This window comes from Cervus elaphus, chromosome X, assembly GCF_910594005.1.
Source record: "Cervus elaphus chromosome X, mCerEla1.1, whole genome shotgun sequence".
Taxonomy (NCBI): domain Eukaryota; kingdom Metazoa; phylum Chordata; class Mammalia; order Artiodactyla; family Cervidae; genus Cervus; species Cervus elaphus.
This window is the reverse complement of record NC_057848.1, coordinates 32,476,996-32,621,174: the sequence shown is the minus strand read 5'-3', so window position 1 is coordinate 32,621,174 and position 144,179 is coordinate 32,476,996. Positions and strand designations below refer to the sequence as shown.

The 144,179-nt window shown below is 41.0% G+C and overlaps 1 protein-coding gene across 1 annotated transcript; it reads left to right on the top strand.

Moving 5' to 3' along the window:
* The first annotated feature begins 27,085 nt into the window (after positions 1 to 27,085).
* GUCY2F (guanylate cyclase 2F, retinal) lies at positions 27,086 to 132,779 on the top strand. Its single transcript, XM_043896707.1, has 20 exons — positions 27,086 to 27,306; positions 39,606 to 40,420; positions 52,585 to 52,886; positions 65,228 to 65,582; positions 66,949 to 67,033; positions 70,909 to 71,005; positions 77,849 to 77,980; positions 84,658 to 84,747; positions 95,777 to 95,953; positions 98,527 to 98,683; positions 104,177 to 104,326; positions 107,442 to 107,590; positions 110,543 to 110,706; positions 111,499 to 111,691; positions 115,663 to 115,837; positions 119,758 to 119,856; positions 122,845 to 122,939; positions 129,205 to 129,293; positions 129,387 to 129,475; positions 132,686 to 132,779. Exons 2-19 carry the CDS (start codon positions 39,691 to 39,693, stop codon positions 129,472 to 129,474), a joined length of 3,327 nt encoding a protein of 1,108 aa, XP_043752642.1. The 5' UTR covers positions 27,086 to 27,306; positions 39,606 to 39,690; the 3' UTR covers position 129,475; positions 132,686 to 132,779.
* Positions 132,780 to 144,179: the final 11,400 nt, after the last annotated feature.

Genomic DNA, 144,179 nt, shown 5'->3' with positions numbered 1-144,179 from the left:
GATTCGTTCTTCTGCTTCAGATATTCTGCTATTGATTCCTTCTAGAGTATTTTTATTTTCAGTAACTGTGTTGTTTGTCTCTGTATGTTTATTCTTTAATTCTTCTAGGTCTTTGTTAATTGATCCTTGCATTTTCTCCATTTTGTTTTCAAGGGTTTTGATCATCTTTACTGTCATTATTCTGAATTATTTTTCAGGTAGTTTGTCTATTTCCTCTTCATTTATTTGGACTTCTGTGTTTCTAGTTTGTTCCTTCATTTGTGCAGTGTTTCTCTGCCTTTTCATTAATTTTTTAAAAACTTACTGTGTTTGAGGTCTCCTTTTCCTAGGCTTCAAGATTGAATTCTTTGTCTTCCATTTAGTTTCTGCCCTCCTAAGGTTGGTCCAGTGGTTTCTGTAAGCTTTGTATAGCGTGAGATTTGTGCTGTTTTTTTTTTTTTTTTTTTTGTTGTTGTTATTTGTTTTTTCCTCTGATGGGCAAGGCTGAGTGAGGTGGTAATCCTGTCTGCTGATGATTGGTTTTGTATTTTTGTTTTGTTTGTTGTTTGGATAAGGTGTCCTGCACAGGGTGCTACTGGTGGTCGGGTGATGTCAGGTCTTTTATTCAAGTGGTTTCTTTTGTGGGAGTTGTCACTGTTTGATACTCCCTAGGGTTACGGCTCAGAGGTTAAAGCATCTGCCTGTAATGTGGGAGACCCGGGTTTGATCCCTGGGTTGGGAAGATCCCCTGGAGAAGGAAATGGCAACCCACTCCAGTATTCTTGCCTGGAGAATCCCATGGACGGAGGAGCCTGGTAGGCTACAGTCCACGGGGTCGCAAAGAGTTGGACACGACTGAGTGACTTCGCTTCACTTCTTCAGGGTTAGTTTTCTGGTAGTCTAGGGTCTTGGGATCAGTGCTCCCACTCCAAAGGCTCAGGGTTTGATCTCTTTGGTTGCCACCAGCTGACCCATCCAGTACTCCAATCTGAGTTGATTGGTGAAGGCAAATTCTTTTCCTGATGTGGCAAACCATTATGGCTAGGCTGTCTGGTTCAATCAGATGTGGCTGAGAAAATCAGGTTCCGGTTTGTGTCACCTTGGCTAAGTTCCTTGAACTTTGTCCTTCAGTTTTCTCATCTGTGATGTGTTTGCACTGAGGACTTGATCGAGTCTACCCTCTATTACTTTTTAGTTGTATAATTTTATAATTTCTTTTGTGATTACCATGGAGAGTATAATATACATCCTTGACTTATTCCAGTCTATCTTAAATTAGTATTTTTACCGTCTGCTGAACCCTTAAGAACCATATAACAGTTTCACTCCTTTTATTGGCCTCTCATATTTTGTGCTGTCTTTGCTATATATTGTATTTCTATGTATGTAAAAACCCCATGGGAGTTATTTTTTATGTTATGTATATTTTATCACAATACAACCCCCCTACAGGACATTATTATCATCGTTTTAACCAGTTAGTGCACTTTTTTCCTTTCTGAAGGTGCATGCTTCCATCTGTGATCATTTCCTTCAGCCTGAAGTGTCCCCTTTCATATTTCTTATAATGTATAGCTCCTGGAAAAGAATCAACTTTTATTTGAAAATCTTTTTTTATTGAGGTGAAATTCACAGAAGGACATGCACTCATCTTCTCCTGTGAGAACACCAAAATTGCAATTAGCTGCTGAAAAGCCATTGACAAGAGGATGTTGGAACCCACCAAAAAAAGATACCCTACATCCAAGGACAAAGGAGAAGCCTCAACGAGATGGTAGGAAGGGTGCAATCATGTTAAAATCAAACCTCATACCCGCCTGAGACTCTTGGAGGGCACAAACAAAACCCTGTCCACACCAGAACCCAGGAACAGTGACCCACAAGAGCCTGAGCCAGACCTGCCTGTGAGTGTTTGGGAGTCTCTGGCAGAAGCGTGGGTCAACAGTAGCCTGCCATGGGGACAGGGGCACTGGCAGCAGTAATCCTGGGAGGTGCAGTGTGTGGCATAAGTCCTCTTGGAGGTGGTCGTTATTAGCTCTACCATAGAGCCACCGGATGGTCGACCCTCAAACTGGAGAACAATTGTATCAAAGAAGTTCTCGCACTGTTGTGAAAGTTCTAGCCCCCACAACAGACTTTCCAACCCGGGGATCTGGCAAAGGAACTGGGAAACCCCAGGGAATTTGGCTTTGAAAGTCAGTGGGATTTGATTATAGAACTTCCACAGGACTGGGGAAACAGAGACTCTTGGAGAGCACAAACAAAGCCTTGTGTGCACCCGGACCCAGGAGAAGGGAGCAGCGACCCCATAAGAGACTGAATCAGACTTGCATATGAATATTTGGGGGTCTCCAGCAGAGGCATGGGTTGACAGTGGCCTGCTGCAGGGTTAGGGGCACTGACAGCAGCAGTCCTGGGAGGCATGGCCTGTTGGCATAAGTCCTCTTGGAGGAGGTTGCCATTAGCCCCACCACAGAGCCTATAGACCTACCATAGAGATTGCATACTCCAAGAGGGCTGCCTCAGGCCAAACTACAGGAAGGAAGCACAGCCCCACCATCAGCAGAAAATTGGATTAAAGATTTACTGAGCATGGCCCTGCCCACCAGAGCAAGACTCAGTTTCCCCGCATAGGCAGTCCCTCCTATCAGGAAACATGCACAAGCCTCTTATTCTCATCTGTCAGAGGGCAGACAGAATGAAAACCCATAATCACAGAAAACTGACCAAAATGATCACATAGATCACAGCCTTGTATAACTCAATGAAAATATGAGCCATACCATGCAGGGCCACCCAAGACAAATGGGTCATGGTGAAGAGTTCTGACAAAATGTGGTCCATTGGAGAAGGGAATGGCAAACCACTTCAGCATTCTTGCCTTGAGAACCCCAAGAACAGTGTGAAAAGGCAAAAAGATATGACACTGAAAGATGAGCCCCCCAGGTTGGTAGGTGTCCAACATGCTACTGGGGAATATTGGAGAAATAGAATGAAGAGGCTAGCCAAAGTGGACATGACACCCAGTTGTGGCTGTGTGTGTCTGGTGGTGAAAGTAAAGTCTGGTGCTGTAAAGAACAATATTGCATAGGAACCTGGAATATTAGGTCCATGAATCAAGGTAAATTGGATGTGGTCAAACAGGAGATGGCAAGAGTGAGCATTAACATTTTAGGAATCTGTGAACCAAAATGGATGGGAATGGGTGAATTTAATTCAGATGTCCATCCCCCATGGTTCAGTGGTAAAGAATCTGCCTGCAGTGCAGGAGACACAGGAGATGCGGGTTCAATCCCTGGGTCGGGAAGATCCCCTTGGAGCAGGAAATGGCAACCCACTCGTGTTCTTGCCTGGAGAATCCCATGGACAGAGGAGGCTGGTGGGCTACAGTCCATGGGGTTGCAAAGAGTTGGACATGACTGAAGCGACTGAGCATGCATGCATTATATCTACTACTGTGGGCAAGAATCTGTTAGAAGAAATGGAGTAGCCCTCATAGTCAACAAAAGAGTCTTGCAGTCTCAAAAATAACAGAATGATCCCCATTCGTTTCCAAGCCAAACCATTCAACATCACAGTAATCCAAGACTATGCCCAGACTACTAATGCTAAAGAAGTTGAATTTGAATAATTCTGTGAATACTTACAAGACCTTCTAGAACTGACATAAAAAAGATGTTCTTTTCTTCATATCAGACTAGAATGCAAAAGTAGGAAGTCAGGAGATACCTGGAGTAACTGGCAAATTTGGCCTTGGAGTACAAAATGCAGCAGGGTTGAGGCTTACAGAGCTTTCCCAAGAGAACACACTGGTCATAGCAAACACTCTCTTCCAACAACACAAGAGATGACTGTACACATGGACATCACCAGATGATCAATACCAAAATCAGATTGATTATATTCTTTGCAGCCAAAGATGGAGAAGCACTATACAGTCAGCAAAAACAAAACCTGGAGCTGACTGTGGCTCAGATCATGAGCTCCTTATTGCAAAATTCAGACTTACATTGAAGAAAGTAGGGAAAACCTCTAGACCATTCAGGTATGACCTAAATCAAATCCCTTGTGATTATAGAGTGAACATGACAAATAGATTAAAGGGATTAGATCTGACAGACAGAGTGCCTGAAGAACTATGGATAGAGGTTCAAAATATTGTACAGGAAGTGGTGCCAAAACAATCCCCAAGAAAAAGAAATGCAAGAAGGCAAAATGGTTGTCTGAGGAGGCTTCACAAATAGCTGAGAAAAGAAGAGAAGCAAAAGGCAAAGGAGAATGGGAAAGATATACCCAACTGAATGGAGAGTTCCAAAGAATAGCAAGGAGAGATAAGAAAGCCTTCCTTAGTGATCAATGCAAGAAATAGAGGACAATAATAGAATGGGAAAGACTAGAGGTCTCTTCAAGAAAATTTGATATACCGAGGGAACATTTCATGCAAAAGTGTGCACAATAAAGGACAAAAACGGTAAGAACCTAACAGAAGCAGAAGAGATTAAGAAGAGGTGGCAAGAATATACAGAAGAACTGTATGAAAAAGGTCTTAATGATCCGGATAACCATGATGGTGTGGTCACCCACCTAGAGCCAGACATCCTGGAGTGTGAAGTCAAGGGGGCCTTAGGAAGCATTAATATGAATAAAGCTAGTGGAGGTGATGGAATTCCAGCTGAACTATTTCAAATCCTAAAAGATGATGCTGTGAAAGTCCTGCACTCAATATGCCAGCATATTTGGAAAACTCAGCAGTGGCCACAGGACTGGAACAGGTCAGTTTTCATTCCAGTCTTGAAGAAGGGCAATGCTGAGAAAGGTCCATATAGTCAAAGCTGTGGTTTTTCCAGTGATGTGAGAGTTGGACCATCAAGAAGGGTGAGCACCAAAGAATTGATACTTTCTAACTGTAGTGCTGGAGAAGACTTTTGAGAGTCCCTTGGACTGCAAGGAGATCAAACCAGTCAATCCTAAAGGAAATTAGTCTTGAATATTCATTGGAAAGACTGATGCTGAAGCTGAAGCTCCAATACTTTGGCCACGTGATGCAAAGACCCTGATGATAGGAAGATTGAGGGCAGGGGGGAGAAGGGGGCAACAGAAGATGAGATGGTTGGATGGCATCATCAACTCAAATGGTCAGGAGTTTGAGCAAACTCCAGGAGATAGTGTAGGACAAGGGAAGCGTGGTATGCTGTAGTCCATGGGGTCGCAAAGAGTCAGACACCACTGAGCACCTGAACAACAAAACCATATAAAAGTGAACAGTATTGTCCCTCGTGTTAATACTATATTCTGTACTTTAAAGCTGTTATGAGGGTAGAGCTTTAATGTTTTCACCATAACAACAACAAAATAGTATTATGTGAAGTAAAGGATGTGCTGACTAATCTTATTGTGGTAGACATTTTGCAGTATACACCTGTATAAAATCATCACAGTGTACATGATAAACTTATGCAATGTAATATGTCAATATATCTGAAAAAGCTGAAGGGGAAAGTGAACAACTTAGTATATTCACAATGTTGTATAACTATCACTTCTATCAGATTTCAAAACATTTTCATCACTCCCAAAAGAAACCTTGTGCACCTTAAGTAGTTACTCCTAGTTTCCTCTTCTTCCCAGCTGCAAGAAACCATCAGTCTGCTCTCTGTCTCTGTGGATTTATTGATTCTGGACATTTCATATAAATGAAATCATGTAGTATGTGAATTATGTGAATTTTTTTGTCTGACTTCTTTCACAGAGTATAATGTTTTTGAGGTTCATCCATGTTGTAGCACTGCTTTTGATGCATCACATAAGCTTTGGTATCTTTTGTTTTACACCTTGTGTGTATCCTGTATTGAAGGCATGTAGCATATAAAGAAGTCCTGCTTGTATTGTTCACTTATCAGCATCTACATGCACTTTTAAAAGTACATATTTTATGTAACTTTTATAATTATTTCCAGTGGGAAAGTTAGTCTGCTAAAGGCTAGTCCCTTGCAGGTGTAATTGGAAGTCTTTTTTCCCATTTGCTTTTGACTTCAACTGAAGAGGTTACTCTGTTATGTTTATTATGGCTACTGATCTATCTGGATTTAATTGTACATTCTAACATCTTACTTTGATGTTTCTCATTGTCCTACTCCTTTTGTTTCTCTTCTACTATCTTATTTATTGCTTCCATTTGGATTTATATTTTATAATATGTGTCTTATTTATCTTAACTACTTTCCCATTTCTATTTTGAAGTTATGGGCTATGTTTTTATTCTTTTAGTGGATACCTAGAAATGTTAATGAGCATATTTAATAAAACTGAAAGTAAATCAGCGTATTTGCCATTCTCCTAAACAATGCAAGGACCACAGAACACTTTAACTCAGATTGTCCTGTCCTGACATAAGTATTTATTGACCAATGGTTTTGTCCTATATTTTGACTCCATAAATTAGACATCATTATTGTTTTATGCATTCAGTGTTTATTTTGGCTTATTCACGTATTTACTACTTTCTAAACTTATTAGATCATAGAGAAGAAAACGTAAGTTTGGTCAAGACAAATACATTGACAGAGGTACACTCTCCCAGGATTCCGGGTTGAATGTGATGGGATTCAACTACCTGAGACTGACACACAGTGGGGGAAAGGAGGACTATTTTTGGAACCCAGATGATTCTGAGTTTTTATTATACCCCTTTGCCCAATTATACTGGGTAAATGGAATCTGAAGCAACCCAAAATGTGTATAATACCATACATAAAGAACTTATATCCTACAGTTATAATCATGGGAATTAGAATCTGGTTTTCCCATGAATTTAAGTATCCTTTCTAGCCTGGATGCTGGCAGAGGGTAAGGGGAATATAGAATGGTGGTGGGAGAAGGCAGCTTTGATTATTACTTTAGGCAAGCCACAAAAACAGAGATTGCAGCTGCTATGTTTTATGTTACTTTTTTAAAACCCTATTTTTAGTCCCTGCTAACTTATGTGAAGAGCAGTAGTGGTGGCCATTGTTTTAGGTTTCAGGTGGAAATTTGACTGGATCCACATCACCCTATGTTTATATAGTAGCAGGTCTTTGTGCGATCCTGTGCTTGTGAAACAAAATATTCACTAGATGAAGGATAAGAGTGGATACTCAAGGGCTTGAGGGGTGGACTGTGTTGAATAGCTTCCACTTGCTCCTCCAGATCCACTCCTCTTCTTTTCTTCACTCTTTTCTCATCCCTGAGAGAATGATCTTTATGGACTACATCAACAGACTCCCTGTCTTTTAGTTAATTTCCAGTTAGATCTGTCCACTGGATGTCCATAGCAGGTTATCATAAAGAGAAGGAGAAGTGAGTTTAAGTTGTTTGTTACCCCTAGCTTTTTCCTGAAGAGTGACCTAGAGCTGGTTCTGTTTATCTACCAAAGGTAACAATTCTTTTCAGAGTAATCCTTCCATATGAATCTTTCTGAGTTCTGGTAATTGTTTCCTTCCCTCATTCCTTCCAGTCTAGGTGTTATCCCTTGTGGTTTTGATACACCCTGCCTATATCTTTGCAAACAATCCCTTTTTTAAACCATCCTTGAATTTTCCTGTTTTGAGTGTATCATTTGTTTCCTATTGGGACCCTATTAGGTCCCTTCTCCTTGTTTTCTCTCTCTCTCTCTCTCTGTCTTATTCCTTTCATCCTCCAGTTCCCTTAACTGTATTTCCTATAATTTCAGCTATTTCCTGTAAGCAGATGACACCCAAATCTACAGCTCAGTGTCATCCAGGCCTCAATCTCAAAATCATATATTACTCATATCGCCCACTCCTACCTCCACTGCTAACAGATCAGTTGCTGTTATGTCAATTTTGCCTCAAGTGTTTTTTTCCATCCACTCTCTCCTCTCTAGTCTCATGATTATTATACTATGCAGCATGGTGATGAAGAACATGGACTTTGACCTCAGTTCAGTTCAGTTCAGTCGCTCAGTCATGTCTGACTCTTCGTGATCCCATGAACCCCAGCACGCCAGGCCTCCCTGTCCATCACCAACTTCCAGAGTCCACCCAAACCCATGTCCATTGTGTCGGTGATCCCATCTAACCATCTCATCCTCTGTCGTCCCCTTCTCCTCCTACCCTCAATCTTTCCCAGCATCAGGGTCTTTTCAAGTGAGTCAGCTTTACACATCAGGTGGCCAAAATACTAGGGTTTCAGCTTCAGCAACAGTCCTTCCAATGAACACCCAGGACTGATCTCCTTTAGGATGGACTGGTTGGATCGCCTTGTAGTCCAAGGGACTCTCAAGAGTCTTCTCCAACACCACAGTTCAAAAGGATCAATTCTTCGGTGCTCAGCTTTCTTTATAGTCCAACTCTCACATCCATACACAACTACTGGAAAAACCATAGCCTTGACTAGACGGACCTTTGTTGGCAAAGTAATGTCTCTGCTTTTTAACATGCTAAGTTGGTCATAACTTTCCTTCCAAGGAGCAGTTCAGTTCAGTTCAGTCGCTCAGCCGTGTCCGACTCTTTGCGACCCCATAAATCACAGCATGCCAGGCCTCCCTGTCCATCACAAACTCCCAGAGTTTGCTCAAACTCATGTCCATCGAGTCAGTGATGCCATCCAGCCATCTCATCCTCTGTCGTCCCCTTCTCCTCCTGCCCTGAATCCCTCCCAGCATCAGGGTCTTTTCCAATGAGTCACCTCTTCGCATGAGGTGGCCAAAGTACTGGAGTTTCAGCTTCAGCATCAGTCCTTCCAATGAACACTCAGGACTGATCTCCCTTAGGATGGACTGGCTGGATCTCCTTGCAGTCCAAGGGACTCTCAAGAGTCTTCTCCAACACCACACTTCAAAAGCATCAATTCTTCAGCACTCAGCTTTCCTCACAGTCCAACTCTCACATCCATACCTGACCACTGGAAAAACCATAGCCTTGCCTAGATGGACCTTTGTTGGCAAAGTAATGTCTCTGCTTTTTAATATGCTATCTAGGTTGGTCATAACTTTCCTTCCAAGGAGTAAGCGTCTTTTAATTTCATGGCTGCAATCACCATCCACAGTGATTTTGGAGGCCAAAAAAATAGAGTCTGACACTGTTTCCACTGTTTCCCATCTATTTGCCATGAAGTGATGGGACCAGATGCCATGATCTTAGTTTTCTGAATGTTGATTTTTAAGCCAACTTTTTCATTCTCCTCTTTCACTTTCATCAAGAGGCTCTTTCCTTCTTCTTCACTTTCTGCCATAAGGGTGGTGTCATCTGCATATCTGAGGTTATTGATATTTCTCCTGGCAATCTTGATTCCAACTTGTGCTTCCTCCAGCCCAGCGTTTCTCATGATGTACTCTGCATATAAGTTAAATAAGCAGGGTGACAATATACAGCCTTGACATACTCCTTTTCCTATTTGGAACCAGTCTGTTGTTCCATGTCCAGTTCTAACTGTTGCTTCCTGACCTGCATACAGGTTTCTCAGGAGGCAGGTCAGGTGGTCTGGTATTCCCATCTCTTTCAGAATTTTCCACAGTTTATTGTGATTCACACAGTCAAAGGCTTTGGCATAGTCAATAAAGCAGAAATAGATGGTTTTCTGGAACTCTCTTGCTTTTTTGATGATCCAGCAGATGTTGGCAATTTGATCTCTGGTTCCTCTGCCTTTTCTAAAACCAGCTTGAACATCTGGAGGTTTGCGGTTCACGTATTGCTGAAGCCTGGCTTGGAGAATTTTGAGCATTACTTTACTAGCATGTGAGATGAGTGCAATTGTGCAGTAGTTTGAGCATTCTTTGGCAGTACCTTTCTTAGGGATTGGAATGAAAACTGACCTTTTCCAGTCCTGTGGCCACTGCTGAGTTCTCCATATTTGCTGACATATTGAGTGCAACACTTTCACAGCATCATCTTTGAGGATTTGAAATAGCTTAACTGGAATTCCATCATCTCCACTAGCTTTGTTCATAGTGATGCTTCCTAAGACTTCATATTCCAGGATGTCCAGCTCTAGGTGAGTGTGAGTGATCACACCTTCGTGATTATCTGGGTTGTGAAGATCTTTTTTGTACAGTTCTTCTGTGTATTCTTGCCACCTCTTCTTAATATCTTCTGCTTCTGTTAGGTCCATACCATTTCTGTCCCTTATTGAGCCCATCTTTGCATGAATTGTTACCTTGGTATCTCTAATTTTCTTGAAGAGATCTCTAGTCTTTCCCATTCTATTGTTTTCCTCTATTTCTTTGCATTGATTGCTGAGGAAGGCTTTCTTATTTTTCCTTGCTATTCTTTGGAACTCTGCATTCAAATGGGTATATCTTTCCTTTCCTCCTTTGCGTTTCACTTCTCTTCTACTCAAAGCTATTTGTAAGGCCTCCTCAGACAGCCATTTTGCTTTTTTGTATTTCTTTTTCTTGGAGATGGTCTTGCTCCCTGTCTCCTGTACAATGTCAAGAACCTCCGTCCATAATTCATCAGTGAGACCTAAGTTTGAATTCTATGTCTGCCACTTACTTGGACAAGTTCATTCCCTCATTCAAGAAGTATTTACTGAGCAACAACTTTGTGCCAGATACTGTGCTAGGCCCTAGGGATTCAGTAATGAACAAGACTAAGTCTTGCTTTCCTTACATGAGGGAGACAGATTATAGATACATGAACAAAACAACAAATAAGATAATTTCAGATTATACTCTGATGATAACAAAATGGGGTAATGGGAAATAACTGTTATAGGAAGAAAAATCTTAGAGTTGTAAGGGAAGTGTGGCTAGAAAAAGAGAAAAGGGTTGTGGCTAAGCTCTGGGGCATGCCAGGATTTGTAGGTTTGCAAAAAGAAGAACAAATGTGTTTGTGGTTCTCACTAAATGCCAGGCACTGTCCTAAGTGCATTACATACAGTAATTCATTCAATCCTTGCCAGAACCCTAGAGGGTATCATTTTTATCTTACCATCATTTTACTAAAGATTAAACTGAGGCACAGAGAGGTTTAGTAACTTGCCTAAGGTCATATAGGAAGCAAATGGTAAAACTGGGATTTGGTCTTGTTTTGTAACCCATGTTCTTAACTTCCTTGAAGAATACTGTCCCCTCCTAAGCCACCTAGCCAAGAGGAGAGAGAAGGAAGAAACTGTAAAAGAAATTAAGTAGTATCAACTCCATGAGTTTCAGTTTTCTCATTTGTAACATGGAAATAATATTGTGCTTCACAAGGATTTTGTGGAGATGAAATCTTATAATGCATGCAACGTATGTATCACAGTGCCTGCCAAGTACTAGCCACTTGATAGATGGCAGCTACTATTATTATCTTGTATACTATTGTAATAGCTTCCTAACTCACCTACCTGACTCCTCTCTCTCCAGCTGTACCTTCCCCCCAAACCACACAACCAGCTTACATATTCCCATTTACTTCAATGCAGGGTTGCCATTGTTATCTTACATACTGCTCACCTGCTCAAAATCCTTCAATAGTTACCAATTGCCTACAAGCAGGAGTAGGCTAATGTTTTTGTTTTTGTTTTTTTTGTAAAAGGCCACATAGTAAATATTCTTAGGCTTTGTGAGCTTATTTGTTCTCCATTGCCACTATTTATCCCTGCCATTGTATAGTAAAAGCATTCATAGAAAGTACATAATACAATGTGTGTGAATGCATTCCAATAAAAGTTTACTTACAAAACCAACCTAGGATGGGTGGGCGGTGTGTGGGGGGTTGCTGAATTTGGCCCACAGGCCAGAGTTTGTCAACCCTTGGTCTACAGAATTAATTTAGCATTCAGGACCCTACCTGCTTCTTACAACCTTGCTTCCACTTGCTCTCAACTATTGGTTCACAGACTGGCCCCTGTACACAGAGGGTAAAGAGACATCAAAAAGCAGGCAGAGCACTCTAGATTGGTAGATGGCAGATTTAATGAGCAAGGGAGCTTATATACTAGGCTTATCTTTGTGTTTGGGGGGGAGGTCTGGAAGATGAGTAGATATCTACATCTGTCCTCCAGAATCTTCAAAGTTTATATTGAGGCCTTAACTGGGTTTAGTAACATATACAGTTCAGATGGCCTCACCACCACATTACTATCTCAAGGCTGTGTTCTTGGGATAGCCTGTGGCCAGGGCAAGACAAGCGGAATGCACATTCCAAGGATAAGGAGGAGCCTCCAGTTGCTCAAGTCCAGATTGCGGGTCAACTGGTGGTCATATCCTCCAACACCAATCATCCATTGAACACTCCAGCCAAACCAGGTGATGCTCTGTTCTCTTTGTTTACCCTAGTTCCTCTATCTTAATTGCCCTCCTCTTCAAGCTCTGTCTGTTGAAGTCCTGTGTATCTGTATTGATTAGGTTCCTTTGCAAGCAACAGAACTGACTTTGGCTGTGGTATAGACTGTGGATAATCATCAGTATTTTCTTTTTGGATGCCCATTTAGATGTCTTTTTCTTTCTGGATGCCCATCTAGATTACATTTCCCAGCCCACCTTTTGGTGAAGTGTAGCCATGTAATTGAGTTTTGGCCAGTGGAATATGAACAGAAGTGACATGTGCTATTTTCCATCAAAACCTCCCACCTTTGATCCTGCCAGCTGAATGCAGAGAATGCCTGTTTTAGTCAACTCAAGCTGCTATAACAAAATACCATAAACTGAGTGATATAAACAACAGAAATTTACTTCTCACAGTTCTGAAGCTGGGAAGTTCAAAATCAAGATGCTGACTGATTCAGTTCCTGATGAGGTCCCTCTTCTCTGTCTGCAGATGGCCACCTTCTTGCTGTATTCTCACATGGTAGCAAGAGATCATCTCTCTTTTTTTTAAGAAGTTAAATACTTTATTATTAAATTGTTTATTCTCCTGCAAGGCTGTTGCTTCACTGTATAAAAATAGCACCAGCAAACACTGTATACTGCAAAATTAAGATAGTAATATTCTTCATTGGACACTATACAACTAACAAACTTTTCTCCACTGGCAGTTATTTCTAGTGGGAAGATCATTTTGACCCAAATCCAAGGATAGTTGTAAGCAAGTTACAATGTCATATAAGGTTTAAGATAACCATGTTATCCTTGAATTACATAATTTTTGTAATTAATTTTCCAGAGATAATTTCAGGAATTCTGAATATATAACTGGAGCCTAGCCTAAAAATCACAGGATCCTGTGGAAAACATGCACAGTGTTTATCTGAAGTCATTAGAAAGTTAAGGGGTATTTTCTTCAGGAAACATTGTTACAAGTAGTTTCTTTTGCTAAAAGTTGGCTTTTTAAATATTTATCCACCACTAATTTAAGACAAGGATGATGCAGTGGAAGTGCTGCACTCAATATGCCAGCAAATTTGGAAAACTCAGCAGTGGCCACAGGACTGGAAAAGGTCAGTTTTCATTCCAATCCCTAAGAAAGGCAATCCCAAAGAATGCTCGAACTACCGCACAGTTGCACTCATCTCACACGCTAGTAAAGTAATGCTCAAAATTCTCCAAGCCAGGCTTCAGCAATACGTGAACCGCAAACCTCCAGATGTTCAAGCTGGTTTTAGAAAAGGCAGAGGAGAGGAACCAGAGATCAAATTGCCAACATCCGCTGGATCATCAAAAAAGCAAGAGAGTTCCAGAAAACCATCTATTTTTGCTTTATTGACTATGCCAAAGCCTTTGACTGTGTGAATCACAATAAACTGTGGAAAATTCTGAAAGAGATGGGAATACCAGACCACCTGACCTGCCTCCTGAGAAACCTGTATGCAGGTCAGGAAGCAACAGTTAGAACTGGACATGGAACAACAGACTGGTTCCAAATAGGAAAAGGAGTATGTCAAGGCTGTATATTGTCACCCTGCTTATTTAACTTATATGCAGAGTACATCATGAGAAACGCTGGGCTGGAGGAAGCACAAGTTGGAATCAAGATTGCCAGGAGAAATATCAATAACCTCAGATATGCAGATGACACCACCCTTATGGCAGAAAGTGAAGAAGAACTAAAGAGCCTCTTGAGGAGAGTGAAAAAGTTGGCTTAAAAATCAACATTCAGAAAACTAAGATCATGGCATCTGGTCCCATCACTTCATGGCAAATAGATGGGAAACAGTGGAAACAGTGTCAGACTCTATTTTGTTGGCCTCCAAAATCACTGTGAATGGTGATTGCAGCCATGAAATTAAAAGACGCTTACTCCTTGGAAGGAAAGTTATGACCAACCTAGATAGCATATTAAAAAGCAGAGACATTACTTTGCAAACAAAGGTCCATCTAGGCAAGGCTATGGTTTTTCCAGTGGTCATGTATGGATGTGAGAGTTGGACTGTGAAGAAAGCTGAGTGCCGAAGAATTGATGCTTTTGAAGTGTGGTGCTGGAGAAGACTCTTGAGAGTCCCTTGGACTGCAAGGAGATCCAGCCAGCCCATCCTAAGGGAGATCAGTCCTGAGTGTTCATTGGAAGGACTGATGCTGAAGCTGAAACTCCAGTACTTTGGCCACCTCATGCGAAGAGGTGACTCATTGGAAAAGACCCTGATGCTGGGAGGGATTCAGGGCAGGAGGAGAAGGGGACGACAGAGGATGAGATGGCTGGATGGCATCACCGACTCGATGGACATGAGTTTGAGTAAACTCTGGGAGTTGGTGATGGACAGGGAGGCCTGGCGTGCTGCGATTCATGGGGTCGCAAAGAGTCAGACACGACTGAAGTGACTTAGCAGCAGCAGCAGTAGCAGCTTTCACACTTTCCAAAGCACCAAACTCCTCTTGTTTGTTCAACTTTGTCCCAACTTCAGGCAGACTACAGTGAACAACATCTCCCAAAGCTTCCTGTTCAAAATTGCTGATTCCCACTGTTCTAACACCGTCTTCTGTTGTTACCCATTCGTGTTTTCCTGTGAGTTTCCTCACTGACAGCAGAGCAGGGCCAGTGCGCAGTGCCCGGGCGGCACCCGCCCGCAGTCCCCAGGGCCGCGGTGAGCAGGGCGCGCTGGGTGCGGACATGGCCTACAGGCTGCCAACCGCGGCCCACACGCTCCGCACCCCTCGCAGCACCATGTTCGAACGGGTGCAGAGGGTCTCTGTGCGGCGCCTAGAGCACCCAGGCCAGCGGGGGCGGGGCGGGCCCCCAGATCATCTCTTTTGTGTCTGTTTTTATAAGGGCACTAATCCCATTCATGAGGGCTCCACTGTCATGAACTAATTACCTCCCAAAGGCCCCACCTCTAAATACTATCACAATGAGGATTAGGGCTTCCACACGTGATTCTGAGGGGAGACACAATCATTCAGTCATAGCAACTCTTAAGACCTAGAGGAGAGCCAAACCAAAGAATGGAAAGAGCCTAGGTCCCTATGGAGTGTCGTTTTCCTGCTGACTGGTTTTAGATTGATATGAATGAGAAATAAACATTTTTTAAAGTCACAAAGATTTAGGAGTTTGTTTATTACTTAAATGAATATACTGGCTAATCAAGAAATACACTTGAAATGCAATGGTTTAGCTCACAGAAAGAAAAACTAAACAACCAGGTCTTAGAAACAGGCAGCGTCTGAAATCTAGATAAAAGGATCTAATGGACCACTTTTCCAGGCACCTTTGGCACTCTGAATCAGCTCCAACTCTTTCCTGTCTTTGCATTGCTCAGCTCAAAATTCAAATTCCCAGGGGGAGCCAGTTGGTTTGGCTTGGAACTCATGCCCACTTGGTGACCAGAGAATCTGTGGAGGACATACTAGTTGGCAGTCCCTCACGTGTTACATATAGTGGGGAAGGGGAGTAATCCAAAGGGAATTTCAAGCTGGCACTTGGAATGTCTGAAAAGTAGCAACAAACAGTTTGCTTTATGTGGTCCATGTAGAATTCTTAATTTCAGTTATTTTACTTTTCAAGTTTAGATTTTTCACATGGCTTTTTTTAAATATATTCTAGCTTTCAGGTGACATGTACTATGTTGTCATTTATTTTCTTGAGTATTTATAGTCCCTGTCATACAACTGCAATAACTGGATCACCATGAGTCTGTTTCTATTGTTTGTTTGTTTTTCTCTTCTTGGGTTCGTTTATTTGTATGTCAGTTAACTTTTTAAAGAACCTGCCTGCAGTGCAGACATGGGTTCGATCCCTGGGTTGGGAAGATCCCCTGGAGGAGGGCATGGCAACCCATTCCAGTAATTCTTGCCTGGAGAATCCCATGGACAGAGGAGCCTGGCAGGCTCCATGGAGTTGCAAAGAGTTGGACATGACTGAGTGATTAACACTTTCACTTTCACTAACTTTTTACTAACTGCCAAACTTCGTGCCTGGAAAGCCATATATGGTCTAAGTGATCACGTGCCATTCCAAAGAGGTTTCACCTTATTTTCTGCAAGGCAGCAGAAGGGCAGATTACTGTAATCCAATCATCCACTGAAGTGACTTGAAGCTGTTTTACAGGGTTTGCTAGACTCAGTCTGCCTCTAGTTTGCCCCATTCCAATGATGTAGCTCTCTAAGGGGTCCCAAATGAGAGCCAAAGGGTGAATGTTTCACAAGGACCTTCCTCCTTGAGAAGTTCTAGACTCCAACCTTTTTTTCCTCAGCTCTCTGAAACTTTCCCAAACTCCACTCTACTTTTTAGCCACTCTGCTTAACTTCTCTAATTGTTTGCCCCATGCAACTTAATTGGCAATTTTCTGAAAGGGAAAAAACCTGGGCTGAATATCATGCTCACTTTTTTGTGCTTCTCCTCCCTCCAGATGGTGGCCACTTAAGACTTTGGCACAACATAAACTCCAATTTTTATCCCTCCAGTCTTGTGATATTACCTAAAGCTCTGATGGCCTCTCTGCCTCGTCAGAGTCATCCTCTACTCAGTGTCTGGGCCAAGAATTAACATATACTAAGGGAAAAAACAACATGTAGGAAGTTGGGTTTACTTTGATGAGTTTCCTTCCTTTCTGGAATCTCCCTTCCCAAGTCCTGGCTCCCTGATACTTTCAAAAAGGATTTTGGTTTTTGGAATTTTACCTGATTTTTTTAGTTACTCTCAGCAACAACATTGGTCTGCTACAAGTTATTCCATCCTGAATGAGAAGTCCCTTGTATAGTACAATATTTTCATAAGTATTGGGCCTGGAATTTTATTGTATATTTCTCTAAGTTATGTGGCCCATAACTGAATTGGAAACCAGATGTTAGCAATTCCTGAAATACATAATGTTTAATGATGATGGTGCCAGTGTGACAATGTGTGTATCAGTCAGATTTTAGGGTAGGAAAGAGAAGCCACTCTAAGAAGTTTAAGCAGGAATGGATATCTTTACCTCTTTATTACAAAAATGGAATTATGTAACCTATTTTATTAAATACAGCATATATCATGACATACATACACAGCATTTTTTTCAGTTTGATCTAAAATATCTCATAGTGTAGATTTACTGTAATGAATTTAGCCATCCCTCTATTGATGGAAATTTAGGTAGTCTCCAGGGTTATTTTTTCTTGCCACTGAAAATAACACTGCAATAAATGTCTTTGTGGCAGTGAATCCTGATGCTCTTATTTCTGTACAATAGAATTTTCTAAGTAAGACTGCTGGGTTAAAGGGTATGTGTATTTTCAAGCTGTAATAGATACAGTTAGACTGCACTCTAGAAAGTTTATAACAATTTACAGGAATGAATTTAAAACAGAGAAATGAGTACTAACAAAATTGCTGAAAGGTCTAAAGGAGGAGAGTGGAGTCTAGATTTAAAAGAATAGTTCTAAAAAATACTGAACTGAAACCTCAAGGGACTTCCTCCTTTTGTTGTCACCCCTAGAGCCCTGCCAGAATCAAGGACCTGCCATTGTCACCTCGGTATCTGGTACAGCTCTCTCTGAGTACCCAGGGAGGTAGACGAAGAGCATCAATAACTGTGATCCAGTGATTAGAAACCACATTGAGAAACTGCTCTTGCTGCCTTTTCTGGGGGTAACCCCTCTGTTCCTCTTGATACCCAGGAAGCTGGAGATGAAACACTGCAGAGAATCCTCATATCTATAAGCAGGACTACAATTTCTAGCTTGTCAACCCATTGTCAGGGACTTCCCTGGTGGTTCGGTGGTAAAGATTCCACCTGCCAATGCAGGAGACATAAGAGATATGGGCTTGATCCCTGGGTCAGGAAGATTCCCTGGAGAAGGAAATGGCAACCTGCTCCAGTATTTTTGCCTGAGAAATCCCACAGACAGAGGAGCCTGGTGGGCCACAGTCCATAGGGTCGCAAAAGAGTTAGACAATACTTAATGACTAAACAAGAACAACAGCCCATTTCTATCTGCCAGACTTTTACATAAGTGAATCTCGGTGGGTGATATCTAACTTACATGCAAAATCCCAGCTGGATGGGAACTCTGTGGTGGAATGGACATGGAGTAAACCAATCCATACTGCTAGCTACAGTCTATAGTTATTATACATTATTACTAACTACCCAATTTTGTATAATGCTGGGCAAGACATTAATTAGGGGCTATTCTCTCTTCAGCAATACGTGAACTTCCAGATGTTCAAACTGGTTTTAGAGAAGGCAGAGGAACCAGAGATCAAATTGCCAACATCTGCTGGATCATTGAAAAAGCAAGAGAGTTCCAGAAAAACATCTACTTCTGCTTTATTGACTATGCCAAAGCCTTTGACTGTGTGGATCACAATAAACTGTGGAAAATTCTGAAAGAGATGGGAATACCAGACCACCTGACCTGCCTCCTGAGAAACCTGTGTATGCAGGTCAGAAAGCAACATTTAGAACTGGACAGGGAACAACAGACTAGTTCCAAATAGGAAAAGGAGTACGTCAAGGCTGTATATTGTCACCCTGCTTATTTAACTTATATGCAGAGTACATCATGAGAAATGCTGGGCTGGAAGAAGCACAAGCTGGAATCAAGATTGCCAGGAGAAATATCAATAACCTCAGATATGCAGATGACACCACCCTTATGGCAGAAAGTGAAGAGGAACTAAAGAGCCTCTTGATGAAAGTGAAAGAGGAGAGTGAAAAAGCTGGCTTAAACATCAACATTCAGAAAACTAAGATCATGGCATCTGGTCCCATCACTTCATGGCAAATAGATGGGAAACAGTGGAAACAGTGTCAGACTCTATTTTGTTGGCCTCCAAAATCACTGTGGATGGTGATTGCAGCCATGAAATTAAAAGACACTTACTCCTTGGAAGGAAAGTTATGACCAACCTAGATAGCATATTAAAAAATAGAGACATTACTTTGCCAACAAAGGTCCATCTAGGCAAGGCTATGGTTTTTCCAGTGGTCAGGTATGGATATGAGAGTTGGACTGTGAAGAAAGCTGAGTGCCGAAGAATTGATGCTTTTGAAGTGTGGTGCTGGAGAAGACTCTTGAGAGTCCCTTGGACTGCAAGGAGATCCAGCCAGTCCATCCTAAGGGAGATCAGTCCTGAGTGTTCATTGGAAGGACTGATGCTGAAGCTGAAACTCCAGTACTTTGGCCACCTCATGCGAAGAGGTGACTCATTGGAAAAGACCCTGATGCTGGGAGGGATTCAGGGCAGGAGGAGGAGGGGACGACAGAGGATGAGATGGCTGGATGGCATCACCAACTCGATGGACATGAGTTTGAGTAAACTCTGGGAGTTGGTGATGGACAGGGAGGCCTGGCGTGCTGTGATTCGTGGGGTTGCAAAGAGTCAGACATGACTGCGCGACTGAACTGAGTCTCTTGATACCACTGGACCTTAAAAGTGGGAGAAGAGACAAAGAGACTCTTTATAAAACAGGAAATTCATATCACTAAAAAATTATGGCAAAAAAATGCTTGAACAACTCACCAGTATTCCAAAAATGCATATTAAAATCAGATACCATTTTGTCGGGGAGGCTGTGAAATTAGCAAATATAAATTTGAAACAAGGTAGAGCTGATGACAAAGCAATAAAATGGGCACTTTTCATTTTATTCACTATTAGAGCATAAATTGGCCCAAATATTTTAGAAAATAGACCATGTGTGTCAAAAATCATTATTGATGTTCATATACTCTGACCCAGTAATTTCACTTCTGGGAATCTATTCAAAGGTAATAATCCTAATATACTGAAAAGAAGTTTATATTAAAAGATACTCATGTAGCATCACTTATAATAGAAAAATGGAAACAATCTAAGTTTATAATAATAGGGGAATGGTTGAGTCAATTTTGGATCATACACAAAATTCAATATTCCACAGCCATAAAATAATGCATAAGTGAAATGACAATGATGTTAGCCAGAAACTTTCATTTTAATCCATTAAATACTAAAGGCATAATATCTAAGGTCTATGACCTTTTAGGTTTATGACCTAAAAGATGATGCTGTTAAAGTGCTGCACTCAGTATGCCAGCAAATTTGGAAAACACAGCAGTGGCCACAGGACTGGAAAAGGTCAGTTTTCATTCCAATCCCTAAGAAAGGTAATGCCAAAGAATGCTCAAACTACCGAACAATTGTACTCATCTCACATGCTGGCAAAGTAATGCTCAAAATTCTCCAAGCTAGGCTTCAGCAGTATGTGAACTGAGAACTTTCAGGTGTTGAAGCTGGATTTAGAAAAGGCAGAGGAACCAGAGATCAAATTGCCAACATCTGTTGGGTCATCGAAAAAGCAAGAGAGTTCCAGAAGAACATCTACTTTTGCTTTATTGACTATGCTAAAGCCTTTGACTGTGTGGGTCATAACAAACTGTGGAAAATTCTTAAGAGATGGGAATACCAGACCATCTTACCTGCTTCCTGAGAAATCTGTGTGCAGGTCAAGAAGCAACAGTTAGAACTGGACATGGAACAATGGACTGGTTCCAAACTGGGAAAGGAGTACATCAAGGTTGTATAGTGTCACCCTGCTTATTTAACTTATATGCAGAGTACATCATGGGAAATGCTGGGTTGGATGAAGCACAAGCTGGAATCAAGATTGCCAGAAGAAATATCAATAACCTCAAATATGCAGATGCCAGCACCCTTATGATAGAAAGCGAAGACTTCTTTAAAGAAGTCTTTAAAGAGCCTCTTGATGAAAGTGAAAGAGGAGAGTAAAAAAGCTGGCTTAAAACTCAACATTCAGAAAACTAAGATCATGGCATCTGGTCCCATCACTTCATAGCAAATAGATAGGGAAACAATGGAAACAGTGACAGACTTTATTTTCTTGGGCTCCAAATCACTCCAGATGGTAACTGTAGCCAAGAAATTAAAAGACGTTTGTTCCTTGGAAGGACAGCTATGGCCAACCTAGACTGCATATTCAAAAGCAGAGACATTACTTTGCCAGCAAAGGTCCGTCTAGTCAAAGTTATGGTTTTTCCAGTAGTCATGTATGGATGTGAGAGTTGGACCATAAAGAAAGCTGAGCGCTGAAAAATTGATCCTTTGGAATTGTGGTGCTGGAGAAGACTCTTGAGAGCCCCTTGGACTGCAAGGAGATCAAACCAATCAATCCTAAAGGAAATCAGTCCTGAATATTCATTGGAAGGACTGATGTTGAAGCTCCAATACTTTGGCCACCTAATTCAAAGAACTGGCTCATTTGAAAAGACCCTGATGCTGGGCAAGATTGAAGGCAGGAGGAGAAGGGGTCGACAGAGGATGAGATGGTTGGGTGGCATCACTCACTCAATGGATATGAGTTTGAGCAAGCTCTAGGAGTTGATGATGGACAGGGAAGCCTGGTGTGCTGCAGTCCATGGGTCGCAAAGAGTCAGACACTACTGAGCTAGTGAACTGACTGACTGACCTTTTAAAGGACCTGCAAATGTGCTTTACACTTGATGAAAATTATTGGCTTCAAATTATGTAGGTAACTGCAAAATTAAAGTAAAAATGTCTAAGTAAATGTTAAAAATGTAACACAATTTTATAAATTATTTCTTTTTGTATTCAGAAATTTTTTTTTGGTGTTTTTTTTTTATTAGTTGGAGGCTAATTACTTCACAACATTTCAGTGGGTTTTGTCATACATTGATATGAATCAGCCATAGATTTACACGTATTCCCCAGAAATGTTATATCAGAAAAAAATTGATGGTTAGATTATATTCGTTTGTAAGAACTCCTGAGTGTACCTGATCTCTGCTAAGAAGTCATAAGTTCTAAATTTCAAAAACAGAATTTTAAAAGTTACTTCAATATAGCAAAAAATATATTTAATGTAGGATGTGAGTACATGTTCAAAGTATAAGTGGAAATATATAGAGTGGGCCTCCAAAAGTAAGAGTACATGGGATTTAGTATGGTCTTAAAATGTTCTGCCTAAGAAATGCCATGTTTTTAGTACCTAGTGTTTGCCAAGCTCTTTATATGCGTCATCTTTAATCCCCACAACAGTGCTGGTTTGTAGCTCTGTTTAATCATCATTTCTTTCATAAGAAGAATTATGCAAGTATCTCAAGATCACATGGCTGGGAAAGGTGAAGCTGGAATTCGAAGGCAGGTTGGCTTGACTCCATATTCTGAACCTTTAAGTTAATGTATGTTATGGTGTTATTTTTTTAAAGGAACTTACACAATTGTATATGTGGTTTGATTGTGACTTTAGAAAAAAATACAGTATTCATTAAGAACAAATTTTTTCTGATTTTTACTGTTCTGCATTTTCTAAAATATTTTTACAAGTCATGCAACACTTAAAAAAAATTGAGTTGGAGAATACTTGCACAATGGTGACATCCTGTGGATATATGGAGGTCATTGCAGTCTTAGCTTTAATTTCAGTTTGGGCACTGACTGCTTGAAGGCAGCACTGAGCTTTATGTTGGTCAAGATTTCTGGGCTGAATGTGGCAGAAAACTTAGTCAGGATTCCACTTTTTTTCTCAAAATTGGAGAAGAAAACTTATAATGTCATTTTTTAGCAATTATACTTAAGTAGAGTTTAATGTGATTTTATTATACTTAAAATATTGTTCTGGGAAGGGTCTGTAAGTTTCACAAAATTGCCAGGAATCCACAGCAGGAAAAGTTCACTAATGCTTTGATTGGGTGTATTCTAGACAGGCTACTCCACTAGCTGGGTCCTGGAGAGAAGATCACAAGAAGTGGAACTGCCACTGACTCATAGATAAATAGATAGACAGATAAATAGGTAAAGAAAATACTCTCTAATAGCTTCCCTGCATCTTGAAACAATATAGCAAAGTCATTAAGCTCCCAGCCCTGGATCCATGTTGCTTGAATTTGAGATGTGACTCTAGCATTTCCTAGCTTTGTGATCTTGGCCAACTCACACAACCCCTCTGTACTTTATCTTTTTCTCCATCTCTAAAGTGAGGATAAGAATTGTCCCGTTAGGGTTTTGTGAGAAAGAAATGAAATAATATACTTACAGTGTCATTTGGGGGGTGCTTAATGACTGGTAATTATTATATTGCCTGCTGCCCAAAGCTATCCTTCCTTTAAGAATCATTATATAACTTGTTGAGCATTATAAGCAAAGAGAACTTTGTCATTATTACTGAATTCACAAAAGAACTTTCAGTGGGATCGGGTTTATATGAAACATTTAAAGAGAAGTTGAAAATTGCCGTTCAGAGCCTGTACTGGAATCAGGAAGATCTGGCTTGAGCCCAAGCAAGTTACGTGCTCTGTCTATGCCTCATTTGTCAAAGATGAAGAAAATAATACTATGTGCACCATAGAGTTTTTGTGATAATTGAAAATCGAAAGTGCCTTTCAGGCTTGTAGCACATGTAGAGCTCACAACAACTGTTAAATTTTGTTTTTCTCCTTATCCTCAGTGGGGTTACACATGACATGGCAGCCCTTGTGGCAAAATGTGTATGATTTTTAAACATCTTTTCTTATAGTTTTCCTCTCTCATTCTCAGTCATCTTCCCCTACCTCCCTTGCTCCTTAGGCTCTCACATGATTTCCTGACTGCAAAGAGCTACTTGTCCAAGCCTTGTTCTGGATAATTAACTAGGAACACATCATTCTGGACCTATTTTTATAATTGAGGCTCCAGCCCTGCAGAACTATTCATCCTGTGTCTCGAAAAGAATGCAGAGATCCCAGGGTAATGTCATGAAAAGCCTTGGCCACTTTCCCATGATGTGTATAATTGGAGGTTTCCTGTAGTGTTTAGCAGTACAAAAAAGAATTATTAAATATTAAGGGATTGTGTTTCTGCTTTTGCAGCTAAAGTTAAGAAGGAATTTAGAGATATGTGTCTGGCTTCACAATCAGTCTTGTGGGGAGAGAGGGTTGGATCCCTTTGGATCCTTTTGTTCCATGGCTCCTTAGGAAGTAAAGATCATCCAGAGATGCCTGAATTCTGTTAATCACTAGGCTTCAATATAGGGAACATAGAATGGGAACTGATACAAGCTTCAATAAAATCCAGTAGAATCCCATGAATGTTTTTCAACAAGATTCCTGAGGGACAATATTTAATCAGACAATGTAGCTGATGTTTCTGACACAGTGATTCTAAATGGTCCATAGGAATGATCCCTGAGACTGTACTCATGAATGAATGTAAAATTTTTGCAATTTTTAGACTCACAAGGAACCCAAGTGGTTTTGAATCATTGTTATTTTATCACTAATTATACTGTCACTGAGGGAGGCCTAGAGATCCAATGGATATTTTTGAGCTTATGGATAAATCCAATGGCCTCACCCTATGATGCCTTTTAAGATGCCTTGACTCTAAAGCTAGACCATTTGTTTTCACAATGTGGCTCCACCACATAGTTGTGCAAGTTACTTGACCTCTGTGCTTCAGTTTCCTCATCTATAAAATGTGGATGATAATAATACTACAAATCCTATAGGACTATTGTGATGATTCAGTGATTTAGTATATGTAAAACCCATAGAACAATGCCTAGTACATAGTGAACCTTTAGTAACTATTAGTTATCATTAACAAGAGAGAGACAAATGTTTATGGATCTCAGTAAAAATATCTCTTTAGAAGTTTATATAATTTTATATACATTTTATTTATATAATTTTATTCATGTAATTCTCAGCTACTCCTGCCTAGAAATTTGGAATCTCATGTCTATTCAGGATTTTCGAGCATTTCTTGAATATGGCCCCTTGAGCATCCATCCTAGCCCTCATCAGAACACTCCTATGAAGAATCTGCTGGCACTGTAGGTAGATCTAGAAGGTCCTCACTTGCATGAATATTTCCATCAGGTTACCCAGCATTCCACAGTTAGGGATTGTTTCCTTTGGGTAGTCACCAGGTTTTCCTGGAGCCCCTGTTAAGATGCAAGCAGCCTTGGAGGCAGAGCACAAGAGATGCATTAGTGGAATGTGGCAAGGATAAGAATGGGCTTTGTTGGAGCCATATGGCCTCGGGTTTGAATTTTAACTACATCACTTATTCAGAATCAGACTGTCTGGGTTTAAATTCTGGCTCCACTGATTAGTGGCTGTAAGACTTTGGGTAAGTTACTTTAACCTCCTATCTTTATGTCTGCAATTCAAACAGTATCTACCTTACGGGATCACTGTGCAGATTAAAGGAACTAGGGATTCCAAGATAGGAATGCCAGCCATATCATCAGTACTCAATAAATATTATTATTGTCTAACTTATCTGAGTCTTGGTATCTGCACTTACAGAATGGGGGGAATAATAGCTACTTTCATGGTTATTGTGAATATAAAATGAGATCATATACATGTAAAAATGTTTACTAAAAAAAAGGCAGACACATAATGAGTATTGGCAAGAACAGGTGGAGAAACAAGAACTCGTATATTTATGATGGGAATGTGAAATGGTACAGCCTCTTTGTTTTTTTAGCTTTTTTAAAATTTGTTTGTTTGACCTCCATGTGCCACTTGTGGGGTCTTAGTTTCCTGACTAGGGATGGACCTGGGCCCCCTACAATGGAAGCACGGAGTCCCAACCACTGGATCACCAGGGAAATCTCAGGTATAGCCTCTTTGGAAAACAGTTTGACAGTTTCTCAGAAAGCTAAACAGAGTTATCATCACATGACCCAGCAATTTTATGTTTAGGTATATACACAAAAGAATTGAAAAAGTATGTCCACACAAAAGCTTGTACACAATGTTGGTAGAAGCATTATTCATACTAGCTAAAAAGTGGAAATTACCCAAATGTCCATCCATTCATAAATGAGTGTACAAAATGTGATATATTCAATAAAGTAGAAAATTATTCAGTGATATTAATAAAAGCGAATGAAATACTGATCCATGCTACCATATGTACGACCTTTGAAAACACTGTGCCAAGTCACAAATGACAGCATATTGTATGTGTGCATTTATATGAAATTTCCAGAATAGGCAAATCCACAGAAAGTAGATTAGTGGTTGACAATGGCTGGGAGGAGGGGAAGAATAGAGAATGACTGCTAAATGGATACAAGATTTCTTTGTGGGGAGTGATAAAAATGCTCTGGAATTGGACAGTAGTGATGGTTATACAACCGTGTGGTTATATATATCAAAGCCACCAAATTGTATGCTTTTAAGGAGTGAATTTTATGGTATGTGAATTGTGTCTCAATAAAGCTGTTAGTTTTTTTAATGTCTGTCATGTGGTAGTCATCATTTAACAGAAGTCAGTTTTAGCCACCAACACCTCAGCTCTTACCTTAGGATTCCAGAACAGTTCCCTGAATGAATGACGCTCACAACAAGGAAGATTGCTAAGGGAAAATGGATAGATTTAAAGGGTGAGGGTATGTGCAGAGTTGAGGGGAGGGAGTTGGGGGTTTCTCTTGGAAGGAAAGGCAGTGAAGGCATTCAAGGACAACAGAAGAAGGAGACAAACTTCACCTACTTTGAATTTTGTAGGGAGTCAGCCTGCAACCTTTCATATCCTGGACTGGAATCACAACTGATGAATGTTCTGGCATTTAAAGCCATCTCGGAAAAAGGGTGATATGTGACTATTAGAATGGAAAAAGGAAGAACAAAGAACTCAGAGGCAAAATCCGAGGGTATATGAGTCCAACTTTGAAAGGTAGAAGAAGGCAGTAAGTAGTCTGTTGAGGACGAATTTATCCGGGGGACTGTTTGTTAATCTCTGGGTCAATGCATTTAGGTCAGCACTAACTCTGCTACAGGTGGGATCAATTTAAAGGATTAGAAATGTCTCTAAATCCTAATCCTAGTCTTGAGCTAGGGATGCTGAAGAGTAATTTTAAAAACAGTTTACTATCCCTCTCAATTATTTACCCCATTAATGGAATTTATCAACAGACTGGAGTCCTTGGCAGGATGATGAACCTGTAGAGGATGTACCAAAATGGATACACTGAGTAGCCATGCCAGAGATTTGCCTGTGCAGATGGTGAATTGAAGACATTTGAGCAGTGAATTACATGGTGAGTAGTTGACAGCTCTTGTTTATTAGAGATTGTAGTGGGGAAAAAACAGAGCCCACTTGGCAGCTCAGACTCCTGACTGAGATACATCAGTTTTACAGCAATATGTAGTGGGGGAAAAAATAAAGAATGGAAGAGGAGAAAGAATGAGAGAAAAGGGTTGGAAAAGGAGCTTTCAGGACACTTTAAATCAAGATTTCGGCTCAAAGGCTCTCATCCAAGTTTTCATTTAGTTTCTCTCATGATTCTTTTTTATTTCTTCCTGATGTTGTTGTACACAAACTGTTAACTCAGGCTGTAACTGCAAAGATCAATCATCCATAGATGTCTTCAGCTTGACAAGTTAGGATAAGGAACCATTTTCCTCAGAGCTATTTGTCATAGTCTTTCTTTGTACAGGTTTAAAGAACAATCATTTCCCTTGTGAAATCAGGCTTCCCGTCAAATTATGAAAGTTACCAGAAATAAAATGTTGCATCCCTGTGCTCTAGTTACTTTCCATGGAAGTCCGATTCCATGCAGGACTTCAAACCTAAGTTACCTAGGCAACAGCCCCAGAAGCGCTGTGGGTCAGTAGTATTCAACTTTCAAAATTTCATACCTTCAAACTTTCAGTTATATCCATATTTCCTTTTAACCCAAAGGAAGGCTTCAACAGGCTTGTTGTGAAGGCGGTGTCTTTTACATGAGAACTTTATAATTTTGTTTTTAAACCCAATGAAGAAGGGTTAGGGTATCCTCTCTCACCCCTCCCTCCCTCTTCCTTTTTTTCCCTTTCCTCCTTCCTTCCTTGTCTTCCTCTCTTTTCTGTCTTCCCACATGTTTTCTCAGACTAAATTTACTTCTGAAAAATCCTGGGGTCAGGGGTCAAGACTATAGCAACACAGAACTTTCTGGTTTCCAAGGGAGTCCTAGAAGAGTTAGAAATACCACCCAAGGCATGAAATAGAGCCCAGGAAGAATTGAGGGACAAATCTTCAGCTTGGAAATGGTTTAACAAAGGGCAACACCTAGACAAATACAAATAGAAAGGTATTTTCTGACATGTGCCTTGAGGAAGGATCCATGTTGTAAATGTGTAAAATTGAAAAATGCGACACAGAAAGAGCAAAATTTTAATTTAAATTTTTATCATAAGAACGCTTAACATGAGATCTACTCTCTTAACAAATTTTTAAGTGCAAAATACATACTGTCAACTGTAGGTGCTGTGTTGTACAGTAAATCACTAGATCTTTTTCAACTTGATTAACTGAAACTTTATACTCATTGAACAACAACTCACCATTTCCCTCTCTTCATAGCCCTCAGCAACAACTATTCTATTCTCTGCTTTAATCCTTTTGACTATGTTAGATAGCTCATATAAGTAGAATTATACAATATTTGTCATGGCTTATTTCACTTAGCGTAATATCCTCCAGGTTAATCCATGTAATTGCATATGGCAGGATTTCCTTGTTTTTAAAGGCTTAATAATATTCCATTTTATGTATATACCACATTTTCTTTTCTATTTATCCATTGATGTACATTTAGGTTGTTTCTGTATCTTGACTGTTGTGAGTAATGCTGAAATGGACATGGGAGTTCAGTCAGATATCTCTTTGAGAACCTAGTTTCAATTCGTTAGATATATATCCAGAAGGTGGACTACTAGATTATATGGTAGATCTATTTTTAATGTCTTGAGGAATGTCTATACTGTCTTCCACAGCTGCTGCACCATGTTACATTCCCACCAATAGTATGCAAGGATTCCAATTTCTCTGCATGCTTATCAACATTTGATATCACTTAAAAAAAATAATAGCCATCTTGACAAGTGTGAGGGGTATCTCATGGTTTTGAGTTGCATTTCCCTGATGATTAGTAATATTGAGCACCTCTTCATCTACCATCTGTCTATATTCGTAGACATAGCATTTGTATGTCTTCTTCGGAGAAATATCTATTAATGTCCCTTGCCCATTTTTAAATCACATTTTTATTATTTGCTGTTGAGTTGTAGGAGTTCCTTATATATTTTGAATATAAACCACTTATCAGGTTTAGAATTTGCAAATATTTTCTCCCACTCTGTAGGTTGCCTTTTCATCCTGTTGATTATTTCCTTGGCTGTGCAGAGCTTTTCATTTGATGTAGTCCTACTTTTCTGTTTTTGCTTTTGTTTACTGTGCTTTTGGCCTCAAATCCAAGAAGTCATTGCCAAGATTAATGCCAGGAAGATTTCCGCTTGTTTTCTTCTAGGAGTTTAACAGTTCTAGCTCTTACACATTTAGATTTTTGATCCATTCAAGTTAATTTTTGTATATAGTGTAAAGTAAGAGTCTAACTCATCCCTTTTCAGTTTTCCAATTATCATTTGTTGAAAAAACTGTCCTTTCCTCACAGGACAGTGAGGACAGTGTATTCTTGGCTCCCTTATTAAAGATCAGTTGACTCTATATGCGGGTTTATTTCTATGTTCTCTATTCTGCTCCATCGGTCTATATGTCTGTCATTATGCCAATACCACACTGTTTTGATTACTGTAGCTTTGTAAAGTATTTTGATATCAAGAGTGTGATACTTCCAGCTTTATCAGGATTGTTTTGGCTATTCAGATTTTTTTGTGGTTCAATATGAATTTTAGGATTATTTTTCTGTTTCTATTTAAAAAATTGGAATTTTGATGGGAATAATAGTGAATCTATAGATTGCTTTGTGTAGTAAGGACATCTTTAGAATATTAATTCTTCCAATCCATTATGTGGGATATCTTTCCATTTATTTGAGAGTATTCCTTGATTTTCTTTCATCATTGTTTTATAGTTTTCAGTGTGAAAGTCTTTCACCTCCTTTGTCAAATTTATTCCTAAGTAGTTTATTATTTTTTGATGCTATTGTAAATAGGATTAAATTTTAAATTTACTTTTTTGTATAGTTCATTGTTAGTATATAGAAATGCAACTAATTTTTGTATGTTGATTTTATTCCTGCAACTTTATTGAGTTCACTTTTAAGTCCTAATAGGTGGGGGTTTTGTTTTGTTTTGAGTCATTAGGGTTTTCTGAGTATAAGGTCAAGTAATCTAGAAACTGGGATAACTTTACTTCTTCATTTCCAATTTTGATGTCTTTTATTTCATTTTCTTGCCTAGTTGCTCTGGCTAGGACTTCCAGTACTAAGTTGAATAGGAGTGGTAAGAAAGGGCATCCCTGTCCTGTTTGTGATCTAGAGGAAAAGCTTTTAGTTTTTCGCCCTTGAGAATGATGTGAACTGTGAGCTTATTGTATATGGCCTTTATTGTTTTGAGGTACATTCCTTCTTTACCTATTTTGTTGAGAGTTTTTATCATGAAAGGGTGTTGAATTTTGCCTAATGCTTTTTCTGCTTTTATTGAGATGATAATGTGATTTTAATTCTTCGTTTTGTTCATGCAGTATCATATTTTTTGATTTATGAATTTGAACCATCCTTACATCCCAGGGATAAATCCAATTTGATCATGATATATAAATCTTTAAAGTGCTTTTGAAAAACCAACTTTTTAGAACTTGGAATGGGTAAGCATTCTGCTTAGGTGGAATGACCTGAATTATAACTTAAAAATGCCAACCTTACAACTAGAATAGACAGCTGATCACTTTGATCTGAGAAGTGCCAAAACTCCCTTTATTTTTCTATTCAAAAAGTGGCCCATCCCCCTTTGCCTACCTGCTACTGATGCTTGAAATTGAAATGATAATATTATAAAATAATTCCTTTGTCATAAATTTCTCCTCACCCCATGTTTAAAAACAAACACCATTTATTGGGGGGGAGAAGGGGAAAGTATCAAATATTATTATTCTTTTATATATCAGTGGAAATCACTTAAAGAGTTTCTTTCTGTAGAGTTGCTTTTCCTCTCCATTAATAGAGGGGGCAAAGAAAGCCTAACTAGAAGCTTGAACACAAACTTTGCCTGCTGGATAATTTGCCAAAGGTGGTTTCTAACCAAGGCCTAAAATAGAGCCTTTTCAAGAACATGGTAATAGAAAACATTTTACTTGTACTCCATGTCTCTTCTTCACTATTTTATTCAACAAATATTTACTGAATACCTATAATGTTTCAGGCTGGGCATGGCCCTGGAGATACCATAGTGAGCAAAAACAAGCAGGGAACTTACAAATTTGACTTTATATAAAGCCATGTTGATGGACATTATTGCCCTTTTCCTCCTGATGTGTGTATAGTTTCTTTTCCTGGTAAAATTTCTTGGCCAAGCCTTATATGCCCCCACTTTTTTTCTTGTAGCTACAGGCCTAGCTTGCCAGGTGGCACAGTGGTATAGAATCTGCCTGCTAATGCAGGAGACTCAAGAGACATGGATTCAATCCCTGGGTTGGGAAGATCCCCTGGAGGAGAAAATGGCAAACCCTCTCCACTATTCTTGCATGGTAAAGTCCATGGACAAAGGAGCCTGGCAGGCTACAGTCCATTAGGTCGCAAAGAGTCAGACACTACTGAGCCACTGAGCACTCACACACGCCTAGGACAAACCAGGTTCTCAATGTATCCTTCCTCATAATGATGATATGATAGTGAATGGTTCTAGGAGTCCAGATTTTCAGTGTGGCATGACTCCAGCAAGGGTGGGGGGAACTTCACATTGTAAGTACTTGATAGAGGATTCTAGACCAAAATTTAAAATGATCAGGAACTGGATCTGCCAGGTAGAAGCAAGTGCTAAACCCTTTAGCAAAATCTAATTAGAACAGCAAAGCCTAGGAAATGTTGAATGAATTCAGAAAGCAGTTTAATAGTGCAGAGGTTTAGAAAACCTCTTCCAAGTACTGCTTGGAAGAAGTACAGAATCCCAGGATCAATGTAGGTCAGAGAAGAAAAGGACTTGAAGATCCTCTAGTTCAACTGAGGGAGTAAAAGAGAAACCTAGAAGGGGTAATGATATCTTCAATGTCATATGGTGAGTCAGCGGCAGTCCTGGGTTAAGGATCCACGTCTTCCAATTCCTAATGCAGTCCTCTTCCCAAACAGCAAGGAAGAACTATATTTACTGAAGGACAGCTGCATGCTCAACATTCTGTCTTATTTAATCCCTTACCTCAAAGGCATTAAATTTACCTCTTATTTTGTAGATGAGGCAGTTAAGAAGCAGAACTAAGGTGCCAAAGGTCATACTCCCAAGACTTCCACTCTCAAAGACTAGGATTAGCTTCATATAGAGTACAATGTGATTGGAGGCCCATTCCCCCAGTTGTGCAATACTGCACCCTGAGTGAGGGGTCTCCAGGTTTGGCTGGAACACCGGTGACAAATTTCCTCCAGTTGGATGATAAATTTCTGTTCATCCCTCCCAGTTTACTCCATCCATCCCTCTTATTACCTAATTTATTATTTCAAGGGGAACAAGAGATTAAAAAAAAAAAAACACCAATGAATCATTCAGGTTCAATCTGGGTACTATAGAGGGTACAATAAGGATGGTCTCAGTGATTTCATAGATTAGGGGCTGTTGGCAGGCAGTGCTTGATCAACTGGGGTACAAATCCCCATCCTGCTACTATGTGCTCTTAGGAAAGTTACCCTTTCTGAGCCTTAGTTTCATCATCTGTAAATGAGGGTAATAATAGTACCTACCTCAAAAGGTTGTGATGAGTTGATTTTATTTATTTTTTGTTTGTTTTTACTTAGTTATCACTATCATAATTTTATTTTTCATTGAAGAATAGTTTATTTACAATGCTGTACCAATGTCTGTTATACAGCAAAGTGACTCAGTTGTATACATATATACATTCTTTTTTATATTCTTTTCCATTATGATTTATCACAGGATATTAAATATAGTTCCATGTGCTATGTAGTAGGACCTTGTTGTCTGTCCGTCCTATATAAGATAGTTTAAATCTGCTAATCCCAAACTCCCAGTCCTTTCCTCCCCACCCACCCTCTTGACAACTACAAGTCTGTTCTCTATGTCTGTGAGTCTGTTTCTGTTTTTTAGATAGGTTCATTTTTGCCATACTTTAGATTCCACATATAAGTGATACCATATGGTGTTTGTCTTTCTTTCTGACTTTCTTTTCTTTGTACGATAATCTCTAGCTGTTCCTGTGCATGAGTGCTTAGTCACTCAATTGTATCTGACTCTTTTGTGATCCCATGGACTATGTATAACCCACCAGGCTCCTCTGTCTATGGGATTTCCCAGGCAAGAATACTGGAGTGGGTTGCCATTTCCTCCTCCAGCTAGTTGCACCCATGTTGCTGCAAATTAAATTATTTCATTCTTTTTTATGGCTGAGTAGTATTCCATTATATATATGTATATATACATACATATATATGTATATATAAAACACACATGCACTACATCTTCTTTATCCATTCATCTGTTGATGGATATTGAGTTTTAAAAATAAGGTAATACATGCAGAATTTAGCCCAGTGTTTGATACATAGCAAGAACTCAGTAAGTCTTAGCCTTTTATCTCCTAGTGCTAATTTCTGATTTAAATGTATAACTTCTGGGAGATAACCCATCAAACTAGGTATATTTGGGGAAGAAGAGGCCGTTAATTGGCCTCCTGGCTCTGCTGCTGTCAACAGAGCTCTGCTCCCCATATAGAATGGCCTTCATTCTGCCAAATCCTAGTGGTTGAAAGAGTGAGGTCCTAAAAAGACAGATCTTACAGCTCAGTGTCATTGTCCCAGTACAAAAATAGGGACCTTTCCCATGCTACTCCAGAGAAGGGGCTGCTCCTAGACTGACCTGGCTCCCAAGTTTTGTCATGCCAAATAAGGGATCAGGGCTAGGGGAGGATGGAGAGAGAAGTATGTGGCTCCTGACTAGAGCTCACCTTGTAGTGCTAGGCTGAGAGAGCTAGGTTGAGTCCCCATCTCAACACCTTGTCCATCATAAATCTCACCCAGATGCTTTCAACAGAGCACACAGAATGCATCTGTTTCAGGGGAGGAAGGTTGCACTAGATCATTTTCGAAAGTCTAGGAATAAATTTGATGTCTTTATGCATATAAGCAGTGCAGAACTACCTTTCTACCACCTCCAAAGCAAAGTTGGAAGTTTCCCCCTCAAACCTACATACCCAGTTCATGCTGTTTTTCGATCTGTCTCCTCAACTGTCATTCTGACCGTCTTTTCCATGAGCTTTCACCTGCTCACAGATGATGGAGCATACTATTGTGGTAGGTCTGTAAGATCCAGCAGATGTTCCTCTGGCTGGTTTCTTGAAGAGTCAAATTTTCTCTGAAAGTGAGGGATGAAAGTCAAGATAATAACCAACAGACCTAGCACAGGCAGAATTGTTGCTGGCAATAAGCAACCAGTTGGGTTTGCCCAGTTCATACCAGTGCTGATTGTTAGCATGAAGAGTGTCATACCATTATTTTGATCTTTGTTTGGAATTAGCAGTTCACTAAGGATTTTCCTCATTAACATCACTCCCAAGCAAGTAATTCTTTTTCTTTTTATATCCAGTGAGGCTATTCTTAACTTTAGACCAAATTTAATGTTTTATTAATTGATTTCACAAACATTTATCTGGTATCTACTATGCGTTGGCTAGGCATTAGGATGATGAAGAAGATCGCTAGGAAATTCCATTACAGGGGGCTCTGCTCCCCATAGAAAGTTGCCCTCATTGCCCACCCCTCATAGTTGAAAGTGTGAGGTCTTGTAAATACAGAGATATCAAACAGTTCAGTATCCTTGTCACAACATAGACCAGAAATGGGGGCTGTTTATAAATCAAAGGAACACCTTTCCTAATGGGTGTAAGTATGAAGCACAGATGGAAAAACAATGAACTCAATCTGGGAGTGTTAACTAAGGCTGAACAGAGTGGTGAACACTTCATTTGGGTTTTGCTGGTAGAAGGTTCATCAGGAGAATCTGAAAGTGGAGTATGGGAAGAAGGAGAAGGACATTCCAGGCAGAAGGAATGGCATTTTCCAAATCCTATGCTTGACAAACTATGTGATACATGTATGTAGAACTGTAAAAAAATTTACTATAGCATCAGATGAGAACAGGGAGATGGGGTATAGAGAAAAACAAGGGTCAAATGGAGAAAGGCTTTGCATGCATTGTGTTGAAACAGTTCTCCACATTTACTGACTCCACTTCATTAATTCCCATTCAGTGGGACTTCCCTGGTGGTCCAGTGGCTAAGACTCCAAAGCTTCCAGTGCAGGGTTCCCAGGTTTGATCCCTGGCCAAGAAACTGGATTGCATATGCCACAACTAAAAAGGTCCTATGCGCTGCAACTAAAAGATTCCACATACCATAATGAAGATCAAAGATCCCTGGGGCCAACACTAAGGCCTGGAGCAGCCAAGTAAGTAAAAATAAATAAATAATTTAAAATACATTGTAAAAAATTCCCATTCATTTTTGACTCATTGTGGGTCCTTCCACTTGCAGCCTTACTCTCTGAATCCAAATCTGATGGACAGATACCTTTCTATCTTTAGCTTACCTGACTTCTCAACAGAATGTGAGATGTGATAAACACTTTTCATCCTGAAAGTGTCATCTTCCTTGGATTGTAAGACACCACTAGCTCCTGGACTTTGCTGTTTCTCCATGCCATTCATGGAAGTTTTCATTATGACCTCCTTTTTCTCTGCCTGAACTTTGTGTTGTGGGTTCTCAGGGCTTTGTCCTCTGACTTCTTACTTTACTCTGCAACTCTCTTTTGTTGATCTTACACACTGCCATGTCTTCAGTTGCCCTCTATCAATTGATTACACTCAAATTTATATATCTAACTCAGCTTTCTGTTATGAGATCAAGTATGTCAAATTGTCGACTTGCTGCTTGGAACTAGCTACTTGATTAGTCTACAGACATCATCAGTTCGACATGTCTAATTGAATACGATATACTTCCCACCCCTTCCTTTAGTGTTCTCTATCTTGGAGACTTGTATCATTTTCCAACCAGTTGCATAGCTCAAAATCATCTTGGAGTCCTCCTTTTTTCTCCCATTACCTTCTACAGCTTATCAGTCACTAAGTTATTATTGGTTTTACCTTCTTAATCTCGTTTATATTTTTAATCCTTACTACTCTCTTTGTGTGCCGTCCTTTCCGTTTATAAGGTTTCAGTTCAGTTCAGTTCAGTTGCTCAGTCGTATCTGACTCTTTGTGACCCCATGGACTGCAGCACGCCAGGCCTCCCTGTCCATCACCAACTCCCAGAGTTTACTCAAACTCATGCCCATTGAGTCGGTGATGCCATCCAGCCATCTCATCCTCTGTCGTCCCCTTATCCTCCTGCATTCAATCTTTCCCAGCATCAGGGTCTTTTACAATGAATCAGTTCTTCACATCAGGTGGCCAAAGTATTGGAGCTTCAGCATCAGTCCTTCCAATGAATATTCAGGACTGATTTCCTTTAGGATGGACTAGTTTGATCTCTTTGCAGTCCAAGGGACTCTCAAGAGTCTTCTCCAACACCACAGTTCAAAAGCATCAATTCTTCAGCGCTCAGGTTTCTTTATAGTCCAACTCTCACATCCATACATGACTACTGGAAAAACCATAGCCTTGCCTAGGTGGACTTTTGTTGGCAAAGTAATGTCTCTGCTTTTTAATATGCTACTTGGTTGGTCATAACTTTTCTCCCAAAGAGCAAGCAACTTTTAATTTCATGGCTGCAATCACCATCCACAGTGATTTTGGAGCCCCCCAAAATAAAGTCTCTCACTGTTTCCGTTGTTTCCCCATCTATTTGCCATGAAGTGATGGGACCGGATGCCATGATCTTAGTTTTCTGAATGTTGATTTTTAAGCCAACTTTTTCATTCTCCTCTTTCACTTTCATCAAGAGGCTCTTTAGTTCCTCTTCACTTTCTGCCATAAGGGTGGTGTCATCTGCATATCTGAGGTTATTGATATTTCTCCCGGCAATCTTGATTCCAACTTGTGCTTCCTCCAGCCCAGCATTTCTCATGATGTACTCTGCATAGAAGTTAAATAAGCAGGGTGACAATATACAGCCTTGACATACTCCTTTTCCTATTTGGAACCAGTCTGTTGTTCCATGTCCAGTTCTAACTGTTGCTTCCTGACCTGCATACAGGTTTCTCAGGAGGCAGGTCAGGTGGTCTGGTATTCCCATCTCTCAAAATTTTCCACAGTTTATTGTGATCTACACAGTCAAAGGCTTTGGCATAGTCAATAAAGCAGAAATAGATGTTTTTTTGGAACTCTCTTGCTTTTTCAATGATCCAGCAGATGTTGGCAATTTGATCTCTGGTTCCTCTGCCTTTTCTAAAACCAGCTTAAACATCTGGAAGTTCATGGTTCAAGTATTGTTGAAGTCTGGCTTGGAGAATTTTGAGCATTATTTTGCTAGCGTGTGAGATGAGTGCAATAGTGCAGTAGTTTGAGCATTCTTTGGCATTGCCTTTCTTTGGGATTGGAATGAAAACTGACTTTTTCTAGTCCTGTGGCCACTTCTGAGTTTTCCAAATTTGCTGACATATTGAGTGCAACACTTTCACAGCATCATCTTTTAGGATTTGAAATAGCTCAACTGGAATTTCATCACGTCCATTAGCTTTGTTCATAGTGATGCTTCCTAAGGCCCATTTGAATTCGAATTCCAGAATGTCTGGCTCTAGGTGAGTGATATTTTTTAAGGTTTAAAAAATATTTATTTATTTGGCTGCATTGGGTCTTAATTGAGGCAGGCGGGATCTTTGTTGTGGCATACCAGCTTGTCTCTAGTTGTGGCATGTGGGCTCCATAGCCCTGAGGAATGTGCGATCTTAGTTCCCCAACCAGGAATCAAATGTGCATCTCCTGCATTGGCAAGCAGATTCTTAACCACTGGACCACCAGGGAAATCCCTGCCATCATTTCTCATATGGATTACTACAATAGCCTCAAAACTGGTCTTCCTGCCCCCTTTCAACCCATTCTCTGCACTGTTATTTGAGTAATCTTCAAAAAATGGGAATCTTATTATACCAGTTCTCTGCTTAAAGCTATTATCTACATGATTAAATCTAAAAGCTTATAAATGGTATGTAGGACTCTTGGTGATCTGTCACCTGCCTTGGTTGATACCACAGACCTGAGCAGAACAAATGTCTTGGAATTCTGAGAATCTAATATCAATATATCCTTTTCCTTTTTCCACCTCTGGTCCTTACTGCATATTGTTCCTTCTGCCTGGAAGGCTCTTAGCACCAACCCCCTGGCAACCCCATTCACCAGGCTAACTTTTCTTTGAAGCTCAACTCAGAGAGACTTCCCTCCTCCTCCTCTTCTGTGTGTGTTAGTTGCTCAGTCATGTCCAACCCTTTGCGACCCATGGACTGGAGCCCACCAGGCTTCTCTGTCCATGGGATTCTTCAGGCAAGAATACTGGAGTGGGTTACCATTTCCTTCTCCAGGGGATCTTCCCAACCCAGGGATTGAGCCCGTGTCTCCTGTGTCTCTTGTATTGCAGGAGGATTCTTTACCCACTGAGCCATGAAAGGAATGGAAGTCCCTCTTCTACTCCCCTGAAATTTGGGCTTGGATGACCCTCTCTATCTTCCTCTGTCTGGGCTGCTTCAATCATAGCACATTTTACTCTGCATTGCCATTATCTATTAACGTCTGCATCTGGCCCCAAGAGGGCAGTGTGGTAGAGAACAATGGACATACTTGAAACTATAATAATAATAATATCACTAAAATAACATTAATGATGTGTTATTATGTTAAAATATTAAATATTAAAAGCATTTGCTGTATGTTTTAATCCATGTAATCCTTACAACACTATGAGATGAGCAGCTATTGCTGAAGTTGAATCAACAGTAATTGGGGATGGGTTGAGTGAGAGGCAGAAGAAGAAAGAATCTCAGCTGATTGCCAGGTTTCTGACCAGAGCAAGTATAGATGGAGGTGTCATCTCCTGAGATAAGGATTACAAGAACTAGAGGAACAGGAAGAGTTTTGATCAAGGTCGGGGAGAGAAACTTACAGTTTAGGGACTGCCATTCTTTTCATGGCTCAGTGGGTAAGAATCGGCCTGCAATGCAAGAGACACAGAAGACACGGGCTCGATCCCTGGGTTGGGAAGATCCCCTGGAGGAGGAAATGGTAACCCACTCCAGTATTCTTGCCTGAAGAATCCCATGGACAGAGAAGCCTGGTGGGCTCCAGTCCATGGGTCGCAAAAGGTTGGACATAACTGAGCAACTAACACACACATTTCTTTCATAACTTTTATTTCCAGAAGCTTCAGGAATAATGGGAGTAATATACCTTTTCTTCTGATTGACAGGCACTTGGACACCCCACTGTCCATCTCGGAACAACAGAATCACCTTCCAGTATTTCTTCATTAGCCTGCTGAAAGCAGGAGGGCTATGTTCTTGGGACCCTGGCCTTTCTCCCACCTTATGCTCTGGTTCGCGACTCTGGGAAGACAGCGAGGACAACATGGCCTTGCATCTTTCAAGCTCCTGCGGTGTTTGTGGCTCTTGGTCCTTACGTCTCTCCCACTGCAGGCGTGGGCTCCACCCTACAAGATAGGGGTGGTGGGCCCTTGGACTTGTGATCCGTTGTTCTCAAAGGCCCTGCCTGAGATTGCTGCTCGGTTAGCCACTGAGCGGATCAACAACGACCCAGCCTTTGATCTGGGTCACTCTCTTGAATATGTGATTTTCAATGAAGACTGCCAGGCTTCCAGGGCTCTCTCCAGTTTCATTTCCCACCACCAGATGGCCTCAGGGTTTGTTGGACCTGCCAACCCCGGCTACTGTGAGGCAGCCTCGCTCCTGGGAAACAGCTGGGACAAAGGGATTTTCTCTTGGGCTTGCGTGAATTATGAATTAGACAGTAAAAATAGCCACCCGACCTTTTCTCGAACCCTCCCTTCTCCCATCCGGGTGCTGCTAACTGTCATGAAATATTTCCAGTGGGCTCATGCTGGAGTCATTTCCTCAGATGAAGACATTTGGGTGCACACAGCCTATCGAGTTGCAAGTGCTCTTCGAAGCTGCGGCCTACCAGTAGGGGTCGTCCTGACCACAGGACAAGACAGCCAAAGCATCCAGAAAGCTCTCCAGCAGATTCGCCAGGCAGATAGAATTCGCAGTGAGTGCTTTCTCGGGGCTCAGCTTTCAATGTGGCTTCAGTGAAAGGTTTCTGACCCTCACAGCCTAGGATAGCACATTACTACCCAGTTCTTCATGCATTTGCCCCCTTTCAATCACACTCAGGCCCCAAGACTGTCCTGCTTCAACAGAGCCTATTTTATGAACTGAGTACAAAGACCTCTGTGGTTCAAATGCCCTTGGGTGCCAGTGCCTGCTTTCAGCACCTCGGTGGGGAAGATTAGCATCAAGAGCAGCTGTGGCCACATACCCTCCATGCTCTTAGGACCTCGGCAGTTTCAGATCAGCCAAGAATGGGTGTTCTTAGAGCTTTATTTTTGTCCAATCTAGTCACTGAAGTGAGATTTACCTTTGATTCCCTTCTGGGTACTTTCCCTCATAGGTGCCCAGTATCCCTGGGTCATCACCTCTCTAAGACACTCTCTTAGAACGTGTCTTCTCTGGACTCCAAAATGCACACCCACCCCTTCTTGCTTTCTAGTCCTTGAAAGCAGGGTTTTTCTCTCTCTGCAGCACACAATGAGCTGATATGGAGGGACCTAGCTGATAAAAGAAAGCATATTAAAATGAGAAACCTACCAAAATTGTAACCATTCCCCTTCCAAGAGAAGTTTTCTGTTCAAAGATGTTTCTTGCAGAGACCATGGAGCAACTGTGAAGCAGAGGACTGACCCACTGACTAAGGGCGAGTTGGGTGCATTTTGGGGAAGGGGAGGACTCTTCCTGGTCTTCTTAAATCAGATGGATGTGTTTTACATATACTTACTGCAAGCCCTTGTGACACTGGGTCCTGATTTTTTTTTCTATTCTAATTGTTTAATCTCCACCTTACCTTTTTCTGGAAAGTAGCAAAGATTTGTGGGAACACTGCTCATCCTCTACTGCAGTCATTCCATCACTTTAAGACAGATAGCTCAGAAACTACTTGTCAAACTGATTACTTCTAGGATTAGTCCTGGTCCCAGTCATTTCCTTAACATAACAATGCACTTGTCAGAGAATGGTCCAGCTTGAGGCTGGCCTATACCCAGAGGCTCAGTTTAAGTTTTGAGTGTCTCCAGTATTGGACCTTAATTATGATCGTTATGGGAGGATGAGGGCAAGAATATTTAGTTCCAGGAACTACAGTAGTCTGCTTCTAGCTCAAGTCTACAAGATCCTATAAATGTTAAGCAATCAGTGTGGCTCTGATTACTTCATAATAGAGTCTGATACTTTCAAAGCAGAGCACAAAATTATTTTCAAAGATATAAAACCATTTCCAGGGAGGAGTCATGCCAGAAACAAGCTAACATATTTAATATCATAACTTTATAATATGTTACAAATCTTTATGAAGACCGTGTCTCCTGCAAGTTTACATTCCATGAGCATTTCACATCCCACCCATTCTAAATAGTATACTCTTTAAAATGACATTTTGTTCTCTACCATGAAATGTTAAATAAATCCAGGCCCCAAAGCTCTTTGGGTTTTCAGACTGAGAGAAGTTAGGATTGAGTGCTCAGCACCCACAACTCTTTTGAGGCAGGGAGGTAGCAAATACACATTATTGCCCTACTATTAGAGATTCATTCCCTTAGGTCAATGGTTCTCACTCCGGCTGCATACTGGAAATACCTGGACATCTATTCAAAATGATTGGAGCCAGAATACCACCTCCAGATAGCCCAATGTTCTGGTGGTGAGGGCCTAGTAAAGGTACTTTAAGTAGCTTCCCAGGTGCTTGCAAAATAAAGCTAGAGTCAAGAACCACTGCTTCAAGTTCATGAAAATGCAAATAAACTTTCCCTACTTTAAGTTACCAGATATTTTTTCTTTCTGTATCAGCTCACTAAGGGAATGAAAATTTTAAGATGGGGGTGAGAGAGTAGATGGGGGCAGAATGGAGGTGGGAGCCTGGAAACCTAGAGAGGAAGGTATGTGGTTATGGAGCAAAGGAAGACCCTGAATAGGGAGAGAAGCAACAGAAAGTGCAGTAAGGACTCAGAAAGACAAAGTGAGTGAAGACAAAGCTGTGCTTGCAAGGATTTTACCCTGGGTTTCTGACAAAACATAGGCAGACTCAGATGAGGCATGCTGGGACCTCAGCAACATGAATCAGAATGTGGGTAGGTTGGGGGTGGATGCAGGGAAACTGAGCCATTGGTTGACCTGTGGTTTGAGTATGACCTCTGGCAGTTCGGTGTGCAGTATCCAAGAGTGTGTGGTACTCACACGTGGCACAGCTAGTTGTTGGTATCTGAGGGTGCCCCAGGTGGTGGGTGGAATGTGGTAGAAGGATTTGCAGAAGAGGAGTGAGTCATAAGGTAAACTTGTTGTCCGCTTGATCATTGAGAGTAGTGCACCAGCCAATAGGAGCATGAGAAGCAAGATTCAGAGTATAAATGTAAATTGAGTATCGGGACTTTAGCCACGAAGTCTGAGGTTCAGGGCACATCTCTGGTCCCCTCAGAGAATGGAGATCTGGTGAGAAACTGAGTTGGAAGCTAATGAGTATGGTGGTGGTTTAGTCACTAAGTCGTGTCTGACTCTTGCGACCCCATGGACTGTAGCCTGCCAGGTTCCTCTGTCCATGGGATTCTCTAGGCAAGAGTACTGGAGTGGGTTGCCATTTCCATTTCCACGGGATCTTCCTGACCCAGGAGTCGAACCCGGGTCTCCTGCATTGCAGGCAGATTCTTTACCGACTGAGCTATGAGGGAAGCCCCAATGAGTATGGATTGGGCCAACAGAACAAGTGAGGACAGTTACAGTACACCAGATTCAGCACATACTAGATCAAATCTCTGTTGACTGGAAAAAAAAAAAGCACAATGTGAGAGTTGCAAGTTAAGTTTTATCTGGAGCAATATGAGGACAGCAACCCGAGAGACAGCACCTCAGATATCTCTGAGAAACTGCTCCAAAGAGATCCGGGGAAAGGACAGTATATATGTGATTTTGGTGAAGGAGTACATGCAATCAAGCACTTATTTTTTTGTAGAAAGTTTCTGCTGGTCTTGGAAAGCCTCTGCTAGTCTTGAGGAACAGCCATCACCTTGAATGATTTTAGTGCTTTTCTAGATACAAGGAGATACAAGAATTGGGCTCATAAAGTCAGCTCCTGAAAATATCTAACTATCTGAGGACCTGTCCTGCCAGTTTCCCGAAGCACAGAGTGGCTCATCTCTGCTCTCCACCCTGAACTCCTTCAAGGGGTGTTGAAGGTCAGCAACTGCAGCAGCACATGATTCAATCCTTGTAGAAGTAGATGGCAAGCGCCCATGACAAGTGCCAATTTGTGGTTGACATCTCTAGCTGATTTTCTAGCACCTTTTGACTGGGACTAGAAATATGGTAATACTGTATATAGTATTTATACAGTACAGTATAATACTGTAATAGTATTCCTAGCTGTTAACTATCATGACTGAAAAAGCACTAAGGTTTTCGTGGTGACCTCAGCTGAGAAGGACTGAGCAAGGCAGGACCTGGCCTCTTCCTTATTCTGCTGGATATGAAGCTACTTCTTAACACTATGGACCCGCAAACAAACCTTCAGAGTAGGACCTTTTGGGATGTACAAAATATAGTAGAAAGGGATCCCTTCCTTTGGAGAGGACTGGCAATGTTTGGAAGTAATGGAAATAGTTGGAAGGCTGATTTCGTCTGACCTGCTTACAATAACAGTGACCACTGCCCCACGTGACATGGCAGTGGTGATGGCAGTGAGACGTAGTGGTGGGGAGGGAGGGTAGAGAAAGTTAGCTTATTACTGGCTGGTATGCCACTTCTCTTTCGCATAAATTTGTGTTTCTGGTGCTCACTGGGCTTCTGGGTGGCTCAGTTGTAAAGAATCTGCCTGCTAAAGCAGGAGACATGGGTTCAATCCCTGGGTCGGGAAGATCCCCTGGAGAAGGAAATGGCAACCCACTCCAGTATTCTTGCCTGGAGAATCCCACGGACAGAGGAGCCTGGTGGACTGCAGTCCATAGGGTTGCAAAGAGTCAGACACAGCTGAGTTACTGAACATGAGCATAAGCGTGAGTGCTTACTGGCAACTTACTGGAGTCAGAAGGAATGTCTTTCTTAGAAACCAGTCTAAATTGTGCTTACACGACAGCAAGACAATGATAAAATTTAATTGTAAGGATGATCATAAAAATAATAATGGTTGTGGGCTTTCGGAAGGGGAAACAGCGGGGGCGTTATTAGAGGCTGCCACTGAGACAATGAAAACTCTACAGTTTACAAGGTATTTGCATATAGATAATATTATTTAATCCTCTGGGTTATCCAGGAGAAGGGTACTCTCTTTTAAGTTTTACAACACCTGTGGATCTCACATAACAAGTAGGTAGATGCAGACATCACTAAAATCAAAGAATGGGGTAAATGAAGTCCCAGAGAAGTCGGTATTCTGTTTCTCCCAGATTGTCAGCTCGTTTCCTTTAAGCTTCAGAGGCAATTACCAATTATCTTTGTTTCCAAAAAAGTCATAAAGGAGAGATATTGATCAAAGACAAAGGCCTCAACTTATGGTCAGTGCTGCTGTGTGTGGTTATGGAAATTGTGCCCTGCACAAGGGAACCTAGCTGAGTGGACGTGAGGGCCAAAATTCGTTCACTCTCCACTCCTTAAACCATGAGTCCTGTTGGAGGTTTTGATCCAGAGGCAGAAAAGAGCATCTCTCACAGACTGAGCACCTGTGGAATTGCAATTACCTAGAAGTTCTTTTGCTAATTCTCACAAAGACTAGCAGGAGGCCCCACTGAAAAGCTCTTTAGAGAACTTTTCAAATGGCTATTTCAAGCTCTCCTCCCTTCTCCTCACCTTTTTGACTATCAATGCTTGGCTGATTGTGAAATCCTTTCAATTTGGGTTTTCCAGGCTGTTGAACCATTTGGGGATTCCTTTAAATCCTTCCAAATTGGGAGTGCTTAGTTACAATATGATGTTCAGTAACTAGGACACTGTCAGAATGTCCTTCTCTTGTTGTTCCAAAATCAGATACCTTATTACTACCTCGTTGTCAGGGATCTGGCCAGCCTCTGCCATCTGTTGAAGATTCTTGACACACACACACATACCAAAAAAAAAAAAAACAAAAACCACCAGTAATAATGACAACAATGATAAAAGCTAATATTTATTGAGTATTTATTATATGTTGGTCATTTTGCAAGGGTTTTATATGGACCATCTCATTCAATTTTTGCAACAGCCCTATAAAGTAAGGCCAATTACTATTAAATGCACTTTAAGGATGAGACTTTGGAGTCTAAGAGAGATTAAATACTTGTCGAATACCACATAACTAGTGAGTGAACGAAGCCTGGTAAAGAATCTACCTGCAATGCAGGAGACCCAGGTTTGATCCCTGGGTCGGAAAGATCCCCTGAAGAAGGGAATGGCTACCCACTCCAATATTCTTGCCTGGAGAATCCCATGGACAGAGGAGCCTGACAGGCTACAGTTCATGGGGTTGCAAAGAGTCAGATAGGACTTAGTGGCTAACACTTTCACTTTCATGGATGAGATTTGGAGGCTTCTGCTGCTGCTAAGTCACTTCAGTCGTGTCCAACTCTGTGCGACCCCATAGACAGCAGCCCACCAGGCTCCCCTGTCCCTGGGATTCTCCAGGCAAGAACACTGGAGTGGGTTGCCATTTCCTTCTCCAGTGCATGAAAGTGAAAAGTGAAAGTGAAGTTGCTCAGTCGTGTCCGACTCTTTGCGACCCCATGGACTGCAGCCTACCAGGCTCCTCCGCCCATGGGATTTTCCAGGTGAGAGTACTGGAGTGTGTTGCCATTGCCTTTTCCGATTTGGAGGCTAGGAGAGATTAAATAGTTGCCCAATATCACGTAACTAGTGAGTAGGAGGTCTAGGCTACATGTTCAAGTTGATCTAAAGTAGTGCCTCTCCAACCTAAGTGTGGGCAGAATCCCCTGGAAGGCTTACATCCCTCCTCCAGAGTTTCTGACTCGGGGGGCTGGAATAGGGCCGGGATAGGGCCCTAGAATTTGCATTTCTAACCAGCTCAAGGTAGTGCTGATGCTGATGGTTCGGGGATCATACTTTGAGAATCACTGGTTTAATGAAAGACTTAAGCTCTACTGCCTCTTGTGTACTTGAGGGATGCCCCTAAGGCATACTCACTTGAGATCCTGTGTTTCCATGGTGTATAATTCAGCCCTTCCATTTTTCTCTCTTAACTTTTGGGCCCACTGATGAAATTCTCTTAAGTGCCTCAAAGTGATAAACATTATCCCATTTTTCCTACAGTAATAACAATAGTGATAGTATAATACTATGACCAAGAACCTTAGTGCTGATGGGGAATTTGGTATAGTTAAATGTAAATCACTGTGAATGGTGAAAGGACAACTTGCTCTCATTAATGGGTCCACTATCAGTGATGATATAATTATTGAAGACCCAGCCCAAGAGAAAACCTATAAACATCTAGGCTTCCTGCATTTAAAAGCCTTTAGCTGGGATTCCTTGGTGGCTCAGTGGTAAAGAATCTGCCTGCCAATCCAGGAGACACGGGTTTGATGCCTGGGTCAGGAAGATCCCCTGGAGAAGGAAATGGCAACCCACTCCAGTATTCTTGCCTGGAAAATCTAATGGACAGAGGAGCCTGGCGGCCTACAGTCCATGGGGTTCAAAAGAGTCGGACACAACTCTTGTGTGTGTCTGAACACACACACAAACATACATATACACATCTGCATAGCAGTTTAGGAAAAGTTGAAGAAAACATATGTTGCAAGATATGAAGGAATATTAAAAATGGAAGCTGAGCAGCAATGTGAAGGCAGTAAAAGTACTTGTAATACCAGTTTTACTGGGTATGAAAAAGCATGATCTAATACAGACAGAATGGCCATTGAATGTGATGTGCATCTGACAGCATGCTGAGCTTCTTGAACCAGTTCAACACTGGTGGCAGGTACATAAGTGGTAGTCTCAGGACTTAATGCTAAAAATGTGTGCGGTGTCCTCAATTGATAGAAATAGGCACACATCATGTACTGTGGTGTTCTAAAAGTATGGTTTTTGAGGGCCTCCTGCACTGAATCACACTTTGGGGTGGTGGTTGGGAAACATGCAGATTCTAGTTATGTATCCATTTTATAGAGTGGGTGGGGGAGAGCTGAGAGGAGGATGGTGTGAATCTACTTCTATCAGGCTGTGGCCCCATAGGTGTGAATCCTGGGGGAATGTGAGACCTGGGATAAATCACACTGGATACCCCTCTCCCACTCTGGACTGCTTATTCTCTCCCATCTCTCTCAATGTCCGTTAACATGAAATACGTTAAGATGAATGCTAGTGGTAGGAAATGTCACAAAAGGTTAAAATGAAAATCAAGGACAGTAGAATGGAGGGTTTCTGTGGATTGGGAGCAGTGTTGTAGGCTCACAGTGTGAATAGGACTTCTAAGAACTTCTTCAGCAGTAGCTAGTGAGAACATTTTCATCTCATAAGATGTGAGACTGGGCTCAGGTTCCTCCACCAAGCACTCTATAGCCAGGAATTTGGGAGAAATAAACTTTGCTTTTAGAGAAACACAGTTCCTATATCTCAAGGAAATATTAGATAGAGTATTTTAATATAGGAAAAGAAGTAGGAGTTGAGTGACTTGGGAATTAGCTTCTAGAGTTTCATGACATTTCCTGCTAGCATTGAAGGGTTCTGAGCACTCTGCCATAATGTGTACCACAGTATGAAGACATAGCTGTTAGACAACTCAAGTGGGGCTCAGGTGGCTCAGAGAAAGTGCTAGTATCATATCCTGGTGAGATGGGATCTCAGGAGGATGTATTTTCTGGTCCTTGTTTAGGCCGTAGAGTGGCTTGACAGTTAACAATCAGGATGGAAACTTACAGATTAATATTATTCAATGATTACCTGTTGACCTAGACCTTGTCAAGGATTTAAGGTTTCTGTCTACTAATCCTTTCCTGACAACTTACAGGTAAAATCCCATTTTAATGAATGTCATTTTGAGATAATAAAGCTATTTAGTAAAATAATCATGTAGAACAGATGCATCCATAAATCCTTATTCACGAAGCACACAATCTATTAAATTAAGATGATGCTGTTTGAATTCCGTATTTATGTTTTCTGTTTTAATCATGGTCAGTAGCAAAGTCTTACCTTGCAAAAAATAGAGTATACTGTGATTGTTCCCTCTTGAGTCTTCCATTTCATCATCTGTAAAATAGTAAGGGAGTAAGAGGAGGTAGATGGTCTCAAAGAGTCTTTCCAGCCATAAAAATTCTGACTCTTTGCCTGAAATGACCTCCATGTGGGCCAATGAAAGGAAAATTAAGAGGAGAGGTTCAGGTTGAGGGTAAGGTCTTGAGCATAGTTAATGGCACTAAACATTAAAGACAGGCATGTTAGTATCTACCTGCCCAGCAAATATCCCTTTGAATTGTTCCTCCATACTAACAATCTGAAATGCCCACGTCTCACATTTCAAGGAACCCACAAAAGATACCCAATTCCTAACTTCTCTTTCTGAAATTTTCAAATATTCATTGTATACTTGGTGCATAATTATGTACCAGGATACAAAAATAAATAAAATACAGTTTTTTTTGCTTCAGGGAACTCATGGTTTCATAGTAGAGGCTGACATAAATAAATAAGGGCAATACATCTTGTAAGTGCCATGATGGATGTCAGTTCAGTGTACAGTGGGTATCTAAACCAGTGTCATAAGTTGGTACCCTGGAAAAAAGTATGGTAGATGGAGATTTGTCTGCAGGAAGCTTATTGGGGGATTGCTTTCAAGGACAACGTCTGTGAAGGAGAGACAGAAGTAGGATTGGAAAGAGAGAAATTAAACTGTCATGCAGCCACAACAAAGGACCCAGCCAGTCCCAGTGGGAACTCTGGAGCTGGGATGGCCTTTCAGAATTGTCCAGAAGTGACTTAGCAGTAGCAGTAGCAAGGAGTGTTGGCCTTTATGCCTTCATATTAACCAGTCACTGGGCACAGGCTGATGCAGAGAAAGGCATACAGTGTTGTTGACTTAAAAAAGATAGTCACAACCTGAAAGTATAAAGAATTATTTTATTTGGTAGGAATGTTCAGGACATTGAGCCTGGGAGACAGCATCTCAGCAGCTCTGAGAAAACTGCTTCAAGGAGGCAGGAGGGGAAGTCAGGCTATACACAAGTTTGCAACAAAGGGAGTAGGCAGTCTGATCATCAAAGATCAGGTATCAAGTTAAGGAATTTAGCATTCTATGTATGGGAAGATGCAAGCCTCTGGGCTCACTGAATTCATTCCTTTCATATGTACCTCAGCTGTCTTGGGCCAATCCTGTTTCCTTGTTCACCTTGCTTCTTGCATTCCCCCAGCTCCTCAGCAATCACCGTGGGGGGTGGCAGCACCCTCTGGTTTGCAGTTTTGGAAGCCCTCATTCACATTTGGAGGACAGAAATCTCTGATGGCTGTGACATTTCTTGTTGATTAATATGGCAGGAGATATTTTCATTTCACAGTGTGATAATAATTGTTTAACAGCCAGTTTATGGGGGAGGAGGGAAAAGCCCTGATTTGTAGCATTTGTTGATTCCCATAGTTTTGTAACACCCACCATGGCCAATTTCAAGCTACCAACATGACATTAACTAGCTCAGAAAATTCCTGAAAATATAACCATTGGCTCTTGTGAACCAGCATGAGCCAGCTCTAGTACACTGCTGAGGGGATACAATCTTGGGAAAGGTGGTTCTCCTCACCTGAGACTAGTTCCCAGGGAGGTATCAGCTATTATCTCCAAACATTCCCAAAAGCTAGGAGAAAGAATGTTTCATTACTGAAGGTTGCATCTGGCTGGCACACCACAGCTATGTTAAAATATTTGTTGTATTTCAACCAACACGAAGCACTTAGTTTTATATAATTTTTCCATTCAGTGAAGTAATTTTAATATTCCTTTCCCAGGTGGCGCTAGTAGTAAAGAACCCGCCTGCCAATGCAGGTAGACATAACAGACCTGAGTTCAATCCTTGGGTTGGGAAGATCCACTGGGGAAGGAAATAGCAACCCACTCCAGTATTCTTGCCTGGAGAATCCCATTGACAGAGGAGCCTGGTGGTCTACTGTCCATAGGGTCACAAAGAGACACGACTGAAGCGACTTAGCTCAGCATGCATGCACAAGTTAATTAAATGAATTTTATCTCTCTTGGGTAACCTTGGTCTCATCAACTGATCTGTTTTTGTAGAAGAAAGATGCCAATACTAACCTACTTGCCAGAGATACTGTTGGAAGAACTGGCCAGCTACCTGAAGCACCTGACAAAACTCAATTTTTCCCCTCAATGGACATGTGACTACACTAACTTGACCACAGTGATTCGTATTTAATGGTGTAGCCAAATTTAGGGAGCTCCGGACCTTCGGTCCTATTTTTTCTTCTAAATCCAATCACTGCCTTGTCAGACCTCCCTGTCACTCAATTTCCCCATTATACAATGTGTGATTATGAATCAGGGAGGTTGAATTCCTCGTGTGGCTCACAAAATAGCTCCTGAGATATCCCTAGAGTATTCAACAGAAAGTTTGTGCATCAGAATACATGTAGAACCTCTCAGGATAATAATATTGAAGGAGCTAATGGTCATTTGAAAATTCAAGTTATGGTGTATGTATGGGTGTGGGTGTGTGTGTTTGGTGTTTAAATCAACTTCATAACTTACTAGGTATGCCTTAAAAAATGAAGGGTACTAGCTCTGCCTCAAAGAATAAATTTTCTGGGGGTATTTAACAACTGCAAAGAAGGTTTTTGAAAATAGAGGAAGCAATATGTAAATGCCCAACATTAGTCATTGAACATAGTTTAAGCATACTCAGTTCCTGAGATTAAAGGTTCCGTGTAAGCATGTATAATTAATATTTACCAATGGCAGTAGGGTCTTTGCCTTTCTTCAAGGAGCTCAGAGTACTTGCCTGGCATTATCTAATTAAACCACTCAATGTACCTGTGAAATGCATTGGAATCTACGTTTTAAAGATGTGGGCACTGAAGCACAAGTGGACTTAAACTAAACTCATTTAGCATGCCAAGGGCGAAATTGGATATAAGACTTTCCGTCTCATGATCTAGCTGCCATTCTTCAACCGTGGCCAATCCACTCTATTCTAGCATAGCCTTGCCAAGCAACATAGTTTCATAAGTCTAGGAAGAATTGGAGTGAATGCAAAGTAATTCTAATTATAAGGAAGTTTGATTTTCAAAAATTGAACATATCACCTGTAATATTATTATAGCAGAGTTTGAGTTAGTGCCATTCATTTTCTATAATGGCCATGGTAAGTGTGGGAACACTTGGTCAACATCTGTTAGAATGTATGTTTGTAGGAGGTAGGCAATAAAAAGCAACAGTGGCTATGGGAAAATCTCCCATCTTCTTCTAGGTGTCTTATTCTTAGGTATAATAATAGTTACCATTTATTGAGGGCTTTCCTGGTGGCTCAGCCAGTAAAGAATCTGCATACAATCAGGAGACTCTGTTTCGATCCTTGAGTTGAGAAGATCCCCTGGAGAAGGGAATGGCTAGCACTCCAGTATTCTTGCCTGGAGAATTCCTGTGAACAGAGGAGCCTGGTTGGCTACAATCCATGGGGTCACAAAGAGTTGGACATGACTGAGAGACTAACACACACATACACCATTTATTGAGCACTGTGTGTTAAGCCCATTATATGGATTCTTCCTTCAGTCATCACTACCATCTTCTGAAGTAAATATTTAGGCAGAGAGAGGTTAAGTAACTTACCTAAGGGTGGGTATACAGCTAGTAAGTGGTGACATTAGGATATAAACCTAGGTCTTCTAACTCCAAAGCCTTTCATTATGCTACCTCCCACTTGCTATCTTTGTTCTTATTCCCATCTAGTGTTAGACTCTGCAGCCTGTAGACATATCTGATTTTTCCCTATTGCCTAATCAGAGTCCCTGAAAATACCTGAGCTTCAGCTCAAGGTTCAACATCTTGCTCATCTTGAAGACGTAAGACAGATATCATTTGCAAATTGGTTATAGTACATTTATTTGTTTGTCCCAGTCTGTAGTGTTTAGTTCTGTATCTAACAAATTGCCGCCATAACCTCTCTGCTTTGTTGGTTTCAGTAATCATCATGTGTATGCATTCGACTTTGATTGGGGGAGAGACTCAGAGGCATCTCTTGGAATGGGCTCACGATCTGCAGATGACTGGTGGCACCTATGTCTTTGTTCCCTATGACACCCTGCTCTACAGTTTACCTTATAAGCATACCCCCTACCAGGTTCTAAGGAACAACCCAAAACTTCGGGAAGCCTATGATGCTGTGTTGACCATCACAGTAGAGTCCCAAGAAAAGACCTTCTATCAAGCCTTTGCGGAGGCAGCAGCTAGAGGTGAAATTCCTGAGAAGCTGGAGTCAGATCAAGTAAGTGCAGATTCACAAATTAATCATGATCAGAAAAACTCGAAAATCAGGAAAGTAAATATTTTTCCTATCAGGTGCCTCTATTCCTGAGGAAACTCAGTCAATAACAGGCAACTGCACACAAGTTAAAAACACCTTTCGTTTGCAAAAAAACTTTTGTAAAACACACATTATTGGAGTTTTATTTTTATTTTTTATCTTCAAGCTACCCGCAAGAACAGCATACAGCCATGAAAAAGCAACAAAATGTGTTTAAGAATAGGGACACAAAACTTTAATATATACTAGTGCTAAAAGACCCAGAGGAATCGGGTGGAGAGGGAGGTGGGAGGGGGGATCGGGATGGGGAATAAGTGTAAATCTATGGCTGATTCATATCAATGTATGACAAAACCCACTGAAATGTTGTGAAGTAATTAGCCTCCAACTAATAAAAAAATTAAAAAAAAATACATATTTTTATATACATACATATGTATGTACATATACATATAAGTGCTGTTCAAGGGCGCCTAGTAAAAATGAATCCTATTTCTGACCGAAGTTCTGATCAAGTCAACAATAAGAGCTGGTATGTAAGAAGATACTGGCTTTATTATTGATAGAGCTGGTATGTAAGAAGATACTGGCTTTATTATTGATAAAGCTGGTATTGGGGAATACAGCTTCTGTCTATGTGTTTCCCACTGCTGAATCTGAAGATTGATCAGCCCTCTCCATCGAGTCACCAGCATTACCAGACCCCTATATTCCTGCCCCATGAGGGCATGCCTTTCATTTAAATGTGTAACCTAGAAGAGCATAGTGGAGTATGTACTCCCCATAGGTAGCTCACTCCTAAGAGAAAGAAGTTAGGATAGCCTGGGATACACATGTTTAATTCTCTTTCCAAATGAACCAGTCAGACTAAGTCACTCCTCCTTTGTGGGAAGGAATGAGTAAGGTGGTGAAGAAGTTAGGTGTTTTTTTTGCTAGTAGGGCTATCTGTATATGAAAGGAATCTTTGGGAATGGGGAAGAATTCCTCCCTAATAATATATTAGAAATAATATAGAGATATATATGTATAGATGAGTATGTATATATGTATAGATGAGTATATTTCAGATTCAAATCACAGCCAGAGGGACTAGTGGAAGAAAAAATAGTGGAGATGGGAAGAAAGCAGAGAAATGAATGGACAAAAACAAAATGGATCAAAAAATGAACAAAAGACAAAAACAAAGAGGGAGAAATAAAAAGAAGACAAGGAATATGAGAGGAAGATGGGGAGGCCAAAGATAGTTATATCAGAAAAAATACAGAGGGAGTTTTTGTTTGTAGGTTAGAGGCCAGACATAGAAGGCACTCATTTTTAGAAGTATTTAGAGTGGCACATAAATAAATTGAAAAGTTCTAGCATTTGCTAGCATATTGTATTAGTTATAATGCTCTGGCTGTAACTAACAGAGAGCTCAACACAAAATAGCCCAAGTAATTTTTTTTTTTTCGAAACTGGAAGATATGGGCACTTTCAGTTCAGTTCAGTTCAGTCGCTCAATCGTGTCCGACTCTTTGCGACCCCGTGAATCACAGCACGCCAGGCCTCCCTGTCCATCACCAACTCCCGGAGTTTACTCAAACTCATGCCCATCGAGTCAGTGATGCCATCCAGCCATCTCATCCTCTGTCGTCCCCTTCTCCTCCTGCCCCCAATCCCTCCCAGCATCAGGGTCTTTTCCAATGAGTCAACTCTTCACATGAGGTGGCCAAAGTATTGGAGTTTCAGCTTCAGCATCAGTCCTTCCAATGAACACCCAGGACTGATCTCCTTTAGGATGGACTGGTTGGATCTCCTTGCAGTCCAAGGGACTCTCAAGAGTCTTCTCCAACACCACAGTTCAAAAGCATCAATTCTTCGGCACTCAGCTTTCCTCACAGTCCAACTCTCACATCCATACATGACCACTGGAAAAACCATAGCCTTGCCTAGATGGACCTTTGTTGGCAAAGTAATGTCTCTGCTTTTTAATATGCTATCTAGGTTGGTCATAACTTTCCTTCCAAGGAGTAAGCGTCTTTTAATTTCATGGCTGCAATCACCATCTGCAGTGATTTTGGAGCCCAAAAAAATAAAGTCTGACACTGTTTCCACTGTCTCAGAGTCAGTTAATTCAGCTGTTCAATGACATTATCAGTGAACCAGGTTATTTTCACTTTTTCACTTTACAACCATAGCATGCTGGCTTGCCCTCATAATCTGGTTGCTTTCCTGGTCCCAAGATGACTGCTACAGTTCCGGACAGCACATCCAAGTGGAACTGTCTACAAATGAAAGTGAGAAATGTCCCTTTCTTGTGTCTCTTTTTTAAAGTGAGGAAATCTTGCCAAGAATGTCTTCAAGCAGACTTCTCCCCACACTTTCCTGATCCGTCATGTCCCATACTCATGCCAAATTGAAAATTTAGAAAGAAGAATGAGACCATTGTGACTGACCCTATGGCTGCTGGAAAAGTATGCACAATTAAAATTGAGATTCCATTAGCAAGGAAGAAGGCTGTTGTGTAGGCAATTGATTGTGCCTAACACATTCTCCATAATCTTCTCCTTTATGTATACTATTTATTCCTTTATTCTGTGCATTGCCTTTCTATCTGAATAAATGATTCAGGTCAACTTTAGGTTTTCTTATCTCTTTCTGTCCTGAGTATTGATAGCAAAGATTTTGCTGATTCTTGTTCTAATAAAAAAAAAGTAGCTAGCAGAGATATTAACAGTTTTGGATTTGAACATTATTGCCACTGATATATTTATAATAAATCTTTCTTTTAGGAGACACACATATATTTATTAAAAACAACTCGTTGATTTGGTCAAGAGTGGCAAGAATCCTGCAAACTGCCAAGAATGGTTGCTCAAACCAGTTGTTTGGTGTATTCACAGGCGAGCAACCAGATGGTGAATTTTTGTACTTTTTATCCAATGATATGGTATCATATAGATACAAGACTAAATCATTTTTTTTTACTTTAATCACAGGATTGAGGGAAATAGAAAGAAGTGTTTGTGTGTGTGTCTGTGTCTGTGTGTGTATGGGTGTGTGTATCTCTGTGTGTAATACGTGTATGTGAGCAGATATTTTGATACAAAAATTTCAGACCTTTCACTCTTAATAGTTGATCCAATCTCTTTGAGCTTGTGGAAAACATAAGGTAATTAAGGTAAAAAAAGACACCATTAGTTTGGTTGCTAGGCAGCCTGTACTCTGCTTTAGACAAGGAAATAGAGCGAAAACAAAGACTCTAAAGCTTATATATAAAGGAAGCTTGTTTAGATGCATTTCTGCCCCCACTTTGCAGGTGCCTTGGCTTTACCTTCATAACCAAAGAGTGATAGAAGTGTAAGATAATTATTTTCTCATCTCTGATAAACAAAAACTGCCTTTCCCCTAAATTACCTTGCTAAAAGGTATTTTTAAAGGCAGCTAGTATAGCAGAAAGAGCATACGGTAAAGAGTTAGACAATCTTGGTTTAAATCTCAGCTTTTCCTTTTGCTAGCTGTGTACCCTTGGGCGAATTTGAGTCTCAATTTTACCATCTGTAAAGAAGGTTAGTAATCTACAGCTTTTAGGATTGTTGGGAAGATTAAACAAAGCAATGTGGGTAAAGTGACTAGCAGAGTGCTTGACTTACAGCTACTTCCTTTTCGCCTTAATGGTTGATGGGGACCTAGCCTCTAAGTTCCAGTCTGACCTCAACTTCCTACTTCCTTGAAGTTTTATGATTATTGGCAAAGAATTACTCAATAGTTCCCTTGCTTATCCCTGGACTCCTGTATTTTTTTTTTTCTTGTTCAGTCAACAGATCAACAGCTGTTTATTAAGCACATACCATGTGCCATGCACTATGCTGAACTTCAGATAAAAGAGTAAACAAGACAGGATTTTTGGCAGTAGAATTGGAGCCAGTTCATAAAAGCCAATTGTGTGCCTCTTTTCTCAACACTGTGTTCAGTGGCATCATATTGGTAGATTGAATCAGGCGTTGAAAATATTTATGCCACGTAAATTGGTAAATGCTACAAATAAGAGGTTTTTTCCCTTCTCTTAGAGCTATTGCTAATATTTACTAGCACATTAATTGTTCCCAATCTTATGGGGCTTAAATTCTAATGAAAGAGAGATTGTAAATGAGTAAACAAATATATGAGAAAGATGGCTATATTTTTCCCTTGCCCAATAACTTCCAGTGGAGTTGAAAATTCCAAATATAGAGGCTATATTGCTTGTAGCAATGGTTTGCATCCTTTTAGTTTATACAATCATGTCTTCAAAAAATTTAAAAAAACAAAATTATGAAAGCAACGCATGCACATAGTTTTAAAAGTCAAGAAATAAAAAAGTCAAGAAATACTAAAATGTTTTGTATCAACAAGGCAGTCCCTGGGCCTTCCTCTCGCTCTTTATCAGAAACAACCACTTTCATGTCTTTTAGTTCTCTATTGTGGTATTTATATTTCTAAATATCATACTGCTACAGATTTCTTGATTACTCTACTTTGGATATTATTTGCTCACTTCCCATTATAGTTAAAGCTCTTATATACTTTCTTACCCTCCTTCAGACTTCAGTTATGTCACACCTTTTAGTTAAATTCATATTTTATGTTTTTAATATTTTACCTGTCTAAATATCACTCATATATAATCCATGTGGTATACTATGATAAGAATTCATTTCAGTTATAACTTTTGATTTTTACTGGAGTTAATAATTGCTTTATTTTTAATTTTTTCCCTTAATCTGGATATCCAAGTCTTTTTGCACTGTCTGATAAAACTATAGAATCCTTTGAAAACAATTTTATACATGGCAAAATCTGTTAAATCCCTTATCAATTTCATTTGTTTTTCCTGAGGCTCTCTGTCCTCTTATTCCAATCTAAACTTGTTGCTCCCTAAGGTTGCTGTACAACTATTATGATAGGATCTTCCTTTTTGCCACTCTGGAAATTCCTTTTTCTCTTTTTTTCTGTGTTGAATTCACTATTCATGACTCTCATGACTCCCATTTTCTTGTTTATGGTCTCATTTTGGTGGAGCACATCCTTTAGCAGATTATGAGAAAGATATACAGGAGTTAAACTTTCAAAATTTTACACTGTGAACTTTTATTCTAGCTTCACTATTGATTGATAGTTTGACTAAGTTTGTAATAAATATAAGTTGGCTTCCCAGGTGATGCTTGTGGTAAAGAATCTACCTGCCAGTGCAGGAGACTTAAGAAACACGGGTTCAATTACTGGGATGGGAAGATTCCCTGGAGGCAACCCACTCCAGCATTCTTGCCTGGAGGATCCCCATGAACAGAGGGGCCTGGCAGGCTACAATCCATAGGGTTGCAAAGAGTCAGACACAACTGAAGTGACTTAGCACAGCATAGCATAAATATAGATTAAAAATTATTTTCTATTAGCACTTTGAAGACACAGCACTTTGTCTTCTTATTGCCGTCATTGGTGTTGAGAACTCCAGTGTTATTCTTATTCCTGATCCTTTGATGCAACATGTTTTCACTCCTCTTTATCTTCCCTGGAAACTTTTAAGGTTATCTCTTTATGGAAAAGGAAATGGCAACCCACTCCAGTATTCTTGCCTGGAAAATCCCATGGATGGAGGAACCTGGTAGGCTACAGTCCATGGGGTCGCAAAGAGTCGGACACAACTGAGCGACTTCACTTCACTTTATTCCCTGTGTAATGAAATTTCATGATTATGCCTGGATTTTTGACATGTATTGTGCTGTTTGTTTGGTAGGGCCTTTCAATCTAGAAGTTCCTTCTGCCTAGAAAATTTTCTTTTCTTTTTGTCTGATAATTTCCTCAGCAACATTGTCTTTGTACTTTCTGGAAATACCACTAGTTGATGTAAGATTGCCTGGGTTGATTTTTTTTTCTCGGTTGAATTTTTAAATTGTCTTATTAGTTCCCTTGTATCACTCATATCTTTGTTTTTAGTGTTTCTTCCTGAAAAAGTTCCTCAATTTTGTGTTCTGACTCTTTTACTGATTAATTTTTTTTGCTATCATGTTTTTTATTTCCAAGAATTAATTCTTGTTTGATTCTATTTTGTTATAGCATTCTGCTTTTGTTTCAAGAATATATCATTTTCTCTTATTTCTCTGAAAATATTCATTATAGTTTCTTTGAAGTTTTCCTTTGCTCTTTGTGTCTCCCTCAGTTCCTAATTTTTCATGCTTCTTTGTTTTGGTCTATTTAATCTTGGAAGCTTTCCTTAAGTGATGATCCTGGCTGTCTAGTCATATTTAACAGTGAAGCTTTAAAAGAAGGATTTGAAGGTCCATGGTGGGCATGTTGACCTGTAGGTTTCAATATCAGGGAATTGACTTGCCAGCTGTTTGTGTGTGTGTGTGTGTGTGTGTGTGTGTGTGTGAATATCTGTAGATCTTGCTTCTTGGGCTAGTCACTTTCTTCAGAGAAGAATGCTTCAATCTCCTTCCTGGGAGTTGTAATCCTGATTGTCACTCTTCTAGGAGCCATGTTGGGAGAAGTAGACTGGGATTTTCATCATTAAGTATGAACACTTAAGCTTCATTATTCATTTTTCTATGGCCCACCTCATTTTCACTGTCCTTTGGGTCAAGTGTTCCAGCTCTGGAGCTGCTCTGAATCCGTTTAACCTGTTTCCTGCAGAGATTTGGCTCTCCTTGGTAGAGGTAGATGGCAGAAATCTATTCTGTACACACACATTCAAAACTACCCCTCTTTTAGTGCTCTGCCTAACCCCTACTTCTGTGCATAGCGCCTCTAACTTCTAAGCCCTTCCAGGATTCACAAGGGCAAATCTCCTTGTTGCTTACCAATAGTCCCCTGTTCAGGTACTTAAATTTAATCACCCTCCACTCTGCTAAATCAGTTACCACTCCTGTAGCAGGTTTCTATCTTCATATTCTGTGGTTCAAGATTATAGATGTCTCCTAATACCATTAGATGTGGAGGTTTACTGTTTCTGGTTCTTGTTCTTGTTTGGGAGTGATGTCTGAGAAGGGGAAGAGAGTGAAGAAAAAAATTTGGTTTTTCTGTCTTTAATAAGGAAGCCATGAAAGGAAAAAAAGAAGTTACAAAAGGTATACATGATACTCTTTTATTGGTGAGTTTAACTACCATCCATTAATTAATTTAGCATGTATTTATTAACCTCAGTTATAACATGGTAAGTAAGAGCATGGGCTCTGAGGGCAGAGTGCTGCAAATTTACTTAAGCTCACTGTATCTACATTAATTTTAAATTGGGAATAATAACAGTACCTACCTCATACAGTTGTTGTGAAGATTAAATGAGTTAATACACATAAAAGAGCTTGCCTGGCACCTAATGACTCCTCAATAAATGTTTATTGTTATTATTAATGTTGTTATTTTTATTATTATGATAGCCTAGGCATTCTGCAGGTAATGTAATGGAAAACAAAATAGAAACAAGATCTTTCCCCCAATAAGGTGAACAGTTTTACCATTTCAGGATGCTAAGGACACTGGATCTAAAACTGGGACTCTAAAACTAAGACTGGAACGAGGATCTTGAATACTAACTTCTAGGATGATATTACCAGAGCCCTATGCTCCTCTGCTGAAATGCAAACAATAGCAGCTATCATGTAGTCTATGTTTATTTTGTACCAGGTAATTTACATAAATGGTCTTATTGAATCCTCAGTCCAAGCCTACAAATTAGGTATTATCAAGTCTATGGGGTCGCAACGAGTTGGACATGACTGAGCAAGTGAACTGATTGAATTCCATATTATGGATGATGAAACTGAGGCTCAAGGTAACTTGTCCACTTGTCCATAAACCAACTAGGATTCTAACCCAAGTCTAATACCAGAAGTACCAGAACCTGACCATTTAACCACACAATAGCCTTTTAAAAAATTAGATCATTTCCCATGTCTAGTACTTTACTCAAAGTAACATTACTAAGTGACTAATACTTTGATTTGAATGGATTTATTGTAACGTTTGGGGCTGCCCTGGTGGCTCAGTGGTAAAGAATCTGCCTGCAATGCAGGAGACGCAGGAGACATGGGTTTGATCAATGGATTGGGAAGACCCCCTGGAGGGGGAAATGGCAATCCACTCTTGATTCTTGCTAGGAAAATACCATGGACAGTGGAGCCTGGTGGGGTCGCAGTCCATGGGGTTGATGGAGTTGGACACGACTGAGCACACACACACACAGACACACACACATTGAATTGTTTTCCTCTAATAGAGAAGGTGATAGAACATTATGGCAACCTGTGAAAAGATAAAAATAAATCTGAATGGAGAGATTGGGAGGTGGGACATCAGTGACAAACTTTCTAATTTGGTCTCAGCATGATTGGACAAGGATTACACTTTGTACCTTTATATATTGGCACAAAAAGACTTCTGAAATAAGGTTTTAGTTCCTGCCTTCTTCTTTTTCATTGTATTCCCAATCTTTGTTTTCATTGAAATTCTATTGGCTACAAATACATATTGCTAGAACACATATTTTGAATATTTTTTCCAAATGTGACCTTATTTGGCTAAGCAAAAGAAGTCCTCTGGATTTCTCAGCAAGCCTGGGGGACCTGAAGCTCCTACACCTATTGTTTTCCATTACCATAGATACGGGTGGTTAGCAGGGGAATGCTAGGCTGATGGGGATGTGGTTAAGACTAGAGCTTTCCAGGATGGGGCCTACCAGACAGGTTGTCCGAAAAGGTTGCCTGCCGCTCATAGTAGCTACAATTGTCTTTGTGCTTTATTCTATATAAAATAAGAGTGTGATGTTCATGAGTATCATGCCAAACAGATTAGGCTATTAGCCATTTCTTGGCTAAGTTCAGGAAATGCATTATTGGAGGTATCACCTTTAATAACAAGAATTCAGTTACCTTTTGGTTTCTTGATCTCTGTATGCACCTGGCTTTTGGTTCAAAGGTAATGTTGCCATTTTGTCCTTCAAATGGTGCTTTCCAAGCCAGGTATCTTTTTTTTTTTTTTTTTTTTAATGTACTTCCAAGGACAAAATTCTTTGGAAGCGTTTTGTGTCTTTTAAGCACAGTAAATCTGAACTGATAATAGTCAACTTAATGACAGCAAGAATCATTGCACTGAACAAATTCAAATATCACTGCTCCTGACCCAGACCTTGGTTTCTTGGACACAAGCTCCAGATGGCCTAGGGTGACCAAAATCACTGAAAGTCTCTCAGTCGTGTCCAACTCTTTGCGACCCCGTGGACTATACAGTCCATGGAATTCTCTAGGCCAGAATACTGGAGTGGGTAGCCTTTCCCTTCTCTGGGGGATCTTCCCAACCCAGGGATCGAATCCAGGTCTCCCTCATTGCAGGCAGATTCTTTACCAGCTGAGCCACAAGGGAAGCCCAAAATCTCTGAGTAACAATGAAAGATTAAATCTCAATTATCATTCATTTATTCACAGTTCATTCATTCTGATTCGGGTCTATACAGTAGTCAAAACCAATAGGCTGAGTCACCAGTGGTTTCACCATTCTGATCTGTGACAAGGTCATCTGCCTGACAGTAGGTCCTGCTAATCCTGTCTTGCTTCTTTGGAACTATAGTCAGAAGCCAACACAGAAGGTTGTAAAGAGTGTTCTTACTTCCCTTGTCCCATCCTCTAGTTCTTGTTTTCCTCATTATGTGTAACAGCTGCAACTACAGAGCTTTTGCTACTAATGCTAACAGAGTATGCCTTTGGCTTATGGGAAGGGGCAGTTACATTGTTGAAGGGCACAGCAGATAAAATGGCAATATAAACCAGCTAGAACACAAATCTAAGCCCTTATAGCGAAAGTGGGTCATAGTGACAGCCTCTCTTTTGCAAATGAATGCCGTTGCCACAGCTGTGTTCTTTCCCTTAGCTTCAAGTCCCCCTACCATACTTTTGTGGCTCTTTGTGTGTGAGTATGTGCATGTGTGTGTATATGTGTGTGATATGTGGTGGAAGCTCGAGAATCCTGCAGGATAAGCTTCAGGTTTCATTCATCTTGGGGAGTTACTGTCAGTGAGCTTTAACAGGGGTCAATCCGAGAGATCTGAGGGCAGCGAGGGCTGGCCAGCTGAAAACCCCATGGGATGGGTCAGCCTAGAGGCGAGGATAATGTTTTTTGTTTTTTTTTTTGAGGATAATGTTTTTAAGAGTTCAAATCTTTGCTTCTGGTGGTAGGTTAGATGCAGTCCCTTTCCCAGAAGGCTCTGTGCCTTTCGAAACAGAATACTAGCATTTTCCCTATTTTCAGGAACTTGCTGCCCTGAGGGTTTTTACTTATTTGTTTTACTAGTATTGATTTTATCCTCTACCTTCCAGCCTTCAGTTATTGTCATAACCTACTCAAGCCCCAGGGAACAGGCAGACTCTTGCAGAAATCCTAAATACAATTAACTGGAGCATCTGAGAATGTCAGGAGGGAGAGTTAGTGCAGCCCCCTAAAGGGACCTCAGTGTGTGCTAGGCAACTAAGTGTGGATGCCTTAGTGGCAGCACATGTCATCCATTCACCATGCTTATTTCTATAGTGTGTGTTAAGGTAGGGTGGTGAAGGGGGGTCATTGGAATAAAGCTCAGGAGATTGAGATGTTGGTTTCTTCTCTGCTATTAGTTAGCTCTGTTGCTGGGGCAAGGTCTTTGGCTTGAACAACTGGAAGAATGGAGTGGCTTTTAACAAAAATGGGAAAGCCTTGTTGTAAATGGAGCACAAAGATTTGAGGTAAAGATCAGGAGTTTGATTTGGGGTACACTGAAATTTAAGCAGAGATACCAAGTAAGCAGTTGACTGTATGAATCTAGAATTTAGGAAACAGGTCTTAACTGGAAGTGTAAATCTGAGATTTATGGCATAGAGTGATATATTAAAGCCAGGAGAGCAGAAGAGATCACCAAGGGAGTGAGTTTAGATAGAGAAGACCAAGGACCAAGGACCAAGGACTGAGCTGTAGGGCACATCAATGATAGAAGGTCAGAGGAATTAAGAAGAACCTATAAACAAGCCAAACAAAAAAGTCTGCACGCTAAATTTGCTCCCTGGACTAGATCAAGATTTGGGAAGTTTCACAGGAGTTCAGAACTAGAAGTGACCATGGAGAATATGTGTTTCAGTCAAGAATGCTAAAATAAACCAAATCAACAGACATGGGTTCTAGTCCTGATTTTATGCCTAGGTGAGTGACCATGACCCTTGCAGGACATTTGATCCTGTCCCAAATATCCATAAGAAATTTGGTCCACACCAAAATGCCCTTGATATTTGGTCATGACCAAAACATCTATCTACATTTGGTTCATAATACATTTGGTCCTTGCCAAATGGTCCTTGATATTTGCAGGACCATATAGTCATGTTCAAAACAGCCATAAGACATTTGGTCCATGCCAAAATGTCCTTGATATTTGGTCTTCTCCAGAACCATTTTACATGGACAGAATATGCTCATGGACATTTTGGACAGGAACAAATGGTCCTGCAAATCTTATGACTGTTTTGCTGTTTTTGTTTGTTGTCTTAGTTACTAAGTCATGTCTGACTCTTGGCAACCCCATGGACTGTAGCCAGCCAGGCTCCTCTGTCTATGGGATTTCCCAGGCAAAAATACTGGAGTGGGTTGCCATTTCTTTCTCCAGGGGATCTACCCGACCTAGGGATTGAACCCTAGGTTCAATCTTTACCACTGAGCCACCTGGGAAGCCCATATGACTGTTTTGAACAGCAAACCAAATGTTTGCTAGTCGACCTTGACCAATCACTTAACTTCTTTGGGACTCCTTTTCATATCTAGGAAGTAAGATAGCTAGACTGGATGACTCCATTCATGGTTATGTATCCTCAATTTAGAGAGGAAGAAATTGAAGCCCAGAGAGAGGGAACCAAATGATTTTACCAACTACCAAATGATTTTACCATCCATAATGTCCCGGTAATTAACCTGGTAAATTTCTTTTGAGTGCCTCTTATCTATTTCATACTTTTTTTTAGCCCCTTTATAACTCTAAATCACTTTCTTCGTTTAGAAGCATAAAAATATATTGTGTATGACTTGGTTTGCTCATAAAATTGTCATATTTGATATATTTAAAGATGTGAAGGCCTGGGGGAAAAAAACAGAAAAAATCAGGGGAGAAACCAAGCAAGTCCTGAGAAACAATCTTTTTTTTTTTTTTTTCCTCTGGGTCTTCATAGCTCACCTCCACTCAGACGTGCAGCCCATAATAATGAACACAGGCTTGGAATACACTCTGAGATTGCTCTAGGGCAACTAGGGCTCAAGATAATTGTAATTTTTAAAAATAGGTTTCACCGTTGTTTGGAACCATCTACAATTCAATTTACTTTATCGCACAAGCCATGAATAATGCTATGAAAGAAAATGGATGGGCTAGTACTGCCAGCCTGGTTCAGCATTCCAGAAATATGCAGTTCTATGGATTCAACCAGTTGATAAGGACAGATTCAAATGGAAATGGAATTTCAGAATATGTAATACTGGACACCAACTGGAAAGAATGGGAACTCCATAGTACTTACACTGTGGACATGGAAATGGAGCTGCTACGGTTCGGAGAGACCCCTATTCACTTTCCTGGTGGCAGGCCCCCTCAAGCAGATGCAAAATGCTGGTTTGCAGATGGGAAGATCTGTCAAGGAGGTAAGGAATGGAAAATCACAGGTAGTCAATTTGGCTCAGCTTGGGTTACAGGGAACCTGTTTAGGGGAGGGCATGTTTTAATATTGGGACACTCACAGAATCAATCATTTGCAGTCAGGTGACATAAACAGCTTGGAACTCTATGTAGTTAATTTAAAATAATAAGGACAATGAGAGGTACTTTGCAGCTTTGAATAACCATCCACAATTTAAAAGCCTCCCACAGTCGTTAAAGGATCCCACTCCCAAAGAGGTTTTTCTAGTAAGAGGAAGGCACGACTCTTTATCTTGGTCTTTTATATGCTATGATCTGCAATTGTTTCCCTTGCTGGACAATTCACCTGTCCTTTCCTTGATGTATCCAAATCCTGTCAATCAGGTTCCACCACGGAAATACAATTTCTCCACCCTCTCCTCTCTGAACTCCCATTGAACTAAAAGTCTGTACCTCACAGCTTAGCACAAAATTGCTCTCCAATTGTTTCTTGTGTATTGATTGTGTCTCTTCCTCCCAAATGGACTGCTCCTGGAGGGCAGGGACCAGAGCTAATAATTCTTATGCCCCACCCCCAACCACCCAACACAGTCGGCCTCCCATAATACTGGCAGTTTGATTGACTGATGAAAACCCTCTAGTTTGTGGAAGTGAGGACACTCCATCAAATCTCTGAGAGCCAGAGGAGAAATTTGGAAGATCTATATTATTCCTATGCAGGTATACCCCACACCTTTCTAAAACCAAATGCATCTATTTGAATTAGACTTCAACTTCTCTTTTGCTTTAGCACCTCAGTACCTCTTCACTTGCATCATTTCCCTCTGAGATCTTAGTAATCCATCCAAACACTTAGCTTTTGCAGAGGACAATTTACATCCTAGTGAAAATACTAATTATCAAAACCAGGCTCACCCTTGAAGGACAAGTGCTACGTTTTTCATCTATAACTCACGAGGTCTGTGGGCTTGGGTGGATTAAAAAGATCTTTTATTTTATGAAGGCAACATAATACCCTTCACAGGTGAGATAACATATTTGTTCTCAAGAACTCTATTGCTGTTCAACTTAAATTAACGTACTCAAAGTTTTCATTTGTGAACTTTTTTCTCCAAAGAAACACCCGGGTCAGCCTTCATTCATGTGATTTGTTATTGTCAGAGTGGTGAGTAGTTTTGCTTCAGAACAGTGAAATTGCTTTCTGTGTCCATAAAGTCAACAAGACAGACTGTGTTGGAGAAGAATAGAAATAAGTTAGGTAGATGTAGCTTGATTTAGAGTCACCAGAAAGCACGAGGAGTCGCTCTGTGGTGCCCTTTATATACAGCCTCTTTCTGATGCCATTCTTTCTCTTCCTCTTTCTCTCTGCAGGCATCAACCCTACCTTTGCTGTGATGGTCTGCCTTGCATTGCTTATAGCCCTGCTGTCTATTAATGGATTTGCTTACTTTATAAGGTACACTTTTTTTTTTCTTTTTGTATATAAAACTACAAGCCCATAATAGCCTTGTTAATATTGATTTCTGGGAAGTCATGTTTCAGTACAATTGCCTCATTACATGACCCACTGATTTTCTCTTTTTCCATAGTGATTTACCATCCCTACCGGCCCCATTTAGAGTGAAGTGTTTTCATGATGCCAAGAATAACTTCCTCAGCTGTGTTGTCAGTGTTATTGCCTGTGAGTAGATCTGGCTCTCAACACTATTGTGAAATAAGAGAGCTAGTACTTTAGGGACTGCCTACCCCCCATCTGTGCTACCTTTTCCACTGGCAGAGTCTCCTATAAACACTTCCCTCCACAAGTGGTATGGACTGGGATATTTTAACAAGTTCCAAGAATTAGGCAAACTTTGGCTAGAATCTAAGATTTAGGAATAATGGTATGAATTCACAGGACTGTAGAGGAGATTAAATAAACCAAAGCCAATAAAGTACCTAGAACAATACTTGTCTCATAGTAGGTGCCCAAGAAATGGTAAATCTCAACTCCTTCTCAAGCACCTGGAGCTCTCCTGCTGATTGTTGGGAACTGAGAATCCTTGCTTTGAGAGTCATCACTTTTGCCCAGGGTATCCTATTGCAGATTTTTACTATCATTCTTGCTTGGACAAAATCAGTCCTAGCTAATCATCACCATCATCATTACCATCAAGTCTTTATCTTTCTTCTTCAGATCCTTAAATTCATGACCAACTACTCTGATGAACTTATTCAGGATCAGGGATAAATGGCTTAAGCTGGCTTTATAATATGACACCCCTTTCTCATAATCTTCACACTTTAACAGTTGGTTCCTCCCCACAGTAGGATGATTTTGGAAAAAATAAATCAACCACAACCCTCCTACTTACCCTTTCTACTCTGTAAACCACAACTTTGTTATCTCTTTCTAAGGGTGGTCCTAACAACAATATGACAAGAACTTGATGGAGAACGGGGATGGAGCTATTTGGGCAAATTTCAAGGAAAAAAGTGTCTATAGAGTGTCTTAAGTATCTGTGTAAATTTGGACAAGACACTGAATTTCTCTTGGTCAGAATTTTCTTATTTGTAAAATGAAGGAATTGGATTAGATGATCTTTAAGAGCCCTTCCAGCTCTGATATTCTAACAAGTATGTAAAATCCTGGGTTGAAACCGACAGGTGTTATTCCTAGTGTTTAGTATGTTAGTATCACTGTGAAAATCCACTATTATCCAGTCTCCCCAGTATTAGAGACTTGATAAAGCCACACAAAGTTGTAGGTAGCTTATGAATTGTTAAAGCACACTGGATAAAGATGACAGTTTAAAGTTTTTCTTTGAATTTCTGTGACTGTGACATACCCCTACTCAGAACATAAATTTAATGTTTAACTGCTGCCAAGGAATAAAGTATTTAATTAACATCATGAGCTACTTTTAGTGAATATAAATGCCCTCCAATCAAAATCTTCTCCCTCTAGAGAGATTTGAAGAGGAGTAGGCTCTGACTTCCCAATGGCAAAAGATGCCATGGCAGGGTGGAAAATGGAGTCACTCAGCTGCTTATGTTATTTGACAACTGCCCCCCGCCCCCCGCAAATGACTGATCTGGCTGGTCTTTCCCATGAAATGGACTGTTCTTTGGGCTCAGAGGGAGCCTGACCTGTAATTCTTAGGGAGGGAAGAAAAAAAGAAAAAAAATCATGGAGGGGGGGGGGGATTTGTTTGGAGCTTGTGGGCTGAAGGGCAAAGAAGGCTGGAGAGGGAGATGATTGGAGAGGGACATGATTAGAGAGGAAAATGATTGGAGAGGAAAATGAGTTTGAGACAATTGGTGCTTCAAGTGGCCACAGAAAACTCAGGGACGGGAGAGAGGCACGTCGTTTCCCAGAGTCACTTGGGTCTTGGGTCTCCAGCTAACAAAGCACAAAAGGTGCCCCCTCTTCACTGCCTTCCTCCCTCTCTCTGCCCACCACGGCTGCAATCAGAAGAGCTGAGCGGCTGATGAGTTTCGGTAATAGATGGTGATTACTTGCAGGAGAGTGGCTCTCTGTTCCTTCGTTTTCTCTGTGTTTTGATTGTTGTTTTTTTTCTTTTCAAAAAGAAAGACGTGCAAAGAACCCAGCCACCCCAAAACAAAGGATTCTTTGAACTCCTCCTTTCTCTCTACTCCGAAACAGATTGCCGCGCCTTTCTATAAAGCTCTCCCGTGCTTTGTAATACTAATGATGATAATGGTAATAATGAGCTCTTATACTTTCATAGTGCTTCATGCTTTTCAGAGCACTTTCACATATATTATCTCATTTGATTTTCAAAACAACTCTATAAAGCGAGTAATGCAAGGACTATTATCCTGCTGGAGAGATGAGGACACTGGTGCATGAAGAGGTTAAATTATTTATCCAAGGTTATCTGGTTAATTAATGACAGAATCTGCACTGCACTTCAGATCTCTGGATTGGGGGGTCCAGTTTTCTTTCTACTAGAGTGTATTCTGTAGCATGATTATTTTTACAGGTGTGCCTGCCTTAAGACAATTCATTGCACATATGAAATAGATAAGTTAGGGAGTGATGCTTTACTTTGCCGAAAGATTCATGCACTCTACCCAAGAATTCACTAAAGGGCTCTTTTAATTTTCTCTGCAGGGCAGCAGCTCCCACAATGATAAGGGACATATTTGTTGGCAGACAATTAGAAACACATTAATTGTTTGTTTACAAATCAGTGGAATCACTGAGAAAAACTGTCTGGGTTGTTGGTACTTAAAGCTACAGTGACACCTTAGACTTCTCAGAGCAATCTGACAAAGCATTTTTTTTTTCTGACAAAGCATTTTGATTCAGTGATTGTTCCCCCTTTCTGGCTGTCTGCTTTAATACATTCCACAGGGTGACCATTAAGGGATTATGGAAAAAGTGAATCCGAACTCTAGCTATCAGAGCCCCCAAGATGAAACAGAACAAAACAACCACACGAACTAATCCAAGATTCCCTCGAGATCCTCAAGTTGACCAGTTAGCTCAGCTGAGGACCTACCTGACTGTGTGGGTAGACATCACAAACTTCTGTGTACTAATTGATTTGTAAGAAATAATTGCATTCACCGCAAATTAATGGGCATGTTTGGAGAGAATCAGGTTTAAACTGTGTCTATGTAATGCTCAGACAAGAGACCAATTCAGTCACAGGAAAAAAAAAAAACAAAAACCAGTCAGCCCATTTGTTTGGAATCATGTAGACAAAGCAGCCAACTGATTGAATTTTTCCACTTTTCAACCTGTTGCTTTGGCAACACGTAGATGCAACTTTGCAAGACAAGTGGTCTTGTGAGCAGGAATCTGGGCCCATAGCCAAACACCCAGGATTCAAGCCCCAGCTCTGCCTCAGGCAATGGTATCTTACACAATTTGCTTAATTTTGTTTTGTTTCTTTAATATTTTTTGTATTTGTAAAATTGAGATTAATGATTCTTGGCCCTGATATTATTAGAATATATACTATGGCAAATGAGAAAAGGTGTTATATTCTTTAAAAGTATTCAGAGGTGTTGTTTTGAATGTGCCCTTGATATGGAATCACTGTTATAATAGTCTGAGATACCCATCCCTATGCAGTACCCTCCCTTCTGATACTTCTTTAATAGCATTTTCACATTTCTCTTTTGGTCTTTATAATATTGCAAGTTATGAGGCCCAGACTTGCTCTCTTTCTTTGCTGTGGATACTGTGGTAAACATCCCTGTGTGTTTATTCTCTCAATTATCTTGTATATTTTTTTAACTTCTCTCATAGGGCAAATTTACCCCCTGGTTTGCAAAATATCCAACCCCCATGACCTTCTGACTTTATGCTTGTTTCAGACATCGTATAAATAAAATCCAGTTGATTAAAGGACCCAACAGAATTCTACTGACTTTGGAGGATGTGACATTTATCAATCCCCACTTTGGCAGTAAGGTAAGGAGCATCCCTTTCTCTTACTGTGTGGCCCCTGGTGGTATCCACAAGCCACAGGTGACTTGTAGGCACTTTGCATGTGGCTAGGCTGAATTGAAATGTGCTGTAAGAGTAAAATACATGTTGGATTTAGAGGATAGTACAGAAACATGTAAAATATTTCATTCTAATATTTCAAAATATTAATGACATGTCAAAATGATAATACTTTGAATATATTGGGTTAAAGTGTATTACTATATTACTTGGAAGGAAAGCTATGATAAACCTGAACAGAGTATTAAAAAGCAGAGAATCACTTTGCCGACGAAGGTCCAAATGGTCAAAGCTATGGTTTTTCCAGTAGTCATGTACAGATGTGAGAGTTGGACCATAAAGAAGGCTGAGTGCCAAAGAACTGATGCTTTCAAACTGTGGTGCTAGAGAAGACTCTTGAGCGTCCCTTAGACTGTAAGGAGATCAAAACAGTTAATCCTAGAGGAAATGAACCCTGAATACTCATTGGAAGGACTATTGCTAAAGCTTAAGCTCCAATACTTTGGCCACCTGATGCAAAGAGCCAACTCATTGGAAAAGACCTTGATGCTGGGAAAGATTGAGAGCAGGAAAAGGGGGTGACAGAGGACGAGATGGTTGGATGGCATCACCGACTCAATGGACGTGAGTTTGAGCAAACTCTGGGAGATAGTGAAGGACAGGGAAGCGTAGAGTGCTGCATGGAGTCTCAAAGAGTCAGACATGACTGAACGACCAACTCAACAACATTACTGAAATTAATCTCATCTGTTTCTTTTTAGGTTTTTTAAATGTGACTACTAGAAAACTTAAAAGTACACATGTGGTTCATATTACATTTCTGTTGGATAGTGCTGGCTTAGAACAGTTTTGAGAAAGTGAAGTACCTTGAACAATAGGGTAGCAATGACTTTGAATAGCCCTTCTTTGTACATTTGGACTCAACATGTGATTGCTAATTCCCCAAGGGCGGAGGTACATCTTTTGTTTTTAATGTCAACCATAGTACCTGATGTGGTGCTGATGGGGTAATAGGTGCTTGTAAAAGCTTGGTGGATCAATCAACTAGTGAAAGAGATTTAAGTGTCACAGGGTGGTGTTCTGATTGTGATTGTGTTGTATTGGCTGTTTGTAATTAATGCCTGCTACTATGTCCTGTCCTTGGGCTAGGTTTTGTAAGAGATGGCACATAGTCCCTGCCTTCATGGAGATTACAGTCAAGTCAGAGAGACAAGTTATACCATACAGAAGAGTGAGTAGATGCCATGTTGCACAAAGGAAACCAGACATATGGTAGAACTTCAGAGGAGACAGATTACTGGAGGAAGACTTCTCAGAGACCCAGAACCAAATCTGGGTCTTAAAGAAGGAAGGATGGGCTTTGTCTAGGTCCCAGGTCACAAACTGGTAACCACTTTTGTTTGATCTTTATGGTTATGAAAATTGTAGCCAGAATTTTGGAATCATGAGGTTACACATAAAATCTTGGATTTCTGGGTATTCCTTACAAGTTGGAAGATCTATCAACTTTGGGTATCATTGTGGCAATTGGCTGGAACTCTGCAGTAGTTTGCCATTTTGGAAAAAATTGTAAAAACAGTGACTGCTGTTTGACACACTTTCCATCACTCTCCATTGTCTTCTGTTCAGCCTGTTGGGGCTTCCCCGATGGCTCAGCAGGTAGAGTTCATCTGTGATGCAGGAGACACAGGAGGTGTGGGTTCAATCCCTGGGTCAGCAAGACCCCCTGGAGGAGGAAATGGCAACCCACTCCAGTATTCTTGCCTGGAGAATCCCATGGACAGAGGAGCCTTGCAGGCTTCTGTCCATAGGGTCACAAAGAGTCAGACATGACTGAGCCATTAAGCATGCATGCACTCAGCTTATTTCATTAATTTATATTACCTGCCTGGCTCCTATAGGCATCCTAGGCAGAGAAAACAGCATAAAAAAGTTTGAGAAAGAGAATGTTTAGGGAAGAGTTTTGTTGAATTTAGCTAGCAGTGGGAGAGTGTGCCTCTTTGTAGGGCTTCCCAGGTGGTGCTAGTGGTAAAGAACCCACCTGCCAAAGCAGGAGACTTAAGAGACACAAGTTCAATCCCTGGGTTGGGAAGGAGGGCATGACAACCCAGTCTAGTATTCTTGGCTGGAGAATCCCATGGACAGAGGATCCTGGCGGGCTACAGTCCATGGTGTCACAAAGAGTCAGTCACTGAAGTGACTTAGCACATAAGCATGCACATGCCTCTTTGTGCCCAGTCTGTGTGGTTGAAATAAAGACAGTAGTCTTTGCAAATTCTAGTATGGTGGTGGCAGGGTGTCTGGAGAGGATGCAAACACCTCACATTGCCCCCATGTGCTATTTTTGCTACACCAGCATACAAGAGCTGAGAAATAATTATCTCTGTGACAGAACTGATCATTTGCTGAAATGTGACAGTAAAAAGCGTGCTTTAACTAGTTGTCTGGGTGAGAATGGATTTACAAGATAATACCTTGTACATCTGGAATCAAATGAAATGTTCAGCTGTTTGCTTTAAGTCTCAATTACAACCCTAACCCTTATGTGTTTAAATCACCGGATCCTTTTGTAAGGTTGACATCATGTTCCTGGAAATGTATTGCTGAATGCCAAAGTGATCACAGTGACTGAAAGGTACATTCTATTCTTATGACATCAAAGCATATTGACGTTAGTCTCTAATTTTGAAGCCACTAGAGGACCCTGGAACTCATGTGGTGTAACTTGTCTAGATTTGTCATATTCAATATAGCTTGTATGAAATTTCCCACCTCAATTAGGAAGGGTAGATACTGAAGTACAAGCTCTAAACCAAGCCAAATAGATAACCTAATACTAAGAGAACAAGTATTCAATTCTGTGACAAAGTATTTTATCCTGAAATGGGTGGTCAGTAATAAAAGCAGATGGCTAGTAGTCATTGTCCAAATGAAGCAATATATAGTAAAGTTTTGGTCAAAGGAAATAAACCTATTTTTAAAATCTTTACTTGTTTATTGGTCAGTCAGTTCAGTCGCTCAGTTATGTCTGACTCTTTGTGACCCCATGGACTGCAGCACACCAGGCTTCCCTGTCCTTCACCAACTCCCATGAGCTTGCTCAAACTGGTGTCCATTGAGTCAGTGATGCCATCCAAGCATCTCATTCTCTGTTGTCCCCTTCCACTCCTGCCTTCAATCTTTCCCAGCATCAGGGTCTTTTCCAATGAGTCAGTTCTTCACATCAGGTGACCAAAGTATTGGAGCTTCAGCTTCAGTATCAGTCCTTCCAATGAATATTCAGGACTGATTTCCCTTAGGATGGACTGGTTTGATCTCCTTGCAGTCCAAGGAATTCTCAACAGTCTTCTCCAACACCACAGTTCAAAAGCATCAGTTCTTTGGTGTTCAGCTTTCTTTATGGTCCAACTCTGACATCTGTACATGGCTACTGGAAAAACCACAGCTTTGATTAGATAGACCGTTGTCAGTAAAGTAATATCTCTGCTTTTTATATGCTGTCTAGGTTTGTCATAGCTTTTCTTCGAAGGAGCAAGCGTCTTTTAATTTCATGGCTACAGTCACCATCTGCAGTGATTTTGGAGCCCCCCAAAATAAAGTCTGTCACTGTTTCCATATCTATTTACTATGAAGTGATGGGACTGGACCCCATGATCTTTGTTTTTAGAATGTTGAGTTTTAAGCCAGCTTTTTTACTCTCCTCTTTCACCCCCATGAATAGGCTCTTTAGTTCCTCTTTGCTTTCTGCCATAAGGGTGTGTCATCTGCATATCTGAGGTTGTTGATATTTCTCCTGGCAATCTTGTTTCCAGCTTGTACTTCATCCAGCCCGGCCTTTCACATGAACTCTGCATATAAGTTAAGTAAGCAGGGTGACAATATGTAGCCTTGACATACTCCTTTCCCAATTTGGAGGCAGTCCATTGTTCCATGTTCATTTGACATTTGAAATGTCAAAATGACAATTCATGTCAATTGCCTAGATATTTTGGGTCTAAAGTATCAAAACAATAAACAATTTTGAACTGAATTATCCTTTCCTTTGTATAGGCCTTGCGGTGGTCCAGTAAATATAAAACCTCCTTCACCTATGTCTTCTTTCTTTCCTGTACTTGCGTGCATGCTCAGTCATGTCCAACCCTTTGCAACCCCATGGACTATAGCCTGCCAGTCTCCTCTGTCCATGGGATTTCCCAAGCAAGGGTACTGAAGTGGGTTGCCGTTTCCTCTTCCAGGGGATCTTCCTGACCCAGGGATCGAAGTTGCATCTCCTGGGTCTCCTGCATTGCAGGTGGATTCTTTACCATTGAGTCCCCTGGAAGCCCATTCTCTCTTTTCTACTAAGACACCTCAATTAGGAAGGTGTTTGGCTTTCATACTAGTCCTCAGAAAACCACCATAAATAGCAGAATAGTGCTACCTCCAGATGAACAAAGTACCTAAAGTTTTAAAATTTGTTCATGATAATAGATCTTTTCTTTCACTTGTGCATAAATTTTGACATAATAAGAGTTTAAAAAAACAATCATCATCACTTTTCACCATAGGAGTGATAAAAATGAATAGCAACTGAAATAGATAGTCTTAGAGGGCGTGTTCTTCTTCTTGACTATATTGGCCCAGGTAGAAAGAGATGGCACTACCATAGGAGAACCTAGCTCTTAACCTTCACATCCTTTTTGGCACTTGGCTTGTATCAGGGGTTCTGATGGGAAAAGATGGGGAAGCATACATTTTCCTTAAATGTTGTGTAGTCACAAACTTGCAGCTGGCTGGGTCTAATCGGTCAAAGCCAAGTCAAGAATTCCATCCAAATGGAATGTCTGAAAGCATAAACTCTTGGTGAATATAAAATTAATTCAGTCTAGAAAAATTGGCAGGTCAGGAGAAGTCAGGTCAGGAAAGGAAATTTTTAGAAGAAAGTGAAGCTGAAGTCCAAATGTATGTGGATTTTGGCAGATTCTCTTGCTTTCTCCTTTGGCCTTCACGAAGAGGTCTATAACTCATTATACTAATTTAAGTGCTCCTGCTGAGATAGGCAAATAAAGACTGAAAGGGAAATAGATTCTTCTCTAGCCTTGCTCTCTTGAGGAGAGTTCAGGTTGATGCAAGGGTTATGTGAAGAGTCACGTTTTCCATCTTGTCTGAATCTTGAACTGTTGGGATTTCAACACATTAAGAGCTGGGTGTAGTTTACCATTGCCTTGGAGCTTTGTGATAGTCTTGTCTTGGTAGAATGAACTGAACTTGGGGCTAAATCAACTGGTAATTTTTAGTTTATCAAAGACTATTAAGGGAAGAGTGTGTGACAGTACTTAAGATTAATTTTTATTGGCAAACAAGAGTGAAACAAAGCATGATATGGTAGAAAGAACACACAGGACCAGAAATATAACATCCGCATTCTTCTTCCAGTCCCTAGGTCGCTGTTTCTTCACTGTAAAATGAGAGTGTTAGAGTTGGGGGCGGGGAATAGCCTAGACAATACCAAATGTGACTACTAAGTCTGCATTGCTATAATTCTAAAAAGGCATATTTGGAGACATGGAGAAGAATATGAGGAATCTGTTGATTTATTGGGCTTCCCAGGTGGCACTAGTGGGAAAGAACCTGCCTGCCAATGCAGGAGATGTAAGAGACAAGGGTTCGATCCCTGGGTCAGAAGATATTTCTTCATATAAAATAAGTTTGCTGGTTCAGGTGAAGATATTAAGTTCAGTTGGAGATGTTCAATTTTAAAAGTTAACAAAGATTTCAGACAATCCTTCCTTTTGTCATTTAACTGCACTTCCTAGCCCTTTTATCAGACTTACGTGTGTGCTAAGTTGCATCAGTCGTGTCCAACTCTGTGACCCTATGAACTGTAGCCCACCAGACTCCTCTGTCCATGGGATTCTCCAGGCAAGAATACTGGAGTGGGTTGCCATGCCTTCCTCCAGGGCATCTTCCCAACCGAGGGATCGAACCTGCATCTCTTACATCTCCTGTATTAGCAAGCAGGTTCTTTACCACTAGCGCCACCTGGACTTAGAAAGCATCAGACTTATAAATCATGGGTAGATGATCTACTCTCTACCATCTTATTGCTTTCTGAGATACCTTGTGTCATGAATCTTGCCTGCATGGAAAAAGGATGTCATTCAAGATGGTATGGGCTTCCCAGGTCATTCAGTGGTAAAGAATCTGCCTGCCAATGCAGGAGATGTGGGTTTGATCCCTGGGTTGGTAAGATCCCCTGGAGAAGGAAATGGCAACCCACTCCAGTATTTTTGCCTGGAAAATTCCATGGACAGAGGAACCTGGCTGGCTATAGTCCATGAGGTCACAAAGAGTTGCACACGACTAAGTGAGCATGCATGCAAGATGGTGTAACATAAAGAGCTAGGCCTAACAGCCAGAAGGGTGGGATTCTGTCCTAGTTCTGTGCTTGATTTTTTCAAAACATTAGATTTTCATCTTTTTCTCATTTTTGTTTGTAAATGAGGGTCCCACACTGAATTATGACTGGTGTTCTTTCTTGTCCCCCAGAATCACTCTAACTTCTCTAGGAGATGGAAATATCTGGAAATCTCTGCCTTTCTTTTATGGCATATGGAGGTGAAGCAAAGAACCAATTCTAGCATTAAAAAATGCTGGCAATAGGAAAAATGAATAAATGTCATGTTTATAGAGCTCAGCTCAGAAAGTTACTTTCTTAGGAATAAAAAAGAAAAAAATACCAGATAAACATAGTACCTATATCATAGCTCTGTGCTCTGTCCTTAATCATGATAATTTTGCTCATAAACTTTCTTAATCCTTTCACAGAGAGGAAGTCGCACCAGTGTAAGTTTCCAGATCATGTCAGAGGTCCAGAGTGGAAGGTCCCCAAGACTCTCCTTTTCTTCAGGGAGTCTAACTCCAGCTACCTGTGAAAACTCCAACATAGCGATTTATGAGGTAGGATATCCAACAGCTATCTAATCTGCTGCCTTCTTGGGTTTTAAAACAAGGCAGTGACTTAGAACTTGCTTAGTCTTTGTGCAAAAATGTTGAGGCTTTGTTAAGTCTTTCCTTTTGGTAAGTTTTTGTCCACTATCCCCTTACAGACTCATTCAGCTGACCATTTTCCTCGGCAACTAATCTACTTAACTTACAACTTCACTGATCTTTCCACGCTGTTTATTTACTATGAATGTGGAAAAAAGTCTGTGAGACTCAGACTTAACACTTAACCATGTCACTCATTCCAGAAGACATAGGTATAATAATAGAAGAAATGATTTCCTGGTGAACTGTTTGTGATGTGATGTCTAGAGATATGCTTTATATAGAGTAAGGATTGGGACAAGCTCTTCTCTTCATATTATGGTTCTTCTTCCTATACCTGTTATTCTCTGATATTATGGAAATCTTTTAAAAATTATTCATTTCTTTTCTCAGTCTGTACTGATTCATGGAGTAACAGGTTACTTTCTGTTGTCTAAAATAGAAATCCTTTTTATTTCACTTACATTTCTGTCTTTCAAGCTTTAAAAGACTACGTCCAACCCCTTGATCTAAAATACTGGCATTTGGTGACCAGAATAAATCTCGCATCGGTTGGAGAGATGAACTGTTTTTTTCTCAGCAGGAAAGAGTTAAAGTGAAAGTTGCTCAGTTGTGGCCAACTCTTTGCGACCCCACGGACTGTATTCTCTAGGCCAGAATACTGGAGTGGGTAACCTTTCCCTTCTCCAGGGGATCTTCCCAACCCAGGGATCGAACCCAGGTCTCCATCATTGCAGGCGGGTTCTTTATCAGCTGAGCCGCAAGGGAAGCCCAAGAACACTTGAGTGAGTAGCCTATCCTTTCTCCAGGGGATCTTCCCCACCCAGGAATTGAACTGCGGTCGATTGCAATGTAGCAGGTGGATTTTTTTTTTACCAACTGAGCTATCAGGGAAACCCAGGAAAGAGTTAAGCAGTGGATAAAAGGGAAACCAGACTGCCTTTCTGTCTCTCCAAAGTGAGGCCTTTCCAGTGTGGTTTCCTTGTTTTGTTTGAAGACACTCCCCAAAGCAGCAAACGCTCGCAACTTTAATAGTAACTACAAAGAAAGTCCAAAACAAGTCAGAATGAATTTTTAGGTTCTCCATCATTGGATTATGGAGCTGAATGCTCTCATCCATTTGATAAATAATTTATAGCTACTTAAAACACCAAGGTTAGTATGGTATATCGTTGCTCAGTTTACAGGAAGTGTGTTGACCTTAAATTTGGAGCAGGAGACCTCTGGATCTTGCCTTGAACTTAATTTAATCAAAGGGGAGATCTGATTCAAATGTAAACTTGAGTTATTGGGGAATTGAAAATTCTACACTCTCAAAGACCAAAGATAAGGTAATTTCAAGATAATCTTTTGAACGTCAAATGGAATGAGGCTGCTGGCTTTACAGATGTATTGATGCCTCTGATTCTGAAGTAAATCTCAACACCTAAGGCAGTCTCTTGTTTTTTCATCTGTGAATTGAGGGGTTGAACTAAATTCTTAATCTTGGCTGCTCATCAGAATCTCTGTGTGTGCATGTGCTCAGTGGCTCCAGTCATGTCTGACTCTTTGCGACCCCATGAACTGTAGCTCCTCTGTCCATGGGATTCTTCAGGCAGGAATACTGGAGTGGGTTTCCATCTCCTTCTCCAGGGGATCTTTCAGACCCAGGGATGGAATCTGTGTGTCTTATGTCTCCTGCATTGGCAGGCAGGTTCTTTACCTCTAGTACCACCTGGGAAGCCCTGTGGGAAACAAAAAAAATATCTATGAGGCTCCACCCCTGGTAACTCTGGTTCAGTTGGTTTGGGGTGGGCCCAGGCAGTGTTATTTTTTTTTTTAAGTTCCCCTATGTGTGTAGCCAGGGTTGAGAATTGCTGAACTGAGAGAACTCTGGGGCCTCTTTGGGCTCAAATGTTCTATGATTCTCTGATTCTGCAGAAGAGTTTATGTGTTAAATTGTGGTATGTTTTATTTGGTGGAGCTGAAAGGTTGTAGTATAGAATGAAGAAGGAGAAAAAAATAAACATCTGTATGTAATTGGCCTTTAAGAATCTGTCAGATATTTCCTCATTTTGGAAGGAGGCAGACAGTTGAGTTAGTTGCCATAATGATTGTTGTTGGTCATTCAGATCATGGGTATTTCTGAACCGCATAGTCCATAGGGGAAGTTTATCTGCACAAAAGGAGGGTATTAGTGAGAATAATACCACACTGCGAGGTCAGCATGCAAAGAAAGACAGCTGAAGCTAGAAAACTGTCTAGCTAGAGTTGAGGAGGACTTTGGGAAAGAGCAGAAGTCAATCAAATCAGCAGACCAAACAAAGAGGTTCAGTATGCCTTCTGAAACAGCCCTCTATTAGGCGTGTTTTAAAGAAGATTCATTACCTAGTTTCTGTTTAAAGAGAATTTTCATAAGATTTTTATTGGAAGATATGGAAGCTCCAGACAATGTGCCTGGAGTAGCAGATACCTAGTAACAAAGGACAGGCTTCTCTAGGACATGCCTTTCTAGTCATTGTAATACACTGACACAGATTCATACTTTGATGGGACACACGGGTGCATATCCTCCGGAATTGTACAGGAAACTCAGCCCTTATCTCAGAGATACACTCAGAGATGTAACAGGGAAGCTAGCTGAGCAGGCTGCTTGGGAGAAAGAGCTGTGACCAGCAGATGCAAAGGGAACATGTCAGGATCTGTTCTAATAGCCACTGTATAGGGAAGAAGGGTGAGGCAAGCAGTACTGCCGCCCTGACACACTCAGAGAGAACCCACTGAGCTGTTCCTCCTCTTCATTCTCTGACTCCTTCTGCCTCTTCACATCCGCCTGTGTTTTCCTCTTTGTCCCATTTCTGTCTCTCCCTCACACATCGTCCACATCCATCTCTCTTTCCCAGAACCTTTTTTTCTATCTTCTAGATCCCATGTAGCTCTCTCTCTCCACCCCTTTCCTTTCCACAACCATCTTCTCTCTCTCATCACAGAATCAGATCATCAAAGCTGAAAAGGAGCTTAGAAATCATCTAAGTGGCCCAGCTCTATTGGTGTGGAAACTGAGACTCAGGCCAATGAAGTGACTGCCCTAAGCATGAGTGCCTGCATGCTAAGTCACTTCAGTTGTGTCCGACTCTTTGCAACCCCATGGTCTGTAGCCTGCCAGGCTCCTTTATCCATGGGACTCTCCAGGAAAGAATACTGGAGCGGGTTGCCATGCCCTCCTCCAGAGGACCTTCCTGACCCAGGGATTGAACCCACGTCTCTTATGTCTCCTGCATTGGTAGGCGGGTTCTTTACCACTAGCACCACCTGGGAAGCCCAGCTACCCTAAGACCACCCTTGAATTTGAGAAAAAGCCAGGTGTAGAACCCAATTCTCTTGGCTCTTAGTTAATACAACATGGCCTTAGCGCAAAATTTATGGACTTTAAAAACTTCAGTGGATAGAGTTTGATGTTTCTTCCTCTTAATTCAAAAATGAATGATGAGTGAAGTATTGATATTTTATCATTCTTTCTCTTAACAAAACAAAACAAATGGTGCATGCGTGGCAAAAATAAAACCTGCCCATATCCTCCCTTTTCCTCATTATTAATAAAGTAGGACACACACAGACTCAATAAAATTTTGCTTATAAAGTTCGTGAGAAGTATTTAAATCTTAAAACAAACACACAAAGCCCCCAAACTAAAGAAAGCCCATGGGAAGAAAGAGCAACAAAGTGGGAGATGGAAGACCTTGCTTCTGTTACTACCTAGCCTTCTGACCTTGGGCCAGTCATTTAATCTCTTCAGGCTTTAATTTCTTTAACTATGAAGCTCTCAAATTTGGTGATTTGGCAGGAAAAAAGCTCTGCTTAACTACTTATTAAAAGTTAATAAGCAAGGGAGACAGCTAACCCATGTCTGTAATAGAGCTGATTCCAGGAAGAAGGTAATAGGCACTGGCTATAGGCAGAGTCAGGGCTGCCAGTACTGATGTTCAGGTTGTACACTGCACAAGGGGACAGCATCTAAGAGGGTACTATTCACATTGTAGACATATACTAACTAAAGTGAGAGTGGTGCAGGAGTGAGCAGAGAGATTCTGGCCTCCAAGCCTAGTTCTGGAATGAGGTGGTGGGGGCAACTTTCACACGTATCTACATTTATACCAGCATACCTGACTATGCACATACATAGTCACTGGTAAACAAATATGCACCTGACTTTGTGCTACCTTGACAATACCCCTGGAGTTTTTTTAGATTACTTCTTTCTCCCGCCTAATCTTTCTATAGACCCGATTTCAGCTTCTCACCAGCACCTCTACAGCCTGATTCCAAACCTGTGAAGAGGCCTTACCTGTCAGGCAGGGTTTGGTGGTACCCAGAGTACTGAAGTTGCTGGGGGAGTGTGTTTTCTGGCATATGGAGAATGTATGAGTCAATGAAAATGTGGTATATGCATAGATACATACAGCTGGGGCTGCTGCCCAGCATCACCGGGCTTCCACAGGCTGCACAGTAATAAACAGTCTCACACAATTATTATTTTAACTTTGCTAATTAGCACAAAGGAGCCATAGAAGCTAGCAGTGACCATGATCCAAGTAATAGAATTGCAAAGGTGCTGGAAGGCATTAATGACCATCAGTGTATAACCCACACATAACCCACATATGAGCTGAGTTTGTAAATTCCCATTAGAGTTTATTCTTTCAGCTTAAACTTCAGCCTTTGATGCTGGGCAGAGTCCTCTGAAAAGGAGCAGGTAGCTCAGTGGTAAAGAATCCATCTGCCAATGCAGAAGACACAGAAGACATGGGTTTGATCCCTGGGCCAGGAAGATCCCCTGAAGGAAGAAATGGCACCCCAGTCCAGTATTCTTATCCTGGAAGATCCCATGGACAGAGGAGCCTGGAGGGCTACAGTCCACGGGGCCGCAGAGTGTTGAACAGAACTGAGCGACTGAGCACAAATGCACAAAATACAAAGTCCTCTGAAGGCTAAAGCTTTGAGCTGTCAGGCCCTCATGACTCTCATGACTAAGTGAGTAAGTGTGGGGGGGCACTTAGAATGGGCCTTTGTAACCAGTTCCTTTTATTTTTTAAATAAAAGATCATTGTAATTGCAAGCCATAATGGAAACATGATTAACCTAACAATATAAAATAATTGCATACAATTTGGGGGGTTAAGTAGAGTGATGTGGTAAGTGCATACATGCATATGTTTTCATCTGCCCAGCCAGTCTGTGTCTTTTGCCTAACCAGTTCCTTGGTGACTGTGATGTAGCTGGTATGGGGCCACATACGGGGAGTTGCTAGGCAAGAGACCAGGAATTGGTACTTGGACCATTCTAGTGCAGACGGGCGCTGGTCCTAGACTACCTTTCTGAACTTTGTGAGCATGAGCCTGATTGGCATAGTTCTTTTCAGTTGCTGAAGGCCCCTGAAAGCAAGTTCCTAGTTAAAGGGTTTTGAGTTCCTTACTAGAAGATGCCCTCTGACACACAGTAGAGGCAAGTAACTCAGATGCCCGCAGCTCCTGTTATTAGCCTTCGCCTCCGGCTGGTCTCCAGATGCAATGCCACAGCTGGATATATTCCTTAATAAGAGAGTGGCTACACTCTCTTATTCTTGGAATTTGACTGTATAGAGCTCTCTGCTTTATTATCTCTACTTGATGACAAATTGGTGCAGCCTGAAATGGAATCTCCAGGCTATAGGTAATAGATGTGAAAGCACTTGGAAGAGGAGAGAGTGCTGTGCAAATGTCAGGCATTATTATTATTACAGAGAAAAAGGTATCTATATAAGTATTGCTTTTTTCAAATTTGGGTTGGACAGAAACTAAATAGGGCTTGGTGACTGATGAATCCTTGAGGCTGTGCACGTAGGAGAAAATTATCTAGCAGGCACCGGTGTTAAAGTGAAGACAATAAAATAATTGTTGTTTTTGACTTGACAGGCAGCCTTAGAAAATCACTGTTTTGTGCTTAAAAAGTCAGAAATAGACTTCTGAAAAAGTCTAGATTACTCATATTACTGTGGTCGTACACTTGTACATCCAAATGAAAAATGTTTAATTGGTGTTGAAGCCAATTGGTTTATGATTAAAGCATAAAAGGCCCCCAAATGGCCTGTCCCATGAGAGAAAAATGGATCAAGGTAAATGCAGGCAACATTTGCTGCACTGCATCTCCTGCCCTACTTCTCTCACCACAGACGCCTCAAGGCAGTCAGAATTGCAACCACTAACCATCACCATTAATCGCAGGAAACCTGGTGCTACATCACTTAGCTATGAATGAGTGAAATGACCCAGCACTTTCTGCAGTGAATTCAGGTAGTCGTTGTAGAGATCAGTATCATTCCTTTTCTGGGGTCTGCATTCCTGCAATTGTTTCCCTGTCTTTAGTTAATTGGAATTTTAAACTGTAACTTCTCTGTATGACATCCTTTTTAGCTTGGAATACAGAATATCCATGGGGTGGAGGGTGAGGAAAAGGAACAGAGCTTGTGTGTGTTGATGGTCTAACTATAAACTCTTCATGTGGAAGGGAAGAGTTGCTCTAAAGCTATTGGCAACTAAGGCTCCTCAACACTCTTTACCTTTTCTTTCTAGGGTGATTGGGTATGGCTGAAAAAATTCCCCTCTGGAAATTTTGGAGACATTAAATCCATCGAGTCAAGTGCAAGTGACATATTTGAAATGGTATGAGAAACTCTCTCTCATATTATTAAATATCATAATATTAAATATGTTTAATATTCCCACTGAAACCAATAATTTCTCCAAAGTAACAAATACCAACTGTTAGGAAGATCTTTTAACAAATCAGTACAGGGAAACTACAGGGAGGTGACTGACTTGTTATGACTATATGATGGAATGGCAGAACTATAGACTCCGGAATCAAAAAGACATGAAGGATTCAATCCCAGCTCTGCATTTAAGAGGTGTATTAACTTGAGCAAATCACCTAAACTCTGAGCTTTACTTTCCTTAGTTGTGAAAGGAGTATATTAATGTCTGCTTCCCAGGGTTAAGATAATACATATATAGCGTCTTGCACATTTCCTGACATATAGCTTCTTTGTAAAATGGTAGCTACTATGATTATTATTAAGTACATGTCCCATAATCTTTCATATTCTATAGCTGCTATACCTAGAAAAGTCATCTGTCATAAATAGTCATAAATAATTTCTATTTATATAAGACAAATGGTGACTTCCCAATCCCACCAATTATATTCAAAAAGTCCTTGGATGGGTTGTTTAAGGAAGCAGCCTATAGATGAGGCAGAGATGATGATGCTCCCTCTCAAACCATTTAAGATCAACTCCTTGAACTTTGAGTTCATAAAAGATTTGTGGAGACTGTCTGGTTCCTTCAGACTCATGAAAATGGGATTTCTAGAAGATAATGATGGATTCCTTCACATATCTGAATCAGGCAAGTTCAAATCAATCCAATAGGTTTGAATGAGGCCCATGCTATATTCAGAACTAGTGAGAAAACAAAGGAAACGGGGACATGGAAGAGGTGTGGCCTATGGGAGACCAGCTGTGACCCATGGATCCCAATGAGATGTTATGATTTGGTATTTCCTTTACATGTAGTTGTTTTTTTAAAAAACTATTTATTCATTTTTCACTGTGCTGGGTCTTTGTTGCTGCTTGGGCTTTTCTCTAGTTGTGACAAGTAGGGGCTACTCTCTAGTTGCAGTGCTCGGGCTTCTCATTACAGTGGCTTCTCCTGTCATGAAGCATGGACTCTAGGGTATGCGGGCTTCAGTAGTTGTGGCTTGTGGGCTCTATAGCACAGACTCAATAGTTGTGGTGTATGGGCTTAATTGCTCCTCAGCATGTGGGATCTTCTGAGATCAGGGATCGAAACTGTGTCTCCTGCATTGGCAGGTGGATTCTTTACCACTGAGCCACCAGGGAAGCCCTGCATGTGGTTTTGATGCCTGGAGCTGAAGGAAAAATAATGAGGAGGAATCCAGAAGGGAGACCAAGACCAGAGCTAGATTGGGTAGTTCCACACTGGTCTGATGATCTGGAATGCCAAACAAAGAGCTAGATCCAAAGTATGGAGCCAAAATGGCCAGACCTAGGGGAACTACTAAGTTAGAAATATGGAAATAAGAAGGCCCAAGGTAGAGTGCATCCATGATATCTTTTTTTGGGTAATTTAAAATTTTGATATAATTTCAAACTTACAGAGAAGCTACAAAAATAATTCAAGGAACTCCTGTATATCCTACCCAGGTTCAACAATTGTTTACATTTTGCCTAGTGCTTTTCATTCTTTGTTTATAAATTTATGTACAGTTGGCCTTCAGAATCCACAGGTTCCACTACCCCAATTTAACCAACCTTGAATTGGTTGAATATGCAGGTGTAAAACCCAAGGAAATGGAGGGCCCACTATACTATTTTATATAAGGGACTTGAATATCCATGGGTTTTGGTATCCTCACAGGTCCCGGAATCAATCCCCAATGGATACCAAGGAATGACTATATATTCTTTTTTTCTGAACCATTTCAGTGTGAGGTGTAGACACCATACCTTTTTACCTCTAAATACGTCTGTTTATTTCCTAAAAACAAAGACATTCTTATTTGGATGTGCATGATATTAATTTTGATTACTTGGTTTAGGTGGTGTCTACCAGATTTTGCCAATGTAAGGCTACTGTTATTTTTCTCTATTGTAATTAATACTTTGAGTCTGTATAAATATCCTGTTTTTCATCAAATTTGTACTACTAATTTTGTCATCCATTAATGACCCTCTAACTCTAGCATTCTTTCTATGTTTATTTGTTGGGATTGTACAGTAAGAAAGAGCCTTACCTTCTTTACCATTTATTCATTCATTTATATCAGTGGTTTTAGTTTCATTCAATCTATCTGTATATCTATTTATCTATGTATATATCTATGTATCTATCATATCTAATAACCTCCCGTTATAAATGAATGCCACAGAGTTCATTCTATTCTTTTCCTTTTCACACTTGTAACTCCTTTCTCCAACAGTTAGAAAACTGGCTCCCATTATCCTTATGACATCTTTTTGTGCCCCCTTACTAACTTGTGTTGCCATGTCAGGTGCAGATATTAATTCAGTCCTAGGGTGTAGGACAGTTTTTCAGAATTTACCTTGTAAAAAGTCTTAATTCCTTTCTAGTACTTCTATGTGGAGAAGGAAATGGCAACCCACTCCAGTATTCTTGCCTGGAGAATCCCAGGGACAGAGGAGCCTGGTGGGCTGCCGTCTATGGGTTCGCATGCATGCATTGGAGGAGGAAATGGCAACCCACTCCAGTATTCTTGCCTGGAGAATCTCAGGGATGGAGGAGCCTGCTGAGCTGCCGTCTATGGGGTCGCACAGAGTCGGACACGACTGAAGTGACTTAGCAGCAGCAGCAGTACTTCTATGAAGCAGCAAGGTGATCTGACGATGCTATCACTGTGAGTCCAACACTGCTTTGACTACTTCTGTGCTTTCATGACCTTGAAATGTTGAGGTCTGGGTACCAGGGGCCAGACTGGAAAACACATCTTGGTGAGCCAGCTACAGAAGGGAGTCCTGAACAGTCAGATTGATGTTCCTGAAAGAGAAGCAGCTGGAGTCAGAAGCCAAAGGACTGATGACTTCCAACATCTTTTAGGGTCCCAACTTCTGCAAAGGTGTATGTAGGTAAGTCAAGCTCTGTCTGTCTCTCAGCCTCATGTTCTTTCCCATCATGTGGAACTGAGCAGCATACTCTCTGTGTCATCTAATACCTTGGCTACTTAGTTCCTTGCCATGTAATCTCTGATCATCTCTTCCATTTCACTTTAGCCACCCACTGCTCTCATTATACCTTGGGCTTTGTTGTTATCTATAATTGCTACTGAAAATGCTTTACTTCCAAAATCACAGATTCAAACATCCCACTCTGACTATAGCCTTCTCTTCTTTGAACTGTACCTATACTTTCATTGGGTCTTCCAGACCTCTACTGTCTCCCACCCCATAAGCCCTTCTTTCATCTTCTTTCAGGTCCACCTTAGATTACATAATTGATCATTTGAAAACATTATTTCTGTCTTTTTGGTCAGGTAAATTTATAAAACTCACATTCTGGATGACCCTAACTCTTAACTTTCTTTGTGCCTGCACTTGAACAACCAAGCATTATGGCAGAAAGTCATGCAAAGTATATTGTTTCCACTATAAATTCATGTCTCTCATCTTAGAATGCACCTTAGCATTGTCTTTTAAGTCCATTACAGTACTTCATTGGTTTCTACAATCCATTTTTCAAAGCTTCTCCATTTTTCTTAAACCTCCTATGTTCTTCTCTTCCTTTATTTTTACTGTTATCATCCTGGTCCAAGCCCCCATCATCACCCACTAGAGCTACTGCTACTGTCTTTCTTTTTAAAGAGAGAATTTTGGGGGAACAGTTTTAGGTTCACAACAAAACTGAGCAGAGTAGAGAGAGTTTCCATCACCCCCTGCCCCCACTCATGCACACAGCCTCCCACACTATTCAACATCCTGAACCAGAATGGTACATTTATTATAACCCATGAGCATGCATTGACACATCATTATCATTCCAAGTCCATAGCTTACATTAGGGCTCATATAAGGTAGTATATCCTATGAGTTTTGACAAATGCATAGTGACATATCTACCATTATAGTGACAGTAACATATAGGATAGTTTCAGTGCCCTAAAAATCCTCTATGTTCTGTCTATTCACATCTTTCTCCCCCTAACCACTGGCAACCACTGGCAGTTTTTTTTTTTTAATGCTACGCACATCCATTTTCACCATTGGTGAAATCTTTTCTCCACACTGCAGTCTGAATCAAAATCAAACCTGATTTTGTCAGTTCTCTGCTTAAATCTCTTTAAATATATTCCTATTGTTCTTTTTGTGTGGAGATTTTAAATTACAGATTCAATTTCTTGAATAGATATTAGACTATTCAAACTTTCTATTTCTTCCCGTACCTGTTTTAGTAAGTTACAGCTTACAAGGAAGCTGTCCATTTCATATATTTTATCAAATTTACCGGCATAAAGTTGTATATAATATGTTCATGCAATCTTTTAAATAGTTTTAAGATCTGTAGTGATGCTCCCATTTTCATTTCTGATACTGATAATTTGTATTTTCTCTTTCTTGATCAGTTTTGCTAGATTATCAATTTTATTAATCTTTCTCAGAAATAAACTTGGCTTTGTTGATTTTTCTCTTTTGCATGTCTGCTTTCTATTTCATTGATTTGTATTCTGATTATTTCCTTTAGTTTCTTTGTTTTTAATTTGTTGTTTTTTTTCTAGTTTTTTTTGAGCTGGAAGTTTTTATAATTGATTCTTAATTTCTAATACAGTCACTTAAAGCTAGAAATTTCCATTTAAGTACTGCTTCAGCTACATCCTAGATGTGTTTCTTTTTAAAGATGTTTATTATGGAAAATAACAAACACATACAAAGTAAACAGATTAATATAACTAAACTCCATATGCCCGTCACCCAACTTCAACAATTATCAACACTCTACAATTATTATTTCATCTATACCTCCACTCACTTCCCACATCTCTAACTTGGTTATTATTATTGTTGTTGTTATTTTTCAGTTTTGTGTCTTTGAGGTAAAATACATACATTGAAATGCTCATATCATAGATATATAATTTTGATGAAGGGATATGTGCATATAATCTAGACTTCTATTAGAAATAGAATAAGGCCCCTGGCCTGTTTATTACATCCTGGGAGCTAAGAATGTGTTTTACATTTTTTAAGGGTTATTTAAAAAAGAAAACAAAGATTGTTGCAACAGAAATCATATATAATCTGCCAAGCCTGAAATATTTACTATATTTACCTTTACAGAAGAAGATCGCTGACCTCTGATATAAAACATTTCTTTTTCTCAAGAAAGTTCCCTTGTGTTCATCAATAAATTATCTCATGCTCCCTCCCACCCCTGCCACACCACAAAGGAAACCACTGTTCTGGGTTTTTGGGTTTTTGGCCTATCTTGAATTAATTTTGCTTATCCTATAACCTTATGTAAGTGGAATCACACAGCATACTGACTGACTCATTCATGTTATAAGTATAAATAGCTTGTTCTCATCATTGCTAAGTAGTAGTCAATTGTATGGATATAACACAATGTATGTATTTTTCATACTGATGGGCATTTAGGCTGATTCCAATTTGGGCTATTGTGAATAAAACTGATATGAATGTGCTTTTGATAAGTCTTTTTATGGACACATATTTTAATTTCTCTTGGGTGAATACCTAGGAGTGGAATTTCTATGTTAAAATATGTGTGTGTGTGCTAAGTTGCTTCAGTCGAGTCCGACTCTGTGTGACCCCATGGACTGTAGCCCGCCAGGCTCCTCTGTCCATGGGATTCTCCACGCAAGAATAATGGAGTGGGTTGCCGTGCCCTCCTCCAGGGATGTTATAATATAGTACATGTTTAACTTTATAAGGCACTACCAAACCTTTACTATTTTCATTTCCTGCACACAAGTTATGAGAACCCCCTTTATTCTACCTCATCACCAATATTTCATATTGTTAGTTTTTCTTGTTTTAGTCATAATTGGTTTCTACGGGTATCTCCTGTTTTTCAAAATTTTTATTTTAATTAGATAGAAACAACAAAAATTACCGTCTCTAGGTGTTAAGTATATTCACATTATTTTACAACAGATCATCACAACTTTACATCTTGTAAAACTGCAACTCTGTACCCACTAAACAAAACTTTTCTTTTCCCCACTCACCCTCAATACCTGGTAACCACCAGTCTATGTTCTGTCTCTATGAATATGACTACTTTAGATACTATACAGAAGCAGAATCATACAGTATTTGTGTTTGTGTCACTGGCTTATTTCACTTCCTGTAATGTCTCAGTGTGTTTTGGAAGTACATTTTTTTGTTGTTCAGTTGCTAAAGTGTGTCCGACTCTTTGTGACTCCATGAACTGCAGCACACCAGGCTTTCTTGTTCTCCACTATCTCCTGGGGTTTGCTCAAATTCACGTCCATTGAGTCAGTTGGTGATACCATCTAACAGTCTCATCCTCTGCCACCCCCTTCTCCTTTTGCCTTCAGTTTTCCCCAGCATCAGGGTCTTTTCCAACATGCTTTTTATTTAGGTATAATTAGATGGTCTGTACAATGAATTTTGACAATTGCATTTATCTGTGTAACCATTCCTCAAAACAAGATACAAAATATTTTCATCACCCCAGAAAATCCCCTGTTTCCCTTATCAGTCAATTTTTTTTTTACCCCGGAGGCAACAGTTGTTCTGATATCTATCACCATGAATTAGTGTTTTATTTCTGTTTTTGAATTTCATGTAAATGGAATGATAGAGCGTACACTCCTTTTTTCTCTCAACATAGCACGTTTTAAGATAAATGCATGTTTTTACATACATCAGTATCAGCTCATTTTTAAAAAATGCTGAGTAGTATTTCATTTTATGAATATATCACAGTTTGCTTATAATTTTCTTGTTGATGAAAATTTGGCTTGTTTCTAGTTTTTTTGGCATTATGATTAAGGCAACCATATATATTTGTTTAATTATGTAAAACACATTATGTAAATTTTGCCATCTTAACAGTTTTTAAATGTACAGTTTGACAGTGTTAAATATACTCAAATTGCTGTGAAACACACCTCTAGAACTTTTTCATCTTGCAAATATAAAACTCTGTTCCCATTATATAGCAACTCACCTTTTCCCCCTCCTTGTATTTCTGGATAGCCATTATTCTACTTTCTGTTTGCATGGATTTGACTACTTTAGACACCTTATATAAGTGGAATAATATGGTATTTGTCTTTTTGTGACTGATGTATTTCACTTAGCATAATGTCTTCAAGATTCATCCATGTGGTAGCGTATGAATAGTTTTCCTTTTAAAGGCTGGATAATATTCCATTTTATGTTATTCATTCATTTCTTGATGGACATTTGGGTTGCTATGAATATGTATATGCAAATATCTCTTTGAAATCCTCCTTTCAATTCTTTGTATACATACTGGGGAGTGGAATTTCTGGATCATATTGTAGTTCTAATTTTAATTTTTTGAGTAACCTCCATACTGTTTTCCATAGCAGTTGCACCATTTTACAATCCTACCAACAGTGCACATGAGTTCTAATTTCTCCACATCCTTGCTGACACTTATTATCTATTTTTAAAAAATTTTATAGTAGCCGTCCTAGTGGGTGGGAGATGATACTGCAGTTTAATTTAGATTTGCATTTTTCTGATGATTAGTGTGTTGGGTTGTCTTTTCATAAGCAACTGTAAACATTTTTGCACAAGTATTTTTGTGAACATATATTTTCACTTCTCTTGGGTAAATACTTAATAGTCTGAGTCATAGAGTAGATGTAAGTATAACTTACATGAAACATACAAACAGTTCTCCAAATTGGTTATAAAATTTTACTCTCCTGTTAGAAATGTACAGATGTTCCAGTTACTTTCAATTCTCAGCAACATTTGTCTTTTTGATACAGATTTCTGATACTGCAAAACTTTCCGGTGTGTAGAAAATGTTTTATTATTGTGACTTTAATTTGCATTTTCCTGATAACTAAAGTTATTGAGCACCTTTTCAAGTGCTTATAATTCATTTCTATATCTTCTTTTGTTACTTGTCTTTTTATGTTTTTGCCCATTTTTAAAAAATTGAGAGTTTTGTCTTTTAATTGTTGACATGTAGATATTCTTTTATATATCCTGCTTTTGGTCAGATATATGTTTTACAATATTTTTTCTCAATCTGTGACCTGTTTATTTAATGGTGTCTTTTGATAAGCAAACTTTAATTTTGAGGAAATCTCAATTTATTATTTTATTGTATTTTGTGGCTCAGAAATCTTTGCCTATTCCAAGATTTTAAATATAGAGTTATAATCCATTTTGAATTTGTTTTTATATATGGACTGAGAGTAGTGGTCACAGTTAATTTTTTTCCATAGAGATGTCCAGTGTTCCAGTAACAATTGTTTACAAAAGGCTTTCCTGTCTCCATTTAATTAACTTTTCAACTTGATGAAAAATTAACTGACTATATATGTGTGGGTATGTTTTTAGACTTTTCTACTCTGTTTCATTAACTCATCAGTGTATCCTGCTGCCAATATCACACTATCTTGATTATCATAGCTCTAGAGTAAGTCCTGTAGTTAAGTTGTGTAAGCTCTGCAAATTGTTCTTTTGTAAGATTGTTTTTGTTAGAATAGTTCATTTTAATTTTCAATAAGTTCTTAAATCTACTAGTCTATTACTTTAATAAACCCTTCTGGAATTTTTCATGGGGAGTTATATGAATTTATAAATCAATTTAGGGAAAATGGATATCTTAACGATATTGAGTCTTCCAGTCCATTAATGTGGTACAGATCTTTGCTTAAGTTTTCTTTAAATCTTCTCACCAATGTTTTGATACTGATTTACAATACTGAGTAGAAATGGTGAAGGAAGACATCCTTGTCTTACTCTTGACTCTAGAGGGAAAGAATTTAATGTTTTACCGTTGAATTTGATATTACCTGAAGGTTTTTTCACATGTCCCTTTGACTCTAACTTTTTTTTAATGATGAAGAGGTTTCTGTATATTCTCTGACTGCCTGCAAAAGTTTATCTTTAGATTTTAAGAGTTTGATTATGATGTGTCTAGGTGTAGTTGTTCTCATCTTACTTGACCTTTCTGGTATTTATCACATTTTCCTGAAATTCCTTCCAACATTTATCTCACCTTCCTGAAACTCTTCTTGTGGTGTTCATAATGTTCTAAATAAGCCTTTCTCTTTAGTCTCATTTCTAGGTGTTAATGTGGGATATTCTTCCTTTCCCCATCCTTTAAATGTTGAAATTCCCCCCTTTTCTTTTTATTCTATATACTTCCTTGAGTTATCTCATTCACTCCCATTAATTTCATCTGCCATTTACATGTTTACAATTCCCAGGTCTATTTATCCAGAACACACTTTTCTCCTGAGCTTCAAACTCTGATTATCTCCAACCGTCTTTGAAATATTTCCAACTTGATGGTCCACAGGCCCTTTATTCTTAACATGTCTCAAACTGAATTAATCAGTCTTCCTCATCACCCAAAATTTGTTTTCCCACTCTCTTAGGTCAGATTCTCTAAAAGCTGAGCCTGAGATGGGAATTCTTGTTCAAATGCCTCATTGAAAGAATGCTCTCAAGAGAAAGGGAGTGGAATGCAGAATAAGGCAGAAGTAAAAGCTCAGCAAGTATGTGATCTCAGCTTGAGACTAGCTTCACTATGAGCCTATGGGAGAAATACTGCCACACAAGTTATACCATGAGTCCCCCTTTGAGGCTTAGGGAGTTGAACTTTTGTACCACTCCCACTCAGTCAATCATTACCTGGGATCTGTGGGTGGGCTCTAACATTTCAAGTAAGATAGCTCCCCTTTGGGTTGGGCTCTAGGACAATTTTCAAGACAATGGAGCAACTGTGAATGATCAGCTAACATTTACAGCAGCTGGGAGATGCACGGTAAGGTAAAGGGAATATGGGGAGGGGACAACAGAGGATGAGATGGCTGGATGGCATCACCGACTCGATGGACATGAGTTTGGGTAAACTCCGGGAATTGGTGATGGACAGGGAGGCCTGGTGTGCTGCGATTCATGGGGTTGCAAAGAGTCGGACACGACTGAGCAACTGAACTGAGTTCAACTGAACCAACATATTCACTACTAAACCTCCTGAATTCCTTATATTGAGGTATAGCACAGCCATCTATCCAGGAATCCAAGAAGAAATCTAGAAGTAATCATGGAGCCCTTTTCTCTCTCATCCCCCATTAAATAGTAATAATAATAGATAACAATTGTTTAGTGCCCATAATGTTAATTTTAAATTCTATAGTAGAGTTCTCAAAGCTGCACAGGATGTGGCTCTTGTCTATCTCTCCAGCCTCGTGCCTCATATTCTTTCCCTTACACTGTGTTCTGGCCACCCTAAACCTGTTGCAGTTTCCTCAGCATGACATGCTCTTTCTCTTGGCTGCCCCGCCCCCTGCCACCATGTTACCTTCATGTGGTCAGCTCTTACTTGCCCTTCATGATGGTTAAGACATTACCTCCTCAGGGAAGCCTTCTCTGATCTCCAAGGCTAAATTAAACACTTCCCATCTGAGCTCCACCAGCATCCTGCTCTCCCTTCGATAAGAACTCATTTCACATGGAAATGCATCAGTCAGTTTGTCTATCACCTCTCTTTGAATGTGAGCCCTTTCAGGACATTGATTTCAATTTGTTTATCTTTGTATCACTAGCATGCAGTCCAATGCCTTGGACATTGTTGGGACACCCTAAATGTTTCTCATGTTAGTGAAAAAAATGAACGAATGCAAAAGCAAAATGTTGTCCAAATTCTAAATATTTCTTCTGAAACAAATTTTATGAACTTTGGCCTGATGTTTATAGAAGCTATTTATTTTAATAGATGCTGCCTAGATAAATATTCACAGAAAGACAATCTATTCCACCTCTTACTGTACTAACTTTTTAGTATTCCTAGGTCACTGAGCTCCACTCTGTCAGAGTCCCTAAAGAAACAGGAAGAAGGCCCCAACTCCCAACTGAGACAGAACAGCTGTGACTCTCTTCTCTCCCTCTGTTTCCAGATGAAGGACCTGCGTCATGAGAATATTAACCCTTTGGTGGGTTTCTTCTATGATTCGGGGATGTTTGCCATTGTGACAGAATTCTGTTCCCGAAGGAGCCTGGAAGACATACTGATGAATCAGGATGTGAAACTAGATTGGATGTTTAAATCATCACTCCTGCTGGATCTCATCAAGGTTAATGGAAAGACTGAAAATCCAAGATTTTCCCCATAGATTAGAACTTCAATATTTTGGGATGTTTTATTTTCCTTCGGTCATTTTCCTTGGATCACCCCTCCACCTTCCTTCCCTGTGTTGGCCCCCACCTCTTCTCACAGCACCTTTCTTATTTGTTAACTATTTATATATAATCTGTTATAAGGTCCTGATAAAGAAAAAATTTGTTTGTTCCCCCCACTACCAATTTGAGGGCCAGATTTATCTGTACTTCCTATAGCCATTGGGCTTCTCAGGTGGCTCAGTGGGTAAAGAATCTGTCTCCAGTGCAGGAGACGCAAGAGATGTGGGTTTGATCCATAGGTGGAGAGTATCCCCTGGATAAGGGCATGGCAATGCATTTCAGTATTCTTACTGGGAGAACCGGACAGAGGAGCCTGGTAGGTTACAGTCCATGGGGTCACAAAGAGTCAGATATGACTGAAGTGACTGAGCACGCATGGCTATAGCCATTGAGCACTCTTCTGCCTTAAGCACTCCTCTTCCATCCCATTTCTCTGCTTTCTGGACGTGGGGATGGGCTCATTCCTGGGCTGTTTAGTTCTGCTTAGCCCCATCTCCTGGCTTTCACCTTCTAAAAGGTGGTTCAGTTTAGAAATAGGTGATAGGTCTTTGCATAGTTCTATGCCATAGTTATAGATGTGGAACTCTATAAGACCAAAAAGACCATTGGTTCTATCAGGCAGCACTTCCATTCTCAGAGGCCAGGACTGTTAACAGTCAGTGGGGTTCACAGATGGGTCCATGTGTGCATGGATTCCAGTGGAATCCATGAAATCCCTGAAATGATATAAAAATTGTGTCTGTGTGCACCTGTAGTGAGCTGATCTGGATAATCAATGACTGGTTGAGCTTTCTGTATGTTAATCAGAGTCTTGACCCTTGTATTGTGGCCTAACCCTTTTTAAGGTAGCTTTATAGACATTATCTCGTTCCAATTTTGCATAAAAGAATTGTCATTAGCCTCCTTTTATGGAGGCTCTGAGAAGCAAAATGAGGTGTTTTTTTTAAAAATATAGTGTCTACCACACATAGTAGGTGCTCAATAAATATTTATCAACCAGCTGGTTTATCAACCAGTGACAGAGCTGATAATATAATTTAAATCTCCTAATTCCTATTCTAATACTTTGTCCACTCACTCCGTGAGCAAAGTCCCATGAGTTAAGGGAGAGTCCTCTAAATGAGTTCTCTGAGGCCCATGATGAATGAAACCCAAGCATCTTGGGAGAAATCTCACCCACTGTAGACTCTGCTTGGAAGTACTGGGGACTACAGAATTTCCAGGGTGCAAGATGTAAAGTGTACAAATACAAAGGAGTGTCAAGTTGCAAAATAGAGCCAGATACTGAAAAGGACTCAGCATAAACAATCCTGAGATTACTGCACTAGAATATGGGTGAATTTGTTTTGAATGATTAAAGTCATCTGAAAAAGTCCTGGTACATCACATTTGAATGTCATGTAAGATTGCCAAACAAACTGCAGAAGTAAGTAGTATTCAGCTTTCTTTTTCATCATCTATTTTAAATTATAAAGACACATAAAATAAATTGCATATATTTTATACACTTCTATATTTTATGAAAGTTATATATTTTATATAAATTATGAACATAAAATAATTCTATTTATAAAAATAATGTATTCAATTAAATTTGAAAGTTGAATGATATAAATATATATGGGAAAAGTATTGACAATTACTCAACCCTCTTTCATATCCTCCCTCCAACTTCATCACTGCTAATCACAGTTTGGTGATTAGCCTTGCAATTCATTTTGTGTGTATTTACATACATTATAGATTTTGTTTGCTCTTTAAAATACATACTGTCACATAGTTCTGCAACTTCCTCTTTTTCACTTACTTTGTGACTTAGATATGGCTCCCTATTAGTACATACAGGTTTGTCTTATTATTTTTTTAGCTGTTGCAAAATATTTCATAGTTTGGATGTACCATGATTTGGACATCCCTTCTTGATAGCTATTTATTATATATCCAATTATATAATATAATGCAGAGATGCAAAGAACATTCTTGTGTGTGTCTCCTTGTGTACATGTGCAAGCATTTGGAGAAGTAAAATTCCCAGGTCACAGGGTATATATGCATACTTTCAATTTTGATTACTGTTTCCAAATTACCCACCCAAAAGGCTGTGTCAGTTTCCATTCCTACCAGTAGTGGATGAGAGTTGGGCTAGACCTTGGGGGGAAAATCAGAATCTTCCATTTCTTGGCAATTATATGTGTATAGATCCATCCTGTGTTTGAAATGTCAATAAATCTTGCCATAACATACAGTTCTTTACATCCACAAAATATGATTCTTCTTCAGAGTGTAAAATTTTAGTGCTAAAAGGGACCTAGAAACAACTCTTGTCAAAAGTTTTACTTTGCCTGCATATAAGAGAAAAAAACTGAATTCCAGAACATAGTAGCTGTGAACAATCTCAGAAAGTGGCTCTAAAAGCACAAAACAGTTAAGTAAGTTGCTAAATAAATCTTGTTTGTATCATCTGCAGGGCATGAAGTACTTACACCACAGAGAGTTTGCTCATGGGAGGCTGAAGTCTCGGAACTGTGTGGTGGATGGGCGTTTTGTACTCAAAGTGACAGATTATGGCTTTAATGACATCTTGGAAATGCTAAGACTCTCCCAAGAGGAACCTTCTGTGGAAGGTAAGCAATGTATTGTGCCCTTGTGACGCACACAAGGTACTCCGAAGTTCACAAGAGAGCATGCCTTGGATTAAAGCCTCAGGCTGATTCAACTCCTCACTTTTGTTGAAAATCAGCCTCATTTCCAAGCCAAAGGAGTTGAATGAAATCTGCAGGCCGTAATCTCCACACAGCCCAGCCTTCTGAACAAAGCCAGTGCAATAATGTTGAATTCCTGCTGTGGTAGGATTAGGTTATATTGTGTGGAGACCCCAGGTGTCCCTGGAGGAACTTGCTGTGTGCTAGGCACACAGTAGGTGCTCAATAAATACTTGTCAGATTGAATGGAAGGTAATTTGGTAGTTGGACTCCCACAAAGCCCGTTCTGGAATGGGATGTCACTAAAGCCTACTCTCACTGTCTCTGTCTAGAGAGAAGAAGCAAGGAGGGGGCCCCCCAGCAAGTAAATGCTCCATGGGTTGTGTGGGATGGCGTCAGTCGGAACTATGGCCTTCTAGGAAATCAGTAGGCATGGCTGTAATGCCCATATTGTGTTTTTGTCTTCTATTTGGTGTACCCTTGGCAGCACCAGACAATGCCTGTAGGGGTCACAACAGATCAAAGAAACAGGAGAAATCTGAGACTTCAGGGCTAGGAGGGAATGAACTGATGGAAAGGAGGAAGGAAGAAAGAAAAAGATGTAAGGAGAGAAAATGAATAGGGTTAAATAAATAGCACATTTATTTAGCAGGAAATTAGCACATTAATGTTTTAAGCAGTATTGCAAGGGGGAAGAGGGGAAATAACACAAAAATGAAAAAGCAGACAACCCAAAAGAGACAGAGAGAGATGCAAAATGACAACATATACTCATATTCTTAAAAGAATCTTTGGTGTTAAAACTTTTAAAATTGCTGACTTTATAGGAGAAATGAAGACTGAAGGGCACACAGGGACACACGCACAGATAGAGACACAGTCCAGTCATCAGTGACATCATTTTTGCGCTTAATAAAGCCAGTGGAATATGAACCTTTAGGGAGTCATCTGGTCCAACTCACCCATTTTACAAATGAGATAACTGAGTCTCAAGATTTGCTCAAATTGTGTACCTACTTAGCAGCATCAGTTCAGATCTTCTGAAGACTAGCTCCTATACCAAGCTAAATGAAAACATTTAATAACAATTTCCTCTTTCTCTGACCATCAGTGCTTTAAAGGACTTGAAGCTCTTGGTAATCACAATAGAAACATGTGCTATTGTCTTTCTTTATGTCTCTCTCTGTCTCTGTCTCTTCTTCCCTCTATTTTCTCTGTGGACCTGTTCTTGTTGACAACTGAGTCATATGGTTATTATTTGGCTAATCCCAATTTGAAATCTTGGAGTAGTTGCCCAGTGTTAGGACTAGGATGTTGGGATGACAGCTGCTGAGTGGGAAGTACTTATCTTCCTGTCAAAATTACTCACCTATAAAATAAAACACAATGTCCAGCTTCCTAGAATTCCATTTAACTCACAGGTTGGCAACTTTCAAGCTTAAGAAACTCTAGTTTTAGAGTAAGGACAGGGTACCTGCAGTGGTTTCTTGTTTGTTTTTGTTTTTTTGACGTACTGTGTCTGTCTCTTTCCCTGTTTCTCCCTCTTACACTTTCATTCCATTCTCCAAATTGCAAGGGCAATCTGGATGCTCAATCCATTCTTCACACACCGAAACCAGAGGGAGTTTCCTAAACTGCAAATCTGATCATGTTACAGCTGTGCCAGAACTCGTTGAATGGCTTCCCATTGCTCTTAGGATAAAGTTCAAACTCCCTTACATGGCTTATAAGTCCTTTGTGGTCTGACGTGAGGACCTCTTGTGCTTAACCGCTGTCTCTATATTCCAGCAGTGCTGACCACCTTCCAGTTGTTTATTTGCACTAGGTTCTCTCTTACTTCCAGAACTTTACATATACCTTGTTCATTGCTTGGAACACTCTTCCCTTCCCACTGTTACCCACTCATCTGAGTCTGGCTAAATTCTACTCCTTCCAGAAGGCTCAACTGATTCAAGAGGCTTCCTATGATCCCTTAGGCTTGGTGAAATTATCCTCTTTATGATCCTTTAAGGCTTTGAACTTTGTTTTAACACCACATTTCGTTGGCATCACATTTTTAATTACCTGTCTTCTCTCCCTCCCTAAACTATAAGTCTTGTGAAGGCAAGAGATAAGTTTGCCTCCCACAGTGCCTTTCACCATACCTGGTGGAATAAATGTTTGTTGAACAAATGAATGGAAGAAATAAAATCAAGAAACTTGCTGCTCCCTACCTTAGACGACAGGGCTAATTGAATCTTACAATTGGAAGGCCTTTTAGATCGTCTGGCTCAATTTCCATTTTATAGACGGGGAAGCCAAGGTTTAGGAAGGTGAGCTGATTAGTGACCCAGTTGAGATCATGAACCCAGGATTCTTGACTTTTGCTCTGTGTTCTCTTGTATCACATCACTGGCTCTCCAAGGTTGATTTTATCACCATAGCAGGGCTAAGAGTTAGCCTTGGTTCCAGTAAACACAAAGCAAGCCAATGTGATTTTTTTTAGTTTTGTTTTTTTTTCTGAGGGTTCAAGTCTAATGGTAGACAGTGGCTCTTACTGAGCTCTGGAGTGGGAAGTGGGAGATGGGGGCATGTTGTAAGTGGATTCATTACTGCCGACTCTCAATTACATAAGTATAGTGCAGAAAAAGCATTTTAGTCATTAGCAACATACATGTAAGTGCTCTCTGAAAATACTGTTTGGTAATGATTGTATTTAATCACCCAGCTTTTTAACCGAGCGTTGTGTCCTCTTTTCCCTTCTTGTGCTGTTAAATGTGCAGAGGGAGAGGATGCCAGGAACAAGCAGCTGCATACCATTTTCCCTGCCCACCCCCCCCAAACATATGCCTGAAATCCCACGGTCAGTAATGTATTCCTTTGACTAAAGTATTATTCGGTCTTTTCAGTTTCATTTGCAAGCATCAGTTCACCTAGGCAAGGTGACTGATGGGCAAAACACTCCAGGAGTGGGCAGGGGAGTTGGGGGACAAAGTCTGGGGACATCTGGAAGACAAAGTGAGATGAGTATGTGCTTGGGGTAAGGCTAGAATTTCCTGGACCACCATTTAGATCAGTGAAGTGAAGTGAAGTCGCTCAGTCGTGTCCAACTCTTTGCAACCCCATGGACTGTAGTCCGCCAGGCCCCTCTGTCCATAGCATTTTCCGGGCAAGAGTACTGGAGTGGGTTGCCATTCAGAATGGGCTCCAAATAAGAATTTCCAGGGTGAGTTTCTCTTTCCTGGGTTTCAGCAACAAACCAAAATAATCTGACCTTTTATCCTCCTCCCTGCTTCCTAGGGCCTTGTCCTTTGGACTGTCTTCCCAAAACCCCAAACTTGACAAGCTAAAAAGTTAGCCAGTGCTTTTCCCTGCCACCCCCACCCTCAGCAGACAGTCTTCTCCAGCCTCCCTGTCTGGTTGTCAACCTGTTGTTTTATTCCACCTCTCTCCCGTGGAGGAGCGCCCTGTCCCTTCCTTGTCCATTTTAACTTTCGTATATATCTCGGTCCTCATCCTGCTGCTGTCACCCCTTGCACCTCACCTCTGGCTCTTACTGCAATAATTTCCTAGCTGGTTTCCCTGATTCCAGCCTCTCTCCTTCTTCAATCCAGTTTGTGCAGGTTGCCAGATTAATCTTCCTGAACACAACTTTCATCAAATCCCTCTCCAGCTCCAGCACCCCTACTGCCTTTTGTATTCACTCCAAATGCCTTCATTTGGCTCTCGGGGCCTCTCACCTCCTGCCCTCATTCTTCCAGCGACCCTCCCTCCCCACTTCATCAACCTCATTTCTCATTTCTCATTATTCCTTAACAGAGCCCTTCTCTTCAGCCAAGCTAATCTGCTTATCATCACCCACATCCACAATTTGTTCCTTTCTATCTCTTATTCTTTTGCACGCAATGTTCCCTCTCCCTGCAAAGCCCTTACCCTCTCAGCTCTAGGAAACTGCATCCTTGACCTTCTTAACAAGCTCCTTTAAGATTTAACTTTTCCAGGAAGCCTTCCTGGAATAATTTGATCAACTCAGTTTTTTTTTTTATTAGCTCGAATCTCATGGAATTGCCAATACAGAACTATTTTTTGAGCTACAGAAACAGTAATTTCTTATGGTTCAATGTAAAACATTCCCATTATTAATCGGTATTTCTTTATATATTGCTTAAGGGACCTTCCCCCCAAATTTCTGAGTCTCTGATTGCCATAACTCTTTGAAAGCAGCATGCATGTGTGTGCTAGGTCTCTTCAGTCATGTCCGACTCTGCAACCCTATGGACTGTAGCTCGCCAGGCTCCTCGGTCCATGGGATTCTCCAGGCAAGAATACAGGAGGTGGATTGCCGTGCCCTCCAAGGGATCTTTCCGACCCAGGTATCAAACCTGAGTCTCATAACTCCTGCATTGGTAGGCAGGTTCTTTACCACTAGCATCACCTGCAGAGATTATATTTTTTTAATGGGTGCTTAATATTGGCTTTTAATAGATTTCCTTCCTTACACTATAGAGCTTCCCAGGTGTCTCAGTAGTAAAGAATCTGCCTGCCAATGCAGGAGCCACAGTAGACACGGGTTTGATCCCTGGGTTGGGAAGATCCCTTGGAAAAGGAAATGGCAACCAACTCCAGTATTCTTGGCCTGGGAAATCCCGTGGACAGAGGAGCCTGATGGGTTACAGCCCATGGGGTCACAAAGAGTCAGACATGACTGGGTGACTATGCATACACTATACAGTGGTCCACATCACCATCTCTGTTGTATTGCAGTTAGGGGTGCACATGCATGTCTTGCCAACTGGTCTATGAACTCTGCATTGGCAAAGGCAAGGTCTAATTCATCTCTGCCACTGCCCCATCCCTAGCACAGTGCCTGGTACATAGTAAATCCTCAATAAATAATTGCGGAAATGAGTTGAAGGAATTGCTGCACCCTTTTGCTCTGCAAGGAATAGAGGAGGCTTGGGGATCTTCTAATCCTCAGTTAAGACCTGGAGAAATCAACTTGTGAATCCCCGAGCCCAAGCACATTCAAATTACCAGACACATGTAGATCTCAGCACACAGCAAATCCATGGCAACCAGTCTGGCAGTGCACTCGTCTTTCCCTGGAAGCTGGCCAACTGCTACTTGCAGGCTCAACAGAGCAAGAAAGCGAGCACCAGATAGTTTTTCTATTTCGGGCTTCTGTGCCCTTCCCCACACCTCTGCTATGTCTGCCTGAATGCTCCTGGGGTGGGGAAAGTAGTATGCTTTTGCTGTGAGTAATTCCTAGATTCATAGATTCAGACCCTGGGGGCGGGAGGGCAGCACTAGCATGCCAGTCTGTCTTAATAAAAATATAAAGCAGTCAATAAAACAGCACCCTTGGAGCCCTCGAGGGCATTGCAAATGCTGTCAGTTAATTCTCCCTGGATTCATTACACAATGCTTTCTTTTCAGAGTTGCTGTGGACAGCCCCTGAACTGTTGAGAGCCCCGAGGGGCAGCAGGTTACGTTCTTTTGCAGGAGACGTCTATAGCTTTGCCATCATCATGCAGGAAGTGATGGTCCGGGGCACCCCATTCTGCATGATGGATCTGCCTGCCAAAGGTAAGCAGGAGATGCGAAAAAGGTACCAGGACCCCACCATGATCCAGGTCATCAGGCCAACCTGGCTGTTGTGATTTGCCAAAAGAGTGAACACGGTCCTATGTTTGTGCTAACTGCCTGCTGGTCTGCAAACAGCCTGTGTTGTGTGCAGGTGGGACTTGGAGCCAGGACACTTTAGGCATTTGGAAGGAGATCCCCCCACCCAAGAAGCTGGTCCTTTTCTGAACTATGACAGAAGCCAAGAGCCTACAGGACTTTTATGTTAGTTTTTTTTAGCAGCCCCCTACAATTCCTTTCAGATACCCCCTGCCAGAGATTTCAGTGCCCCCTCCATGATGCTCCTGGATGTCAGAATCCTCCCCTTCTTTCCTTGTGACCCGCCATAGTCTTTCATCCTTATCTCCCATCAGAATCTTTGGCTACCAGGCAGAAGTTTGAGGGGAAACAGGATGCTGACATATTCTAAAAGTATGAACTCACTAGATATTAACTAATTAGGAATGGAAAAATAGTCGGCCCTGCCAACACTGCTTTAACCAAGTGATCAAGGAACATCAATATCATGTCTCCCCTGCCATAATGCACTGAGAAGGGCACAGTACCACCCTTGTGGTCTTCTTGCCCCCAAATGCATAACCTCAATCTTACCATGAGAAAACATCAGACATAGCCCAACTGAGAGGCATTCTGACTGGTCAGTACTCATCAGAAGTATCAAAGTCATGAAAGACAGGGAAAGAATGAGGAACCATCACAAACTGGAGGAGACTGAGACATAACAATGAAATATGATATGGATCTTGAATTGGGTTGTGAAACAAAACAAAAAAAAAGATATTGGGGGAAAATAATGAAATTCAAATAAAGACTCTTGATTAGTAATAAGCATTGTACTGATATTAACTTCCTCTGTACTGTGGTTTTATAAGTTGCTAACATTAGGGGGAAGCTGAGTAAAGGAGATATAGGCAATTATTGTACTTTTAGTTTTTTTACAACTTTTCTGGAAGTCTATATGTATTTCAAAATACAAGATTTTAAAAATGCAAAATCAAACCAAACCTAAAATACTTAGTAGTCTTTGGCCCCAACCAAAGTTTTATTTCTACTTAAACCCCCACCCCAACAGTTCCTCATCACAAGTTAAATGAAGCCCAGTCTCCTCACATAAGACACACAGTCTGGTCCCTAGCCGCGTCTCTAGGCTTATCTTCTATCATTCCGCATACTCCAGCTAAGCTATGTGACTGGCAGTGCCTTGAAATCACCACCACCTCTCCCACCTTGGTGCCTCCTCATGTGTTGCCTGTGCCTTCTCCCCACCTTGCCTCATCTAACTCATGTCACCTTCACTGGGAAACCTTCTCTGACCGTTTAAGTGTGGGATAGATGTCCCCTCTGTGCTCTCTTGTGCATATGTCTGCTAGAGCACTTATATTTCTGGTCCTTGTTTATCTTTCCAACTAAACTATGAGCTCCTCAAGGACATGAACCATGATGGGCCTAAGGACAGAGGTGACCTAGTTCATTGTCAGTATCCTGATACAGGGACAAGGGAACTTGATGGTATTCTGAGAATAGAGACTCCCTGTACTAGTGAGTTGGGTGGGGCAGTTGCACTCCATAGGGTCAATTTCCATGGAATCTATTGCACTGGGGCCAGGGTGAGAGATGTGGTGGAGAAACCATCACTCTATGGGCCAGCCTGAGTTAGCAGAGCAGAAGGTGTCATGTCACAAGGAGCAGAGGCAACAACTGAAATTCTTTCATGGAAGCTAGGTGATACTTCTTATGTGGTATAAAGTCATACTGCTGGAGGGTTATAGCCAAGGCAAGGGTAGGAAAGACACACTGGTGGTGCCAGCAAGGTTTGGTTCATGATGAGGATGTGAGAGTCAAGGGTGTGAAGAGGGGACTAGGGATAAGAAATGAGCTGAAGAGATAGTCAGGGCTTGTATTTTATCCTGTGGGTAGTGAAAATCCATAAAGAGGTTTCAAGCAAAGAAGTGACATGGCCAAATTAATGTTTTCAGAATGGTTTGGAGAAGGCTAGGCTGGAAGCAGAGAGACCATGCAAAGTCTGATACATAGTAAATGTTCCACTCAGAGTGGAAGTCAAGTACTAGCAGCCAGGAGGATCCCAATGAAGCCCTGAATGATTTAATGGTGTTAAGTCCCTTCGCCTAGAGACCAGGCAGGGCCCATAACCTGGGCCTTCAGAGGGGGCTAATTGGGTCTCCTGTGGGGATTGAAAGGCTTAGATATTTGGGGGTGGGTGAAAGGAGACAGATCATTGATGCAATGAATAAATATCAAGGTCCCACTGTATAGCATAAGCTTCCCTGGTAGCTCAGTGGTAAAGAATCTGCCTGCCAATGCAGGAGATTTGATCTCCGTGGGTTTGATCCCTGGGTCGGGAAGATCCCCTGGAGAAGGGGATGGCTACCCACTCCAATATTCTTGCTTGTAGAATTCCATGGACAGAGGAGTCTGGTGGGCTACAATCCATGGGGTCGCAAAGAGTCAGACACAACTGAGGGACTTTCATATATAATTATGATATATAACAGAAATTAACACAACATTGTAAATCAACTATATCTCAATAAAAACATAAATAATATGTAGCATAAGCAGAGCAAAGCTGTGCTTAAATGATTTTTGTTATTGTTTAGTCATTAAGTCATGTCTTTGCAACCCCATGGACTGTAGGCCACCAGGGCCCTATGTCCATGGGCTTTCCCAGGCAAAAATACTGGAATGGGTTGCCATTTCCTCCTCCAAGGGATTTTCCCGACCCAGGGATCGAACCTGCATCTCCTGCATTGGCAGGCAGATTCTTTATCACTGAGCCACCAGGGAAGCCTGCTTAAATGATACCAAATACCTCAGTTAATTATTAATAGTTTCTCACTCCCTTTCTCAACTGATTGATATAGCCTTTGCTCAGATATAATTTAGATTCAGGCCACCTAAGGAGAAAGTGAAATAGATGGCCTTTTTGTGGTTTCTCTTGCCCAACGTCATTCTTGGTTAAAACTCAATTATCTTTACCAAATCTTGGTACTTTCCCCACAATTTGTAGACTTTTTTTTTTTTTTTTGCTTCCTGACAGAAATCATAGAAAGACTTAAGAAGCCTCCTCCAGTGTACAGACCAGTGGTTCCTCCTGAGCATGCACCCTCAGAATGTCTCCAGCTGATGAAGCAGTGCTGGGCTGAGGCTGCAGAACAACGACCAACATTTGATGAAATATTTAACCAGGTAAGGACTCTGTGAAACTTAGCACTGCCCAGAAGCCATCCTGAAGCCAGCCTACCAAAACGAACTCCTTGGGTTCTCATCATACTGTGGAAGGAACCTCTTGCAAGAGAAAAAAGCATTCATCATGGGGTTGAAGCATGGAACTGGCTATTTGAAGGCCCTTTGGTGCTGGATCATCTCCAGTATATCCCCCAAGAGCATTAGGCTTCATTTTGGTCTCTCTTGTATCTGAACCTCTGCTCCATACCATCCACAATCTGACCTAACTGACCTTTCAAAGATGAACTTGAACCACTAAGCATTTGCAAGGCCATGTCATTGAGACCATTAGTAGAAGGAGTAGGTGGATCCTGGAATAGATGGGGACCCTCATAGAGCCCTGTTTGCTTTGGAAACTCCAGAGAACTCTGATGAGTATCTTGTTTAAGTGAAGCCAGATTGTTTTTGGAGGGTATGGAAAAATATGAGGAGTTTGAAAGGGTTTTCAAGATGGAAGGAAGTGCAAACATGGAGTACAAAAGCAGGAGATTCCTTTGGTTCCCAGGGAACTACTTGAGGCAATAAGCCCTGTGAGCTCAGTCGTGTCTGACTCTTTGCGACCCCATGGACTGTCACCTGCAGGCTCCTCTGTCCATGGGATTTCCCAGGCAAGAATACTGGAGTGGGTTGCCATTTGCTTCTCCAGGGGACCTACCCAGGGATCAAGCCTGCGTCTCCTGCATTGGCAGGTGATTTCTTTACCATTTAGCCACCTGGGAAGCCCTACTTGAGGCAATAAAGTACATGAAAAGTGATAAGCTCCCTCCATAAGATACTGAGTTTCTAAAGAGCTTGACTCTTTCCCTAGAATTTGGGATTCAACAGGGAAAATGAGGAGCGGGGAGAGAGAGCCCGGCTAAGGGAGCCCTGCTAGGGTGCAGTTCCTATGTCAGAGCATGCGCTTGAGGGCTTTGTTCAAGTGAAAGGATACCGAAACTGGGGGAGTGCTGTGTCAGTGGTGGCGGAGAGGCTTTTGAACCTGGCTGGTGTACCGCGCTGAGATGCTCAGTGAGTGGCAGGTATCTGAGGTGGAAAACGGTAAGAGTTGGATTGAAAGCCTGGGGGGCCTTGAATATTAAGTCATCCATGTCCCTGGCTCAGAACGCCTCCATTAGCCTGGCTGAGTCTCCTGAGGACACTCAAACAGGTGTTCAGTAGTAATAGGGAAAAGACACAGAACCATGGAGGTCAAATTTCTGAAAACTTACCATGAGGCAGGAAGAAAAGCATTCACCCTGGTGTTGATGCTAGAGATGTTATTTCAGAAGGCAGCACAGAAGCCGGTGATAGATAGGAGTGCACATCATATGACCTTCAAACAGGATGGCTTGGGGCTGCCCTCACTGAAATGCCTCCCCAATCCGTGCAGCTAATCCAACTGAAATGGGAAGAGGAGGAGGCCCCCTGGGTTAGGCAATAGGGGAATTGGAAAGATCCCCTGTAGGGAGGCACAGCAACCCACTCCAGTATTCTGGCCTGGAGAATCCCATGGACAGAGGAGCCTGGCGCACTACAGTCCATGGTGTCACACAGAGTCAGATGCAACTGAGCATCTGAGCACCAAAGCATCTGAGTTTGCTCCTGCGATTACCAACAGGACCTTGGTGGACAGGTAGATACAGACCAGGCTCAGAAAGAAGCTCATAGTGTTAGCCTTGGGGCATTGAGTGCTACATAGAACACGTGTGAACCCTTATGTGTGTTAAAGGGCTCATTGGGACAGATTCCTAGGTGTTTGTCGAGCAAAATTACCACCAGTTTTCTCTTGGTGTCAACCCAGCCTTTTGCCTGCTGAATACAGCAGTAAGGAGGGGCTACCCTTCATGAAGACTGAAGGCAGGAGGAGAAGGGGATGACAGAGGATGAGATGGTTGGATGGCCTCACCGACTCAATGGACATGAGTTTGAGCAAGCTCTGGGAGTTGGTGATAGACAGGGAAACCTGGTGTGCTGCACCATGGGGTTGCAAAGAGTCGGACACAACTGAGTGACTGAACTGAACCAATGTTATGATAAGCTCCTTGTCCCTGTAGATGAACAGGGTCCCAGGAGGGCATATTGCATATCTGTGGCATGCAGCCACTAAAGGATCAGGGGCAAGACCAGTTGAATTTTCACATGACCCTGACATGAAAGCCAAGTGTTAGGAGACACCGTTGTTCTTGGGCCCCATGGTGAGAAATAAGTATAGATCTTATGATGTAGATCTTACCAGGCTTTCCTGGTGGCTCAGATGGTAAGGAATCTGCCTGCAATGCAGAAGCCCTGGGCTCAATCCCTGGGTCGGGAAGATCCCCTGGAGAAGGAAATGGCAACCCACTCCAGCCTTCTTGCCTGGAGAATTCCATAGACAGAGGAGCCTGCAGGGCTACAATCCATGGGATCACAGAGTCAGACATGACTGGGTGACTAACAAACATTTTAAAAAAATTGTAAATCTTGGGTTACATTTAAGAGGTCAAGGAACCTCCAGCTGTCTAAGAACTGGTAACATGGTGGCATTAGAAGATAAGTATAGTTTTATAGGTTGATGATCTAGAAAAGTAAAAGAGCCCTCCTCTTTCCCTTATCCCACTTCACAACTGGCCTAAGCTCCAGACCAAATCCTCTTGCCTTTGAAGTGGCTACTGCTTATGTGTTAGCACCTCAGAACTGAAGGATACTGACCAGAGAGCACCTTTGCTTAGACTTGAAAGAACCAGAAGGGTAGGGGAAGAACTACTCTGGAAAAAGAGCCCTGTGAATGGGCCAGGGTAACAGTAGAGTGAGAAGTGACTTTTCCTATTTATACCTAGGTTTACATCTCTTGCCCTGGCATTTTAGAGGAAGGAATGTGTGATAAAGGGTCTTGCTCCATCACCTCTAAGTTTAAGGAGTAAGAATTCTCTGGCTCTCTTTCTGCTTTACTTCCAGTTTAAAACTTTCAATAAAGGGAAGAAGACTAATATTATTGACTCTATGCTTCGGATGCTGGAGCAATATTCTAGCAACTTGGAAGATTTGATCCAGGAGCGAACTGAAGAGCTGGAAATTGAAAAACAGAAAACGGAAAAGCTCCTAACACAGATGCTACCACCGTATGTGTGAACACCTGAGGAGTGTGAATGCTTGTAACAGTGTGTTCTATTAAAAATACTAAAAAAAAAAGTGCCCATCAGCTAACTGCTCCCTCCACGTGTCCTGTACCCCCTCTACTCCCAGTAGGTTTGAGTCACACCTTCAAATCAAAGAATTGGAAAACCCAGGGAGCAGAGCACACTTCCTGATTTTCCACTTCTTGTGTATCATGCTAGTCATTTACATTTTTGGTGCCTTGGTTTTTCTGTTTGTCACTTCATGACTTTGCCTGGAAGTTGACCAATTAAAAGGAGACAGTTTTTTGAGCTCCTAGAGGGAAGTAGCTGGGTTGTTTTTCTAAGCTTTTCCTTCCTTAGAGTGAGAGCCTTATGTGTTGCTACCATTTCCAAATTTTTCAAGTCCCCTTATCATGATCTGCTAGGAGATAATCAGGGAAGTTAGTCTCCTGCAAAGGCAACCTCCTGGGAACATTTCCTGCCCCCAGGTGGGGTGGAGTGGTTTGGTCAGGGGGAAGCAGAGAAAGAAGGATAGAGAGTTGGAAAAAGTCCACAAAGGAACAAACCAGGACTCTCTGCTCAATGATGTATTCCAGCACCTGGCACATTGCCTGGCACATTGTAAGTACTCAATATCTGTTTGTAAGATAAATGAAAGAATGAGTGTTTGCATCCCGGTGACATTTTCTTCCTTCTCACCTACTTGGCAGTGAATTTTGGAGAAATTGTGTTCTAGCAGATGTGGCCTGGAGGGAGGCCTGTGTCCTCTGAGGAATATCTGTGTCTGCTTTTCAGATCAGTTGCTGAATCTCTCAAAAAGGGCTGCACAGTCGAACCAGAGGGCTTTGACTTGGTCACCTTGTACTTCAGCGACATTGTGGGCTTCACTACCATCTCAGCCATGAGTGAGCCCATTGAGGTGGTGGATCTTCTCAATGACCTGTACACCCTCTTTGATGCCATCATTGGCAGTCATGATGTCTATAAGGTATGTTACTTATCAGGACAATATGTTCCAGAGAGCAATTTTGATATGAGGCCCACCTGTGTGTACTCCAAAATTGAAGGAAGGATGCAATTTTATCGAATGCTGTTATTTAGGAATTAAAATTTAAATAGTATACCACTTCCATTGGTCTCCCTTTGAAAACAAAGGCCAAATAAAATGCATATAATGTCACATTTTTCAAAATAACAAGCTCAACATGGCAAGAGATTGCTGGTAAGATTTCTTTTGAGCTGTTTTCTAGAACTGGGACTAAGAAGAGATTGAAACCAAAAAGTATTATTGTTCTTCAGTTTCCAAGTACCCACAGTTCAGGCACGGAAGGGCATACAGAAGTGTTAGTGTTTGGCCCATAGTTGATGACTAAGTTCATCTTGGGAAAATGTTTGTATATATAATATGTGCTGTTAAAATTTGGTTCCCTCCTTTAGGTACTGTTTTTATACAGGAGGAAACTCAACATTGGACCTGAGGCTCTCTGGGATTGCTACAGGGTAACCTAAAGCCCACCTAGTGGTCTGAGGTCTCAGGAAGTGATTAATTGTGAGGTTGTAACCTGCTGCTCCCACTTCCACCGATCCCTCCAGCGTGTCATTTTCCACTATTTCTATCAAAGGTGGCAGAAGATGAGTGGAGAACAGATGACTATATTCACTCATTTCAGTGCCATGCTTCTTTCCCCTTGATTTTATGTGTTGCCCTGTCTCTAGGCAGAAAAATGACTAAAAATCTCATAGCTGCGTAGGAACATGTCCATGTTGTCTGCAACATTGAAACTTGTTTTAGTAATGGAAAAAGATGCCCCAGGCATCCCACACTTTAGACAGCTTCTCTGTCCCAGGAACCCAGCTGGAGCTGGAGAATGAGTAGCTTCATTCATTGGATCCTTCACAGTAGCCTGAAAGGTTCCAACTCTCAAATCACACACAGGGCAGTGTGTCTATCTCAGATTAGACAGGGCTCTTTCAGGTCAAGTAAAGAGCCTCAGGGCTAGGCCAAGCTGCCTAAATAGGGCTCAGAAACAGGCATCATGCCTGTCAATCAGCATGAGTTGCAAACTAATCAAGAAGCACACGTGGAAACCATGGTGGAGGAAAAATCCATGGAATCAGACTACCTGTCTTAACTTGTTGAATTCAAGCAGCCTGAAGAGAAAAACAAATCACTGAAAGCTAATTCAGTTGAAATTAAAATCAAAGATGATTCAGTGTGGACAGTAACACAGCCACGGGTTTAATCAATCCAGCTGATACTGTTCAGACAATTGTTGGGGGTCTTGGGAATGAGGCTGTTAGGTATTTTGATACTTCGTGGCTGCAATAGGAAGCTAGTGGGCTGTTTTCAGGACAGAGTAGGGCTATATGAATCCAAAAATTACATCTAAGTATTCAGTCCTTTTTAATAAAAACGACACAGTACAGAGGAAATAAAAGTCGAACCAATAAAATACAAACCAAATCCGTTTGTATTTTCATTTTCTTTACCTATAAAATTGGAATCACCTCCCCTGGCACTTGATAATCTGAAGTGGAAGTGAGAAGGCTGCTGCAGAATTATGAAGTTGGTGATTTGTTTTCAGTTTCAGTTTTCCTACTACCACTGCATCTCAACCAGACCTTTTCTATGCCTCATCTACCCTTTCTGTGTCCTTATTCTGATTTATGCAACCCGTATTCCCCATACCAGCGTCACACCAAGGCCAAGAAGCACCCGTGTTCCCTGTCCTTCTAATTTTCTCATCCATATCCCTGGGGTCTCCTGGGTGACTGACTTGTTAAAGCTGAAGGATCAACCACCAGTCAATGATAATAGCCAGCCAGTGGGTTTCTCCCTCCCGTACATATAGTATTTGCGTTGTACCATTGCCTTCTGCTGTGTGGGCAGGCATGCTTATTTATCTGAGAGCAGGAATCCTTTTCTCAAATTGTATCAGGTAAGGGAGGCCCTGAATGGAAGCATCCTGAGGTACAAAGCCCCATAGGTGCAAAGGATCACTATAGAAAGTCATAATGTGAAGCCTACTGCCAAGTACTAAATTTTATCTGGAACTGAGTCATAGGCACAGTCCTATGGTTTATTTCAAGTCACATCAGTTTGGCTATGATGAAGATGGTGACGATGATGATGGTAATGGCCGGCACTTATCATCTCCCAGGCAGGTTTTAATTGTTTTGACATATATTATTTTGTCCTTAAAACACTCTATGAGGTGGGTGCTCTCATTATCCCTATTTTACAGATAAGGATACTGAAGCACAGAGGGGAAAAGTTATGTGACTAAGGCCACACAGTTTGTAAAAGGTGCATCTGGGATTCTAAACAAGGCTGTGTGACTCCAGAGTTTCATGCTCTTAACCATGGTGCCCTGTGAGTGCAGTTATTTAGGAGAACATAGGTTTTTTTTTTTTTTTTGTCCATTTAAAAAAATTTATTCATTTTAATTAAAGGATAATTGCTTTACAATATTGTGTTGATTTCTGCCACACATCAACATGAATCAGCCATAAGTATAATTATGTCCCCTCCCTCTTGAGCCTCCCTCCCACCTCCCACCCCATCCCACCCCTCTAGGTTGCTAAAGAGCCTTGGTTTAAGTTCCCTGAGTCATACAGAAAATTCCCATTGGCTATCTATTTTACATATGTTAGTGTATATGTTTCCATGTTACTCTCTCCATTTGCCCCACCCTCTCCTTCCCCCAGTGTGTCCCCAAGTCTATTCTCTATGCCTGTGTCTGCATTGCTGCCCTAAAAATAGGTTCATCAGTGCCTTCTTTCTATATTACATATATATATATATGTCAATATATGATATTTGTTTTTCTTTCTGACTTACTTCAGTCTGTGTAATAGGCTCTAGGTTGATCCACCTTACTAGAACTGACTCAAATGTGTTCCTTTATATGACTGAGTCCATTATATATATGTACCACAGCCTCTTTATCCATTCACCTGTCAATGGACATCTAGGTTGCTTCCATGTTCTAGCTATTGTAAATAGTGCTGCAGTGAACACTGGGGTATGTGTATCTTTTTCAGTTTTGTTTTCCTCAGGGTATATGCTTGGTAGCAGGATTGCTGGGTGATGTAGTTTTATTCCTAGTTTTTTAGGGTATCTAGGAGAACATAAAGTTTTAACTGAATGGAAACTTGTACTAGCAGTCTGACTGGCACATTTCATAGACATCCCTTCAGCTTACTTATCTTTTGGATTTACTTGCAAAACTTCACCTTAGTCACTAGAAAGAGTGGATACACTTCTGTGGGGAAGACGAGGAGCACTGAGTCACCTTTATTCACAAGTGTCCAGCTCTAACTGCCGCCTGCAAAGCAGTAGAGGGCTAGTACTGCTGCTCCTTAGAGAGGCAGTGCTAGGACAGGGAGCTGGCGGGAAAAGACAGTTCTCATATCTGAGGAAGCTGCAAAACTGTCATATTAGCAAGGCAAAGCAGAAGAAACAGACTGTTTCACTTCCTTCCTTTCCTTTTCCCTGTATTTGCCTTAAAGCTACCCTGGCTCTTTGACCCCAAATGGTCTAGAGAAATGCTTGCTGGGAAAGCACCTTCTCCAAGGGTGCTCACCAGTGAATATCATGGACAGTCCCAGAAATCTCCCCTTTCCCTTGCCCCAGGAATTATTTGGAGCCAGATAGTTCACTAGGGCCAGACAGGAACCTGAGAAGTAACTGTAGAATCTATGAGTGTAAGACTTAAACATCAGTATTGTTAAAATAAGTTTCTTAAGTGATTCTACTGTGCAGCCAGGCCTGTGAAGCACTGAGATCCTCTTTCTGACTTGACCTCACTTTACAAGAAGAACATTTAGCGTCCATCATACCCTTTAACTGTATGAAAGCTCACATGTGCATTCATGTATGCGTGCTCGCTCTCTCTCTCTCTCTCACACACACACACACATTATTTACTTGCTAATTCTATTTCCCCTGATTCCCAGGTAGAGACCATTGGAGATGCTTACATGGTGGCCTCAGGCCTCCCAAAGAGGAATGGCATGAGGCATGCAGCCGAGATTGCAAACATGTCCCTAGACATCCTCAGCTCCGTGGGTACCTTCAAGATGCGGCACATGCCAGAGGTGCCAGTCCGGATTCGAATAGGCCTGCACTCAGGTAACAACCAGCAGCTAAAGTGGGAGAAAACATTATGCACCTCAAGGAAAGGCTGGAAACAGGAGGAAGAGGGTAGTTCTTCCCTGATTATTGGCAGCTGGATTATCCAGGTGTCTAGTGCTGCATCATTCCTTTTTGTCTCCCCAAGTTTCCTCTCCTTCCAGCACCTGCCCTACCCCAGTGGGCAGAAGCTCTTGTTCTAAGTACCAAACTCTTCCAGTCCACCTTTCTTGTTAGAGCCAACATCTCCGTGTTTATGATACAAGACCAGCCTGCATATGTAGTATTTAAAGGATCATTCCTTTAATTTGTTGAAGTCTCAACTGCTGGAGTATTTTTTTCTCCCACCTCCCTCCTCACTTGCTTGAACATCTTCAGGATGGCCCTTCATTGTACCCTTTCCATCTGTCTTTATACATTCCCAGGTATCTTCTCAGGTCTCTCATCTATTAGCTTCTACTCACCTCCTGTTTATCTTTGCTCTTCTAGGCCCCTTTTCTTCTCCCATCATTTTCATCCCTTTCCTACCATTGTGTAGAAGAATGATTGACATTTATCACGCCATTTCTTCACTATCCACTCCCTCTTTAGCCCCTTTGCCATCTGGCTTCAGCCCTCACCACTTTCCCCAGCCCTAGTCTGCCCCTATCTCTGCAGCATTTGGTATTCTTGACAATTCCCCCCCAATTGGCTTTTATGACCTGCTCCTCACTCTCTGAATGCTTCTTGTCGATTTCATTTACTGGCTCCCTTAGCAATCCCTGCTCTCTAACTGCTCCCACATTTTCTGCAAAGCTCTGAGCTGTGATCTCCTTGCTCTCTGTATGTCCTGACCTTGAATTCATTTCTCAACTCACTCCAAACTGGCTTTCATTTTCCACCGTTGTCTGATAATCTCATCTGTCTTTGTCTGTGTGCATGCTCAGTTGTGTCCGACTCTTTGCGACCCCAGGGACTGTAGCCTGCCAGGCACCTTTGTCCATGGAATATTTCAGGCAAGAATACTGGACTGGGTTGGCATTTCTTTCTCCAGGGGATCTTCCACATTCAGGGATCAAACCTGCATCCTTTGTACCTTCTGCATTGGCAGGCAGATTCTTCACCACTGTGCCACCTGGAAAACCTTCTGTCTTTATCTATATTGATATGTCCCAGGGTTCTGTCCTTCATCCACTGTTTCTCTCCCCTACTATGCTCTTCTGGGTGATCTCATCCATGTCTGTGGTTTAACTACCACTTGTGTACTGATGACTTCCAACTCCACAACTTCAACACCTGTCTTCTCCCTTAAGCTTCAGCCCTGTATATCAGGCTTACTGCTGACATTTCCATTTGAATGTTCCACACGGACATCAGACCAACACATCCAAAACAGAGTGACTTTCTACCCATATAAATGATCTCCTCTTCCTGTATTTATTTTCTATTTCAGTTGGTGTCACTACCATTCACCTAGTTATTCCAGTTAATCTTAAGAGTCATCCTCCTTGACTCTGCCCTCACTCTGATCTTCACCATTCAACCAATTACTAAGTCTTACCTTTTCAGTATTTACATTTTACCTTTTCAATATTTCTTGATTCTGTCTTGTTTCTTCCTGACTGTCACTACTCAAGTCTAGGCCACCAGCATCTCTTGCCTGGATCACTGCAATAACATCTTCTTGCTTCCACTCTTGCTTCTTTCTATCCATCCTTCTCATAGTTATTATCTTAATCTATCTTTGCTTGCCTGTCCATCCATTAGACTATAAGCTCCTTGATGGCAGGAACCAGATCTTACTCATGTTTATATCCCGAATGCTTAGCACATAGATGATTTTCATTACTTTTCTTTTAAACAGGAGCCTTCATCTCTCATTGCTGCTTCAGTTTCACATTAACAACTCCCCTCGGCACAACTCTTCTTGGATGATTTACCATTACTTCAAATCTTGCATTTCTGAAACTTCAAGTCATCTTTTCCCACAAACCAGCATAAGTTCACAAGCCCACATGCTAATTTTCTCATGGTTGTCAATCAGACAGTCAACATGTCTGTTGGTTCTCCTTCTCTAATGTCTTTCTCTTTTATCACTCCTTTTTGCCTCTCTATCATCACCTCCTTTCCAGTACTTACAACTTTGTGCTTGAGTTACTGCAATAGTCACTTAACTGTTTTCCCTGGTTTTACTTTCTCCCCTTTCAGTGCATTCTATACACTGATGTGAGAAAAAAAAGAAAAAGAATTTTCATCATGTAATTCCCTGCTCAAAATTCTCTAGTGGTTCAAGGTCCACCATCTTGTACAACCCAATAGCCAATCTTGTGTCTAGTTTCTCCCCAGGCACCTGAACTAAGCAGACTGCTTTCTATAAGAGCTTCCCAAAATTCCAAATTCGATCCCAACCACAAACCTTTGATTTTTGTCCCTTTTCTCCTACTCAAATCCAACTCACTCATCAAGATCTAAATCAAATCCTACCTTCTCCATTGGATCTTTTTGGACTGAACCATGCCTTAATAAGCAACCCCTCTCCCATTTTCTAAACTATTAGGCAACTTCTGCCTGTACCATTTATCTTGCCTCAGCCATACATTGTCTTGGATTGTTGCTTAATTGCTTCTGGTTTGGTAGTCTCCTCTCTTCGATTAAACTCTAAATTCCTACAGAACTGAGGCTACATGATACATTTCTTTTTTATTCCCCTTGGTGCCTAGGTCATTGCTCAGTGAATGCTTCTTAATGGGTGAGACATGAATTATAATGAGAAACATAACTTTTGTAGTTTTCTTTTTAACTTTTATTCTTACAAATGAATGTTCAGAAGGAATTTTTTAGAGCAAAAATAATTATTTTGTGTGTGCATGCTTAGTTGCTCAGTCATGTCTGACTCTATGCGACCCCTTGGACTGTAGCCTGCCAGGCTCCTCTGTCCATGGGGATTCTCCAGGCAAGAATACTGGAGTGAGTTGCCATGCCCTCCTCCAGGGGATCTTCCCAACCCGGGGCTCAAACCCAGATCTCTTGCATTGCAGGCGGATTCTTTACCATCTGAGTGACCAGGGAAGCCCTTCTCTAACTCAGGAAACAGCAAAAAGATAATGCTAAACAATTTTCACTTAGAACAGAGACAAGAAAGGTGAGGTTGGAGGCATTTCTAGATCTTTTTGAACTAGATTTTCAGTATGGTTGCTGAAATTTCTTTCAAGTAATGTTCATCCTCTGAACAGTTTTCATGGTTGTATTAAAACGTATAAGCAAAAACCATTCTAAGGGCAAATAGAAAATATTCTCAAATTATCTTTATATACTACCCTTCCATGCCCCTAACACAAATGATTGAATGTCAACTATACTTCTTTTCAGATTTTCCAACTGTCTTAGCAATAATTCTCTTTATAGACACAATTTGGGAGACATATAACCCCATGGATACCTCCTTCCAACCCTAAGGCACAAGAAAGACTCACATTTTCCCCTTGAAACAAACATGCTTGGATTCTGAATCCCTGCCCAGGCTTTCCTGATTGGGTTTAATGCTTGGTTGTCCATATTGACAGATATAAGCATCTTAGGTGTAACTGTTACTTGGAACAAAGGCATCAATTAGAAGGGTAATCATTTTTGCATTGTCATAAATTTGCTTTCTTGTAGGGCAAAGAGTTCATTACTCACCGTAAGACTTCCTTCAGAGTCCCAGAGCTATTTAGTGGCAAATTTTTTTTTCCATTTATTTTTATTAGTTGGAGGCTAATTACTTTACAATATTGTAGTGGGTTTTGTCATACATTGACATGAATCAGCCATGGATTTACATGTATTCCAAGTGGCAACTTTAATCTTTCTTGCAGCTACATTCCTTCCCTTGGCAGTGTCCCTCTATTAGCATTGGATCATACCTGTTGACTATAATCCTGATTACCTGTGCTCCTCTATAGGGCCGGTTGTTGCTGGAGTGGTGGGCCTCACCATGCCCAGATACTGCTTGTTTGGAGACACTGTGAACACAGCTTCTCGGATGGAATCAACAGGGTTACGTGAGTACCTCTAGAGAAATGAATGGGATGGTAATCTCCTGCTACTGGGAAAGTGATTCTTTCTCAAGAGAGGGGAAAGAGAACAGAGATGTTTGAATGTTTCAAAGAATTATTAAAAGGTAATTTGAGAATCTTAAGGGGATGTAACACACAGGTTTTTGTCTCTAATGGCAAACCAGTAGGGGGTGATGTTGGACTGAACATGTACCTTTCTTGTTTTAGAAATGAAGCTGTAGCTAGGTGACACTGAAACAGCCAGCAATTCGATCAAAACAACAAAAAAAATCCTTTGGGTAAAGGAAAAAATTGGCCAGCCTGGTGGGTTTGTGGGCATCATATTGAAAAAAGAAATAAGAAAGGCACTGACAGTTTTAGTTTTTCAACTAGTTTGTAGAGACACACCCAGAGTCAACTACCTCCCAACCAGCTGATGTTTCCTGCTTTAGTCCTCTTTTGAACTAGTTAGGACCCCAGGAGGTCTGGCTTCATCAAAGCACCCTCAAATTTAGCTAGCAATAATTCTTCAGTCTGAGGAGCTTGGAATTCTGAAATAATTTCAACTTGCCTGTATATAAAACTCTTAGCTTCTATCAAACCAGGTATGGTATCAAAGATGCCATTTCTCCCCCATTGCTTTGAGAAGAAAACTATACAAACCATTATGCCATTTGTCTGTGGCTGACAACACTTTCTTGTTTATTTCCTATCACTCCTAAGGTAATGTCAGAATCACAGTGTGCTTTACCTATATCATAGTTAGGCAAAGTGATTTGTTCAAGCTAATATAAAAAAACAGAGACAGCAATAGATTTTATATACAGTTTTCATGGATTACATATTAGAAAAAAATCACTTAAGCCCTTAGCAGCCCTGGCTCTGGCAGCTACTAAGCAAGACAAGCTCTTCTCAAACTTCAGCAGTGTATGCAACCTAGTCCCTGATGATATGGTGGCTTATATCACAGTGGGTGGTGCCCTGTCTGACCCCACGTCTCATCACTCATGTGCAGAAACAGGCCTGTACAATAGGTCCAGTCTTAGTCAATCTAGCCCGAGCAGCCATGATAAAGGAGGCAGCACGGAACTTAGAAGCTGTTGTCGGAATAAATTTTCTGACATCTGGCAAAGTCTTCAAATGCCGCAGACATGGCAGAGGCCATGGGAGTAGTCATCCAGGAACCGCTGCAGGCGTATAACTTTGCTCTGGAAGTGCAACCCAGGAGGAAGTGAAACTGGCACAGAAGTCTGGACTGATGTAAGCCTGTAGAACAGTGAAGTCATATTCTGGTCTGCACCAGGGAGACTCCACACATTATGTTGTCAATACAGAGCTGAGAGCGGAAAGTGGATTTTCAGATTCAGTCAGCACCTTGTCCAGTGATCAGATAGAAAGTAGAAAATGGAGTGAATCATGCACCGCAGATGTATATGAAGCACTGACTCTGTAAGGAAGGCATTGTGAGGGATATAGAGAAGTATACATATGTAGTCTGTGTACTACAGAAACTGGTTAGAGTGCTTTTCTGGAAGCTAATGACTGTGACTGAAACATGACATTAAGTGCTACTCCTGACTGAAGACCTGTAAAGAGGTAGCTTCTAAGTTCGTGTTGGATATGAGATTAGGATGCATCATAGGTCTATTTTTAAAAAATCAGTTTCATCAACACCTCTTTTATGCTCAGTTGAATCTGCTGATTCTAAAATGGAAGTGACTAGTGACCCAGCCCTGGAGTGATCTTCCTTGCCACACAACTGGATGGTGGTTGGAATCAGCTATCTCTCTGTGTTGAACTATGTGTTCCCCATCAGGAGGATTATTCTATTGAGATATTCCCTCATGACCAGATGCTAGTGGAATGTCACACATAGGGCTAGCTAGGGACACACTAGGTGACTTTTAAGAACCATTTGGAGTGGAGGTTTGGGGATGACCATGAAGTAGTGAGGAAGAAACAAATGACAATACTGAGCTGTCAAGAGAAGGAAAGTCATTGTGGAAGACAGCAAAAATTTCTTGCGGTTCTTTTCACTCATGCCATGTACTCGGATTATACTCAGATTCTAAAAGAATTATTGGGAACATTGTAAAGCAAATATACTCCAACAAAAAATAATAAATGAAAGAAAAAGAATTCTTAGGTTAGCTGATAAGTTTTCCACTAAATCTTATGCGAAAACCCAAACGAACTTTTTGGCCAGCCTCAATACTTTCTCAAGTGTGTGTGGGACTGTCTTGGACTTTTATTGACCACTCAGCCTGAACAAGATCTTACTTCCCAGGAAGACAGTTTTCAGGACAGTTAAGGATCCTACCTCAGTAAAATGATTGCTCTTCACCAAAGAATTACACTTAATTTCTGAATAGACGTTTTAGTCATAGTTCCCCAGTCTCTTATCCTAAGTTGGTATTAGTTGGAAAATCATTCATTTATGTGTGTACACAGCTAGAGGCATCTGCCAAAAAGATAGCTATAGATGTAGTCACCACACAATGTTGGCAGAGGTCTTGGGACATTTCTCATTGATGTCTCATTTTAAGTATAGCAGTGTTGAAAGATAGTTGGATGAATGTGTATGGAAAAGATACCCTTTTGTCTCTTAAGTAGGATATGCCAACCTTGAGGGTTCAGCCCCAGCAGCAGCCTGTGAGACTGTAACTTCCCTCAGAGGAGGTCACATTTCAGCTGAGGGCAAGTAGTGGTTGCTGTTTTCTTCATCTCAACCATTTCTATTGCATGGCCTTTCATCTGAGATAGTAGACCAGGAGGCTGACAGGTGCTACAGCTAATGCTTTATTTGGGCCTGGTGAGGAAGACCATCCCTTCCCCTTACCTCCTCCTGTGAAACCCTAACTGAAGCATACTCTCTCTCTCAGGGAATCTGCTTAGGGTCTCGTCCATTTAGAAGTGGGAACATTTATGACATTAATATTCTGTCACTGATTTTACCTGAAAGGACCCAGAGTCATGCCTCTCTTGCTTTTGCAGCTTATCGTATTCACATCAGTCATAGCACAGTGACAATTCTTCGAACCCTGGGTGAAGGCTATGAAGTGGAGCTTCGAGGAAGAACAGAGCTCAAGGTATAATGTCCTTTTGTTTTTTGAGTCAAACCACTTGGACACACCTGCTTCTGGAGAGGTCGTGGTCTGCTGAAAGTGTTTACCTGGGTGTTTGAGACTCAGAGCTGTAATTCGGGCAGAATTCTCAATTCCATGTGTGGTTCCCCAAAGATCATTCCCTTTGCCTCAGTTTTCATCTCTTTAAAATATGGCTGCAGTGAGAAGGATTGTTAAAAGTCCCTCTGCATTTTTCAGACTGTGAGTTGCATTTTTCTCTCTTAAAAAATTGCCCAGAATTTTGCATTATTATTTACATTGTCTGACTTCCATCTCATTTAGTATCTGGAAGTGCCAGGTGTTGTTCAATAAACTACACTACTGGGGAGTTTGGATTTTCTGTCCATTGGCTTGGTGGCCTTCCTTTCACATTTTTCATCCACAGCATCAATCCCCTGTGTACAGAGAAGCTTTATGTATTTCCCCAAGGACCAGTAAGAATGAAGTCAGTTCTGATGAAAGACAAACATAGCACCTTTTCTTTGTGAGGGCTATCAATTGATCTAGGATTCAGGGTTAGACTAATCTCTCTCTTTCTTTTTCACCATTTCCACTGGATTCTTTTCATCTTCCTCTGGATGGCCCTAGGGTCCCTGGTGGTCCCAGCTGTAAGAGACTCTAGAGATTTGATCATTTAATGCCTTCAAATTTCAGATGAAGAGCCAAGGCCCAAAATGATGAAGTAATTTGATCAGGGTCACATAGTCAATTGACAGCAGAGTCAAGCCATAACCCAGGAAGCCTGACTTCTCCTTCATTAATCTTTCTCTTTTAAAATAATGTTTATTTATTTATTTTTGTCTGTGCTAGGTGTTTGTTACTTTCTTTAGTTGTGGCGAGTTGGGGCTACTCTTCATTGCAGCATGTGGGCTTTTCATTTCAGTGGCTTCTCTTGTGTAGCATGGGATCTAGGGAATGTGGGCTCAGTAGTTGAGGCTCCCCAGCTCTAGAACACAGGCTCAATAGTTGTGGCACATGGGCTTAGTTGCCCTTCTGCATGTGGGATCTTCCCAGACCAGAGATTGAACCCATGTCTCCTGCATTGGCAGGCAAATTCTTTTCCACTGAGCCACCAGGGAAGCCCTAGTAGTCTTTCTATGATACCATTGTGCATGAAAATTATTTTCTCAGTGATTATTCTCTGTGTGTAGTTGCTCAGTCAAGTCTGACTCTTTGTGACCCTATGGACTATAGCCCACCAGGCTCCTCTGTCCATGGGGATTCTCCAGGCAAGAATACTGGAGAGGGCTGCCATTCCTTCCTCCAGGGGATCTTCCCAACCTAGGGATCAAACCCAGGTCTCCCTCATTGCAGGCGGATTCTTTACTGTTTGAGCCATCAAGGAAGCCCAAATCTCCGGCAAAGCAAAATCTGGGCACTGAGTGATGCATAATTTGTTTCTGTCACTGGTATGCCTTCCCCAAATGGTTGCATTTTACATATAAAGGAATTTCAGAAGTCAGAGATCGAAAAGCCTGATTATAGTTGATCAGTTAATTCCTTCTATGGCTAATCCTAGATTGTCCCTTCCAATAGATCCTTAATGTCTTCTAGCAGGGGGAATAGATCACTTATTAGGGGACAGAGGTTTCTTTCCCACCTCTGCAGAGAACACAAAGATATGATGGAGTGGTGATATTACATGGGCAATGAATCAAGTCACCCAAGGCTTTTGTGATCCCTCTATATATTTGGTCATTTCTCAGCAGAGGAGGACAAAGGTGGCTTAGTTTCCTTAAGCACTTGCCTCCCTATGTTACTAAACACAAATTCCCTCATTTAAGAGAGAACTTAAGGACTGAAGAGGTGCCACTTTATGCAACTGAAAAGGAAAAATATGCCTTCACCACCCGCGCCCCCCCCCCCCCAGATTTTTATTGCCTCCTGCCATACTGGTTAGGAATAATCACACCTTTGGGTGGTTCACAGACAAAAGCAGGACTACTTCAAAAGGGCCCTTTGCAATGTCATAGTTTCCCCTATCCCAGGGAATATGGAGGAAGAGGCAGCAAGAGGCTGCCCCCTAAGGCCAGCCACATCAGGCCTTGGTTATTGGGTTATCAGGGGCTTCCTGAGGAAGAGAGATTGAGAGGGAGATACTGAGAGAGAAGTGAGGGTGCCCCAGGGGAAAGGAAGGACCAGCGAGAAGAAAGATAAGGATGGGAAGTAAGACCCAAAGGAAGGAAGGAAGAAGAGGGGAGATCTTTTCTGTCTCTGAGCCTCCACCTCCCCACCAGGGAAAGGTATTGACTATCACCTAGTAGGGACTGGGGGACAGAGGATTCCTTGTCCCTTGAGGATATGCAATATATTCCAGCACACTTCAAAAACTCTGTTTCAACATTTCCACCCCTCATCCACTCTGTGCTGCTGGAAAGCATGAATTGCTCTAGTACATGGGTCAGAAGGACCATATTTGATGGGGAGCCAGGTGTGATTTCAAAGTTGATGGCCAAAAGCATCCTCTCCTTCCAGCTGGCTGATGCTTAAAATTCCTCCATCAGAGCCTCTTCTCTTAAGCTCAAGGCTTGGCGCCATCATCAACAACACTCTCCTCCGCCAACCCCATCCCCTCTCCATTGGAGTGATGACGCTTTAAGTTGTTTCTCTTAGTGGGATCAAAGATGTGGGTTGGGTTGGCTGAGAGAAGAAAACACAGAGCAGTTGAGTAATTGGGTGGGTGAGGGGTGGGTACAAAGAAAGACACCAAAATAAGGAAGCTTAGAAGAAGACACATTGAGAGATGAGAAGCTCATGCTCTCTAGGAAGTTGTCCCACTGTCCACTCCAACCCCCTCTTGTGCTGTGCTGTGCTTAGTCGCTCAGTTGTGTCCAACTCTTTGCGACCCCATGAACTATAGCCTACTAGGATCCTCTGTCCATGGGGATTCTCCAGGTAAGAATACTGGAGTGGGTTGCCATGCCCTCCTCCAGGGGATCTTCCCAACTCAGGGATTGAACCCAGGTCCCCCGCACTGCAGGCAGATTCTTCACTGTCTGAGCCACCAGGGAAGCCCAGGAATACTGGAGTGGGTAGCCTATCACTTCTTCAGGGGATATTTCTGACCCAGGAATCAAACCAGGGTCTCCTGCATTGCAGGCAGATTCTTTACCAGCTGAGCTACCACAGTGGCACAAAAATCATCAGTGCTTAACTGGCTATTTCTTTTTTTTGCAGTATTTTTCTCCAAGTAGCCTGGTGATAAGTCATCTTATTACCTCGTCTCTTACATGAATGAGTCCTGCTTCACTTATCATTTTCCTGACAAGTTTGAAGCTCCTTGCTGAGACTTTGTATATATCTAGGCTTATCACATGCTTTTGCCAGGACTTCTCAGGTAGATTTACATTCTAAAAAGATTTTCCCAAATGGTTGTTCTCAGGTGGTTTCTGTTGTCTTTGCCAGAGGTGGACATTTACACACCAGCAATTGAGCTAAGCAGTAATGAAGTTGTACTGACAGAGTCATGAAGGTTAGAAGGTCTGGTCTGTAATTCTTGTCCCATCGATGACTCAACGTGTGACATTGGACAAATAACTTTATCTTCCCTGTGCTTCCATTTCTCAACATAGAGTCCCCTTCTGACCTGTGATTATCAGGAAACTCATTAATTGCAAGCTTTAAAATTACCAACAGCTGCTTTTTGGTTGCTAGACCTGCCCCTTGACTCCAGTGTGTGGGAAAAGTTATGCAGTGGAGAGGGAAGAACATTTAAACTTTGGCTTCTACATGTTAACTAGACTTATTGTTGTGATCCTGAAACTAACATAATTCTTTGTTTGTTGTTCAGTTGCTCAGTTGCTCTTCGTAACACCATGGACTGCAGCACGCTCAGCTTCCCTGTCCTCCACTACGTTATATGTCAATTCCACCTCCATAAAATATAGAAAGTCATAATAAAAAATAAATAAAGTTTATAGTCTAGCAGAGTTGGGATCAAAGTCCCACCTATGCCACGTCATTTTATAATGATAAACAAGGGCCCCATTTGCAGAATGAAGTTAATAATAAACCTGTTTTCCAGAGTTTTTATGAGGATTAAATAAGACAGGAGATGTCTTAAAAGTGTCAGGCCAAAGGAAGGTGCTATTATTTGGGGGGTCTCTGGGACTGCCTAGGGATTGATACTGAGTCAAAGAGTTCGCTTTAGGCTTTAGTTGTTGCTTACTTGTTTCCCCACTCTCTCTCTCTCCTTTCAGCAGAATTTTGGAGTATGATGGGTAAACAGAGAGCTAGGATTCTAAGAATTCTCCTGGATGGGCTCCAAAACCTCAGAGCACCCCTGGAGCTCCCCAGCATATTCTTTGATTTGGAAGCTTGCCTGAGTCCATAACAGTCCCATCCCATTTTGCAACCATTAGTTTTGGCATCCCAGCATGTCCTAGGACTCACCCAAATATCTGGACAGTCCTGGCATCTGCAAAAGTTCCCTTGGGTATTGGCATGCTGTCCTGATAGCTTCTAGAGCTCAAGAAAAACAGTTGACTATGGCTGGGGCCTGGGGTCAAGTTTTGAGAGTATGTTTTACCAAAGCGAGGTCCAATGACACAGTGAGTATTCCAAATACTCAAGCGATTAGAATGCCAGGGAATGGAATAGTCTCTGTTTATTGAGCACCTATTCTATATGAGATGCCGAACTAGATTCTGTGAGGAAAAGAAACTGCTTAAGAGGCAGAAGAGTTGGGCTTCTGTTTAGGGCCCAAGATATGGCCTGATAATTGTTTTTATTTAACTACACTGTGAGCTCCTTGAGGACAAATCCATCTCTGTATTTTCAGCCCAGGCACAATGAGGGTGAAATAAATTTAAGAATGAGTGATATGAGCATATTTTCAAGTTGCTCACTTCTTCTGGTCCCAAATAGTTCAATTATACGAGCTTAGGGTGGGTTGGCTGTCTGTTCAGAGAGGTTGGGCTGTTGTGGTGTTCTCTTCCTCATAGAGGGCTCACTCAGAGCCTTGAACCAAATATTTGTGAAAAGTTTTAAGATTCTCCAATTAAATATGCTAATAATTATTATGGTTGTTGTCATGATTGTTAAGGGATGAATACATGTGATATAAAATAGAGAATAATGGATTTGATATTTAAAGGGGCAAACCAAATTGGAATTTCTAAGTTAAGCAATTTAGAACTGTTCCAAATAAGATCTGCTGAGAGTGAGACCATATTTCAGATTAATGAGTTGGAAACACATCCCATTAGTTTTCTCAGTCTTGGTAAACACATTTTCCCCTTATGGATTGGGGGAAATGGGAGGACAGACAAAACAGAATTGAAAGGAGGAGAGAGAACCATGCTGTTGAGGAGGACTGATTGAAGAAGAGGGGAGGGCAGGGCAGGGGCAGAAAATGTGGCTCTTTGGAAGTCATCACTCAGGCTCTGGGGCAAAGAACTTGAGTTTACATTCTTTTTCTCTTCTCGGACCTGTGGTTCTTGACAGTCGACTAGTGGGGCTGTAGGCGGAGGCCTCCCTGGGGTCTCTCTCTACCTGTAAGACCTTGGCAGGAAGAAAAGAAACACTGCAGAAATGCAGACTTCTCAAAGCAGCCAGGATGCCCTGGGCTTAAGAACCAAGTTGCATGGTGTGCTTTCCATTTTTATTCCCTTTTTGGGTTTTGTGACAGCCACTGGATGGTGGAGGGCTGCAGGGAGGTGGACTCTGAACGTATGTACTCTGGGTACAAAAGACAACAGGTTGACTAATGCCAAAAGATCAGGGCAAAAATGACAGACAAAATCTTCGATTGAACATACAGCTCTTTGGCAGCAGTGAAGCGAAACAGCCACATATTCCCAAAGATGGAGCTGTGTGGCGGCGGGTAGGCAAAACATCTAGATGACAACTTGAAATGCTGTTCGCTTTTCATCTAGCTGTGGTGGCAGCTTATGGAGCTTTTCTGTGTGTGTGTGTGTGTGTGTGTGTGTTAGTTTCTCAGTCATGTCCAACTCTTTGCAACCCCATAGACTGCAGCCCACCAGGCCCCCCCTGTCCATGGGATTCTCCAGGCAAGAACACTTGCCATTTCCTTGTCTGAGCCTTAGGTATATATGACAAGGAAGCATATTGGAAGGAAGATGCCACGGAGTGGGGACAAGGGGAAAGCAGAGGCAGTTTCTGAGCCAAATGGAATGTTTGTAGACATTCCATTCCTATTGACCAGAAAGACTTTTTTAGAAACATTGATTATAGTACCTTTAAGATTTTCCATCTTTTCTCTAATAAGGGCAGAGGCACAGAAGAGACCTTCTGGCTGGTTGGGAAAAAGGGCTTCACGAAGCCCCTTCCTGTGCCCCCACCAGTGGGCAAAGATGGGTAAGTGGAGATCACACCTAATTAGCGTCTTCCCATGCCCCTCTCTGCCACATCCTCTTCGCTAACTATTTTTGCGTTGCTCCTGCCCCACAGGCAAGTGGGCCATGGCCTGCAACCAGTAGAGATCGCAGCCTTCCAAAGAAGAAAAGCAGAAAAGCAGCTGGTGAGAAACAAGCCATAAGGTAATGGCCGGCAGGGAAACAGAGCCCAGGAGCTGGCCAAACTTTCAAAGCTGGGGCTCCCTTTGGCATGGGTGCTGGTGTCCGCCTACACTCTGTTGGCAGAGTGTGATGGAGTTGGCGAGATTCCAAGGTCTACTGAGTTGTGCAAAAACCTTGAGTGGAGGCCTGTTTCAGAGCGAGCTGCCTCAGAGGGAGGCTGACTGCCCCAGCCTGAGAGAGCTCCTTGCCTCCTGCACTGATAACATGTTTGAATGTTAAAAGGCTGGCCTCATTATCCAGTTCTCAGGCAGGTGCACCCATCTCTCCCATTGTCCAGCACCTGGGCCACATGGTGGGCCACCTCAGGCCTTTAGAGATATTCTTCTATCTAAGCCACACGGCAAGATGCTTATGTCATTTCCTCTTGCAGCCCTGCCTGATTGCTTCTGAGGTTGGTCTTGCCAACCAAAATAAGACTGGCAACTTCTTAACTGCCTGGCTTGAATTCAGGACAATTTCCTTCATCTCTCCTCCCTGACAAGAAGGGTATCATTCCCAAGCAAAAACAACAGATCAATTATCAAGGATTCTCCCCCATGTATCTCTCTCGGAAGAATCCAGTGCCTTATTGGGCTCCTGTCAGTGTCTCTTCTCTTATCTTGCTTTCTTATTCCTTCTTTCACGGAGACACTGACCCTCAGACCATCACTTCCTCCACATAGCCTTGGAAATCACAAGATTCTAAAGTAAACGTTCGGGCGTCTCCACACACTCCTGTTTCCTTGTCTTTTTAACATGTTCCAGAATAATCACAATTCTAGCTGCTACACAACGACCAAAGGCCATATACTTCCTCTTTTCCCAGTGGCTTCTGTTAACTTTGTCTGCTGTTGATGACTGCTTTTCTCCTAAGAAAGCCAAGGTATCCTCATTTCTGTGATGATCACAGGTATCCTCTCTGAGTTAGAACATTTATGCTTCAGAAATCTCCTGTACTGAGCACATGGCTGCCCTGCAGCCCCTGCACCACCCTCTGCCACCCTGCTACCTGGGCCTGGGCTCTGTTCTTTTCTGTTGACCAGTACAAGCAAATAAGCAACTGGTCTCTGTCTCTCTGACTCTCTCTCGCAGCAGAAAAGGGTTTGGAAGCTCTTGAAGGGTTTTCCCTTTGGTAGGGTAGCATGGGCATTGGAGGTACTGTACAAGAACCTATGCATTCCTAAGAATGTGTTGGAGTTGGCAGCAGAAAACACTGAAGCAGGCTTACCATCATTGGCTGTGTGCTGGGTAGCACTTTTCCAGCATTGCAGCTGGGTGTGACTGAGGCCAATTACACTCACTCATTTGGGTCCCCTTGCTAGAGGGGAAGATGCTGTGGGCCGTGAGTCTATGGGACAGATTGAAGCCAATTGGCTCAAAAGTGAATTTGACCACTGGCCTCATTAGCATGGGCTTCCCTGGTGGCTTAACGGTAAAGAATCTGCCTGCAATGCAGGAGATACAGGTTTGATCCCTGGGTTGGGAAGATCCCTTGGAGAAGGGCATGGCTACCCACTCCAGTATTCTTGCCTGGAGAATCCCCTGGACAGAAGAGCTTGGTGAGCTTTGCAACCACAAGGTTGCAAAGAGTCGGACACAACTTAGTGACTGAACAGGCACGCAGTCATTAGCACTTGGGCTTTAATCAGCATGTTAATTGGCCACAATGGCCTTGGCAGGTTGTGCAAATCACAAAAATCCTCAAAAAGAGCACCCCCAATAAATTTTAGAAGGCTTGACCTAAATCCAAGAGTTCCCAGACATTTCACTTACCTCTCATTAAATGTTCTATGTTGCTGTCACCCAGTAACACCACCTATTCCAGAATGTTTCCAACTTTTTATGACTTTTCAGGTTGACCCTTAGTGAGATAGACCCAACTTATGAAAGACCTGCAAGACCATGGGAGCCATTGAGGAGAAACTCAAAAACCTTTAGAGAGCACTGTGGTGTCAGACAGGGTGGGAGGAAAGATCCTGAGAAAGGGGGTATAACTTTGGTGAGCTGACTCCAGGACTTGCCTTTCAGTCTGTGCCCTGCTGTCTACTATAGCTTCTTCCTCTTGTCCTCCAATATCTACCATTTCCTAAAACTTCCTCGAGGTTACTACTTTATCTGTTTACTTTCCCTTAAATTTCATCAGCTGTGGTTCATGTGGAATTGACAAGCCTCCTCTTAGATATACCATTAGTTAAGTGTTGCTCATTCTTGTCCAACTCTTTGCAACCTCATGGACTGCAGCCTGCCAGGCTGCTCTATCCATGGGATTCTCCAGGCAAGAATACTGGAATGGGGAGCCAGTCCCTCCTCCAGGGGATCTTCCCAACCCAGGGATCAAACCCGGGTCTCCTGCATTGCTTTCAGATTCTTTACCATCTGAGCCACCAGGGAAGCCCAGATATACCATAGATATACCTTTTGGAGAGGAAGGGGCAATTCATCTAATATTATAATGAAGTTGAACTGAGCTACATGCTCAGGAGGACTGGGAACTTTCATTTTCATGTGGACTAGGAGAAATGAAGAAGTTGGCAGTTTTGAAGAATGAAGGATCACAGTGGAGGCCTTGGGACGAGACAAAAGCAGTGAATCCCTAGGAGATGGAAGAAGGGTGAAAACAAGTATGAGGGTGGGAAAGTCTGTTTAGAGTCCCTTACTTCAAAACTTATGCTTTGTGTTTTCCTTGAACCCAAAGAGTGGGAAGAAAGCATGCTTTTCCTTCTGCTCTCAAGACCTAGGACCTCCATGAGAGAGCCAATACAACTCTGCTTCATGTGGTGTGGGCAGCCTTTGTGGACTGGCCTAGAAACTTGACCACCACATATATAACAGCTTCCATGCAGCAAGGCATTCCAAATTCCAAATCATTGACTTACAAATGTTTAGGACACATCTCATTAGTTAATTAAGAATTAGCTATATATTAATATGCCTCCTCTTTTGTGTTAAAATTGGTAAAAAACAAACAAACAACAAAAAACCTTGTTAATAGCAACATTATGCAACTGTAATTATGCAGTCCTGACAAATGTAATGATGTTTATTTGTTCAACAATCCAGGTAAGTTCAGCAATTTGCAAGCTGCTGGTGGAGTAGCATGGTATTGCAGGGTTGGAATCATTCATATTGAAAGCCTATGAAAGGCCTAGGGTGGGGAAGGTATACTTACTGTTTCCTCTTTCTCCCACCCAGGAGTGAAGGGCTCCATGATTGGAATCTTCTCTTGGTGAAGCAGTGGAAAAGCTTGCTTCAGTTCAACAAATTGATCTGCCTGGGCAAGAAATTAGTGAACGATGTTACCTCTGAGGATGACCAATCTCTAGGGTTACTCAAGCCTAATTCTACTGAAAAGGGGCCCCTGGGAAATAACCTTAATAAGCTTTGCTCACTATACATCTATTCCCAAAAGACCATTTGAATGTATACTACAATGAATGTGAACCCTAAAGAAGGGCAGAGAACCACCTCCAAGTTTAGTCATTCCAAAATAGCAGGCCCTACTTGGACTAAGATAAGAAGGTCTCTATTTTCACAGAAAAAAGTAGGAGGCACTTTGTTTTCTTTTTCATTTCGTTTGAATCTCTAGAAAGTATTTAATGAGCATAATTTATAACTCAGATACTATGAGATTAGTGCCAGGAAAAAAAATCTTCCAGCGAACATACATCTGAATCCCAGTGCACTGTGACCTCAGTTGGCTGGAATGCATAGGCAGGAGGAGGGGGGAGAAGGATCTGGTTGATTGTGTTGTTTGGATAACTGAGGGCTAAAAAGAAGTTCCTTTGTTTTCTGATCACTTATTACTCAAAATCTTTCCAAAACTGCCATGGTCTCTTTTCTTGTCTAAGTAAGGAGAATTTAGGTAACATAATTGAATTGTCCTTGCTAGGTGAGTAGCTCACTGGGTCTCATGGTCATATTCTGAACATTGACAGAGCAGAGATACTGTCAGGGTAAAAGATATAGAAGTCATAGACCGACTTGAGCAATTCCCTTAAAGTGTGGTGCTTTCCCTCCCTTTTCCTGCCCACCCTGCCTTTCAAGCCCACCCTGCCCTTAAAATAAATCCCTCTGAACATTTGTTTTTACTTTCTGCTTTTAGTTTTCCAGAGTCTACTTTCAAGGGGTTGTTGGCAGTGGCTTGCCACAGTCACATGGACTGAAGCAATAAGGCTTAAGTCACAGGCATGTTTAAAATAGTTAAGCAAGCTTTTCCTCTCTTTTATTATAAAAAATAATCTCTTTATTAAAACAGCTGAACCCAAACATATCAGCTAGTAAAGCAGTTAATTCTTTTAGAACAAACCTTTTTAAAGAAAGAAATGCCTAAGGTATAATTTGATACCTTTCTCACTAATATTTAATTTTTCCATTATCAACTCACCCTGAATCTGAGGTTAGAGTCAAAAGCTCTTCCCAGCAGTTTTTCCTTAGTCTTCAGTCAAAGCACCCTTGGACTATTTCTTTCTTCACAGAAGCTCACTTCTCCCAGCCTTGGGGTGGTCTATTTACTATGCTAAAGCTCTTCAAGAGGATGCAGGAAAGGCTCAAGTTGCCTTTCAATCTCCTTGAACTGAGTTTCTAATCCCCTTTTCTAGACATGGAAGAGGAGGAGGAGACATGAAATATCATCCTCTACCAGTGAGAAGGGTCAGTCCAAAGCTGAACTTTTAAGGCTTCTAGGAAGAGGCAAAGCCTGAGGGAAGTTTCAAAGAAAGGTATCAACTCAAAACATGACTTGACTTCTAGAGGAGGTGGCACTGCCCTCTTCTATGAATATGGAAAGATTTTTTGGGGAGTGGGGGCAAGGGAGGCGCAATGAGGCTACACCTGTAGGCACTATGGATCAGGATTCTCCCAGACATAGTCTAGTGCTTTAACTCTAGGAACTGTCTAGTCCCTGGGCTGAACATGTAAAGTAAGGACTGACCAGCCATGGTGTTTAGTGAGCCATAAGATTAAGAGTGTGATTGCTAGCTCTGGATCTAATCCTGCCTACCCTTTAGTTCCCTCCTTAGTATTTCTGTAGTCCAGCATACCAGCCAAGCCTACCTTGTCTAGCCTGCTAGTCCTGTCTTGGTTGTGATCATATCTTCCTTTGCTTGATTCTATCATGAACCTCTATCTAAAATCACTCCCTCCTTTCTTGGATTCTTTTTCATTAAAGCCTTCTGCATTGACCAAAACTAAGCTTTCTTCAATTTGCCTTAGTGTTTTTAATTATTCATGGAGAAGAAAAACACTCCACTTTCAGGTACCATTTGATTTATTTAGTGGAGTAAAGCCCGATTCTTGTAGACAACCAATTATTTCTCTATTCGTCTGTTGCTAATAACACAGGAGGTTGAGTTGGTGGTTAAGAGGGACCAAAATGATTTTTTCAAAATGATGTTTTTCTAAGTAACATGTATTCATTTGTACAAAACAACTTGGAAAACAATTTAGACAAGGTTTTAAAATAGATATTTAAATTACTTTTTTATCACATCTCTTATATCTGCTTGTTTTCTTGTGATTTGCCTCTTCTCAAGATGGATTATTTGAAAAAGAAAGCCAAATGCTGATGAACTACAAGTTGGGCTCTGCTTACTTGAGGTTTTACTGTACTCTACAAATGTAACATAACAAAATGGTCATCCTATGGGGATTATTTAAATCCATTTAGGTTGTTTTTTTTTCCTTACTGATCTCAACAGCAATACGTGTTCATTGTAGAAAATTTAGAAAACACAGAAAGGCACAAAGGAAATTAAAATTGTTCAAAATCCCTTTAGATCCTTTATTCTATTTTATCATTCCTGTTTGGGATCACTTAATAGATTATTGCATGTTATTATAATATTCATCCATCCAAAGACTACCTGAAGTCAGTCTGATTCTCAAATTAGTCCATTTTACTTTTATTGCTGGCAGTGTTACTCGTATTTTCGACAGTAGAAGTGAATCTGTTTAGATTGTGGGCAGCTTTCAGTGATCCACTTGTTTCTTATTTCACTTGGTGTAGCTAAGCAGGAGGAGATAGCAGATGGCTATCTACCTCATCTGTAACTCGGTTTACTACACAAAGCTACTCTACCAAGAAGTGTTGTTCGAAGGACTCCCATTCTGCCTACATTGTCTTAGTATAAACGATTTTATTACCAGGCTACTCATCTCGTCACATTCTTGTCCTTAATCCAAGTGGAATCTACTTGCAAGGAGTGGGAGGTGGCAAACAGCCAAATGGTAATACTTCGTACACTGGGTGGTCACATCTATGTGACATCAAGCAATTGAATGTAACTTGAAAACTCAGTAAGCATTAATTATACAAAAGGCCACAATGGATTGGTCCTTTTATTTTAGCCTCCTCTATAGCCAAAGCTGGTTGACCTAATCAAGCACATTTCCCACCTGGCTGGTTATTTCTAGCCCATTAAAATAATGGAATCTGCAATATGATTCTCTCTTACCCTTTCTCTGGTCCATGTCATCTTCTCAGGTCAAGATGATTGATAGGTAGATCACAGACATAGATACAAGGTACCTTTTAAAAACATACATCTGTTATTTGTGAGTTGTTTGGGTTTCTCTGGAGTGGTTTGTAAAAACCCTGCTATCTTACCTCTTTTCCAGTTTGGATTTGCTGCTGGCCAAGCAATAGTGAATCTCTTTCAAAGAGGCACTGACAGCAGAGGTGACCACTAATCTATACTCTAACTTTGGCTCACTGCAAATTAGATGCCACTAAAGATTTTTCAAAGGTGACCTAAGTCCAAACAAATGAATGTGCACATAGAGTTATAGAGCTGGAGGGCTTTGGAAACCATCAACCCTGTTGAAATGTGGAAGAGTATATTAAGGTCCAGAGAGGAGAAGCCATCTTCCTAAATTCACCTTCTAGTTAGGAAAAGAGGGCCTATTCTTACAAAGTCAAAAAGAGATCTGAGTTATCAAGGACAACCCCTGACCCTTAGGAACACCTCTTAGAATTCCTGGGGTAAGACCCTTAACTGTAAAAATGGGCATAAGCTTGGTGGTAATACTTCGGTTTGGGGTGTTTTTGAGCTAGTTGACTGTATTGACATCAAAGTCCAGACAGAGAGAATAGCAGATTCCTTGGTCACTAAATCACCTGCATCACACAGATATGATCTCATCCAGAGCCATATATGTTCCTAAGTTGATTTGGTCTGAGTGGATAGAAAACAAACCTCCAGTTCTGTCCAGCCTCATGGATTTATTTGTAGTTGATAGCACATGGTCTTAGTTCTATTTATAGAATTAAAGTCTCAGAAATACCTGAGAAGAGGCCTGACTTCAGAGGACATCTTAGGGACATTTTCACTGTGCCGATCATCCAACTAAGAGCTCCAGTATATAATGAAGGAAGTCAGAGGAGAACCAAGCCTGCAAACTTCAAAGCGAGATAAGATCCAATTCTGATTATTCCTGTAGACACCACCTTTCTCCTCCGGAGTCGTGAAATCTGCGTTGTGGGTATAGTTGTGTACCCAGTGAGAGTAGACTGGCCGGGGAGGGACTTTGACCTGCACTCACTGGCTCCAGCTGCTTCAGGGAGATTGACCCCATCATGGTCAGCAGTCCCAGGTAAATTCCTCATGATCATGCTTTTCTGGAATGAAAGATCAAAGGAAAAGCAATTGCCCTGAGCAGTTGCTTAGAATCCTCTAGGGAACTAGCTGATGGAGGTAGGTTCTTTATAAATGGCAGTATATTAACTTAACTGGGACATATTTGGTGTGATTAAGAAGCAAGACCTGCCTGTTCTTTTAGGTATCCCTTGGTCCAGGAACAATCTACAGTCAGATTAAATTCATTGGGATGGTTGTGAGTCTGTAGAACCTGTCTCATTGGTCAGATTTGAGTTGACTTGGTCACTGACCCCAAAGGACAAATGTTAACATGAAAAACCTTTATTTATGTCTATAAAGTATAAAACTAATGGTTTGTTGTGGTGACAGTATTCCAAAGGTGTGTCATATGATGATCATGTTACTCTAGAGAAGTAAATTTTTTCCCTCTCTGTGTATATCTCCATCTAAATTTCATTGTACTTTTCTGGGGTTAAAGTTTAGATCTTATAATTTTCTTTAACTTCCTTCTATAGTTGCTGTAGCCCAAACCTATTGCTAGCTCTTTCCCCTGACCTTTTCTGATTCCTTGACTTTATTCATAATTTTTCTTCTACCTGAAATCCCCTCTGGCCTTCTACCACCACAGGAGGCCAATCTTTCAAAGTCTAGTCAAATATCACTTCCTCCAAAAAGCCTTCCTTGTTCCCAATGGTGATATGTCCCTATTTCTCAATTTCTGTAATAATTTTACCTATACCTCTTTAATGGCTACATAATATTAACTTGTTTTATAGCTATTTGTATACTTATTGTCTCTACTTTGATCTCAAGAGAAAAAAATAAATGTTACAAGCTTCTTGATGACAGGAACCATGTTCAATTCATCTTTGTACTCTGCATAGTGCTTGACATATATAAAAGGCTCTCAATAAATATTTGTTGAATTAATAAATGAATGTTTCTATGCCTCCCTGTGTACCTTCCCTCTGTGCATTTTAATCTCTTTCCCTTTTTTATTTAATGTTTTTCTGGTATTCCCATCCGTCTTTCTGTCTCCTACCACCCTTCTCTCTCTGTATCTCTATATAAATATATATATATGTATAATTTAATTAACCATTATAAAAAATCAAGATGTTGAAAAATTGTGGAAAAGAAAAATCAAGATGTATTTTGTATTTGTTGTGTTTATTAAGTTGAGGTTAAATACCTTGCTTTTCACTTAAAAAGTAATCATGTTTTCATATTCCCCTCATAAAATTTCCAAGAGATAAATTAAGTCACATTTTTGTTATGCCATTATTGGTTAACTTTTTTTTTCTTGATGGCCACTGACCTTTAATAGCAAAAATGTTTCCCATCCATGCATTGAAAAGAATCTAATTATTGTTTACTACAGTTTTCTCTTAAGGCATTGAGACGGGCCAGTTTTAGGAATTATAATACTTAGCCAAGAAGACTAAAGAACTAAATGGGGGTCATTATAGCTCTCTTGATATAGTGAAAGGATACAGTGGAGAGCAAAGTTTCACTTTGCTTTATGAGGTCTCAGGAGATAGCGGCTGCTGCTGCTGCTGCTGCTAAGTCGCTTCAGTCGTGTCTGACTCTGTGCGACCCCATAGATGGCAGCCCACAGGCTCCGCCGTCCCTGGGATTCTCCAGGCAAGAATACTGGAGTGGGCTGCCATTTCCTTCTCCAATGCATAAAAGTGAAAAGTGAAAGTAAAGTCGCTCAGTCGTGTCTGACTCTTCGCGACCCCATGGACTGCAGCCCATCAGGCTCCTCTGTCCGTGGGATTTTCCAGGCAAGAGTACTGGAGTGGGCTGCCATTGCCTTCTCCCTCAGGAGATAGAATCTGTATCAGGTGACAAAAGCTAGAGACATAAGGTCAATATAAAGAAGAATTTTCTAGAAATCAGAGCAGTCTAAAAATGAATGTTTGGGCATTAGAAATAGTTCTCTGTTATGAGGGGCATTCAAATAGAGGCTGAATGACTGTGTGGTGGGCAGAAAGTAGGTGATGTTTCTAGGATTGTATGGGGGGTTGCTATAAATGATCTTTAAGATCTCTTCCCACTCTGAGAGTATTTGGGTCTGTGATTCCCTAACATGCCTCCTTAAAATAGACCTAAGCAGTTTTCAAGTTTTAGAAACATATAAGAACAGATTAATTCAAATTGAAAACAGAATAAAAGTTTATAGGAAACAGAACTAGAAAGTTCAGACAGCATTATGATAAATTACTGTCTTTGACCACTAAATTTTACTCTGAGTTTCTTGGTAGTTAAGGTAAAAATGGAAGAAATCAACAAAATTGAGTCACATGGTTCTCTGTCAAGTTAAAAAAAAAAGATGCCTGTGAGTTCATCTGCCCAGACAGATATTTTTTTCCTGCCACTAAATTCTAGGAGGAATTTAAAATGTAATTCCTTGTATAATAGGTAGTGTTTATTATAATGGACAGTGTGGTTTTACAAAAGATACAAATATAATCTTTAAATGGAAATGTCTTTTCTTCCCCTTCAAAAAAGGCAATGTGTGTAAAAAGTAAATCTTAAGCCAGTAAGACTTTTTTTCTCTCAGAAAGCTAAGATATTATGATTAAGTTGCTTTCTGTTGATCTGCCCCAATATGGAGACCCAGTACAGAGAAACTAGAAGAATAAATAGTTAACATGACCTTTCATTTTTCTTTCATTTCAGTCGCTCAGTTGTGTCCAACTCTTTGCGACCCCGTGAATTGCAGCACGCCAGGCCTCCCTGTCCATCACCAACTTCCGGAGTTTACTCAAACTCATGTCCATCAAGTTGGTGACGCCATCCAGCCATCTCATCCTCTGTCGTCCCCTTCTCCTCCTGCCCCCAATCCCTCCCAGCATCAGGGTCTTTTCCACCGAGTCAACTCTTCGCATGAGGTGGCCAAAGTATTGGAGTTTCAGCTTCAGCATCAGTCCTTCCAATGAACACCCAGGACTGATCTCCTTCAGGATGGACTGGTTGGATCTCTTTGCAGTCCAAGGGACTCTCAAGAGTCTTCTCCAGCACCACAGTTCAAAAGCATCAATTTTTCGGTGCTCAGCTTTCTTCACAGTCCAACTCTCACATCCATACATGACCACTGGAAAAACCATAACCTTGACCAGACGGACCTTTGTTGGCAAAGTAATGTCTCTGCTTTTTAATATGCTATCTAGGTTGGTCATAACTTTCCTTCCAAGGAGTAAGCGCCTTTTAATTTCATGGCTGCAGTCACCATCTACAGTGATTTTGGAGCCGCCCAAAATAAAGTCTGTCACTGTTTCCATTTATTTGCCATCTATTTGCTGTTCCCATCTATTTGCTCTGAAGTGATAGGGCTGGATGCCATGATCTTAGTTTTCTGAATGTTGAGTTTTAAGCCAACTTTTTCACTCTCCTCTTTCACCTTCATCAAGAGGCTCTTTAGTTCTTCTTCACTTTCTGCCATAAGAGTGGTGTCATCTGTGTATCTGAGGTTATTGATATTTCTCCCAGCAACCGTGATTCCAGCTTGTGCTTCATCCAGCCTGGCATTTTGCATGATGTGCTCTGCATATAAGTTAAATAAGCAGGGTGACAACATACAGCCTTGACGTACTCCTTTCCAGATTTTGAACCAGTCTGTTGTTCCATGTCCGGTTCTAGCTGTTGCTTCTTGACCTGCATACAGATTTCTCAGGAGGCAGGTCAGGTGGTCTGGTGTTTCCATCTCTTTAAGAGGTTTCCACAGTTTGTTGTGATGCACATAGTCAAAGGCTTTGGCATAGCCAATAAAGCAAAAGTATATGTTTTTCTCTAACTCTCTTGCTTTCTCGATGATCAAGTTGATGTTGGCAATTTGATCTCTGGTTCCTCTGCCTTTTCTAAATCCAGCTTGAACATCTGGAAGTTCATGGTTCACATACTGTTGAAGCCTGACTTGGAGAATTTTGAGTATTACTTTGCTAGTGTGTGAGATGAGTGCAGTTGTGTGGTAGTTTGAGCATTCTTTGGCATTTGCCTTTCTTTGGGATTGGAAAGAAAACTGACCTTTTCCAGTCCTGTGGCCACTGCTGAGTTTTCCAAATTTGCTGGAATATTGAGTGCAGCACTTTCACAGCATCCATCATCTTTGAGGATTTGAAATAGCTCAACTGGAATTCCATCACCTCCACTAGCTTTGTTTGTAGTGATGCTTCCTAAGGCCCACTTGACTTTGCATTCCAGGATGTCTGGCTCTAGGTGAGTGATCACACCATCGTGATTATCTGGGTGATGAAGATCTTTTTTTGTATAGTTCTTCTGTGTATTCTTGCCACCTCTTCTTAGTATCTTCTGCTTCTGTTAGGTCTGTCACATTTCTGTCCTTTATTGTGCCCATCTTTTTATGAAATATTCCCTGCTAATTACCTGCTGGCAAAGTGAGAAGGTAACAGGCAGAAGAGGAGGAAATAGACTGCAAGTGTCAGACGTTCTTTTTCCTTCTCTATACAAAATTAAAAGGAGGTTTCTTTTAAAATTCTGTGTTGCCATGACGACACCTGGTTGCACCTGAACTTAACTTTTCTCAAACCTTGAGCTAACCAATGTGTTTTTCTTATGGAAATGTTTTCCTTAAGCTATGTTAATGAACTGTGTATTTACCTTAGATCCTGTCTTTCTTCAAGTTGGTTCAGTCTAAGTCTCAGAAGCAATAATGATTCAACAAACCAGTATGTTTTACTCATGGAAATGTTCTCTTAAGCTATGTTTATGAAACTATGTATTTCCTTGGAAATCTGCCTTTCTTCAAGATTCATGTCAATTGTTTTATGGCCCGGGACTCACCTTGTGTCAATGCTATCTCAAAATGCATGTTGTGGGTGAGGGGCCTGGTGCCACTCTCTGAGTTTTGAGACATTTCCTTTCTCTAATTAGCAGCTTGCTGATATATATATATATATATATATATATATATATATAGCTTCTTGCTAAATGCTAGCAAGGGGGCACTCTTTTGGCCCCCTCTATGTCTATGTCAGAAGCTTTCTCTATCTCTTTTATACTTTAATGGAACTTTATTGCACAAAAGCTCTGAGCAATCAAGCCTTGTCATTGGCCCCGGATAGAATCCTGGCATTGTTCACTGCTCATAACTTTGTCAAGCGGCAACCTTTGCATAAGACAACAGAGAGATGCATCCTGGTCCTACCTCTCCAATAGAGATGCCCTGAGGATGGAAGAAGTGAAAATACATGTCAAAGCACTGTAAGAGAAAGTTATAATATCTAACCATATGTCAAGCGTGAGGGATATAGTGTTATTGCCACCAGACTGCATCTCACCAGGGCCTAGGCCTCTGGTAGGGCTTTGGTGGTTAGCAACTGGGAAAAGTCAGTTGGTCAGGTTTGCTATGAAGTATCATTGCACATCTACAGGGGCAAGGCATCCAACCTCATGGAAAGATGGTTTTGAGAAATTAATGAAGCTTTGATAGAGTAAGGACTCTCATTGTCCAGTATCAGAGTAGGTCTTAGTCAAAGACATAGGCTAGCAACCAAAAGTAATTTCAAAATAATTCAAATTTTCAGGCTGATCAAAAACCATGAAGGGGATTCAGAACAACTCATTAAATACCCCTTTGTCTCCTGTGGTTTTTTTGCATCACATTCCGCAGGTCTCCAGTGTCTCTCTCCTTAATTTGTCCCCCACACTTCCAACTTTTCCAGGACTTCCCGGCAGAACAGTTCTCTTTTCTCAATGTTTCCCTCTCTCCAAGTACTTCATTATGTGTATTGGCTTAGAATGCAGCCTAAATCCTTTCCCTCTGCTTCTGATATATTCCTGTTCTCTCTTCTTGGTTGTGTATCACAAAAGGCCAAAAATTAGTTTTGTCAAACATAGGAGAGAGATATTGGAATGTTGAGAATCTGATAAAATAAAACTCAACTTCTCCTTGTTGCACTGGGAGAGGGAGAAGATTGTTAACATATACACATGAATAATTTTCACCCCATTACACACCACAACATGGAAATTTAGTCAATTCTTCATTATAGACAGATGGATCATCAGAATAACTCACTTTCACTCTTTTGTTATTAACTCAATTTCTCTTGTTTTTCACTCCAACTTATAGAACAGATTTTCCCACAAAAGTTGGAAACAAAGACCCTTGGAAACAATAGCTAATTATCACAAAACCTCCTTATGGATGTGGTGAGAAAAGGTAAAAGCCTGGTGGAAAGGCAGGGGTTCCTCCTGGACTGGCTGTATATATCATTCTAAAAGATGATCTTTTGTGTGCAGAAGGAACAAGGAAGAGTGGACTAAACCTCCCAGTGCTTCCTATGTCTTCCCTTTGCGATGCAGTTTCTCAATATTTGGCTTGTGGTATGAAATTCCCAAGCTTTAGGAATACCTCTTCAAACAAAAACCCAACCCCAAATTCTAAAGCCAAATGTAAATATTTTGGTAACTGATCACACCTTTCATTGTTATCTATTGGCAAAGATTCTGGTTAAAAGACAGAAGCTGAGTTGAAAGCCCCTTAATGTTGTGGAGAAAACACTTTCATCCTCTCATTTATGGCTCTAAAACACCGGCTATAGAGTTAAAGAAATGTCAACTTCTGTGTATTTTAGAAAGACCCAGGAAGTATACAGTATGTCTAAATTTCTTCAAGATCCCACCCAGATTAAGACTGTAAATCATTTATGTGGTCCTTCTAACCTTACTATTTCATGTAAGTCATGGGATGCCAATACCAGATGAGATATGCCTTCTGATTATAGATATGGGAAATAGTAGTTTGCATAAACATATCAATGAGAATAACTCAGTGATTCATACCAGTGTTGGCACAATGTCTAAAGTACTTAGCAAAGGCTCTGGCATGTATTAATGAAAAAGCAGATCAAGCTTAATGGTGATGAAAAGGATGTTCATCCTTAATCATCTACCCAAATATCTCACCTACAGACCCCTCCATATACAGTTTTCATACCTTGTTGCTTTTTTTTTTACAGTGCCAGCAAGTAGATTCATAGAATTTCAAAGCTGGAAGGGACCTCAAAGATCAGTTTGTTCAACTTCTTATTTGAAGGGACCTCAAAGATCAGTTTGTTCAGCTT

Excerpts from the sequence above, each read along its gene's own strand:
- GUCY2F (XM_043896707.1), top strand. The coding sequence starts at position 39,691 with ATGTTCTTGGGACCCTGGCCTTTCTCCCACCTTATGCTCTGGTTCGCG. Across the intron at positions 40,421-52,584 it reads CCAGGCAGATAGAATTCGCA|TAATCATCATGTGTATGCAT; the intron begins GTGAGTGCTTTC and ends TGTTGGTTTCAG. Across the intron at positions 84,748-95,776 it reads CAAGTGACATATTTGAAATG|ATGAAGGACCTGCGTCATGA; the intron begins GTATGAGAAACT and ends CTCTGTTTCCAG.